Source organism: Cetorhinus maximus, chromosome 32, assembly GCF_964194155.1.
Source record: "Cetorhinus maximus chromosome 32, sCetMax3.hap1.1, whole genome shotgun sequence".
In the NCBI taxonomy this organism is placed as follows: domain Eukaryota; kingdom Metazoa; phylum Chordata; class Chondrichthyes; order Lamniformes; family Cetorhinidae; genus Cetorhinus; species Cetorhinus maximus.
In genome coordinates this window covers 16,815,915-16,941,838 of record NC_135910.1, presented here as the reverse complement: position 1 = coordinate 16,941,838, position 125,924 = coordinate 16,815,915, and the positions used below count along the sequence as shown (strand labels likewise).

Here is a 125,924-nt window from a genome sequence, read left to right as displayed (position 1 = left end):
AGATGAGAGTCAGGTTTTCCTTTTGCTCGTCCAGCAATAACATTAAGTGTTCCCAGGGCAGGTGTGGGATAGGCTCTATGCTGACAACAGTTCCCTCTACTTTAGCTGAGAATATGCTATAGCCCAAAGCTCAGGAGACAATTAGGAGTTCATCTCAAAGACATCATCATCTGATTGAAGATTATTAAAGGAGTGATGGGTAAAAGAGTAAAACTTCACATAAAAGGATAATGGAAACCTGAATGTCTCTCCTAGGAAGCTGTTGAGGCTGGGGTTGGGGGGCAGGGGCAATTGAAATTTTGGAAACCAAGATTGAAAGCTTTTTGACAGCATCTGTGGAGAGAAAGATAAGAGTTAACGTTTCGAGTCCATATGACTCTTCTTCAGAACTGAATCCTTTTATGTGAAGTGCTTTGACAACAAACTGTGCCTAGCTGTAATTTTAAGATTAATGCCCCTTTGTTCTGAATTCTCCCAGAGAAAATAGTTTCTCTCGTTTACCCATCGCTCCTTTAATAATCTTAAACACTTCAATCAGATGATGATGTCTTTGAGATGAACTCCTAATTCCAGATGCTGTCAGACCTGCTGAGTTTTTCCAGCAATTTTTGTTGTTGTTTCAGATTTCCAGCATCCGCAGTATTTTGCTTTTATATTGAAAGCTTTTTTGTTAGGTAAGGGTATTAATAAGAAATCATGACTTAGAAAGTCTGATGCTGATGGGAAAGATTGATGGTAAAAGAAACCGAGGTAGATAAAGAACGAGCTTTCTAAAGAGCCTCGCAAACCGGGTGAATGTATCACTGACGAAGATAATCCACGTCTCCAGAGCATGATTAACATTGGAGGGCCATGGTTACCAATGCCCCCTCAAGGTATTAAGAGTTACAGAACCAAGGCCAATAGAGTTAAATACATATCAACTATGATCTAATTAATTAAGCAGGAAAACAGGCTCTAGGGTCTAAATGGCCTACTCCGGTTCTTATGTCCTAATTACTACTGCATTTAAGTATCCACTTAGATCACATGTGCAAGTCCTGATGTGGGGCTTGAGTCCATGGTCCTCTCACAGGGAGAGTACAGCCACTGAGCCAAGATAACACTAGTGAAGAGGCTTTTCATTATGAGTTCATTGTCAAGCCTTTTCTTCACTGGCAGTCAGGCTCAGCTCAAGTTGTAGAGAGCAGGAGCAGTAGTTTTGGAGTAGGCCATCTAGACTGTCAGGTGCAAGTTGCATGGTACTTGGCACCAAAATATAGGAAGGGGAAAAGTAAAGAACATACTGGGGAGCAGGAAGATAATTTAAAGTGCCAACAATCAAGATTTGAGGAGTGTGATAGCAATTACAACTTGCTGCATTCTTTCCAGATATTTGCTGAAAATTAATTTTGCTATGAAATGCCACAAACATTATCATGTGAGGTTCGTCAATACAAGTGCTGGAGCGTATCAAGGATAAGAGTCCACGCTGTCTTTGGTTATGCTTTCAAAGTTCAGCCATTAGGTCATTGATCTGCAGCTTCAATGGGGGAAAAATAATCATGGGATATAGCTCCAAAGCTCTGGTAAGAATCCTGTACTCCCATGTAGTAAGGACATAATTTTCCTATTCAGTTACTATAAACCAGTTCCTCTGAACTATGGAGTGTTCTGATTCCTTTGGGTATATGATCATTTGGTTAAAAGACTGAAAATCCTCAGACCACCTTAGAAATGTGCGACCAATTACCCGCCTTAAACTTTTAGATCACCCCAGCCTTTCATGTTTTTATGCACCCCACAAGCTTTACAGGGGAGGAATGTTGGATTCAGCAACAGCTTGAGTTACAAATCCACAATATGATGGTCAGGGTTCTTCTGAGTTGTCAGATGTTTGCAGTCTGTGTAACTCCTTGCTAGTTTTCTAGGTTGACACATACTCACATTCTCTAAACTAAAACGTGCACACAAACACTAGAAGGTGGCTCAGCACCTCCCTGATGTTTGACAGTGTGTGTATAGCCAAGCAGGAGATGCAGCACTGCCATTGAAGACGGCCGCCAATAGCCAGCAGCTGTTTCCGAAGTGAGACAGCACTCCGAGTATTGGGACCAGATCGCTGGAATCTTTCGGCATTCCTTAGGCCTCCACTATGGATTTAATTGGTCCAGGAACAACTCTACTTTTTGTGTTGCTAAGTGTTAGCACGTAGCTCATTAAGTGGTTTCTTAAAAACAAACAGCTGCAGAAAGGCAGGCTCCCCCCAGGTCCTCCTGCCCTCCCAATTCTTGGCAACTTGTTCCAAGTGGACAGAAAAGCATCTGAAGTCTCTCATCAAGGTAAGGAACACGTTAGCTTAAGTCGCTAAATATGGAAAATGTCAGTTTTTCTTTCCATTTTTTCCCTTCCTCTAAAGGCTTTGACTCATCCTGGAGAACAAATTCACAGAGGCCGGTGTGCCTCTGAGGACCTCACCCAAGAAGCTAGTCTTAAAACTGTTAGGCTGCTTTAGTGAGTATGTTATGACACAGCAGTTGGTAAAGGCTGAGTTGCTTAAATCTCAGAGGGAAACTTGAACAACTGTCATATCCTATATTTTCAATTGGTATGTTTGAGATGCAGCTTTGAATTCAGGAATAAGACCACCAAGCCTTGAAAGGTTTTTTATATAAAACTAAATTAATTTATTAATTAAACAACAAATTAAACACATACACATGTTTACAAATTACTACCATAATAACTTTTAAACAAATCCCCAAATTAATCATTCCCAGGTAAATCTTCACCAAGGCAACAGTAACCCATAGACTTTAAACAGACACCAGGCAAAGCCCATTTGACCGTACAAATTCAAAATGAGGTTCCTTTCAATTTGTTTCCTTTGCGGATATAGTTGTAGGCTTACAGGATGGTGAGATCTTAAATGCCTCTGACTCACACACAAACTCCTTTCAGTTTACACCTCGCTTCCCCTTTGAATGTAAATTTTCCATTGTATTACTGGGTTTTTAAATTTTACCTCTCCTTTCATTCCAGCAATTTTATTAGTAATATAAACACATTGCTTGGTGTCTCCCAGCTAGGTGCAAGATTTTACTCATTCTTTTGAATGGTTTATTCAACAATTGCAAATTTACACTTTAACTTCCTCCTTACTGTTTCTCTAATTAACATCTCAAACTACTGTACACCAAAGCACCCAGACTAGCTGTCTTTAATCCAATTAAGACACACACATAGACACAGACCATACTACAATTCCAATTTAACAATAATTTCCAATAACATTATAGACATTAATATCTCTTCATTGCAAGCGTCAGGACCTACTAAAGGGGGACATTTGACCAAACCGAATATTATCACAGAATCACAGTGCAGAAGAGGTCCTTTGGTCCATCGAGTCTGCACTGACATGTGAGAAACACCTGACCTACCTACCTAATCCCATTTACCAGCACTTGGCCCATAGCCTTGAATGTTATGATGTGCCAAGTGCTCATCCAGGTACTTTTTAAAGGATGTGAGGCAACCTGCCTCCACCACCCTCTCAGGCAGTGCATTCCAGACTGTCACCACCCTCTGTGTAAAAAGCTTTTCCTCACATCCCCCCCTAAACCTCCTGCCCCTCACCTTGAACTTATGCCCCCTCATGACTGACCCTTCAACTAAGTGGATCAGTTGCTCCCTATCCAGCCTGTCCATGCCCCTCAAAATCTTGTACACTTCGATCAGGTCGCCCCTCAGTCTTCTCTGCTCCAACGAAAACAACCCAAGTCTATCAACCTCTCTTCATAACTTAAATGTTTCATCCCAGGCAACATCCTGGTGAATCTCCTCTGCACCCCCTCCAGTGCAATCACATCCTTCCTATAATGTGGCGACCAGAACTGCACACAGTACTCCAGCTGTGGCCTCACCAAGGTTCTATACAACTCCAACATGATCTCCCTACTTTTGTAATCTATGCTTCGATTGATAAAGGCAAGTGTCCCATAAGCCTTTTTCACCAGCCCACTAACAAGCCCCTCCGCCTTCAGAGATCTATGGACACACACCTTAACCAATATCCAAACAAGCTCATTTTTCAGCTCGGGTACTTATAGTGCTCAGGAATAAAGGTTGGCTGATTTAATTTTCTACCTTGTTCTGGAAATATTGAGAGTATTGCTAGTGTCTCTATCACTATCCTAACTGAGACTAGCTGATCTGCCCAGTCCAAAGGTAGAACTTTGGACCGTTCTGTGTCTGTATGACCCAGTATCACAGGCTGTGGCTTTATTCATTCAGCCCTGCAAATGTTTTTCTTTCCCTAAATGTCACGGTGTAGGATCACAAGGACGAAGTAACAATTTTCAATAAAACTTTTTCCATCTGAAACAAAATCTAGACAAGTATTTCTTAAAGTGACCTTTCATCCGTTGTTTCAAATCCTAGCCTGATGAGAACAAAGTCCGTTTGTTAGCTGTAAGCATTGATGTGAATTGAGTGTCAGAGTCATAGAGCTTTACAGCACAGAAACAGGCCTTAAGGCCCATTGTGCCCACACCGGTCTTCAAGCCCCTATCAAGTGTGTTCAGTCTCAATCTCATTCCCAGTGGGCAGAAGACCAAGAAAGAGACCTCCCTAGTGGCTGGTCTTAGCAAGTATACTTAACAGTTACAGCTGTTTGCACCAGACCAGTACATTATAGGGCAAAACTATTACCAGTAATATAGATAAAAGCAAAATGCTGGAAATCTGAAATAAAAACAGAAAATGCTGTAAAAATTCGGCAGGTCTGGCGGCATCTGTGGAGACAGAAACAGAGTTAACGTTTCAAGTCCATATGACTTCTTCAGAGCTAAAGAATGGTAAAGATCTTGTGCAACAAAAAGGTATGAATCAGGAAGGTCCCAGATTTGATCCCCAGTCTGAGTGAGCTGATCTTATTGGAGATCTACAATTGGCTTCAGTGTCTTAGATAAAGGGCTGATCAAAGTTCCTCTGCAACAGCATTTAAACAGCTCTAGTCAAAGTCACCCTTTTCTGCCTTTGCTTCAGCCCATTTGTTACTGAAACCCATATCCATGCATTTGTCATGCTTGGTGGGAAAGTAAGTTGCAATGAAGAAATAAGAAATTTACAAATGGATATGGACAGGTTAGGTGAATAGGCCAAAATTTGGCAGATGGAGTTTAATGTGGATAAGTGTGAGGTTATCCATTTTGGTCGGTAGAATAAAAAGGCGACTTATTATTTAAATGGAGAGAAACTTCAGAATGCTCCAGTGCAGAGGGATCTGGGTGTCCTTGTGCATGAATCGCTGAAAGCTAGTATGCAGGTACAGCTAGTAATAAGGAAGGCAAATGGAATTTTGGCATTTATTGCTAAAGGAATAGAGTATAAAAATAGGGAAGTGTTGTTGCAACTGTGCAAGGCATTGGTGAGACCGCACCTGGAATACTGTGCACAGTTTTGATCCCCTTACTTGAGGAAGGATGTATTTGCATTGGAGGCAGTTCAGAGGAGGTTCACTAGATTGATTCCCGAGATGCGGGGCTTGTCTTATGAGAGATTGAACAGTTTAGGCCTATACTTGCTAGAGTTTAGAAGGATGAGAGGAGATCTAATTGAGATATATAAGATGCTAAAGGGGATAGACAAAGTAGATGTGGAGCGGATATTTCCCCTTGTGGGGCATTCTAGAATGAGAGGCCATAGTTTTAGGCTAAGGGGTGGTAGATTTAAATCAGAGATGAGGAGGAATTACTTTTCTCAAAGGGTCGTGAATCTGTGGAATTCACTACACTGCACTGGTCAGGCTTCACTTAGTTTTGCTCAGGTTGGTCGCATTTCAAAAATGCGTATATGCAAGATAGAGGTTTTAAAGAAGAACAACCAGACTGATGCCAAGGGCAAAATCGTTACGCTATAAGGATCACAAGGTAAAATATGATTGGCATTTAACTTCCATAATAATAAATACATGTAAATAACTTCCAATTTCTCAAGAGAATAAAAAATTTCAGAACAAGAGCACCATCCCATTAATCCAATTCTATTTAGAGTACATGCCGTATTCCTGATATGTCACTTGTTGATCTCCGATGCTGGTCTCCCTAGAAAAATTATCAAACAATACTACGCTATGTTTGTATAGCCACCAATACAGCTTCTCAACATGGATCAATCCAGTACCTATGGCTGCTAATTAATTACATCACTAGGAATCTGTCCTATATGTTTACCATTCTGTAGTTGAGGAATTGGGGAGGGGGGGTCTCTAATTGTGAACCTTGATCAAGTTCTGAACTTTTCCCCTCCGGATTCAGACATGGCTGACAAGGCTTACATTTATTACCAATTCTAGTTGCTCAGGCTTCAAACATCTGAGTGGCTTGCTAGGCCTCCGCAGAGGGTGGTCAGTCACATTGGGGTAATGGTATCCTTCCTTCCTTCCTTAAAGGACATTAGCAAACTAGTTTGATTTTCATAACAATTCAACCATCTGTTTTTTATATCCACGTTTTTAAAAAAATGAATCAAAACTCCCAAACTGATTTGATAGCATTTTTTCTGGATTATTAGCCCAAAAACATAACCATTTCTCTGGCTGGGTGCCATACTTGTGTCCTCTATCCAATGTTTGTTCTCCAAGTTTTATAGCTTGTTTACTCCTACCTAGTCTATTACTGTCGTTACTTAGAAACTTGAGCCTTTTTTCCCATCTTAGTGCCAGGTGTTAATGTCTCAGCTTAGACCAAGAATCGAATCCAAGACTCTGTTGGTCTCTCTGGTTCAGCGTGAGAGCAGGAGGTGAAACTGTTTTTCATATAGTGTTCCTTTTAGGATAATTGGTCCACACTAACCTATTGACACCAGGTGACCAGAAACATAAGTGTCAACGAAAATATTTTTTGCTTTGCAGGTATACAATAACTTCCTGTTGATCATGGATTTCCTGCCAGGGCCTTACAAAAAGATCTTCCAAAATGTGGCAAATTTGATGAATTTTATAAAACAAATGATTCAAAGTCATAAAGAAAGTTTCCAGAAAGATTTTCCCAGGGATTTTATTGTTTCCTCATCAAGATGGATGAGGTGCTGGAAGCAATTTTCTTTTTACATTCATGCAGTTCCAATTTTCATATTACCTCCCCTGAGGTAAGGGTTTCCCTGGATACTGATCTGGTGGGTCTAACAGGCTTACACAAAGGTTAACACCAGCTAAACAAGACCAATATTTTGGGAACAAATGTTGTAAACACCCCATTGACACCAATACATAAGCAGCTAAAAAATGCAAAATAAGGATTGGTTAACAGCACAACCTACATTTGAAAAAAAAAATCTAAAAGCGACTACACACAATATAAGGCCTTTAATGTTTTAAAAGTAGATTTCATTTGTTTCAGGCGGAACACAAACATGACTTAATTCTTTCACATGAACTTGTTGTCAACGATGAACTTATTTATGGCTGGAACTGAAACAACCAGCACAACCTTGCAATGGCGAAGTATCCACAGATTCAGGGTGAGCAACATCACTAATTGGAGGATGTCCAACACATGGGGTTATAGTGTTGAAAGAATGGAACATTCTCATTTCAGACATCCAGAACCCAACTTTAAGCTGGGGCCGGAGAGCGGCATGTGGGGGCCGGGGCAGGAGGGAAGAGCCTACTACAGCATGAGGCCTTGGGTATTTTTAATTTTTGGGTTTCATTTAAATGTTATGCTGAATCTGCCTAAAGCCGACAAAGATGCCATTAAAGGGTGGCAGTAGGGGGCCATATTTCTGGGAGCGGGCGATCACCACTGGAGATCTGAGGGAATGGTCTCCGCGTTTATTGTGACACAGCTGATGGTAAAGGCTGAGTTGTTCAGATCCCAGAGGGAAATTTGAAACAACTGTCACAATCCATTTTTTGCAATTTGTATGTTTCGAGATACAGGCTTTGGCTGACACGTAAAATGACGTGGGATGACATCGGATGGGCTTCGGAAAAAGCATGAAACCTCATCCACGGGCTGGATGAGGTTTCATGAAGGTCTTTAAATTTTTATCACATCTTTCAATAAAAGTTATGGACATGTCCCAACTGTCACATGAGGGGACATGGCAGGGAAATTTTTAAAACCTCTTTATTTAAAGTTTTAAATCTGAGCCGGTCTCCCTGAGGCAGGACTTAGCCTCGGAGATCTGTGCGCTCTTTCGCGTGCATGTGTGAAAGAGCGCACACCTGGCTGAGGGAATCCCCCCGCCTGCACAAGTAGTGCATAGCGCTTCTGAGGAGACGTCACACTGGGCGGACCTTAATTGGCCCGCCCATGTGAAATGGTGGCACGCATCACCCGCGCCTACACTCCCCCCAATGGCAGGGGGGGGGAATTTTTCCCTCTATCCAAATCAGCCTCAAAAATATTTGATGACTCTGCCTCCACTGCTCTCTGGGGGAGAGAATTCCACAGACTAATGACCCTCAAAGGAAAATTTCTCCTCATGTCAGTCTTAAATGGGAAACACCTTGGCCAGAATCTTCGGGTCGGCGAGCGGAGGTGGGCCCCGCTCACCGATGCGTAAAATGACGCGCGGTGACGTCGGGTGTGTCACGAGATGAGACATGTTTTTAATTTCAAAAGAAAGTTGTTATTTCATTTGTATTAGCTTTAAGAAACCTCGTCCCACTTGTGGATGAGGTTTCCTAAAAAATGTGAAGGCCACTTGGCCTTTTCGGCTGCCCGCCAACTGTTAGGTTGGACGGGCAGCGTAAACTTCAACTTAATTACCTTGTTAATGGCCTTAATAGGCCTTTCAATTATCGGCGGGTGCGCAGCCGACTCGGGTGCACGCCCACCAAACAAAGTATCGTGACGGTGCGTGGTGATGACGGGGCACATGCCCGACATCATCGCACGTCATTTTATGTTCCAGTCTGTCGGACGCGTGCCTGCACGCCGAAGGTAATATTCTGGCCTAAATGTGGTTTCACCAACACCCTGTACAACTATAATAAAACTTCCCTACCTTTATACTCCATTCCACTTGCAATAAACAACTTTCTATTTGCCTTCCTAATCACGTGCTGTACCTGCATACTGTACTAACCTTTTGTGATTCATGTACCAGGACACCCAGATCCCTCTGTATTGCAGAGCTCTGCAATCTCTCTCCATTTAAATAATACGCTGCTTTTCTATTCTTCCTGCCTAAAGTGGACAGTGGGGTGAGAGGCAGATGAGAATTACAAACAGGGAAGGGGAGTGAGCATGAGGGAAGAAATGAGGAAAGCCCAGGGCACAGAAGGCCCAAGGTTTCCTCATGGGGTTTGGAGGAGCACCTAATGAAGTCCCCTACGTTTCTCTGCTCTGCTTCATAATGGCTCAGCCTCTGTGAGATTGCAAGCTTAGGATCAGACCAAGTGCTGTGTAGTATCTTTGGCCTCACTATCTTCATTTATTCAGCAGTAAACTCCTCCATTGTTGAAGCTGTCATCAAGAAGCTCAGTTTCTTCTTTCCTACCAAATACTCCTTTATTTTTCAACAATCCTTAGCTCTCAGTTAGAATCCTGCTGTTACATCTACAGAGACTCATCTAGCTGTTCTCACACCTGGACAGGGTCCAAGAAAAAGCTGGTCACTTGGCACCTATAGCTTTCAACCACTGCTCACTATCACAATCAGTGTCTTCTAAATTTATCAATACTTCTATGGTCACTGTGTCTCTGAACTTTGCTTTCTTTTTCCTTCTGACTTACATATCCTTCGTTCTGCAACCTTGCTCTTCCCTGGATCTTCATTGTGTCAAAATCAAGACTCATCCACTCGATTTTTAAAAATGATTTTTCCAGTACCTCAAAACCATGCAATTCCTTACCACCCTCAATCTTCCCTTTATTCTAGAATCTTCAGACTTTAAAGAGCCAAACTTTGTGTACCTAATCTTGGAATATTGGCATTGACTCCCTCCCCAGGGTTTCTAAATAAAGACATCAGCTCAAATACGATCTTACTCTCTCCAGTAGTCTTGAACCAATGTCTTGTAATTCCCTGTAATTGGCTAAGACAACCCAATAAACTGGCAGTCAGGTGATGCAGTGATATAGACCACGATGTGTGAAGTGTGACAGAAGATCTTGATGTTTGTAAATGAAATATATTTAACAATTTAAAGCTGCATTTTTTTGTCCTCCCAAACAAAATTCATGGAGAGATTGATGAGGTGATTGGATCCTGCTGAAGACCCACTGTTGAAGATTGAGCAAAAACAAAGATGCTGTTATACATGAAGTTCAGCGATACGTTGACATTGCTCCCATGAGTCTTCCACACATGGCAACAAGAGATAGACAATTCAAAGGATACCTGATTCCTGAGATAGACAATTCGAAGGATATCTGATTCCTAAGGTTGGAATCAAAACCATTATTTGTATAGCACCTCATGATGTCAAAACAGCATTTTGCATTATGGAATTGCTTTTGAAATGCTATGACCATTGTTATTCAGGAAACTATAGTAGCTATTCCTTACCAGCACTCCCACAAAACACACAATGAGGTGAATGACTAGTTATTTTGTGTTCGGTGTTTTTTGTAAAGGGAGGGAGGAACATTGACTGGAATACCAGGACCAATTTTACTTTAATATGATAAGATATTCAATAGCACAGATATAGAGAAGCTATGTCCTCTAATGGGGAAATCCAGTACAAGGGGGCAATAGCCTTAATATTAAATAGCTAGGCCATATGCAAGTGAAATCACGGAGCACTCTTTGACACACAGGATCATGGAAATCTGGTATTTACTCCCCAAAAGGATGTGGATGCTGAGTCAATTGAATTTTCAAGACTGAGAAAGGGGGATACATGGAGCTGATGTATAAATTAGCCATGATTTAAGTGAATGACAGAACTTTTGAATAGTGCACGTGATCATTACTGAAAACCTGAGCCAAAGACTTAGAGGTACTGGACTTTGTTCTAAATTCTCATTGTTAATGGCACACAAGAGTGTCAGTCCACTCAAATGCACCCCAGAATTGGGCTTGAATCATCACCTTCTAACCTACAAGCACCACCAACTGAGTCAAGCTAACATGTCTGTTCTAACAGCTGACATTCATTACACAGACTCACTTACAGTAGTTTTTCGGGTTCCAAACAAATTTTATCATCTCCACACTGAAGGTGTGAATTTTTGTAGGGTGTAGGAGCTCTCTGGGACCTCACACAAGTGCCCATTCTTCATGCAAGGACCTTAATAGTCAATAGTGGCAGGCTATTTCACTGGCATCACAACCAAAGTTGATCATCCACAATCTCATTCTTCTGCTTGATAACCTTATATTGGGAAATCCTATATTAATTTTGCTTCAAATTTCCACCTCTCTGTTACCTTTCTGTGACCCACTTCTGACCATTTTCTGAACTGGCTCTTTCTGTATTTGAGATTGGCTTTCCACTGACAAAAAATACAAGCCCCGAGTCCCACAAGTACCTGGATTATAGTTCTTTTCACTCCATCCCCTGCAAGGACTTTGCTCCCTTCAGCCAATTTTTTCATTTTCATCAAATCTGCTCTGGTGATGCCAACTTTCACATCAGAACTTTTAAAATGTTCTCCTTGGCTGATAATGTACCTCCACCATGGGTGATAAACCTCAACCGAGTCCATCCCGTTTCTTTGCTTCTGCCTTCACCCCATCTCAAAACAGTGATAGAAACTCACCATCCTTGCTTTCCACCCTAGCAGCCTCCACATTTTTGCCATCTCCAATGCAATTGGTTCCATCTTCACCTCCCCTTTCATTATTCTAAAGGAAAGCTTCCTCTGTGATATCCTAGTTTCCTCTTCCATCACTCCTATCACTTGGCAATGCAAATGCAGCATGTGCCCATCCAAGTGCACCCATGCCACTGTCCAAGGGCACAATCAACCCTTCCAAGTATGATAGCAATTTATATGTACTTCCTCCAGTCTCTATACTGTATTTGCTGCTCAAGGTATTGTCTCCTCGATGTCAGCATATTAAGTGTAGATTTGATCCTCACTTTGCCAGCTTTATTCTGTCCTCTAGTGTAATGAAGAACTGTCATTTGTCACTTCAATTCCTGACCCCATTGTCACTCAAGATTTCTGCTTTGGATTTCGATACAGTTCCAATAAAGCTCAATGTAAGCTGAGGAATAGTGCCTATTTCTTTTCTATTTTTTTCAGCTCTCTGGTCTTAGCACTGACTATTACAACATCAGGACTTGGTTTTCAGTTACTCTTCCAGTAGATATTGTCAATGTAGAATATGCGTGACAGAATTTTCATGATGTGAGAGACCAGTGTGTTGGTGCTTGGTTTGAAAACACCATGTGGACTAATAACACAATGCTATTGTGACAGCCTACACCATTGCTGTCAATAGCTTATTTTTCTTAGACTCTTGCAGCCTGCTCCATTTGTCTAGATATTCATGACTCCCATTCTACTATTCCCTATTAACTATTCTAAAACTCAGTGGGCAGAATTTTGCTGTTGGCGAGCAGGGGGCGGGGCCCGCTCGCCGATGCATGAAATGACGCGGGATAATGTGGGGCGGAACCCCCGACGTCATCCTGCCCCATTTAAATGTTCAGGAAGGCGAGGGCACAGCAAAATCAGCTGCGGGCCCGCCGACCTCTCAATGGCCAATCTAGTCTCCATCTAGACTTCTGATAGATGCATCTGCAATAAATGACCAATCTATGGAGAGTTTTGGGACCCACCAGAACACAGGATAAAATGAGGCAAATCCAACTGATTCCACATTTTCATTCCATTTGGTGTTAAATGATTATATGTAACTTCTTCCACTCAGCAATTTCTAACAGCCCCTGAATCACCTGAGATGCAGATATGGCCCTCTATCAGTATGTAATTAGGGATCATATATACCAAAGGAGTTGTCCTACATTGAATCACATGTTCAGCAGATACAGGAGAATGTCTGAACTATCTTTATAAGGTCATTATTACAATATCCCCAAATTTTGTTCTGCACATTTAATGCCCTGTCTGGTCTGTGACGAATTAACCCTGGAGTTAGAATATTCTTTATTTACTGTTCTTCAAATTAACGTTGTATTCAAAATGAGAGTCAGACTTTCATTTTCCTTCACCCAGCAATAGCATCAAGAGCTCCTAAGGCAGCCACAGCCTGGGTGACTCCTCTATCTTAGCCGAAAGTGTACTACTGCCTGAAACTCAAAAGAATTAGGAAAAAAGATGGGGAAAAACACTTTAAAAAAAAAAATAAAGTAGTGACATGCACTTAGTCATTTATAAAATAAATAAAATTTATTCACTCCATGTTTATAACCACAGTCCAAACAAACATTATTTATTCTAGAAAGAATCAGTAACATAGGAGAATTGATTCTTTTCAACTGATTGCTGAATTACATAATGTAATAACCGAATAGATCTTAATTTATAATTCAGGAAGTGGGCACCATGCACATTAGCAGTTGGGGCAATGTGTTACAATTTTTCGTTAAAATACACACAAATTCTTTTAAAATTCATGAGACTGGGACAGTTGCATGTGACTTCTTCCTTTCAGCAATTTCTAACAGTGCCTGAAACACCTGAGACACAGACTTGCTATGTGCCACACCAAGCAACATAGTCCAAGAGGCTCCAGGTTTAATCCCAGTCTGTGTTGAGCAAGCTAAATTTAGCTGTAAGGGCACTGTTACTAGTTTCACTGGCCCAAGGATAGGGGCAATGGAAATCGGGGAAGGTGGGGAAGAAGTTCTTTCTCCTAGTCACCATTCATTGACCCCTGTTGCAGAGTGTAAACGTTTGAACAATGAGTAAGAGTGGTATCACACTTACTTTGATTCCTTTCACAACTGAACAATCTGACAGCACTCATTTTCTTGGTGTACGTGAGGGATATCCATTTGAAGAGGCACCATCATGGAGGCACATCTACGGAACCACATGCTAAGAAATAGTTCCACATTTTCAGGAGGAAAGGTGAGAGGAAGCTCAATAGGGAGTCCAGAGGCTTGTACCACAACATATTCAAAAGAGAAAATGTCATTTCTTCCTCCCTAGCAGTATGGTGGTTTTTAAAACCTTTGGCACATAACGAATAGTCAGGGATATTCTTGTAGTTCTTTTTAAAACAGCCCCAACATTTGTGTTGCACAATTTCAAGTTAGCGACCTTCTCTGTGACAATGTCCTCCAGCACAGGCCTGATGCCATGCAGATACTTCACGTACATGTCATCCTGCAGCACGAGGAGGCTACGTGGCTCAAGGAGAAGAGACTGAAAGTAGCGGTTCTCTTCAGTCTGAGGAAAATAAACCTGGAAAAGGTAGGGGAGGAGTTATGCAAGATCTAATTTGAAGAAGACATTTATTTTCCTAAATGTTTCTCTCCAATCTTTTGCCACTTCCAATACACTGACTTTCTCTTGGATACATTTCTGGCTCCACTGGTATCATTAGTCATCTAATATTTCATCCAAGTGGTCAACATTTATGAATGAGGCAGGATATTGAGCAGCAAGACTAATTCATCGAGCCTTATCCCATCCAAAGGCATGAAATTCCAACAGAGATTGCGGATAGAAATCAGAGGCAGGAACCCCAGCTGAACAAGGAAAGAAATCTGAGATCTACCTGATCTGTATACTCAGCTGTTCACTGAATAAATTCACTTAAACCTGTCTGCAGCCTTTGACATGGCTCAGCACACCATCCTCCTCTAATGTCCCTCCTCCATTATCCAACTGTGTACAACAGTCCTGGGTTGGTTCTATTTTTATCTATCCAGTTATAGCTAGAGAACATCAGCAATGATTTCTCCTCCTACTGTTCTATTAGCTCTGAAGTCCCCTCAGGATCTATCCTTGACCCCCATCCTATTTGTCATTTACAAGCTGCTCCTCAGTGACACCATTCTAAAATAATGACAGGTCCTCATGCACGCAGACGCCCAACTCTACCTTGGCATCATCTCTCTCAATCCTTCCACTGTCTCTAATTTGTCATGCTGTTTGTCTGACAGCCATTACTGGATGAGAAGTTTCCTCTAATTAAATATTTGTAAGACTAAATCCAGTGTCTTTGCTCTCCACCACAAACTTAATTTTCTACACCGACTCCATTCCTTTCTCTGGCCACTGTCAGGCTGAACCAGACTGTTCATAACCTTGGCATGCTTGCCCCTTATTTGAGCTCCAATCTCATGTCTTCTCTATCACCAAGACCGTTTACTTACACTTCGATTTATTGCCCAGCTCAGTCTTTGCATCAACTCATCTACTGCTGGAATCTTCATCAAGTGGCTCTCAAGCAAGGCACTGGATAGTATGACAGCCCTCAATAAGTTAATGAGAAGCACTGGTGAAAGCTTACTCTTAAAAAGCAATGCAACGTGTAGAGGAGGATTCAAGAGGGCAGCTGGTGAACATCATATTATACGCAGAATGAAGGGGAGATGACAGTGGTGTAGTGGTAATGTCACTGCGCTAGTAATCTAGAGGCTCAGGCTAACCCTTTGGTAGCATGCGTTTAAATCCCACAATGGCAGCTGGTGGAATTTAAATTAATAAAAAAATCTGGAATTGTAAACTAGTCCATGTGACCATGAAACTATCATTGATTAGTAAACCAGGTGGGTTTTTACAACAATGTGCTTTAGGGAAGGGAATCTACCATCATTACCTGGTCTGGCCTACATGTGACTCCAGATCCACAACAATGTGGTTGACTCCCTCTGAAATGGCCTAGCAGGCCACTCAGTTCAAGGGCAATTAGGGATGGGCAATAAATGCTGGCCTTGCTAACAACACCCACATCCAATAAATAAAAGAGTGAACGCCTTCAAGAGAGATGGGAAGGGAAAAGGTGAACAACTCTGTAGAAGACAGCAATTCTGTTTCAACAAAAAGACTTTTTACTGCTTTACAAAATCAATTGTAAAGAATAAAGCGGGAATTTGAAGAACATTTTGCATGTTGAGGGTTATTAGAACTTGGAATGTTTTACCGCAATTGGCTAGTGAGTCAGAGATTATATCATCATTTAAAAAGTAACCGAATAAGTACTTGAAAGACTGGAAAAGAATGCAGCAAAAGGCCAGTGGAATAGATTGCCCGGCTCCAGTTGAAGAGCTGGAACCAGTATTGCCAAGATGGGTTGTGAGCATTCTGTGTTGCCAATTTTATAATTAAATAAATGCTCCAAATGGTAATTTCATTGGTAATCTTAGGCAGTTCCAGGAACTGAGTGATTCAGCCCTTATTATACTTCTGTGGTATGTATTTATTCATGCTATTATCCTGCCTTTATGTAATATGCATTAATCACTTTGCTGTCACATTTGGACTGTGCAAGCTGAATGGTAGGTTCACTTTACCCATGAAGTTTTCATAAATGTCTTGTTTTCATTTTCCAGTCAGGGCTTCCCCAGTGCCAGGCAGCATCTGTTTGAGGCCAGCAATGACAAAAATGATTGCTGCCCAGTAGAGATACCTGATAATTCACCCATCTAATGCCAAGGTGATGACTATGATGCAAATGCCACCCATCATTAATTATACCATCAGAGGTGTCCAATATAACCTCTTCTCTACGAGAACTTTAGTAACTCCTATGCCATTCACTGGATTGTGTTGCACAACTGCCTCCAACAGCACTCTTGTCATAAAGTCAAATCTATGGGATATGAAAGAACAAAGCTATATTCATAATAATGTAAAAACATGTCCACTGTGTATAAGTGAGGACTAGATTACTAACCTCGCCCTCTTCATCCTCTCTCTCAATGGGATGATAGAAATCTAACAGAGTTTGAGAGCCAAGGCTGATAGTGGTTACCGTTGGAAAGTACAGAGGCCCATCCTCGTGAGGCTATAAAGACAAGAGACTGATTTCATTCAACAGCTTAATAACTTTAACTAGGATTGTTATGTTCATCTGCCATTAAGTAATTTGCATTTATGTCACACCTTTAATGTAAGAAAATGTTCCAAGGTGCTAACAGGCACAGCAGTTAATGTCAATCGACATATTGTGCAAAAGTACATTTAATACTTCTTCCTTCATTTGGGGTACATCTTAAATTTTTACCCAGAAGCTACAGTGAAATGAAGAGCTGAGTGAGGATAGGAGAGAGAGAGAGAGAGACAGAGAGAAAGAGAGAGAGAAATGGAGTGAGAAAAAGAGAAAAAAGAAAAATAGCAGAGATTTGCATTTAAATAGCACATCTCCCAAGCAGCTTCACAAATAGGCTGAAGAAGAACATGAGTCAGAAAGGGAGGGATATTCAAGGAGAAGTAAACCAGCAGGCATAGTAGAATCAAATTAAATAGAAAATAGAAAAGCAAAATGATCATGGACAGAAGAAGGGAGCATGGAATAAGAGAGCTGGAGAGAAAGCAAGACGGAAACATGTAGAGAACATAAAAGTAGAGAGAATGCAAGCACACGAGCTTGAAAGTGAAAAAGGATAGACGCCAGAGTCCCACCTATGCTAGTTATGTTCCCTGAATTGTTTTAGTTGAGCGATAATAACTGGAAGTTTTGTAATAATTAAACTTAAGGTAATCAGAAAACCTATGAAACAATTATTGATTAATGGAGATCAAAAATCAACAAGTTAACTATTGCTGAGTTACACTAGTACCATTATTCCTTCACCAGGGTTATATTCATTAACCAACACATGATTAGCAACTTTTCCTCTGAAGGGTCCCAGGGATGAGATTTTCTTGGCATACTTGTCCAGCCAGTCAGGCAGTTTCTCAGCAAGCATTCCCTTTGAGTGAGGTAAACCACCTGCAGATCAGGAAAATTGACTAAATATAACCACAACTATACCAAATTCAATTTCCAATTTCTTTTCTTCCCCTCAACCACTAAAGGTACTGACTTACCACTTACAGGTTTAATCCTAGAACACGGCTGCATCATCACTGATCTTAGATCACAAATTGAAGGAGGAAGACAGGGATTTTGAATCTCAGAGGAGCCCCGGTACAACGGACACTGAATATTGAAAGAACTCCCTGTTAACTCTCACCATCAAAGCTCACCCATAAAGAAACTTGGGCAGGATACTAGAGGCTGCTGGCCCAGGTGAAACCGTACCTGCATAGCTTCCAGGAGAGAAAGTTTAAAGTACAACTTAAGTTTTTAAAATTCATGCATAAGCAGTCGAGGTATACACCTATTTTATTTGTACAATGTTATTCCAGAAGTTTCAACGCAAAGACAGTAGTGCGTCTCATTAGTTTGAACAGGGGATAATGCATCCAATTCTACCTTAGCTCTGAAGAAGAGTCAAACGGACTTGAAACATTAACTGCTTCTCTCTCCACAGATGCTGTCAGACCTGCTGGGTTTTTCCAGCATTTTCTGTTTTTATTTCAGATTTCCAGCATCCATGGTATTTTGCTTTTATCTACATTAACACCATCTCTCTCAATAATGCCCCTACTTGCATATAAAATCAGAGTGGGTGTTCTGCACAATGGCTCCCATCACTCAGCCTGCACTCACCCCAGTTCTGCAGTCTCCTTCCTGACAACTGAGTCCATTTGGGTTTGGGAGAATTGTAAACCTGAAAAATCACAGAGGAGAACAGTGAAAAACACAACTTTCTCAACTTGTCAAGATGTCCAAATAATTTGAGACGAACAATATCACAATACAAAAATGTCTAGATGATGCACCTATTTTTCCTCTAGATCCATCAAAACCTGTCTCAAAGACTCCATGTCACCCTCCCACCTAGGGAGACAGGTTTCTTCACAGTTCTCAGGCTACTTCAGGCAAGATGGGGGCGACTCTTACTTGGACACAGAACAGGAGTGAGGCTTGTGGGTCATTTGCCAACCTGAGTATGTAATTGATGCAATTTTGTTAAGTCATTTACCACAGGTTAAAAATAACTAAAACAAGCAGAATGGTTTATAAGAGAAATTTACCTCTAGTGTCCCTAGAAACTATGCAAGACCAGTACTAAGGAGCAGAGTTTTGCCCTTGGCAGGGGGGTTCGGGAAGCTGACCACCACCGGCACTGCAATTTTATGCGGGTGGGCCAATTAAGGCCCGCCCAGCATGGAACGCGAGCGGCAGTGCTTAGCGCTGCATGTGCGGGCGGGGGGGAGGAGGGCGAGCAGGCCTAGCGCGAACTTCGCGCATGCACACGAAAGAGTGCTTTAATTTCCCTGAGGCATGGAGCTGTCTCAGGGAGATGAAGCGTTGTTTAAAAAAATTAATAAGGAAACTAAAAATGTCATAAAACATGTCCCCTCATGTGACTCTGTCACATGAGCAGGGACATGTTTCTAAGTCAAGTCTTACATTTTTATTTTATTTTTATTTGCTTTAGGAAACCTCATCCCAACCGTGAATGAGGTTTCCTAAAAAATGCAAAGGCCGCTTGGCCTTTTCGCCTGCTGTCAACTGTTAGATTGAACGGGCAGTGAAAAATTCAGGATAATTGTTTACTTAATGGCCTTTTATTTGTCGGCGGGCGCGCTTCCGTCTCCGGCACGCACCCAATGACCTAACTATTGTGAGAGTGCCCATTGACGTTGGCCGACATCAACGCACTTTATTTCACGCTCTGGCATGTTGGGTGCGCGCCCGCATGCCAAGTGCAATTTTTTGCCCAAGGTCAATCATTATCAACAGACTGTGCTATATTTTCTTTCTGGGTCAATTAATTTGGTTTCTATGAGTTATCAAAGTTGTAAATATAAATTCTTGGCATGTGCAAATTTAGCTGACATCAGCATTGTGGCAGTGGGGGAATTACAATGGCCTGAGTACCCTTAGGTTGAGGGACATATCCTGATCCTTCCCAGAACACTTGCTGGGAAGCACATGCACGATGCCAGGTGAGAACAGCCCTTGAAGGTTAAACAGCCTGCCGACACTGGTCTTACACATGAAGAATAACCACTCGTGCTGGGTGCCAGAGAGAATTCTGGGCCTTTGTATCCAAACCTGAGTATGAGTGCAAAAAAAATCTTAAATAACAATCTTGTTATAAAGAGGTCTCTCTGCGTTCACCTTCCAAATCAATTAATTTTGTTACTGTGGTGAATCAAAATGCAGTAACATACCTGCTGTAGAAGATAATTTTCTTCTGAAGCAGTGATGAAGTTGGGGATGTAATACACAGTAGCTGGAGCCTAAAAGAGATCCAAAACAATACCTCAGTATAATTAGCATGACACACAGGTTACCAGGACATTATCTTGATGCACAAACTTCCCACAAATATATTTTTATATATATTTTCCCAGATATATATTTCCCACACCAATATGTGAGGCATACAGTAGAAATGGTTTAAAAGAGAATAATGGAAATGATTACAAGCTTGAATTTAAATAGTGTCCCTATATGCCTCAATGGATCAGTCTTTCAGTTTGGCTACTGTTAACATAACTAATAGTGGTTAGTGGTTTAATCATAGGGCATATTTTAAATAAAAACATAGGATGTGGGTGATATTGCAAGGTCGCATTTGTTGCTCATCTTTAGTTGCTTTGAAAAGCTGTGGTGGGCACTGTTCATGAACCACCACAATCCGTCCGCTAATGAAGCTCCCATGATAGTGATTTTGTGGCAATTCAAATTAATGCACTTCCCCTTTAAAACACAGCAACATTCTATTTTAGGCAGTTAATTGCTAAGTGCAGGCCGGGCATTTTCCCACAGAACGGAAGAAAAGATAAAATGGAAGGTATTATGATCTTGCCTCTACCAGTGTTCCCTTATATTATTTTGGCAGGGTACAAGAAAGGGAACAGTAACAATTCTGAATCTCAGCCTGGTCAGACAAGACCATGAATTTAAGGCTACATGCAGATGATGAGGAAAATCTATCGAGACCAACAGATGTAGAGGCTGCGAGTGCCCCCTTTCCCCCACCCATATAATGCACTAACCTGATCCACGTGATGAGGTTCCAACTCACAAGGCCTACAGTTTTGAGCTTCCATGATAAGTTCAAAACAGTGAAGCTGACATCCCTCCTTCTGTGTTGTCAAGTTCATGAACAGCTGTATTGTACCTTTATAAGAAACATAAGGTGGTGAGATTGCGAACCAATTGAACATACTTAGAACATCTCCTAATTTCAACACATTAAGTCAAAAAGTCTCAAACCATTTTAGAATATCTATTTCCCTTTTCTTCCCTATGTATACTCCTAAATTCTGTACCATGTACTCCAGGCAAGAGGAGTTCCACAAGTCTTATCATGGGGTCCATTAACACCACTCTGTGGTTAGCTAAAAAGGGAGGGGACAATGAAGCCCAAGCCATAGTTAAATGGCTACTATTTATTCACTCTCCCTTTGAATGCCTGGACTGTGCCAAGGTAGTTGATTCCAGCTCAGGTTGAAGTTAATTATGAGAGCAGACTGAAGAACTAGGGTTTTTTGATTACAGGTTACAGCATAGAAGATTATGATGAGATAACAGATAAACATGTTCAAAATTATCTAGGATTTTAAAAATTCAATAAAGAAAAATAAGGCTGCTCAGTTGGTAACCAGGGGGCATAACTTACCAAAGGAACAAATGGAATATTTTTAAGCAGACTGTTGTTAGGATACGAATTTCTTTTTTTTATTCATTCATGGGATGTGGGCGTCACTGGCTAGGCCAGTATTTGTTGCCCATCCTTCATTGGACTTGAAAAGGTGGTGATGAGCTGCTTTCTTGAACTGCTGCAGTTCATGTGGTGTGGGTACACCCACAGTGCAGTTAGGGAGGAAGTTCCAGGATTTTGACCCAGCAACACTGAAGGAATGGCGATATATTTCCAAGTCAGGATGGTGAATGGCTTGGAGGGAAAAATCGAGGTGGTGATATTCCCATCTATCTGCTGCCCTTGTCCTTTTAGATGGTAGTGGTCGTGGGTTTGGAAGGTGCTGTCTAAGGAGCTTTGATGAGTTCCTGCAGTGCATCTTGTAGATGGTACACACTGCTGCCACTGTGCGTCAGTGGTGGAGGGAGTGAATGTTTGTGGATGGGGTGTCAATCAAGTGGGCTGTTTTATCCTGGATGGTGTCAAGCTTCTTGAGCGTTGCTGGAGCTGCATTCATCCAGACAAGTGGAGAGTATTCCATCACACTCCTTACTTGTGCCTTGTAGATGGTGGACAGGCTTTGGGGAATCAGTGGTGAGTTACTCCCCACAGGATTCCTAGCATTTGATCTGCTCTTGTAGCCACAGTATTTATATGGTTAGTCTATTTCAGATTTTGGGCAATGATAACCCGCAGGGTGTTGATTGTGGGGGATTCAATGATGGTAATGCCATTTAATGTCAGGGGGGGCAATGGTTAGATTCTCTCCTGTTGGAGATGGTCATTGCCTGGCACTTGTGTGGCACGAATGTTACTTGCCACTTGTCAGCCCAAGTCTGGATATTGTCCAGGTCTTGCTGCATTTGGACATGGACTGCTTCAGTATCTGAGGAGTCACAAATGGTGCTGAACATTGCGCAATCAGCAGCGAACATCCCCATTTCTGACCTTATGATGGAAGGAAGATCATTGATGAAGAAGCTGAAGGTGGTTGGGCTGAGGACACTACCCTGAGGAACTCCTGCAGTGATGTCCTGGAATTGGGATGACTGACCTCCAGCAACCACAACCATCTTCCTTTGTGCCAGGTATGACTTCAACCAGTGAAAAGATTTCCCCGATTCCCATTGACTCCAGTTTTGCTAGGGCTCTTTGATGCCACACTCTGTCAAGTGCTGCCTTGATGTCAAAGGCAGCCACTCTCACTTCACCTCTGGAGTCCAGCTCTTTTTTCCATGTTTGAACCAAGGCTGTAATGAGATCAGGGGCTGAGTGGCCCTGGTGGAACCCAAACTGTGTGTAAGTGAGCAGGTTAGTGCTAAGCAAGTGCTGCTTGATAGCATTGTTGAAGACTTTCTTCTATCACTTTACTGATGATAGAGAGTTGACTGTTGGGGCAGTAACTGGCTGGGTTGGATTTGTTCTTCTTTTTGTGTACAGGGCATACCTGGGCAATTTTCCACATTGTCGGGTAGATGGCAGTGTTGCAGCTGCACTGGAACAGCTTGGCTAGGGGCACGGCAAGTTCTGGAGCACAAGCCTTCAGTGCTATTGCTGGAATACTGTTAGGGCCCATAGTCTTTGCAGCATCCAGCGCATTCACCGTTTGTTGATGTCATGTGGAGTGAATCGAATTGGCTGAAGACTGGCATCTGTGATGCTGTGGACCTCCAGAGGAGGTTGAGATGGATCGTCCACTCGGCACTTCTGGCTGAAGATTATTGCAATTGCTTCAGCCTTATCTTATGCACTGATGTGCTCGGCTCCCCCGACATGGAGGATGGGGATATTGCTGGATCCGCCTCCTACTCCAGTGAGTCGTTTAATTGTCCACCATCATTCATGACTGGATGTGACAGGACTGCAGAGCTTAGACCTGATCCAATGGTTGTGGAATCGCTTAGCTCTGTCTATCCCTTGCTGCTTATGCTGTTTGGCATGGAGGCGGTCCTGTGTTGTAGCTTCACCCGGTTGACACTTAATCTTAGGTTTGCCTGGCATGCCATCCTATACTGTTCATTGAACCAGGGTTGATCCCCTCGGGGGATATGCTAGGCCATGAGGTTACAGATTGTGGTTGTATCATGAAAAATGATGGAAGCAGAATTCATAATAGATAGTAAAAAAAAGTAGATAAATAATTGAAGAACAAACATTTAAAAGGCCAGGGTTAATGAGATCAGATGAACTGGCACAGGTACGATAGGCGGAATGTTTACTTCTGTGCTAATCAATGCATTAGTCTTAGCAATCTGAGCTAATGAGAAAAATCCACTGCTGATCACCATCCAGTGATCCCTGATGGAAAACCCCTGAGTAAGTTGACATTCAATGAGTAGAGAATCCAGTTCCTGTGTGATGTGCTCCAGTGAATGTCCACTTGCATTTTTATCAACGACAAAATGCAATTACTATTTGTGGACTCATATTATGTCACTCGTGCAGTAAAATGGCACAGACCTCTCCAGACATTAGCCTGCCCCAATTTTTGAAAATCCCTCTCGTGCTCGTGATAATTAGATGGTCAAAAGGCACATTTTTACACCATAAAAAAAACAAACATTTAATCAAAATTTTCAAGAAAGAAACTGGATTATCTAGTGTTTTTCAGATGAGATGTCATGCTGTCTGCCTGCATTTGTTGTAGCTGTAAAATATGTTACTTGGAAAAAAAAGCATTCTCCTGGTGTCCTGGCCAAAATTCCTCCCTTAAATCAACACCAACAGAAATATCTCATTTACTGTTTGTAAATTTGTTTATGCACAAATTGTCTGCTCCAGCAGTGACTGCACTTGAAATAATTCACTGGAAGAGTTGGGGGTTTAACACTGGTCATGGGTTAGGGTAAGTCTTGGGGTATAGTGTTAGTTATGGATTCAGATTATTAGAAATGCAATTGTCACTAGATGCTAAATTTTCATTTCAGCTTTTTAAAAAAATTCTTTACATAGATATGTCACAAAGCAGGTTCATGAATTGCTCATTTAAGGAACATGGGCCCAGATCATCTAAGCAGCGGTAATGATAGTTGACTGCTGCTGGGCTCAAAATTCCTCCAACTCAATGCTGCTGCGCATTTCTTCCAGGATCTTTCAAGCCCAGCTTTCACACAAATGTATAGCAGTGTCCCTCAGGGAATGGAATAGAGTAACAACACTAGGTGCAGTATGGTTAAGTTTAAAAGTCCAGTCTTAACGTTAGTGAATGGATGAGTGGAGGAATGGGTAAGTGAGTGAGTGGATGAATGGGTAAGTGAGGGAGCGGATGAAAGGGTAAGTGAGTGAGTGGATGGGTAGTCCGGTTGGGGGGGGGTTAGTCGAGTGATATGGGGTAGTTGGGTTGGTTCAGGGGATAGTCAGTGGTTGGGGTGTGATGGTGGGGGGTGGGGTCAGTTGTGTAGTTACTCAAGTGTTAGACTAGGTTTTAATCTCCCTGACATTTCCTGGGTAACTACCCAGATACCATGGAATTGCCTGAAGTCTCCAGCTCTAACTCGGAGTTTGACACATTTGCTAAGGGGCCCGGAGAGCAGGGGAATTGCCCATCACAAATTTAAACTTGCTGGGTAATTCCCATGTAGGTCCATGCGTCAGGACTTCCACAGGGTCCCAATGCACATCTTCAGTCATACATCCAGTCTCCGGCAATATGGAGAAAGGACAATTTGGCCCATTCTTCCCTGCCCAAGCTCTGATTTCCTCCATCTTTCACAATTCTAAATTCCCCACATGGAAAAAAGACATTAGATTTAGGCACAAGAACAGGGAGCGGGGAGGGGATGGCAGCATCAGCTTTCTTGCTTCTTCTGAAGGGCTGCTGACAATAGCATATCAGGAGTCCCCAAATGGCATCTGATCCCACCATATGATCCTCACTCATGATACGCTTTTTGCCATCGCTGTAGCTGGTTTCGCCACCATGACCATCCCTCACAGTGAGGCACTCTGATTTCCATTTTATAGCTTCAGTGTAAGGAGGTCTCTGGATTTGGACTGAGAGGAAGCTCAGTGTCACCATCTGTTTAGTCCATTCCATTTTACTCAACTATTATTTTATTATTTCAGTCTGCAGCAGCATTCTTCCATTTACGTGGGATGATGGACATGCACCAAGTCAAATCCTTGGGGGTGAGGTAGCTTCATATGGTGCACTTTTGCTGATGGCTGAAGAGGCCAAACCATGAGACCCAGATTCTCCACAAGTGCAGCATATGAAAGTGTTCTTGTGGGTTGTTTCCAATGTTTACTCAACCAATATTTTTTATATTTTTTTCCTCATGCCTTTATTTTTTTCAGCCTTCGTTTTTTTTTCTTTATTTTTAATGTGGGACCTTTCCCCATCCAGCCCCTTACAGCCAAACCCTTTAGCAACCTCTTTGCTCTACCTTTGGCTCTTTTTAACATAATTTTAAATGGTATTTGACTGCAGGGGGGGACAGGGGCAACTCAAGTAGGGGTGCGAGCGGCGCTGAAAATTCAAAACCCAACGGCCAGAGCGCGGCAGGCTGGAAAGAGCGGGAAAACAGGAAAGCTGTGATTGGAAGAGCAGCCAGCACGTGGTGGGGAGGGGCGGCACTGAGCATTCAAAACCCAACGGCCAGGAAAGAGCGGGAACAATGGGAAGCTCTGATTGGGGGAGGAGCAGTCAGCATGAGCAGGAGGCGTCTCCAGTAGCTGCATGTGGCAAGAAGCCACAAAACACCCCAAGGCCCGACCTCAGAAAGTTTATGGCCCGGAGCTCAGCTGTCAAGGTGTTGCTGGCCACGTGGTAAAAAAAATCCCGATAGCCAGTCCCACAGCCCAGATCTGGCCAGCAACTGGTATGTTTAACATCCCTTAATGTCCCCATTAGCACATTCCTTAGATAATATCACCACCGTCAACACCCCTTTGTCCTTTGTCTATGACATCTTTGGCAATCTCTTCTTTGCCTCCACCTATCACTGGCCCTCTATCCAGCTCTACCTGTCTCACCCCCCCTCAACCAGCTTATATTTCTTTAGTTCTGATGAAGATTCATTGGATTCGAAACGTTAACTGTGTTCCTCTCCGCAGATGCTGTCAGACCTGCTGAGTTTTTCCAGCTATTTTTGTTTTTGTTTCAGATTTCCAGCATCCGCAGTATTTTGCTTTTATCTTAGTGTTTAATTGACTGTCACTTCTCTTCCAGGAATGCCTACCTTGAAGAAGTACTATTCTTCTCTCCGACAGGATTTCCGCTTGTCTCTTTTGCCATGTTCACCTTCACTGCTTTCTATTTCTCTTCTAGTGTTTGACTCACTTTCACAGCCATATTTCCTTCCTCAGTGACTGCCTCCATCTCCGACTCACCCCACGTGGATTCCAACTGAAGTTCCATCCCTCATGTTTCGAACCTACCCAGGATTACAGGTATCTCCGGGACATACAATGTTCCTCAGACTGCTGTTCTCGTCGCATCCTGAGATCCACAGTCAGTGCCATGCGCCGCCATATGAACACACTCGACCTCTCCCTCCAGCAGCACTGACTCACCCTACCTCTAAGCTGTCCTTGCCCCCAGTTTCATTTTATTCTTCATCTCATCCGACGCCTCAAGAAGAAATTTTGTCTCTTTCTTTCAGGTGCAAAGGAACGCAAGCTCCAACAACTCATCGACACCAACGCCCATCCAGGACCCTCCACCCCTGCCCGTCTCGCTGACCCCATCCCGCCTTCCTATCCCAGCCCCAGCCGTGTATTCACCATACCCCCTGACCTTCCCCTCTCTGATGCTGAATGTTCAGTGCTCAGCAAAGGACTCAGTTTCATACCCTTACGCCCTCACCTCATTGAATTTTGGGCTTGGCATGATGCTGAACTCTTCATCCGCATCCTTCATCTCCATGCTCACTTCTTTGGGCAGGAGTCCTCTCCCCGTTCAACGGATCCTTTTACCCGCCTCCAATATTCTCCATCCACCTGGACCCCTCCCTCTGGATTCTTACCTGCTCTTGATCTTTTCATTGAGAACTGTCAGCGTGACATCAGTCATCTCAATTTCTCTGCGCCTCTCACCCACTCTAACCTGTCTCTTTCTGAACTTGCTGCACTCCGTTCTCTCAGGTCCAACCCTGACTTTGTCATCAAACCCGCTGACGAGGGTGGTGCTGTTGTTGTCTGGCGCACTGACCTCTACCTCGCAGAGGCTGAGCATCAACTCACAGACACTTCCTCCTACCTCCCCCTGGACCATGACTCCACCACTGAACATCATGCCATTGTTTCCAGGACTGTCACTGACCTCATCTCCTCTGGAGATCTTCCCTCCACAGCTTCCAACTTCACAGTCTCCTAACCTCGGACGGCCTGCTTCTACCTCCTACCCAAAATCCACAAACAGAACTGTCCCGGCAGACCGATCATGTCAGCCTGTTCCTGCCCCGCTGAACTCATTTCTTGCCATCTTGACTCCATTCTCTCTCCCCTTGGCCAATCTCTTCCCACCTACATCTGCGACTCCTCTGACACCCTATAACATATCAACAATTTCCAGTTCCCTGGCCCCAACCGCCTCCTCTTCACCATGGATGTCCAATCCCTCTACACCTCCATCCCCCACCGGGATGGTCTGAGGGCTCTCCACTTCTTCCTCGAACAGAGGCCCGAACAATCCCCATCCACCACTACTCTCCTCCGTCTGGCTGAAGTCGTCCTCTCACTGAACAGTTTCTCCTTAAACTCGTCTCACTTCCTCCAAATAAAAGGTGTGGCTATGGGTACCTGTATGGGCCCCAGTTATGCCTGTCTCTTTATGGGGCATGTGGAATATTCCTTATTCCAGACCTACTCAGGCCCCCTCCCACAACTCTTGCTCCAGTACATCGACAACTGCTTCGGTGCTGCTTCATGCTCTCGTCTGGACCTGGAAAAATTTATTAATTTTGCTTCCAATTTCCACCCCTCCACCATTTTCACATGGTCCATCACTGAAACTTCCCTCCCCTTCCTTGGCCTCTCTGTCTCAATTTCTGGTGATACTGTCCACCAATATCCATTACAAACCTTCCGACTCCCACAGCTACCTCAACTACAGTTCCTCGCACCCCGCTTCCTGTAAGGACTCCATCCCATTCTCTCAGTTCCTTCGCCTCCGTTGCATCTGTTCTGATGATGCCACTTTCCAAAACAGTTCCTCTGGCATATCTTCCTTCTTCCTTAACTGAGGCTTTCCACCCACGGTGGTTGACAGGGCCCTCAACCGTGTCCAGCCCATCTCCCGCACATCCGCCCTCACTCCTTCCTCTCCCTCCCAGAACCATGATAGGGTCCTCTTTGTCCTCACTTATCACCCCACAAGCCTCCGCATTCAAAGGATCATTCTCCGCCATGTCCGCCAACTCCAGCATGATGCCACCGCCAAACACATCTTCCCTTCACCCCCCCGGCAGCATTCCGCAGGGATTGTTCCCTCCGGGACACCCTGGTCCACTTCTCCATCACCCCCTACACTTCAACCCCCTCCCACGGCACCTTCCCATGCAACGGCAGAAGGTGTTACACCTACCCCTTTACTTTCCCCCTCCTCACCGTCCAAGGGCCCAAACACTCCTTTCAAGTGAAGCAGCACTTCACTTGCACTTCCCTCAATTTAGTCTACTCCATTCGCTGCTCCCAATGCGGTCTCCTCTACATTGGAGAGACCAAATGCAGACTGGGTGACCGCTGTGCGGAACACCTTCGGTCTGTCTGCAAGCATGACCCAGACCTCCCTGTCGCTTGCCATTTCAACACTCCACCCTGCTCTCAAGCCCACATGTCCGTCCTTGGCCTGCTGCATTGTTCCAGTGAAGCTCAACGCAAACTGGAGGAACAGCACCTCATCTTCCGACTAGGCACTCTACAGCCTTCCGGACTTAACATTGACTTCAACAACTTCAGATCATGCACTCTCTCCTCCATCCCCACCCCCTTTCCAATCCCCCCTTTTCCAAATTTATATCTTTTAAATATATTTTTCTTTTCCCACCTATTTTTAAATTTATTTCGATCTACCTTTTTATCTCCACCTTTTAGCCCATTTCGATCCCTTCCCCCCACCCCACCCCCACTAGGGCCATCTGCCACTAGCTTGCTACCCTTAATGTCCCCATTAGCACATTCCTTAGATAATATCACCACCGTCAACACCCCTTTGTCCTTTTGTCTGTGACATCTTTTGGCAATCTCCACCTATCACTGGCCCTCTATCCAGCTCCACCTGTCCCACCCCCCCCACCCCCCCACCTTAAACCAATTTATATTTCACCTCATTTCTCTATTTCCTTAGTTGTGACGAAGAGTCATTCGGACTCGAAATGTCAGCTGTGTCCCTCTCCGCAGACGCTGTCGGGCCCGCCGAGTTTTTTGTCCAGCGCTTTCTGTTTTTGTTTCAGATTTCCAGCATCTGCAGTATTTTGCTTTTATCTTAAGTGTTTGACATCCCCGTTAGGCATCAGCGATTTTTTATTTAAAAACGGTGCCCAACAGTAGGGCAAAAGCAAAAATAGCTGGAAAAAAACTCAGCAGGTCTGACAGCATCTGCGGAGAGGGAGACAGTTGACGTTTCGAGTCCGTATGACCCTTCAACAGAACTAAGACATATAGAAATGAGGTGAAATATGAGCTGGTTTAAGGGGGGGTGAGACAGGTAGAGCTGGATAGAGGGCCAGTGATAGGTGGAGTCCAGGCAGAGATTGCCAAAGATGTCATAGACAAAAGGACGGTGGTGATGAACGGCGGGCATTTCAACGACGGTTCGATTCTCACAAGCCTCCCTTTGCAGCGCTGCCAAGCAATCAGAGATTTAAAACATAAAAATCAAAAAAGATACCTGCTTTAATAAATCCATCATCCTGGCGCCACAGACTAACTCGTCCGTTGCCGCATTGGGACAGTAAAAACTGAGACACACATGGGGGTGGGTCGTGGGGCGATGTCAATCTTATTGATTGACAAAGGATCTGTCCAATCAGTTACGGAACAGCGCCTCCCTACCGCAATTCAGCCAATGAGAGGGAGGGCCTAGTAGGCGGGTCGTATGGTTCCGCCCCTCAACGGTCGCTGAGAAAATGGACCCAGAGCGAACCCGGCCGAAGCTCGAGCCCCACAGACGAACTCGTCGGTTGCCGCATTGGGACAGTAAAACCGAGGTGAGGGTCGCGAGGCGATGTCAATCTTATTGATTGACAAAGGATCCGTCCAATCAGTGACGGAACAGCGTCTCCCTACCGGAATTTAGCCAATGAGAGGGAGGGCCTGGTAGGCGGGTCGTATGGTTTCGCCCCTCAACCGTCGCTGAGAAAAATGGACCCAGAGAGAGCGAACCCGGCCGAAGTTCGAGCGCGACTGCTGCCCCCGCCCCCCCCTTACCCAGGCTGAACAGTGACTATAATTACACACATGAATCCAACAGCGATCCCTACAGTCGTAGAACCGCCAAAGATGCAGGTTAATTTTATACTTCCACCTGAGAGTTTGATCACTTTTGGATTTAAAAGGAGGCATTGGATAAAATGGAGAAAAAAAAATTCGTATATGACCGTTCAGCCCTGGTTTCAGGAAAGATTGGACAAGCGGGGCTCTTTTCTCCAGGAGCTGGAAGGTAACCTGACAGAGGCCTTAAAATTATGAAAGAATGAGGAGATGTTTTCCACTTGCAGGGCAGACCAGACTTAGGAATCATAAATATAAGATAGCTGGTTATTAAGAAATTCGTTAAGGGAAAACTGCTTTACCTGGAGAGTGATGAGCATGTGGGAATTGCTACCACATGGAACATCATAGCTACCTTTAAAGAAGCTAGGTGAACATATAGGAAGACAGGACTAGAAAGATATACTGATAGAGTGAGGTGAAGAGGGATGGGACAAGGTCCTTGTGTAGCATAAACACTGGCATAGATCAGTCATTGTAATGCTTCACCCCACTCTGACCTTTCCATTTTCTTCCCACACTTTTCCAATGAAGCTCAATGTAAGTTCAAAGAATCACAGCCCATCTTTCAATCGGCGCTCTACAACCTTCCAGACTTAACATTTGAGTCCAGCAATTTCAGTTCATAATCTGCCACAATTTTGAGTCTTATTTGGTTTTAGATGACAGTTGGTGGTGATTCCACTTTTCCTATTTACACCTCCTCTGGCTCCAGGTTTTATTTCTTTACGTGTCCTATCACTGTCTCCTTGTGCCTTGCATCATCTTCCCTTTTGTCATTTAATCTTTCCTGCCTATCAGAGGCCTTCGTAGAGCTCTTCCCTTCTGTTCTTCATCCTCCTCTCTTTCCCTAGTTTTGTATTTGCTTCCTATTATATCTCTAACTTCTGAGAAAGTTATTGACCTGAAATGTTAACTCAATTTCTTTCTTCATAGATGCTGCCAGACATGCTGAGTATTTGCAGCATTTTCTGTTTTTAATACAGGCTTAAACCATTTGGGCCAAATGGCCAGTTTCTGTGTTGTAGACTCTAGGGTAATTCAATTTAATTCCAAGTCAGAGGCCAGTTCTACAAGTGGCAGTGCATTTTGTCACTAATGCATTCAGGACCACATTAACGCATTGGCCTACGAGGCTTATTTCCAAGAGCCCCTTGAATACAGTTCACCGTAATTATGAACAATGCTGCCTGCTGATTGTGTTAATTACAGAGCATATCAGGCAAGGACTCAAATTTGAGCTGTCTGGCAGGTTGGTTGCAGTGTTTTAGGTACTTGACTATCATGTCTGAGCCGTGGCCCCACTTGGGAAGAAACCAGTGAGCAGAGTACGGAATATGTCATTGGAGCTTAACAGTAGGTTGTGAAGAAGTTATGGACGAACTTCTAGATGACTATGAAGCTGTTTGCAAAGTTGAGTATGAATATGGTAGAAGATGATAGTAAGCATTGAACACAGTCTAAGTGCTTCAAGACATTTGCTAAATGTAAGGAACTACACAAGTACAAGTGGTGGTTGTAACATGCTCCTGGAGCATACACAGCTAGATGGGTTTTTTACATTCCCCATTAGTGAGCTGTGGACCTACAGAAGTAACACAGAGTGAGGTGAAATTGTAGCTCAACCACAAGCAGATTTTGATTACCAGCAAAATAAAGCATCTCAAAATGCCAGAATTCCCACGACAGGCTTACTCGATTAGATAATTAGTTTCGAAGCACTGTTATCTTTTTATGTATATTCTGAACTAGAGATTATGTCAATCTATTAAAAAGAACTGCTTGGATTTTGACATGGAAGAATTTATGAACTGCTTAAGATACAAAGCCAAATCCTTTAAATAAAGTTATCCCTCAACACCTCACATAGTTAACAGTGATTCAGACACTTGTTTCCTGCTGATCTGTCCTTATTCATACCAATAACTTCACATCCCATTGTCTTTCGTGTTCAAGCACTGGTTCTTTGGGTTATTATTTTAAATGAGATATTGAACTCACTTAAAAGCAGGCACAGCTCATTATCTGCTCTGCTCTCAGCCAGTGAAATGCACACTTTTCACCTTGTAATTTCTACTATTAGTTCGATGTCACTTAATTTGTATTAGCTTGGGGATGACATGGCCACTTGGTCCACAAGTGGAACAAGAAGAACAGCTCAAATTGTGACCGTGGCCATCCAAGTCAGACCATCGCACAAATACTGAACTCCTGCCCTGAGAGATCCATTCATGGTGGCATCACAACCATTCACATTGCATCAGTTGAAGTTGGTGAAAGGATTGTTAAGCTCGACATCAAACTATATCTGCTTCCCCAGCCATAAAAATGGATATATATCTGATAATTAAAACTGTATCCTTACTTGACTGTGTGTATTTTGCTTCATTCAAAAGATTGGACAAGCTTCAAAGTCATCTATGATTATTTTGCTAATTATCTTAAATTTATGCTCTATCATTATGAACCCTTCAGCCATTGAAAACAGCTTCTCTTTATTTACTGTATTTGAACTGTTCATGATTTTGAATATCTCCATCAAATCCTCTCTTAGCCTTCCCTATTCTAAAGAGGATCACCACAGCTTCTCCAGTCTACATTTGTATGTAATCCCTCATCCCTGAACCCATCCTAGTAAATCTCTTCTGTACCTGCTTCAAAGCCTTTATGTCCTTCCTAAAGTATGCTGTCTGCTACTGAACACAATCCTGCAACTGGGGCTAAACCTGGCTGAACATCAAACTGTAGTTGCGTAAAGTTCTTGGGCTGAATTTTCACTTCGGTGTGCGGCTCTGCGCCTGACATGGACAAGCGTCCCGACGTCATTGTGCACTCATGCGAAACTTCGGTCGGTGGGCGCGTGCTGGATTCGGCAGCATTCTCAGCAACAATTAAGAGAGCTGTGAAGCCCATTAGTTCATTCATGAAATGGAATTTTTCCCTGCCTGCCCAACCTTACGGTTGGCGGGTGGGCGTAAAGGCCAAGAGACCTTTGGATTTTTTTGGAAACCTCATCCATGGGTGGTGTGAGGTTTCCGATGTTAATTAAAAATAAAATAAAATGTTTAAATCTCATTTCGAACATGTCCCTGCTCATATGACAGAGTCACGTGAGGGGTCATGTTTTCCTTAATTTTACCATCTTTATTTGTAAAGTTAAAAATCTTCAGCTCCCTGAGGCAGCTCTGCACCTTCAGGGAGCTTTCTGTGAGCGCACCCACATGCTTGTGCTGACTTCGGCGCTCGCCCTCCTCCCCACCTCCCACCCAGGTAGTGCTAAGTGTTTCAGCGCACAATTCACGCTGGCTGCCCGTTAATTGGCCAGCCAGCCTGAGACCGCAGTTGCGGCCCAATCATGGGTGGCAGACTGTTGTCTGCTGCACCCACCCGAGGAGGGGAAAATCCTGCCCTTTAACTTTCTGCCACTAAATATCTAATCTAGGAGTGAATTATTCACTCTGTACTCCCAGTGCACACTAATAGCACTTAGCATGAATCACCCAGTATCTAATGTTAATTTGAGTAGAATGATAGGCATGGGCTTGTCCCAGGAGTGCAGTTCATAATTTACCCTACGGTTATCAAGTTGTACAAATTTATATTTCACCCAACCATAAACTACATTTTCGATGCAAATTTAGCTTGTGAAAGGTATTTATTGTATTATTTTCAGATGTTAGAATAAATTATAGGAAAATCAGTTTTCAGAGGTTAGAAATATGTAGTTCAAATTTTCAACAAAGTGAGGGAAGGAGTTGTCGATGGTACTGTCAAATGAAACGTACTCAAACTAACCTGTTCACTAATGCTCAGTTTGGGTTCTGCCAGAACGATTCAGCAACAGATCTCATGGCAGCCTTCGATCAAACCTTGTTACGAGCTGAATTCCGGAGGTGAGTTGAGGGTAATTACCCTTCATATCAAGACATGTTTAACTGCGTCCAGTAACTTTCAACCTTAGCCAGTCCCAGTAACAGCTTAATTAACTCTTTAATAAGGACAGATCCTGTAACAAGACCTTAGGAGATTATAAGTTTGATCGATGTGTAGATGGAACAGCATCTTGTAGATTCTTCATCTTTAAGCTTCACAGAAGTCTGGCATTTTTGATTCGGTGTTTGTAAAGTTGAAGGTGGTAGGAAAGGATTGTATGGATCAGACATACACTCCTAGGGTGAAAAGTAACACTCATAATTTGTCAGGAAGCCTTTGATTCGATTCATTCCATGTGTCATGGTTGAGTTCACTGAATACAGAAAAAGGTTACAGGTCTTGATAACATCCTGATTATAGTGCAGGAGACCAGAGCTCCAGAAATAACTCTGCTTATACACAGGCTACAGCTACAACAATGACATCTATCCGACAAAGTGGAAATTGCCCACGTGTGTCCTGTCCACATAAACCAGGACAAATCCAATCCAACCGACCATGATCCCATCAGTCCACTTTCAATCTTAAACAAAGTGATGAAAGGTGTCATTGACAGGGCTATCAAGCAGAACTTATTCATGAATAGCCTGCTCGCTGGGTTTTGGTTGCACTAAAATCACTTAGTGCCAGACCTCATTACAGGCTTGGTTGAAACAATGATGAGCTGAATTCCAGGGTTGAGATGACATCAAGGCAGCAGTCGACCAAGCGTGGCACCAAGAAGCCCTAGTTTGCTGGCGTCTCAGGTCCTGGAAGATACCAGCGGCAGATGGTAAAATAGCTGGGGAACTGCTGAGTTGATTGCTGTAGAAACCTGAGGAAGAAGTGGAAACCCCACTCCTGCCTACAGGAAGGAAGACCAGACTTTAGAAAACTTATGGAAATATCAAGGGTAGAGGACGGCCTGGACAGAAATGGGGTTGAGAGATGGTATACCATCACTGAAAGAAACTAAAAATTTAAGAGTAAATGGTTGCTCACTTTCCTCCCACAGTTACAATAAATATCTTACTCCTTTGCATTCCTTTGGTCATCTTCTCTAACTTCTATCACCTTTTTGTGCAAGTTTGTTTTGTGAATACAGAGGCTGATTGATACTCAAGTTAAGCGTGCAGTAGGGGGCGCAGCCTCACCAGGAATAACACTAAAATCGAAGTAAAATTTACCCACTTGTGCAGCAGCCATTTAACATATGAAGGATTTGCATCTATATAAAATGAGCTTCAGTACATGGCAGGCAGCACGTCATTATATGTGTCCCAGAGAGAGTGAGATAGGGCAGGGATTGGGGCCTGAAGTTCTCTGCACACAGGGTTTCAGTCCTGGCTGCCCCCTCAGCGTCAGGCAAAGGATTCCCCTCCGCTCCCTCATAGCAGAGATATGAAAAATCAACAAGTCAGTTACCTCACAGCTACATTTGACCATTACAGTTCTCTGATACTGGCAATGTCCGATGCTCATTCTGTGAAGCTGACATTATGAGATACGGAACCAAGGTAGTTAAATCGAGTTAAGGCACAGTTCAGCCTTGATCTAATTGAATAATGGAACAGTCTCGAGGGGGTGAATGGCCTTCTACTTCTATGCAATGTTGGGGGATTTCCAGTAAATCCCGTACTATTACTGAAATGATTGTTTAGCAAATTACACTTCTCTGTAAATCAAAACTCTAGCTGACTATCTCCTTACAGTAGCCATCTTGGTAAGTGAACTGTCCAGAGTGGCTCTACAAGCTAAGGTGCAGAGTTGAATACTTAGTCTGAGCTGAGTTAGCTGACCTCAGCTATGATGCCACTAAGAATTGTCACAGTTGACCTCTTCATACGTGAACCAGACTGGATGTGGAGGGGGTGAAAATCAGCCAAAGCTCTTGCTGCTGATCCAGATAACTCAATGAAAAGTACTCATATGGATTAGATGACAGCAAGATTTACTCAGCTTTAACTGTGGCACAGTCCACAGGCAGTTAGTAGACAAATAACCACCAAGCCATTCCTCATTCCATATTGGTGCCTTTAAGGGAGGTGAGGGGGAAGACTGGTATTAAACTATAAAATTGAGTTTAAAATAAATGATAGGATATGGGGGCAATTGTAACTTAACCTACACATCAGGAAATTGACAGGATTGAGTATAATGCTTGTTTCTCACCAAACTCAATTTTACTCTCAATGTTCCACTCAATTCTCTGGGTTTCCCATCTTGAGTTAAGTTAAAATTGCCTCCATGGGTCACTATCTATCAGTGATCATAGGTAAGGGAGGTCATTTGGTCTGGGTAGTTCATCCTTCACTAGAAAACCACAACCCTCTCCCCTATAGCATCTGGCTGGCTTTCCATTCTACCAAATACATTTTAGTCTTCTTAAACTCATACATGTCACAGTGTTAGATATCTTTTAGTTCCCAGAAAATATTATTGTAAGTATCTTGTACTAACAGTGTCTCAAGTTGGGTATCATAAGCCAGATCCTGGGTTCACATCTCTAAATCTGCTGACCTGAGACTTCCTCTTTTCCCCTCATTCTACCTTCTCATTACCTTTCTTCCCAGCATTAAATCCAGCCACAACCAGTGTACACTCCTGGAGTTGGGTTAAAGCACTCCTGTGTAAACTGTGGAACAACAATCTCCCAACACTGGGTAACTATCAGTGTTTTTATGGAACTTTACCAATTCAGTTGTTTTGCATGTGAGAGTCTAATTTTTGTGTTCTTAAGGTATTGTTTGCAGCTTTGACCTATGCAGTTGCTAGGAGTAGGCAAGGGAAGAAAGAGAAAGATGATAGAGATTGAATGCAGTGTTAGGTAATGTAATTCTAGTTTCAGATACTATAATGTCTATTTCAGGCACTCCTTAATCTTTATTGCTATATTTTTGAATGAGCAAACAATTAAGAATAGAACAACCCATTAATTATACATAATTGAGAGATTGGGCAGGTGGTGGCATAGTGGTATTGTCACTGGACTAGTATTCCAGAGACCCAGAGTAATGCTCTGAGCACCTGGGTTTGAATCCTACCACGGCAGATGGTGAAATTTGAATTCAATAAAAAATCTGGAATTAAAAGCCTGATGATGATCATGAAACCATTGTTGTAAAAACCCATCTGGTTCACTAATGCCCTTTAGAGAAGGAAATCTGCTGTCCTTACCTGGTCTGGTCTACATGTGACTCCAGACCCACAGCAATGTGGTTAACTCTTCAATGCCTTCTAAACAAGGGCACTTAGTGGATGGGTAATAAATGCTGACCTAGCCAGTGATGCTCACATCCCGTGAATGAATTAAAAAAAAATAAATTCTACAGAATTTATAAAGTGTATAGGGGAAGATTTATATATCAATTGTATTTTGTAGATCATACTAAATCCATTTCAACTTCTTCTTTTCCCCTCAAATCTCTTCTTTCTGCTCCTTCTCTCCATCTTTTTTTATTTCTCTTCCCACTCTTTGCTCCTCTATTTTTTCCATTTTGCTTTCTGTCATCTTTGTCTCCTTTCCTCTCTTCTCCTTCACTCTCCTTTTGATTACTATCTTCTGTTCCCATGTTGTTTCCCTGCTCTCTTGCTCACCCAATTCGCCCTCTCTTTCTCCATCCCTTGCTCACGTTGTCTTTCCTGTTTCCAAAATAAATTAGATATTTGAAAATCACTCGCATTTAATTCACATCTCATCACACAGTTAGGAAAGAGGCGTGCGGTCTGGCTAATATTCATTCAAGACATCACTGGTGAAATGATTCATTATTTTTACTTTGTGTTGAAGCTGTGATGAAGTCAGATGTGTAGGTTCTGTGTTTTTTATATTTATCCTCTGAAGCTGAATGCAAGTTTAACGTGTAATCCCCTGGCAATTTGCGGAGATGTTACTGATGGGAGTTGAATGTCAGCAAAACACTTCAGGAATGTATGTGTGGAGGTTTATTCTTCAAACACCATCTCTGATCCTGCTCTTGGTGATTGCAGACAAAATATTAGAGTAAGTGTTGATATTGGCTGTAACACACAAAGGTATCGTTAATTCAAGTCTGAGTGGGCTGTCCAGATATTTTTAAAATTATATACCAGACATAAAAGGCTGAGTTTCTTTTGTCTTTTTTCCCCACTTCCTTTTGTATCTCTTGAATTGGAGACTTTATTAAAAGTTCTCGGTAAATTTTCATCAAAAGTCAGGCAGATGCCAGGACTCCAGGCAGGATCTCCCATCTTCACCTAATCTTTAAAAAAAATCTTGCATTTAAATGATGCCTTCCATGGCCTAAGGATGTTTCGAAGTTCTTTAGTCAATTGAGTACTTTAAGTGTAGTCACTGCTGTAATATAAACACAGCAGTCAATTTGTGCACAGCAAGCTCCCACAAACAATCTCATATACTGTAGTGCTGCAGGATCTTTTTACATCCATCTGAGAAGACAGGTGGGGTTTTAGTTTAATATCACATCCAAATGATGGCTGCCTCTGACAGTCCACACTCCCTCAGCTCTGCATTGGGAGTGACAGCCTAGATTTTGTCCTCAAGTCAAAGTGGGACTTGAACTCCCTGGCTCAGAGGTGTTACCCACTGAGCCACACCTGACATGTAATTTAGTAAAAGGTGGCAATCTCTGATGGAGCTGAGCAGGTCAGTCAGTAACAGTGACTTTATCCAGTAAACAGTTGAACCCTACAAACCAGGATAGTCTCTCATTCAACACAGTCCGTATTGAGTTGATTGATCCCAGCTTAGGAAGTAGTCGGTGAGCCTCTTGGCCTTAGTGGCGATGGGTTGGGGAGAACAGGAGTGAAGAAAATCAATCAGGGTTCCCACTGCAATCTCCTCTCCTTTGGCTGGAAGAATGTACATTTCAAATGAGGTCAGGCTTGGCTGTGGCATGCCCCTATAGCTGAATAGGCTACCTTTCCTCATTGGTGAGGCTCACATTATTAGGGGAATACAAGCCAATTGGAAATTTGTTCATGATTCAGTATTTAAGATACTGACACTTTCATCTTCTTTTGCACAAAGCTCTTGCTGCTGGGTGAATTCCTGGAGAGCTGTTAGTGAAAAGTGCACATGGAGCTGTACCTAGTTTCAAATCAGAGGCCATGGATGAAGGGAGGGGGAAAACAACAACAAATAAGAATGGAGGTGGTTTGTTTAAACTGTGGACCAGATTCTATAGCAACATAGGGTGGATTCAATAACTTATCTTTCTATTGTACTTTGAGATGATGACCAAAGGTACTTTATATAATGACACCAAGATCTCCAGAATGAATAAATAAGGAACCCATTTTTATCTTCAGCTCTCTGCAGCAGTATTCCTTGCTTGGGATACATATGAGTACAGAGGAAGAGCTAATTCAGCAGGTAGAGACAGGTTAGATTGAAAGCAAAATTCAAATTGGCCCCCAGGTGCCTAGAATCCACACATCTGGAGCTTTGCTACACCCAATAACTTTAGCCCTTTGAAGGGCGTTCATGTACAGGAAGAGATAATGTTTGGCCATAGAGGGGATCATACCCCCAAGCCTCTCCTCACCCAACTTTCATGCCTATGCACTTTCCAGCAAAGATCACTACAAAGTGAAAAGACGTAGAAGCTCTGGCTAATTTAAATTAAGGAGGCAGCATCTAATCATAGCACCCAACTGAGATCATATAAATTAGTACAGAGCAAGGATCAAAATTTGGGCCTGCTTGGTAAGGTTTAGGACCACACAGAGTGATGTCTTCTACCCTCCAGGCCACCTGCAGAGCTGAAGGATTGATTTAATTAGAGCAAGTACAAATTAGTCATATTCAAACCAGCAACATAAAATTCATCACAGGATCCTGATACATTTCTTGGCAAAGATGTACTGTATCAAGATTCAATTGGATTATGCTTTGCATGAGCTACAAGTGTTTCTTCCAGTCTAGGCTTAGTTGCAACAACCTACTGGAACTTGAAATGTCTTAGGGTGGGGGAACCGGTGCTTGTTGCCATGGTAGGTTGTCATGGACAACCTCTTCTTGTACAGAGAGGAAGAGAACACAATGATGTAGCCTGCAGCCTTAAACTAACCAGGCCTGTTGCTGCAGATTCAGTTTTAACATCACTTTTGGCCTTATTCCATCCCCAAAGGCTGGCTCCACAAACATTCAGGGCAGCGGTCCTATGCATTGCATGCAGAATTGTAGGAATAACTAATCTCTTTCTATTATGAACTCTAAATAGGTTGGATCCAAACACCATCCCCATCACCAATATGGAGAGCTCCAACTGTTGGTATCTGTACCGTTGTGATAGTGTTCTTACAAGGAGTCCTCCTCCTTCTGCTAAGAAGTTGCCATTGTTAAATGGCTCCCAAGTCAGATTATGAAGTATGAGCCTTGAAAAACAAATCCTTTTCTTGATATTCAGCTTATTTACAAAATACAGCATTCTACCTACCTACCAACTGTTTCAGCAGTCTTTTTATGTGCTCAAGATACTTAATCACTCAATACCTTCCACCTGTTCATCATTAACTTTAACAATACAATTAACATAACATTAACAGCCATGCTTCACATGTGAGAATAGGCAATGAATATTAAGGAGCTATTTGATTATAAAGGGCATCACATCAATCCCCATACCCCGATCCAATGCTTATACACATACACTTTCCTGCAGGGATCACTGGATAGGAATCAAGAAAGGGAACCATAATTTACTCCTTCTCCCCAGTAGGTGGGGGTTATCAGATCTGGCTGAGGGGCATAGCACATTGCAACATAGTTGAGATGGGAGCATCCCTCTCCCAGTCCTGGCTCATTAAAGTTGAAACTCTTTTGAGTTATCAACAGTCACAGATTGCAACTCTTTTCAAGTATAATCACAGTTCTTGGTTTCCAGGAGTGGGACCCACAACCCTCTGATTCAAAGGCAAGGGTGCTATGAACTGAGCCACAGCTGACACCTCTCAGTCCTGGCTCATACTGCACCTTTTCTTAAGTGCATTTTTAGCACTCATGAGACAGCTGGTTTTACTATCATCTTGTATTTTTAATCAAAACACACAGATTACCTATGCAGCAGCTTGTTGTCCTGACCAACCCTCTATCAATAAATATCACCAGATTAGCTAGTCATTAAGCCCTTTGTTGTTTATGGGATCATGATGTGCCCCAGATATTTTCCATCCCCTTTAAAGTTTAATGAGTACCAAAGGAAATAAGATTATGTATTGTGTTTGTCTCCATAACGACAATGACTGTCCAGCATTTTAAAGATACCATAAGATGCTAAGCGTTATTTTGTATGAATTGTTGGCATTCTCATCAGAAGGTTGTGGGTTTCATCCCCATTCCATAGATTTTGTTTTATTTGTTCATAGGATGTGAGCATCACTGGTTAGACTAGCATTTATTGCCCATTCCTAATTGCCCTTGAGAAGGTTGTGGTGAGCTGTCTTTTTGAACCGCTGCAGTCCTTGTGTTGTAGGAACACCCACAGTGCTGTTAGGGAGGGAGTTCCAGGATTTTGACCCAGTGAAAGTGGAGGAACGGCGATATAGTTCCAAGTAAGAATGGTGTGTGGCTTGGAGGGGAACTTGAAGGCGGTGGTGTTCTCATGCATCTGCTGCCCATGTTCTTCTAGGTGGTAGAGATTGCGGGCTTGGAAGGTGCTGTCGAAGGAGCCTTGGTGAGTTGCTGCTTTGCATCTTGTAGATGGTACACACTGCTGCTACTGTGCATCAGTGGTGGAGAGGGAGTCAATCATGTGCGCTGCTTTGTCCTGGATGGTGTTGCGCTTCTTGAGTGTTGTTGGAGCTGCACTCATCCAGGTAAGTGGAGAGTATTCCACCACACTCCTGACTTGTGCCTTGTAGATGGTGGACAGGCTTTGGGGAGTCAGGAGGTGAGTTCCCACAGAATTCCCAGTTTTTGACCCGCTGTTGTAGCCACAGTACTTATATGGCTGGTCCAGTTCAGCTTCTGGTCAATGGTAACCCGCAGTGGAGCATTCAGCAATGGTAATACCATTGAATGTCAAGAGGCGATGGTTAGATTCTCTCTTGTTGAAGATAGTCATTGCCTGCCACTTGTGTGGTGCAAATGTTACTTGCCACTTATCAGCCCAAGCCTGAATGTTGTTCAGGTCTTGCTGCATATGCACAGGAACTGCTTCAGTATCTGAACAATGTGCAATCATCAGCAAACATATCCACTTCTGACCTTATGATGGAGAGAAGGTCATTGACAAAGCAGCTGAAGATGGCTGGGCCTAGGACACTACCCTGAGGAACTCCTGCAGTGATGTCCCGGGGCTGAGATGATTGACCTCCAACAACCACAACCATCTTCCTTTGTTCTAGGTATGACTCCAAACAGCTGAGAGCTTTCCTCCTGATTTCCATTGATTTCAGTTCTTCCAGGGCTCCTTGATGCTTCACTTGGTCAAATGCGGCCTTGATGTCAAGGCAGTGACTCTCACCTCACCCCTGGAGTTCAGTTTTTTTGTCCATGAGAACATAAGAAATAGGAGCAGGAGTAAGTCATTCGGTCCCTCAAGCCTGCCCCGCCATTCAATAAGATCATGGCTGATCTGCCCCAGATTCCAACTCCTTTTTCATGCCAGCTCTTCATAGCCCTCAACCCCCCGATATTTCAAAAACCTATCTACCTCCTTTAAATACTTAGTGATCTAGCCTCCATAACTCTCTATGGTCGAGAATTCCAGACATTAACTACACTCTGAGAGAAGAAATAGTGGATGCATTGGTGGTTATCTTCCGAGATTCTATAGACTCTGGAACAGTTCCTACAGATTGGAGGGTAGCTAATGTAACCCCAATAATTAAAAAGGGAGGCAGAGAGAAAACAGGGAATTATAGACCAGTCAGCCTGACGTCGGTAGTGGGAAAAATTCTAGAGTCCATTATAAAAGATTTAATAGGAAAACAGTGGCAGAATCGGACAGAGTCAGCATGGATTTAAGAAAGGGAAATCATGCTTGACAAATCTACTGGAATTTTTCGAGGATGTAACTAGTAGAGTTGATGAGGGGGATCCAGTGGATGTGGTTTATTTGGACTTTCAGAAGGCTTTCGACAAAGTCTCACATAAAAGATTGGCGTGTAAAATTAAAGCGCATGGGATTGGGGGTAGTGTATTGAGATGGCTAGAAAACTGGTTGGCAGACAGGAAACAAAGAGTAGGAATAAACGGGTCTTTTCCCAAATGGCAGGCTGTGACTAGTGGGGTACCGCAGGGATCGGTGCTGGGACCCCAGTTATTCACAATATATATTAATGATTTAGATGAGGGAATTAAATGTAATATCTCCATATTTGCAGATGACACAAAGCTGGGTGGGAGGGTGAGCTGTGAGGAGGATGCAGAGATGCTTCAGTGTGATTTATTTGTTGTTTATGGATCCTTCTTTGAGCAATGTGCCCTCTAAGCTATGTGGTCGAACATCAACCCAAGAGTACCCAATCAGGCCACATGCAAGTAGACTCCTATAAATTACAGCGGGTGCCTGGTTGCACAAAAAAATTAAAAGGGCCGCGCACTTAAATTGCTTGCACACTCCAAAAAAAGAGGGTACATCGATTGTGACTCCACTTCACAAGGGATTCATAGGCTGGAAAGCGCTTTAAAGTATGAAGGTTGCTATATAAAGTTCTTTTTTCTCCTATTCTTTGTTCTTTTTATATAAATCTTACATTTTTCAAGAGTTCACAGAATCACACAGTGCAGGAGAGGCCCTTCGGCCCATCGAGTCTGCACCGACACGTGAGAAACACCTGACCTACCTACCTAATCCTATTTACCAGTACTTGGCCCATAGCCTTGAATGTTATGACATGCCAAGTGCTCATCCAGGTACTTTTTAAAGGATGTGAGGCAACCTGCCTCCACCACCCTCCCAGGCAGTGCATTCCAGACCGCCATTACCCTCTGAGTAAAAAAGGTTTTCCTCACATCCCCCCAAACCTCCTGCCCCTCACCTCGAACTTATGTCCCTTCATGACTGACCCTTCAACTAAGGGGAATAGCTATTCCCTATCCACCCTGTCCATGCCCCTCATAATCTTGTACACCTCGATCAGGTCGCCCCTCAGTCTTCTCTGCTCCAACGAAAACAACCCAAGTATTTCCAACCTCTCTTCATAACTTAAATGTTTCATCCCAGGCAACATCCTGGTGAATCTCCTCTGCACCCCCTCCAGTGCAATCACATCCTTCCTATAATGTGGCGACCAGAACTGCACACAGTACTCCAGCTGTGGCCTCACCAAGGTTCTATACAACTCCAACATGACCTCCCTACTTTTGTAATCTATGCTTCGATTGATAAAGGCAAGTGTCCCACATGCCTTTTTCACCACCCTACTAACATGCCTCTCCGCCTTCAGAGATCTATGGACACACTCGCAAAGGTCCCTTTGTTCCTCAGAACTCCCTAGTGTCATGCCATTCATTGAATACTTCCTTGTCAAATTACTCCTTCCAAAGTGTATCACCTCACACTTTTCAGAGTTAAATTCCATCTGCCACTTATCTGCCCATTTGACCATCCCGTCTATATCTTCCTGTAGCCCAAGACACTCAACCTCACTGTTAACCACCCGGCCAACCTTTGTGTGATCCGCAAACTTACTAATCCAACCCCCCCCCCACATAGTCATCTATGTCGTTTATATAAATGACAAATAATAGGGGACTGAGCACAGATCCCTGTGGTACACCACTGGACACTGGCTTCCAGTCATCACCCTCTGTCTCCTGCAACTAAGCCAATTTTGAATCCACCTTATCAAATTACCCTGTATCCCATGTGCATTTGCCTTCTTTATAAGTCTCCCGTGGGACCTTGTCAAAGGCTTTGCTGAAATCCATATAAACTACATCAACTGCACTACCCTCATCTACACACCTGGTCACCTCCCCAAAAAATTCAATCAAATTTGTTAGGCATGACCTCCCTCTGACAAAGCCATGCTGACTATCCCTGATCAAATCTTGCCTCTCCAAGTGGAGATAGATTCTCTCCTTCAGAATTTTCTCCAACAGTTTCCCTACCACTGACGTGAGACTCACTGGCCTGTAATTCCCTGGCTTATCTCTACAACCCTTCTTAAATAGCGGAACCACATTAGCTGTTCTCCAGTCCTCTGGCACCTCCCCTGTGGCCAGAGAGGAATTAAAAATTTGGGTCAGAGCCCCTGCAATCCCCTCCCTTGCCTCCCTCAGCAGTCTGGGACACAAATCATCCGGACCTGAAGATTTGTCCACTTTTAAGCCTGCCAACACCTCCAATACCTTGTCACTCCCTATATTAATTTGCTTAAGAACCTCGCAATCTCTCTCCCCGAGTTCAATACCTTCATACTCATTCTCTTGGGTGAAGACGGATTGAACATTCTAGCGATGTCCTCTGGCTCCACCCATAGATTTCCCCCTTGGTCCCTTATGGGCCCTACTCTTTCCCTGGTTATCCTCTTCCCATTGATAAACTTAGAGAATATCTTGGGACTTACCCTACTTTTACCGGCCAGAGCTTTCTCATATCCCCTCTTTGCTCTCCTAATTGCTTTCTTAAGCTCCACCCTGCACTTTCTTTACTCCACTAATGCCTTCGCTGATTTGCTTCCCTTGTACCTCCTAAAATCTTTTTTCCTTCTCATCGTAACCTGAATATCTCTGGTCATCCTGGCTGGATGGATGGATGGCTGCTGGGTGACAAGGGCTATCCCCTCAAAAGATGGCTCATGACACCCCTCCGCCATTCAAGAACAGAGGCTGAGCAGCAGTACAATAGGAGCAGAATGTTGAGCTGCCAATCCTGCCCCTCCCTCAACCACATCTCAGTGATGGCTACTATATCACAATTCCACGTGTCAATCCTCACCCTTAACTCATCCGTTTTACCTGTAATACTCCTGGCATTAAAGTAGAGGCCATCCAGCCTTGCCTTACTCCCCTGAAACTTAATGCAGCTACACTCCCTCTGACTTGATTGTTTTACTGTTTTATGATGTGTCCCTATTCTGCTAACATTCTGTGTCCCTTCAGGTGAATGTAACAATTTCAAAACATTCTTAAAGCAATGGTCCCAATAGAATGGCTACTTTTACAAAGTACAGAGTGAAATCCTGGCAGTGTCAGTGTCTTTTGGGAAATAATATTTTGTGACAGGTATGCAAATAATTTTGAGAGATGAAATGTGTTAAGTGTAGCATGCTTGGGAGGGTAAAGGTGATTTTGAACCTATGGTTGCCAAAGCTGTCCACTGTTGTGGTTTTCCTAGCTTCATGTCTGGGTCTGCTGTGAACTTGTTAATAGTGATTGATTGCCATGATCAGTCAACAACTCCATGATCACTGTATCACGCGATCACAAAGGTCAGTAGTCTTTTTCCACCCAGCAATTGCTATGTCCAAAAAGGGGAGACAAAACCCTGAGCAAAATAAGTCATCTGAGAATCTCTGTTGTGCACTTCTTAGGGGTCATTTCAGAAATGTGATGCTGGAGACTTGGAAGCAGGTCAATTGGCAAGGTGAATACAACAGCAGGAAATGTAATCACGCAATTCATACCAAGCAGCAGGCTGCACAAATTAACATCAACTCTATAAAATTACACTTCAATCCTGTTAATCCTGCCAGGAAACCGTACACTTGGATTAGGATCTGTGAAGATACAAAGTAAAAAAGGGAAATTTGGAATATTTGTACCTTGGCTCATGTTTAGAATTAATTGCAGCATGCATTCTGTACTGGAACTTAGATTATCACTATAAACCTCTTATTTTATCTATTTATGTACAAAATGAAATATGAATAATCTAGGCCAGGAGTAGCCTAATCCTGAATTTTTAAAGAATGAACTGTGCCTTTTTATTATAAATGTTAGCCAAGAAGGCAGAAAAAGAGAAGGAAGTCATTTATTTATATTGTGGTTTACTACATCTGTTAAAGATGCCCGAAATGCTTTAATGAAATTAATTATGTTGTAAGTGACTTGTTTTTAGATAAATATAGCAACCATTTTGCTAACAGCAAAGCTCCACAAAAGTGAAATGAATGACAGGTTAATCTGTTTTTGTTTGTGGCATTCATTGAGATAAGAATCTTGACAGGCTGTTGGGTGAACTACCCTGCTCTTCTTCAATCTTTAGCATTCCTTAATTTTAAGTTTTTTTGTATGCTTGTTGTAGATAAGGGTATCTGGCATAGCAAGGGGTAATGTGGGAAACAGTACCATCCACAGTGTGATGTAAAGAGACACATGACCTGAGACAAGAGACTTGTGAAATGGACAGAGACCTGTATAGAAGCAAGCATGGAGTTAGGTCGTAGCTTGGGCTTTACCCTGTACATAGTCATGTGTTATCAATAAACAGTTAATGTTCAACCATACAAGATCCAGAACCTCTTTGTGAGACCTACTGAACACACAACATACAACACTTGTCAGCCATGGTTCAATGAGCACTTTAACCTCTGAATCAGAATGTTATGGTTTCAAGCCCCACTTGAGAGATTTGAGCACATAATCTAGGCATATATTAAATGGAATATAGATGGAGGTGCTGACTTTTGGATGAGACGTCAAACCGAAACCCAGCCTGCTCTCTCAGGTTGTGTAAACGATTCCATGACATTATGTAGGGGAGTTCTCCCCAGTGTGCTGGCCAATATTTGTTCATCAACCAATATTACTAAACAGACTATTTGGTCATTATCTTATTGCAGTTGTGGGAGCTTGCTGTATGTTAAGTGGCTGCCGCATTTCCTACATTGCAACAGTGCACTTCAAAGGTACTTCATTGTAAAACAGTTTAGGACATCCTGAGGTCATAGATGGTGCGATATAAATGCAAATCTTTCTTTTCTTTCCAAGACATGAAAGAGCTTATTTACAGAAGGAGAAAGATAGTGAGGTAAAAAATATATGATGAGAGATCCAAAGGGCAGCATTGGTGGAGTGGAGGGAGTAGGGGATTGAAGGGTGTATGAGTGAAGCTGAACAGGATGCTGCTGCCAGCTTTGCCGACACTGAGTTGTAGGAAGTTGCATCTCATCTAAGACAACATGTAAGAAAAACCAAAGCTAAAAAAAGGTAATTTGATCCCTCAGAATCCATCTTCCTAATTCTTTTATTATGGCAACTTTTCAATGTCTCTAATGTTCTTTCCTGTACTATTCCACAATTAAGTGAAAAATTTAGTTCTAATATGTTTTCAAACTATTTTGCATTTATTTATCTCCTTTGACCCTGTTTTGCTGTGCTTAATTGAGGAAGTAATATTCATGATGTAACCATTTAATATTTTTTATATCTCTCAAGTTTTTCTGGATTATAGAGCTTAAACTTCTCTAATCTTTCCTCATCTTCATCCCCTTTGCACTTGGGATGAGCCTTGTTGAACTTGACTGGATGCACCCCAGTGCTTGTATCTGCTCCTTGTGGTATGGCAATATTCCAGATGAGGCCTGACATGTGCATTCTGAAGCCCCAAAATATCCTCCACCAGCAACCTGCACTCTATTATCTGATTATATCTCTGAGTGTTGTGTTTGCTTTGTCACGTTGTCTACCTTTACTCCAGGACCTTTTCTCATTTCTCCCTTTTCCAATTCGACCACATAAACAGTTTATTTACAATGCTCTTTCCTGTGACAGACAGTGTTTCACATTTATCCGTATAGCATTTCATCTGCCATTTATCTGCCCAATTCGGCAGCCAACCGGAACCATCCTGTACAATATATTCATCCTTGCTGCTCTCCCTATTTTGACCACTCCCATTACAGCGTCCACTTCTGGTAAGGAGCTGCTAAAACAAGGGCCATTGCTCAAATGATTAACCTGGATTTCAGGAGAGGACTTTTGCAGCCATGCTGCTGGTACAATGAAGCTCCTCCAGCCAGCAGCATTCTATCCAAAAAACATTGTTAGGAATAGCATGCAGGCATTGGGCCACATGGGGTTGGCGCCTGTGTCCATGACTTCATGTCAGTATAAATAATGTTGAGTTTTATTTGATGTTCTAAGTGGGAGAAATATATATCATAATCACAGGTCCATACTCTGTTTGGCCTTGATGCGTTTTTAAATACTCTGTTGCATTTGTTGCTCCAGGTCGTTTCTCTAATTTTTGTGGTCTGTGTTTCAATTTCTGATCAGAAAACATCGGAATTGCTGCTCTTAAGCTTATCTCAAAGTTACTTCCCTTTCAAATTCTGTCTAGCATAAGGGGTGAACAGCATTATTAAATATTTGAGAATATGATTATAGTAGAAACACCAGAGTTGCCAGTGCTAATGCTGGATGGCCATACATTTTGTTTTACTTTGGTGTAATATTATGAGTCCATGTGCCAGCAAGAGAGCCTTGCCCCCGGCAGTATTTATTTTAAATTTACAGACTCTGCGTATAAATCCAGCACTGTCGTCACAAGCATGCAATACATGTAGACTGTGAGATAGTTAGTTTGTTTAGTGGGCATGATTCAACACTGTTGCACGTGCTTTGCATTTGTCTGTAGGATCACATGGTACAGTCACATAGATGAAGATTTGAGGCGCACTGGTCCTGTCCAGTTTGATTGTGGTTGAGAGATGTCCAACAATGACATGGTCAGTTGAATCCTGGTTGACTACCTGTGGGTTCTGAGATAAAATGGTGGTTTATAGAAGAGATGCGTGTTCGGAAATTCGGCACATACTGTCCGCAGTTTTCAGACCACTCATCAAATGTGTGACTGGTGCTGTCAATGGGTGAGGCTGCTGCCCAACAATACAGACTGATAAAATTGACTCGCTTGATTTAGTTGATAACACACGTGACTCTGAGTTAGAAGTCTGTTTCAAGAGTTTAAAAATCCCCATAATCTTCGTTGGCATTTCAATGCATTGCTGAAGGAATAGCATACTATTGGAGGTGCTGCATTTTGATTAAATATCAAACTGAGGCCCCATATGCCTGTCATGTTGATGTTAATGACCCAACAGCATTGTCTCCTGGGTAATATTGCTCCTGCTACCAATATGACCGATTAACTAGTCATTAATTCCATTATTTTTTGTGGGGTCTTGTTTTGTACACAGTGGATTATGTTTATTTACAACCAACAGTCACTGCACTTTTTTAAAGTACTTCGTGTGAAAAGCTTTCAGACATTTATAGGAGCTAATAAGATGCTATATAACTTCAGGATTTTCTTGCTCCTCAGCTGGAGAAGTTGACATGCAACTCTCCAGGACCTTGCCCAAGAGGTTGTTCTCTATTTGTGAGTCGGGGCATTGAGGTGTTGCAGCGGAACAGGGAGACACTGGATAGTAATGAGGAATGGAACCCCTCTCTCATTAACAGGCTGTTGATTATAACACTTTTGCTGTTATATCACTAACTCATACATTTGATATGGCACTTTATGGCCTGAATTTTTCTCTCAGCATGCATGCCGGATCGATGGACACGGAAGTGGATGTAAAGTCCATTCCTGTCCAACACTGGCAACCGACAGCAATCACCCGCTAGCTGGCCAATTAACAGCTCGCTGAAAGGACCAGCGCTGTCAGGGTTGTTTTGGCGGGGGGAGGGAGGGACCCAGGAACAGGGCAAACTCTCCTCCATGAAGCCAGCTGTGGGCAGTGGGTTTAAAAGGACACCAGGAAGGACAGTGGGAAGACTGAGGGAACAAATTTGGATCTTTGTGCAGTGGCAGGACCCTCTTCAAAGAAAGTCAATTTTTGCTATCCTGCAGCACAGGCAGAACCAACATGTGAAGGGATTTATGGCATGGCGTCAGAGGACAAAGCTAAGCAAGTGGCAATGGAAATGTCTGCACCCAAACAGCCCTTGTTTCTCTGATGACAGCTTGCGGGCCCTTATGCTTGCCAGGTGATGGCACAAGGAAGCCTCTACATCAAACTAAGAAAGCCTGGACAGAGGCGGTGGTGATAATGAGCAGCCATGGGCTCGTGCGTAGGACCTGGGTGCAGTGTTAGAAGAGGGTGAATGACCTTCTCCGCTCTGCAAGGGTGAGTAAGGAAGCCAATTTGCACCCTGAATGAATGTATGTGTGGGCATTTGGTGGGACTGGTTCCTATTATGTAATCGGCTCCAGACACAAAAGAGACCTGTGCCCAGCAAGGCTGTTTAGGACTAGATAGGATGGCAGGCAAGCCTAGAAGGGAAAAGTCCTGCAATGTGATGGGTACATGGACTAGCAATGTTGGGGAGGAGCATGTAACCCTCAGCCATATAGAAAAGGGACCCATGAATGTGCTCTTGTCTTCACAGGAGAAGAGGAAGCACAACGCACTTTAATGCAGCCATACAGGTGGTGGAGTTCCAAATCTGACAATGCTGACGCCAATCAAGGAGCACATTTTAGAGTTGGCATATGAGCAGGGGGTGAGATCTGCTGCTCGAGGAGATGTGGGGGTTTTTAAGGATGGTGAGAGTGAAGGGGATACACTTTTGATGGAGAGAGGGTCTTAGAAATGGAAGGTTGGGGCAAGAAGTGCAAGGTTATGTTTACTGTTCTTCTGTGTCCTTGCATGAGTATGTGTTGGAATTGCACCATGCCCACGTGCAGAATGCAGCAGCAGCTACTTTACTTCTGTAATGCTCACGGATACTCACTGCTGTTTTTCGTCCATTAGATGGATCATCATCCAGAACAATTGAGGATCCAGACGGACCACCATTACCATTGGAGGAGCAGGGACCCGCAGATGCTGCTGGGTCACATCCTCGCTCATCACCTCGCACCACCTCAGATACTGGCTGGGGTTGAGCACATTGGTACAGTTGGTAGCACATACAGGGGGGAGCATGTTACATTCGCCTGAGCAGTTGTTGGAGACTGAGAGTTCCCAGGCCTCTTGACAGTCGGAGGAGTGTTGGAGACCAGGACAGTGCTGATCTCCAGGCAGGTGATGAGCCTCTGAAATCGTCCATCAGGCAGCAAGTGCTGGATGTTCAACGGGAGGTATGTAGTGATCTGCAGAGCTTCTAGAGGGTGTGCGTACCCTGGTCCGTACAAAGGAGGAGTCCATGCGGGGCACGAGCACTGCGGTCACCTCCTGCTCTGAACACACGGTATCCCCCATTGAGAGATTGGCGACTCTCATGGAGAGCCAGCTCTAGCAGGTCAAAAAGAGTTTCTGGGGTCGTGTTTAGATCTACAAGCCCACACACCAGCAGTGATCTCAGCAGGGCATTGCCATTGTGAGAGATGAATGAGACACCTGGTGCCCCTGCTAGCTACTCATCCATCCATGGTGAGGAGGGAAGTCCAAGCAAACATGTTGGCAGTTGAGCGGCAGGGATCTGCATCTGGGAGCTCCTCTCAGGGCGCTCCTGATGTTGACAGCAGCTCTTCTGCCCTTCTGCCATTGACAATATTGTCTGAAGAATCTGCAACACCTGAGGAGTGTCCTGCCACATTGCAGGACTCTTCCGCCCAGTCAGAGTCCTCGCAGCCTCTGGCAACCAGAGGATGACCACCAAGGTCATCCAGGCCAATGAGGCATCTGAGTCAGCAGCCTGCCTCCAATGTAGCTGCCAGCAATGGGGGAGCACCAAGATGAAGCACTCCTAAATGGTTTACAAAATCACAGTAAACACAGAAGGGAAAGCACAGATAAAATCTTTTAGCTATCTGTCTTGTATAGGGTTGTTCCACATCGCCTAATTAAATTGTTATTTCATATCACATGTTCTTCTTGTGCTATGAGTGCCATTAAGATTGGAGGCCTGCAACTCAATCCCAAAAAGTAATTGAGCATGATTGTTCTTTCTCAGAGGAGGCGCAGGCCAGAAGGTTTTCATGTGGTCTGAGCGATTATGTAACTGCAGCTTTTCAAAGATAAGGAATGAGGACTTTGGAAGCCGACTGGAAGCTTCTTTGAATGAGAGTTTCCCTGGCGCCCAAAAGCTGCTGCCCTGCTGGCTCCTCAACATAGCCCTGTGAAGGTTCATCCTCGGAGTCTGTGTTTGATTTGTCCTCAAATGTTTGCGGCTGTGCAGCCCAGCCAACCTCCTCCATCTGATCTCCCAAGACAGAGCCAGATTATGCAGGGCACGGCACACAACAGCAATGAGCGACATGTAACCAGGTGCATATTGAAGAGATCCTCCAGACCAGTCCAGGCAATAGGACCTCATTTTGAGCAGACTGATCCTCCTCTCAATTATGGCCCTCGTGGAGGCATGGCTTCTGTTGTATCTCTCTTCTGCGGGGGTTCGAGGATGTCTAATAGGTGTCATCAGTCATCTTTTTAGAGGGTGTTACTACAGTCTTTCTAGCGTAAAGTCTTTATTTAACTACTGTAATATGGCTGCCCCCAGATATTCCCTCATGGCAGAGGTCACATGACTATGGCAAGCCAGGTAGGACACTTAGTAATGATTGCATTTCAAAACCCAAAAAGAGGGTATCCTTTATCCACCACCAGCCAGCCACCCTAGCACAAATCTGGAGGATCTACTGATGATAATTGCAGAGTAGCTAGATGTTGAGCAAGTGCTCATTTTTAAACTATTGGATTGCTCAGGTGCAGACACAGTGATGCTATGGCCAGTCAGTAAATGGCTCTTTTAAGGACAGAGGTTCCTTACCTCAGAAAAAAATGAGAACATGGTTCACAGACCAATCAAGAAAGTCCAGACGTACACAAGAAATATTTACTCCTACCTCCACGCTATTTGCTCCATCCTCAGCCTTACATCCCACCCTGGATTTAGAAAGTCCTAATTGCGAGTTTCCTGTCTGCCAGTCCAGCCCATGCGCCAACCGTTAAGACACACAGGCTGCTTAAAATTGCAGTGCATTGCCTTTTTAATTGGATGAATTGCCCTTTTAATTGATATCGGGCAGGCTGTTGGCATTCATCTATGCCCTGCCCACTGAAATATTGCAATGTGGCATGATGAGGTTGGGAACCCCTACCAGCATCATCACAAACCACAATTTGATGGCATGTCGAGAGTACCGTGCGCCCACACCTGTGCCATTAAATTCTGCCCTATTTCACCAAGGAAAGAGAGAACTAGAATTAAAAATAAAGAAGCCAATATAAATATGGGCAGAATTTTGCATATCGTCGAGCGTCCTGCCAAGGCCCCATACCCGTCGCCCCCCCCCCCCCCCAAAAAGCGAAAAAGCCGACAGCAAACCCACCCCTGCTCCGGCGGGCTGCCCCATAGCCATTTAACGCTTGGAGGAGCGTTAAGTGGCTCAGGGCAAAACTTCTGCCCCCATCTGGGAAGGCAGTCCCCCCAAGAGCTGCTGGCGGATTGTTGGTGGTGAGGTAGGTTGGGACAGCATTCCTGGCAGGACCAGGCTAGGGGGCCCTGGCGAGAGGGGCGAGGGAGAGTGGGGAAGGGGGTGTACATGTCCAGAGAAGGGGAACACTGAGGGGCGGGGAGGGTAGGCAGGGTGGGCAAACCTTGGTTGGGGGGGGTGTTCAGGGGGCTAGTAAAGGAGGTACACACCTCCCATCCAGCCAATGGCCCGAGGAGTAGGAGCTGGTGGGCTTCAAACAGTCTCCCTCCTTCAGCTGCTGCAGGATAAGTTGCGACAGGGCGGGAAGAAGTCCTTAAAGTGACCATTAATTGCCTAATGTATCCCCCAGCCACATGTAAAACTTCAATGAGGTCAGCGGCAGGTGGGTAGGCGCTAGGAAAGGTGCCCATGGTATTGCACCCATTTTTATTCCCTGCCTGCTAACCTGCTCCTGGGGAGTATTTCTGCCATGTTGTGCTTTACTTCATTAATCCCCTTGAAATTTCCTTTTGTGGTTTCCATGGATTTAACATGACTTTGTGGAGGAGATAGACGGACAATGGTTGAATGAAGGACTCCTATATATTAAATTTCTGAACCCACTGATTAAATTCCAGCCTGTAGCTCATTCCTGGGTATCCGTTATTCTGTATATAAAGCATCTGAGCCCCTTAATTTGTTCGAGCCGATTACACGCTGCCATTCACTTTTTTGCAGTGCTAGACTTGTCAAAGAGCTTAAAGCAAAACTATAATTTCTACTGTCTTTTGATGGGACATTAAACTATGGCCTCGTCTGGCCTGTCAGGTGGGCATAAAATATCCTGTGCCACCAATTAAAGGAGAGGAGAAGAGTTCTCCTCAGTGCCCTGGTAAATATTTATCCCACATACAACATTTAAAACAGATTATCTGATCAATTATTTCATTTATGTTTATGGGATTTAGTAGTGCACAGAATGGCTGTTGTGTTTCCCTACATTACAACAGTGATTGCATTTCAGGTACTTCATTTGCTGTAAAATGCTTTGGGACATCCTGAGGTCCTGAAAGATGCCAAAGAAAGACAAGTTCTTCCTTCATTTTTTTTTTGTTAGATTTCCTTATTTATCGGTTAGGAAATTGCATTCACAACCAATCCTGTGTTACTGAATAACTCTTCATGAACACTGCAGTCTCTCATTAGGATATGGGCCCTGGCAACAAAGCATCATTTCAGTTGCATTAAAGTGTTGGGTAAAATAAAATAGATCTGCTCTGGAGTCACAGTCCCAGAGACATAATAGAAGCAGTGACCTGGAAATTACACAGCCTTTTCAGCATAATTTCAGTGTACAATTGGGTCTAATAACCTTTTTGGGCAGTAAAATGTGAAGTTTACGTTGGTTTTCTGCCCCATCTCCCAAATTTCTTAGTGCTTTTTCTCTCTTCACACAAGTCACCCTCTGAATCCTGAGGACCTTCATTTAATGAGGGCCTATGGCTTTTTGAGTTTCCTGCTTTTACATTTGCAATAATTTACTATGTGTGCCTTAAACTGAAAAATATAAGATGCAGCTGCTTCCCAGTACTGGGTTTCAACCAAAGCTCCACTAGAGTTATAATTGGCAGAGCTGAGGGAGCTCAGTGAAGTTCCGAGTGAAGATGTCTTAGACTGAGGCCTACTGGACAAATGCCCAAAACAATGACACAATCTTAAAATAAATTAAACCTATAATCAATTGAGCTGTTTAAGAGGGATGGACACTTTGTTGGGAAATAAAGATATGCAGCAAGATGAAGAAAAGGCAGGAATGGGCATTAAAGACAAACAGAACAGCCATGGTTTGAAAGTAGCACAGCAGCCTCGATGGGCCAAAGGCTTACTTCTGCTACCATGACATCGCAAACTGTACTTGTACTTTTTCCTGTCTGATCAAAGAAAAGATGTTGCTATTTAGTCTCAGACAAATTGCCATGAGACAAGGGAGCATGAAAAGACTCTGCAGCTATGTTTTGGAGGCCAAGGGTCGACATATTTCCAGCATGAGTTATTACCTCAGAAAGATTTATTTAGATGCAATTTGATTATGGCCAGAGGTGGTGTGATGTTCCAGTGTGCAACCTGTCAAAGCTTTGAGGGGCAGGAGCAGGCAGTTTAATCCTGATCGTTCGCACCTGGCTTGCGTATATCTTCTGTGGAATTCCATCAAATATAAAATAAATATTACAAGCCATATTTTCTGTTCCTGTCACTGTATTTATTGAGGCAATTTTCACAACCATTAATTAAAATGTGCAGCCTTTCTTTCTAAATTGACCACCAACTCCCACTACCCGCCCCTACACTCTCTGAGGTACTGATCCATTCCATGTTTCTACAACTGTCAGCCTCCCTCAAAAAAATATTCTGTATGTGTCAATCTAGGAGTGAGTGCTAGTAGATTGCTGAACCATAGAGAATACCACATTTTTGTCTGATTATGGTCTCAGCCGGCCTTCACGCCAATCCAAACTTTCCAGCAGAACTCGCATGGTGCAGGAACTCTATCTGCTTTTTACACTGTTCCCAGTTGAGAAGCCAGCAGTTTTGATTCTCCCCAACAACAAAAACTTGCATTTATTACACCTTTAGTGTAATAAAACGTTCCAAGGCACTTCTCAAGAACATTTCATCCATCCATAATTAGCTATAGTCCACGAAGGGGCCGTAGTAGGCATCTCCCTCTGTTCATTCTGTGTGTCGCTGTCATTCTTCCCTCTGTCCAGTTTTTGATGTTGTCCGCCCACCCATTCCATCTCTGACCTGGCCTATTCTTTCCAGATGTTTAGCTTTCAATTGTTGGCAACACTGGACTCTCACCCTGCCTTTTCCAGTGGTCGCATTTTTTCAATTTCCGCTTCATCATTTCAGCTAAAAGCCTGAGATTCTGAGAGTCTGATTTTCCTGTGAACAAATTCATTGGTTCGTCATTCTGTCCAGCGGATCTAAGGGCCCTTCACCACAGCCACGTTTCAAAAGCTGTAATATTCTTCTCATCAGCGTTATTTAGGGTCCAGTTCTTGTGCCCTTACAAAGCAATGCTCCACACCAGGGATTTTGCAAGTTGCCTTTCCATGTGCAGGCTGATGTTGGATGCATAGGAACATTCTCAAACAAAATTTGACGCAAGCCACATAAGGAGAGAAAAGAACAAGTCACCAAAATTTTGATCAAAGAGGCATGTTGTATAAAGGGTTAACAGATGGGATATGTTCATGTATGGTGTAGATGATGATGTATCACTGACACTAGTCAGTTGTGTGTTAGACTATCAGGAGAGAGATTGGAATCAAGCCAAAGAGCTCCGTGCCTACTCTAACCTGTTTAGAAGTAGTACCAATAAACAAGTGTTAAACAGGTACCAGAATATGTTTACAGTCTGTCAAAGAACCAAGTCCCATGCTTAGAGCCCAAGACCGAAGGACCCAATCTCAGACATGGTGGTAGAAATGGAGATATCGATGTAAAAGACATTGGTGTTATCGAAGGAATCACAAAATGAAGAAATCTTTGAAAGCAACTCGAGAAATTTTGGTGGTAGAAGGAGGCACACTGGAGAGAGGTAACAATGACCATACCTAGTGAGAAGTCCCTGCCTTTGCCCCACCTGTTTGACTGCCTCGAGGGCCTGCAGAGAGACCAGCTGTGGGAAATATGGAAACGCCATTTTCTCCATACCGAGCAGCGTCAGGTCTTCACAAAAAATAGCTAAAGCTCCAAGTTAGTTTCTTTCTTTACGCAGTAGGTCCAGTAGCGGACGACATTCTCCTAAGGCAGGGTGTGCAGAAGTCCACAGTGGATTTTGATTCCATTATTAAAGCCTTTGACACCGATTTTAGCCTGAAGCAAAATTTAGTCATTGAAAGAGCATTTTTTAACCAAAGCTCACAACAACCTGAGAAATCGATTGAATTATACCTAACCGACCTATATTGCCTAGCTAGTTCTTGAGGATATGGGGTGCTGAGGGATGAGCTAATCCGTGATTGCATTGTCATGGTTGTTTGGGATGAGAAACTCTCTGACTTTCTGCAGACCACAGAAGATCTTGCATTGGATCAAGTGATCCAGAATGTGAGGCAGGCCGAGCTTAGAGCATTTAACCAGGGTATTATTCATGGCGACACCGTGGCTTCACATGACTCCATAGATTGGGTAGACCCACGGGCAGTGGCCCCACCCATAGCCTGCCAAACAAACTGAAAGGGTGGGAAACTCCGCGCCGGCAGCCATTTTGAGATGCTTTCGTTGTGGTGCAAAAACCCAGAATAGACGCAAGACTGCCCAGCAGGCGGCATGGAATGCTTCCAGTGTGGCAAAACTGGACATTTTAAGCGTTTCTGCAAAACCAGCAATTTTAATCGAAGTCGCAGACTAGCAAATATTTATGAAACACATTCCTTCCAAGAGATGGAAAGTCCAGGAAATGGCAACCCTACAGATTTCCTAGGGAAAGTAGATAATCTTCATCCATCTTACTGATCAGTTACAGTGCAAGTTCAAGGCTTCAATTCTTCTTTTAATATTGATGTTGGAGCAGCTGTTAACATATTAGCAGATGACCTCAACTGTCTTCAGCCTGTGACCCTTATCCGTCAGACATCAATTTACAATGTCCAGATGGCACTGACCTTCCAATTAAAGGAAGGATATTGCTCTTAGCTACAAGGGGCAACAGATTGTTAATTCTCTCTATATTCTTCATTGTCAATCTTAATCCTTATTGAGTGGTGATGTTGGCATACTTCTAGGAATCTTAGAAAAACTAGATGATGCTCATCATTTAAATGACTCACTGATCATGGCAACAGACCTCAACCTTTTATTTAGAAGCAGTGGAAATTCAGCCTTCAGAAACTGAGGAAGTTTATACACTCAGCTGTAAATTCCTTTATTTCACAGACATACTATCCACTAAGCCCAGGGCAGACAGGAAGTTATGAATCTCTCAGTTCTTCATGAAGTAAGGCCAGAGATGGAGGATTCAAAAAGGCACTGCAGCAGACAGTGGACATCCCCGTGAAGAGCTGCTGGACCTGAGTTGGCTCTTCCTAGAGAGTGATGAGGAAAAATCCCTTGCAGTTTTGGGTGATCTCTTGGAGATTGAGGTCCCAGCGAATGATTCATCTTCCCGATTGTTGGATGCACCTTATGATGTCTCTGTTGTCTCAGCTGTGCTTTTAGTGGCTAAGCAGCATTCAGACCTTAGTTCCGCTGAACCTACTGATATATTGCCTACTTTATCTCCTGTTGTTCATGAAGCGTCTTCCACAGAGAATGCCCTTCCTGAGTTCAAGTTAGAGTGGTTCACACTGTTAGAGAGCTGGTATCTTCCCAGGGTGAAAGTCAATTCAGTCCCAGCTGAAAGTCTTCCTCTCTTCGGAGCTGAAGGTCAGCATAGAAGTTGCGGCAGAACATTAGCACTGCTGAAGCTGCAGAATCCTGCACAGCAGTCTTGTCCCAGAGTTGATTGTCTACAAAAAATTTCTCTCAATACAGAAGATAACGTTTTCTTGTCTCCATATTCTCAGCAGTCCTTCCCGTTGGCCATAGTGGAGCAACCTCATACAGAGAGAAGTGTGGCTTTCTTGCCACTGCCTACAGAAAGCAGAAAATTGTGGGGAGATCATCTCTTCTTTTCCTGACAGTCTTCCAGGGAGTTGGTTGTTTTTCCCTTTGTCATCTCAGCTCATTGAAATCTCAGATCTTCAATGCCTTTTCAGTCTTTGATAGAGCAGTGGATGAAACAGCTGTGATAGTCTTCCCAAGAGTTGAAGATTATTCCTGTTCTGGTGCTTCTTTCCAAAGTCCTTCAAGGGAGCAACAAGTTCTTCAGAATGTCCTGAGTTCATCTCTTCTAGTCCCAGAGGGTCCAAAGATTGATTCTCTTCAGTCTTCTTTTGAATCAGTCTTTAGTTGAAAAGTTTTCATTGTCCTTGCAGCCCAATCATTCTGAACCTCACACTCAGCTTCCCAGCTATGCTGACAGGAATGCTGATGAAGTGTTGTCCCATTCCGCAGATGATGATCTCCTACCAGATGCAGAAGAAAACTCTCATGTCTCCAAGCCGTCTTCCTTAAGGGCTGAGAATACTGTGGGAGATTGAATTCCCCAGAATTATGACTGGGGAGGGGAAGAGTTGGAGTTAGAGTTGAGTAGAATCAGTAGTTCTAAAAAGGGAGTTACAGAAATGCAATGAAAATAGTTAAAGATATAGTTTCATGTTGTTGTTAAAAAGTAAGATAGCATACTTGGGGGGAGGTGTAGAATAAAGGGTTAACAGATGGGATATGCTAATGTATGATGTAGATGATGATGTACCACTGACACCAGTCAGTCATGTGTTAGACTCGAGAGAGAGAGAGAGAGAGAGGGTGGAATCATGCCTAAAAACTCCGTGCCTACTCTGTAACATATTTTGAAGTAGTACTAATAAACAAGTGTTAAGTAGACATCAGAGTATGTCTATAATCTGTCTAAGAACCAAGTCCCACATCTAGAGTCCAAGACCGAAGGACTCAATCTCAAAACAAGGTAAACAAACAGTAAGGAGTGATTTAAAGGAGGAGAGAAGTGGAGAAGTTTAGGGTGGGAATTCCAGAGCCTAGGGCATATAGGGAAGGTGTAGACACCAATAGTAGAACAGTAGAAATAATAGATATGCCAGAATTAGAAAAGTTGCATTGATCTCGAAATGTTGTAGGATATTACAGAGATAGGGCCAAGGCCACAGGAGTATTTGAACACAAGAATTAGAATTTTAAAATCAAGCTGTTGCCAGACCAGGAGTTAATGCTGAAGGGCCATGAGGGCTCGAAACGTTGACTGATTTCTTCTCCGCCGATGCTGCCAGATTTGCTGAGTTTTTCCAGGTAATTCTGTTTTTATTTTGTTCAGGAGTTAATGTAGTTCATCGAGCATGAGGATTTATGGGTGAGCAGCACTTGGTGCAAGTTAGGGATCTTTATGTGGTATGGTCATCAGAGAGTGTATGAAAGTCCCAGTGCTGTCAAAATGACTGACATCTATAGTGATTTAAACCCTATTTTCATACTTTATATGCATCTTGATGCTTCTCCAGGTGAGGGCTTTCAGCACTGGGTGTAGGACATTTGTCCATCTCTTGTGCCTAAGTATTGAGCAGTCCCAAGCCAAGTGCAGCACGTTAGAGGCACAGTGATGCATCTCCCAGTCTGACCCAACAGTGCTTCAAATCTCCAATGTCAGAGAAGCTTTACCAACAATGTTACATTTCCAATCTCAACACAAACATCCTTGTGACCAGTCTGAATGAGATTCTGGGGCTGGGATGTGCCCAGGGCCACCAGCACTGAGCCTGCCAAGATTTGTGGATTGAGGTGAAGGCCCTTTCATTGATATTACAATGATGGATATCCATGCTACTATAGGTGCCCATTGCTCCAGAAGTGGTGAACTGCAGCAGAAATATGGCAGAAGGATAGGGTTTCAGGACCTCTTCCAGAAAGACCATGGTATTGTCCGATTGCTGTCCTCCCTTTGTTATGTGGTGTGGGGTTGGGGGGTGTTGAAAAATGTCTTTGGCATCTTTAGGGACCCAGGTCATAATCCACACCTAGATCTCCAGGTGGTCTCCACCCATGCCATTCAGTTGGCCTGCACTTCTGGTCTCAGTTGCTGAGGATCTGCTGGGTTGTGGTAGGCCAGGAATGTGGGATCTCCTGGCCTTGGAAGTCTACCATCGTACCTCTTTACCACGCTACAGGCCTTCCTTAGGGTAGATGGAGACTCTGCCCCTTACAAGGCCCCACAGAATCCCTGGAATGTGCCACAAGTGCTTCAGATTTCTGGCCCCTGTGAAGTAAATGCAAAGCAATATTAAAATAATAGCAATCTTCCCTTTCTCACAGCCACTAGGAACAGAGTAAAGGCTATCCAAACTAGTTAATTACACCTGGCAAAAAGAAAAAATTTCAATCGGTTAGTTTGGGATAAGATTCTGGAATGCCTGTGTGTTTCTTTTGGAAAGTTGCGAAAATTAAATCTTGCACTCTGCTGTCTGTACTCACTTGTTTAAACCTGATCGTTCTGATTATGTAGTTAAGAAGTTGGAGATCATTCTCTATGCTTACACTTCAGTGTAGTACTGAGGAAGCATTATATTGCTGGAGGTGCCATCCTTCAGATGGGATGGTAAGCCTGTTTGCTATTTTTTTTCCAGTGGTTTGGTTGGACATTTAAGATTCCAGAGCACAATTCAAGGAACAATGGGATGAGGGGTATCCTGGCCAACATTACTCCCTCAAACAGTACCGCAGATTATCTGGTCATTCATATCATTGCTGTTTGTGGACTCCTGCTGTGTATAAAAGCTACCATGTTTATCTATATAACAAAGTCACTGCATTTCAAAGGAGCCCTGTCCTTAGAGCCTTTCTTTTTGATCAAGCTTCAGTTTACCCCTCCTAATATCTCCATCTTTGGCTCAGGTCTATTTAAAAAAAAACACCCCTGTAAAAGGCTTTGAGGCAGTTTTCTAAATTAAAGGCAATACAAATACAAGTTGTTTATTCATTGTGTCTGAAGTAGCTTGAGATATTTCTGCAGCACATGATAAGGGGCACCATTTTGGGCTGTGGGTTGGATCCCTGATGTCAGGGTCAAATGGGGATCACAACTTGCACTGTGTGGGAAATAGTCACCCAGCAGTGATTTTCCCCAAACTGGCCAACTAATGGCCGGAAGGCAGGCTCACCTTCCAGGTCTGAAAGACCAGCAGTCTGCAGCTCAGGTAAGAAAGAGAGGGTGCCTCTATCTTGAGGCACCATCTCTCCAACCACTTAAACTTTAAGATTAAAAAATGCCCTCAGCAGCCAGGCCACCTTTGTGGACAGGTTCCCTGCAGTTGTGGCTAAGTAGGCAGACAGAGCCTCAAAGACTGCCTGGGGCATTTACCCCTGGTCTGCCAGCGGGCGGCTGTCTTCAAGCAGTGGGCCTATGCCTCAGGAGGCCTGCAGGCTGACTGAAAAATTCTAGTCAGCTTTTGACAACTGGTCTTAATCAGCCATTTACCCAGCTTAATTGGCTACCTGCCACTTGCAAAGAGGTAGCTCTGCTGAGCCCCATCCCGCCTCTGGAAAGAGGACCCAGGGAAGAGATGGTGCTGGCAAACTATCAAATGACTTTTTGCACTGCACTCCTCCGAATTTGCCCCCATCTTGGGTTGAAAATCCTGCCCAAGGTCTCAGTTTTGGCTCAGTAGTTCAGCAGTCTCATCTCTATGTCAGAAAGTTATGGGTTCAAGAGATTTAAGCACAAAAGCTAGATTGACACTTCCTTTCACCTCTGTACCATCCAATTTCCTCAACTAACTTCTTCAAGTAATATTACTTCTGTTGCTGACAGGCAGACCACCTACATTTTCCAATTAAATGTTAATTGCTTTTAGCACAGTAAGAGCAGACTAAGATGTAATAGATACATGCAGCAAAATTTAACTTTGTGCCAAGTTTAATTATGTTTAAGGTTTGCATTCTTTTTTGATGTAAGGACATGAAGTAATGGCAAATTTAATGACAGTGAACAGTTTGGGTAGCCTGTGCCTTGATTTAGTATTTTGGACTTTAATCTTACAGGCTAATTTTATAAGAGGACCAGTCAATATGCAGGCTTCCCTGCTGGCTCAATAGGTAATATAGGTAATATTCAAACAGGGAAATCTGGAATGAAAAGCTAGCCTCAGTGTTGATGACCATAAAATGATCATCGATTGGTTCACTAATGCCTCTTTAGGGAAGGAAATCTGCCAACCTTGCCTGGTCTGCCCTAGGTGTGACTCCAGATGCACGGCAATGTAGTTGACTTTATATGCCCTTTGAAATGATCTAGCGAGCCATTCAGTTGTACCAAATTGCTACAAAGTCAATAAAGGATGAAACTGGACAGACCACCTGGCATCAACCTAGTCTCCAGAAATGACATATCCAGTCCTATCAACCTTGCAAAATCCTCCTTACTAACATCTCGGGGCTTGTGCCAAAATTGGGAAAGCTGTCCCACAGACTAGACATGCAGCAGCCTGGCATAGCCATGCTTGCCAAATCATACCTTACAGACAATGTCCCAGGCACTACATCATTTTACCTGGGTATGTCTTGTCCCACCGTATCAGAGGTGGCAGTACAGTTGGGAGGAAGTTACTCTGGAAGTCCTCAACATTTACTATTTACTCCGGCCCCCATTTTAAACATAGGCAAGGAAACTTCCTGATGATAATCATCTACTGCCCCCCACCCTCCCACTCAGCTGATGAACACCACTTGGAGGAAGCGCTGCGGGTGGCAAGAGTACAGAATTTAGGGAGGAGACTTCACTGTCCATCACCAAGAATGGTTTGGTAGTACCATACTGACCTAACTGCCTGAGTCCTGAAGGACACAGCTGCTAGTCTGGAACTGTGGGAGGTACTGAGGGATCAACACATCGGAAACACCTACTTGATCCCATCCTCACCAATCTATCTGTCACAGATGCATCTGTCCATGACAGTTTGGTAGGAGTGACCACCGCACAGTCCTCGTTGTGCGAGACGAAGCCTATCTTCACTAGGAGGAGATACCCTCCATTGTATTGTGTGACACTACCGCCATGTTAAATGGGATAAATTTCAAACAGATTTAGCAAATCAAAACTGGGCATCTAAGAGAGGCCATCAGCAGTAGCAAAATTATATTCAACCACAATCTGTAGCCTCATGGCCCAGTATATCCCTCACTCTACCATTGCTATCAAGCCAGGGGATCAACCCTGGTTCAATGAGGAGTGCAAGAGGGCATGCCAGAAGGAGCACCAGGCGTACCTAAAAATGAGGTGTTAACCTGGTGAAGCTCCAACACAGGACTTCTTGCATGTCAAACAGCAGAATCAGCATGCGATAGACAGAGATAAGCGATCCCACAACCAAAGGATCAGATCAAAGCTTTGCAGTTCTACTACGTCCAGTCATGAATGACGGTGGACAATTAAGCAACTAACCTGAGGAGGAGGCTCCACAAATATCCTCATCTTCATTGATGGGGGAGCCCAGCATATCAGTGGAAAAGACAAGGCTGAAACATTTGCAACCATCTTCAGCCAGCAATGTAGTGTGGACAATCTATTTCGGTCTCCCCCTGAGGTCCTCAGCATCACAGATGCCAGTCTTCAGCCAATTCAATTCACTCCACGTGATATCAAGAAACAGCTGTAGGCACCGGATACTGCAAAGGCTACGGGCCCTGACAACATTCCAGTAGCAGTACTGAAGACTTGTGCCCCAGAACTAGCTGCACCCCTAGACAAGCTGTACCAGTACAGCTACAACACTGGCATCTACCCGACAATATGGAAAATTGTCTAGATATTCCTGTCCCCAAAAAGCAGGACAAATCCAACTCAACCAATCACTGCCCCATCAGTCTACTCTCGACCATCAGCAAAATGAAGGAAAGTGTTGCTGACAGTGCTCTCAAGTGACAATTACATAGCAATAACCTGCTTACTGACTCTGCCAGGGTCACTCAGCTCCTGAACTCCTTACATCCTTGGCTGATAAGTGGCAAGTAACATTCACACCACACAGTTGCCAGGCAATGACCATCCCCAACAAGAGAGAATCTAACCATCTCTCCTTGGCATTCAATGGCATTACACAGCTGAATCCTCCAATATCAACATCTTAGGGGGGTTGCCACTGACCAGAAACTTAACTGATCCAGCCATATAAATACTGTGGCTACAAAAGCATGTCAGACATTGGGAATTCTGAGGTGAGTAACTAAGCTCTTGACTCCCAAAACCTGTCCACCAACTACAAGGCACAAGTCAGGAGTGTGATGGAATACTCTCCACTTGCCTGGATGAGTGCAGTTCTAGCAACACTCAAGAAGCTCAACACTATCCAGAGCAAAGCAGCCTGCTTGATTGGTGCCCAGGGCCAGGGAGAGAAATTATGGGCCCTGGCGCTTCTCCTGTTTCAGGCCCCTTATTCCCAGCCCCCCTCTATAATCCTCCCCCTCACACCCTTCAGGCACCCAGAATTGGGAACCGGTCGCATTGAGGTTGAACTGTTTTTTATAAATTTAACAAAACTTCTTGGCTTTTGTACTCCATGGCTCTGTTTATATAGCCCATTGAAAGCTTAGGTTTAACTATGATACACTTTACAACCACAGCTTTGTCAGACAATTACACACAACATGGTTGTTCATATTATGCAACCAACCCCACTTCTTTGAACCTGGCCCAATACAATATCCGGACAGCAACATCAAAAATACTTGAACCTCACAAGCACAGCAAACAACAATCTCATGTACAAATGAAAATATCTTGAACTAACAGTTCTATTGGCACATGACTCTTGATTTCAATTCCAAATGGCAAGACTTCCAGTAAATTAGCACCAACCATTTCACCAACAATAATGCGCTATTTCTATCCACAAAAGTGGCCTTTGTTAACAGAAAAATTAAACTTTGCATCAAGTGATAAATATTTTCTCATTTTAAATTGAAACTAACCACACTTACAAATGCCCAGCATGGAGCACATAATGGAACAAAGTACAGCGGATGCTGTTAATCTCCAGCTGAAATATAAATATAAATTGCTGGAAATACTCAGCAGGCCAGGCAGCATCTGTGGAGAGAGAAACAATCAATGCTTCAGGTCCACAATCTGCTCTAGTTCTGACGAAGGGTTACTGATCTGTTTCTCTCTGCATAGATGCCAACAAATGTGCTAAATATTTCCAACACTTCCCATTTCTACTGGAGCAAAATAACCCATTTTGCCAGCTCTCCAAAAAGCAACCAGACTTCTTGTGAGGCTCTCAAAAAAAGCAATGTCAAAACAATAAATTGATCATTTTTAAAAATGTGTAATTAATAAAAATGACCATTAAAACGTGCCAAGCAGCAGAGCCTACCAATAAAACCTTTTTTGTCTTTTCGCTTAAGAAACAGAGTTAGGGAGAGACAGACTAGGCCCCAAGTTCTGGTCATCAGTGAAGCGGGAGGGGACCGGGGCCGAGCTAAGGAGTTGGGTCTAACAAACACCAACCTTGTGTTCGCCTCTGATACTGTGCACTCTGAGCTGGCCTTGTGTGTGTGTGTGTGTGTGTGTGTGTTTATGTGTGTGTGTGAGTGAGAGAGCACTAAGCAGCTTCTGTCTGTGTGTGTGTGTGTTTGGCTCACACTCATTCACTCACACACACACTTGCTCACGCACTGTCACACTCACTCACTCTTTGCAACTTTGATGATAAAGCCTAAACTTCTCAAGTTTCTCTACCTAACTCTGCTTCCTCACCCTTCAGTGATGAACGTATAATGGACCTTTTCCAATACTTTTATACCCTTGCTATTTGAGGGTGCACAAAACTACACAGTAATCCGAAGTACAGTCTAATTATGGTCCTGTAACATTCGAATATTACCTCCTTTCTTTTGTATTCTGTACTTCTAGACACATCTATTTTTATGGCCCTGAGTACTTGTGCTTCATCTTTTAAAGAATCTGCACAATAAGATTCCTCTGCTTCATTTAAAGTCTTACATTTTTGAGGTCTGTATTTCCTTTCCCTATTCTGAATTCTAAATTCTATCACCACATTTTTCTACGTTGAATTGCAATACCCAACCACTGATCCTTTCTATATCTTACCAGTTGATGTCCTGCTATGTTCTTTCACAATCGGCGTTCACTCAGTCATTCCCGGCCCTGGAGGTTTGGAGATTAATATCGCTGAGGAGGATGTTCGGGACGGCTGTGAAGATGGCAACGTGTGCTTTCTCTCCAGCCTGTCTAAAACTCCAACTGCTCCAGGCCTTGATGTTGCTGCAATCACCGCACCTCCTGGCCTCCATGGCCTGCTCCGCCATCTTGACCCCCGTAGTCCATTAGTGGACTGGCACCTGCATGGGATGGCAAGAGTGTGGCCAAGGGTGGACTTGGTGCATCACCCAGAATGCACCCTGCCTGTAAAAACAAATGGCCACATGGACACGGGCTCTTGCTCCAGGACAATAAGATCTTGAGCACTGGATCTTTGTCCCAGAGCGGATCGCCCACCGCACGCTTGTTTGTGAGCATGTTGAGGCATGAGGTAGCCCCTTGAGAGAGCGGGTGGTTCTGTCCAAGCCCAGGCCCCCAGAAGGCATGGGCCCCAGTGATTAGAAATATTTGCACCCCCACCTCTCCCTCTGTTGGCACCTCACCAACTACCTTAAATATTCACTCCCTCCTCCACCAACACAGTGGCAGCAGTGTGCACCACCTACAAGGTCTGCAGCAACTCACCGAGGCAGCACCTTCCAAAACCACGACCTCCACCATCTGGAAGGACAAGGGTAGCTGATGCATGGGAACATCACCATCTGCAAGTCCCCCTTCAAGCTACACACCATCCACTTGGAGTTATATCGTCATACCTCCACTGTTGCTGGGTCAAAATCCTGCAACTCCCTCCCTGTCAGCACTGTGGGTGTACCTGCACCACATGGACTGCAGTGTTTCAAGAAGGTGGCTCACTACCACCTTCTCAAGGGCATTTAGGGATGAGCGGCAATGCTATCCTAGCCAGAGATGCCCACATCCTGTGAAAAAAAATACTATGGCCGTCAAATGAATTTGTGTCAATACGTTTGGAGTAAAAGTCAGGCAGGTTTTCTGCTCCTATAGCCACTCAGAAGAACATAAGAGCTAGGAGCAGGAGTAGACCATTTGGCCCCTGGAGCCTGCTCCGTCAGTCAATAAATCATGGCTGATCTGATTGTGACATTAACTCCCCTTTCCTGCCTGTCGCCCTTGATTCCCTTGTCGATCAAAAATCTGTCTAAACTTAGCAATTCTATTTTAAAGTGTACATTTGGTGAGGATAATATCGGATCTGGCTGTGATGCTCAGATCCCCCACAGCCCCCTCTCGTCCCCTCCCCACTAGAGGGACATACATGCCTCTGCTCCAGAACAACGACGCCCCTTTAATTATTGCACAGTACAACAACAAAAAAATAGTGTGAGAAAACTGTGCCATTATGGCCTAGCATTTCAAACCTATAATTATTTCTTTGCTTGCTGTAAAAATTAAAGTATCTGGGCAATTTGGGCCAAATTCACAAAGAGTTGTGTCTGCTTGGATAGGGTGAGTTATAATACGTGCCAAATTCACTTCTCCTCTCATGACCATTATTTACAAAACTTTCCTATCCTTTTGTTGCTTGTAGAGAATGGGCTCAGAAAGCAATGTGTGGGCTGAATGGTGACTTTTGTCTCAAGCAATGTTTGGCCATTTTTGTTTAAGAACCTTGAATAGTGAAGCTAAAATGCTCCAAATACTTGAAATAATGGTGCAGGTGGTAACCTTTTTAAGAGAGTGTATTAGCAGATCTATACCAAAGAGATCATTTAATATATTATTAAAGCACAATTATTTAAACAGTCTTATCTCTTAATGGAAGGAGTCTTTCTATATGTGATAGTATTATGTCTAGATTTGATTGTGTGAAGGAAGGTGCTGGCACAGTGCAGTAACTTACAGCATACTCCAATCCATCCTTGTAAAAGCCAGTGGAGCTGTCTGTTAATGTGCATAGTTTGCAGACTTATATCAATGCCATAACCAAATATTGTCCCTACAGTTTCAAGCAATTGGCTTACTGACAAACAACAACCTTTTTTTTTTAAAGTGAAGATTTCTCGAGTCCTTGACCATGTTTGGATATCTCTAATCTCAATCCTTTTAAGACTGAGGAAAAAGAGCATTTGAGGACCAGCATCTCAAGCGTGAGACCACAGTCAGCCCACACATTGGTTTACTGGGCTGCAGTGATCCCTGCACTCCTATATACTTCAGAGACTTGGACAACTTGCAACAGGCACCTCAAAGCACTGGAGAAGTGCCACCAGTGGGATCTTTGGAAGATCCTCCAAATCCGGTGGTAAGAAAGGTGGTGCAACAGCAGCATTCTCTCCCAAGTCAGCATGCCCACCATTGAAGGGTAATCACTCAAAGCCAGTTCTGCTAGATGGGTCATGTTATTTGGATGCCTGATGCTAGACTCCCGAAACAACTTCTCTATTCAGAACTTGGTCGCAATAAGAGACGCCCAGGAAGAAAGCGGATACACTTTTGGGGTGTCCGGAATGCATCCCTGAAGAGGTCAAACAACCCTGCTGACTTATGGGAGTCCCTGGCTTGTGACTGATCAAAATGGAGAAGGTTCATTTGGGAAGGCACCGAACACATCGAGAGGCTTAATCAGAATCACACAGAAGACAAAGTCGAGGTATTGGAGAAGGCACACAAATCTCCAAAGAACTCATCTACCCAACCCTTCAAGCACCATTTGTCCCACTTATGGCAGAGTCTGTAGATCATACATTGGATTTATCAGCCTTCTCAGAACCCATCGAACCAGAGTGAAAGCAAGTCACCCTCAATCCTGAGGGACTGCCTAACAAGAAGAACATCACAAATGTAAATCAAATAATTGGGTTTTTTGTCCATTGATTTCTATGAATAAAAGTTCCCAGACCAGGGCATCTACTATTTTTCCAATTTGTTTTTGTGTCTTTCTATGTGAGAAGATTTAGAGTGTCTGTCCTATGTGTAGGCTGGAAAAATATCTCACAGCAACAATGGCAGAAAATGTTAATAGCCATCAGTTCAGTAAGCATCTGTGGAAAGATGAAACAGAACTGTTCTGATGAGTAGCCCTGTTAACCTATTTTTTGTTTCTGAATACATATCGATTGACCTACTGTCAGTTTCCTGCTTTGTTTGTTTCTCTTCCAGATTTCCAACATGTGTAGTTTTTTTCTTTCAGTTTGATGTCTCAAACAGTGCTGGGCACGATGGGGTGTGTACAGAAGATGTCATTGAGTTAGGAATCAGGAACTAAAGGGGAAGAGATTGGTTTGCAGGAAGCTTTGGAAGGCAGAATAGTGAGAGTAAGGCATATTGGTTTGGAGAGAGAATTCCAGAGGTTGAATGCTTAGTGGCTGAGCTGGTGGAGCAGGGGGATTGGGGAACAAGCAGGAATCTAGAATCAGATGCTGATGGGTACAGGCAGGGTGAAGATCACTTACACGGGTTTCCTTAAGATTGTGGACGGATTTGAAAATGAGGACATAGGTTCTTGGAATTGTTACGGCACAGGGGACCAGAAGTTCTTGGTGAAGGTGGGACGAAAGGTGGGTGGAACTTCATATTGGAGTGTGAACTAGTTGATGTTTGTGAAGATAGGAAGGAGAGCATTTGAGAAATCAGTACTGAGGTGATGGAGTGGAATGGGCTTTCATTACTGAGGGTGAAAATTGATGACATAAGCCAGCAATGTTCTGGAGGTGATTGAAGATGGTCTTGGTGAGAGATTAGATGTTGGGTACAAAGATTAACTCAGGGTTGACCAGGTTGTCAAAGTTGAGTTGTCAACCTGGGAAATTATTACAGTTCAGCCCAGAGCCAAGTAGGTGTTGACAAAAAAGAAGTATTTAGTTTTAAATCCTTTAGTTTTACCTGTGGATCAGAGAGAAATTTCTACTCATCCAGCACCTGATGTTGGATAGGTAGCCTGAATACACAGCAACAGCCTTGGAGTCTATGCTGACGTCAGAAAGACAGGACTGGGTATTGTGTCAGCTTGGCTTTGTGACAGCAGTGTACACCATCTAAAAGATGTACTGCAGCAACTTGCCAAGCATCCTTTGACAGCACTTGACAAACCTGTGACCTCTACCATTTAGAAGGACAAGGGCAGCAGATGAATGGGAACACCACCAACTGCAAATTCCTTTCAAGCCACACACCATCCTGATTTGGGACATATATTGCTATTCCTTTACTGTTGCTGGGTCAAAAGCCTGGAATTCCCTTCCTAAAAGCAATGTGGTTGTACCTAAGCCGGATGAACAATTAGGGCAAGCAAGAATGGGCAACAAATATTGGCCTTGTGGCAATACTCACATCCCATAAATGAAATAAAAAGTTGAAGGCCCACTCTAAGATGATATCTCCGATAATGTTGGACTCTGTCAGTACTGCACTGAAGAACAGCCTAACAAAGCAATGGAAGATCTAATAGTGTGCTTAACATCTCTATACAATCCTGCTCAATTAACTGAAGAACATTTCATCATCTTTGCTTTTAGCTTTCCTCGTTTTCTAAAAGCAGAAACACATGCTGGCATATTGGCAAGGATTTTTAGGATGATGTCCGCCAAAATGTCAACACCGAATGTATCCCAGCCGTTACAGGCTGCCCGGCAGCCATTTAATGCTCCCAACAAGCATTAATTGACTAGAGATGGGACTTCTACCCCTCACTTGGGAAGAAGTCTTGCCTCAAGAGAGCTGCCAGCCAACCTGATTGCAGATCTCTAGTCCATGCAGCATCAGAAGCTGCAGTGGACAGAATTGGGTCTGCAAGCAGTCCCCAGACTCTAAGCCCCAGGAGTCCAGGCCAAGTAAGTTTGGAGGTCACAGGGCGGGAAGGAAGGTGAGGCCCCAGGGGTGGCGGGCAGCAGGGGGATGTTGGAGAAAAGGCTGTGGGTGGAGGGGTGGTGGTGGTAGTGGTGGTAGGGAGCACTCAGAGGGGCTAGACCTTGTGGGGAAGGCGCCCGATGTTGAAAGGAGATGCCACCCTTCCCCACCCGAGATCTGAGAAGGGTCACTTTCTGGGCCTCTCCCCTGCCCCTGATCTCTTCCCACCAATCTGAAAATTGAGGCTGGGTGGGAAATGGCCCTTAAGTAGTCATTAATTGACCACTTAAGGGCCTTAATCGGTGAAAGGATGGACAGGCCAGCCCAAGACTCACCTGTCCCACTGTTCTATTGCGGAGAGGCTGGGGCGGTTGGGAGCCTGATTGGAAGGCCACCTTAGAAATTTTATGGGCTCCCCCCTCCTGCAAGACCACAGGCAGAAGAACATAAAATTCTGCCCCTAGTTTCAATGGTGCTAAATGTTCTCTGTTATTTTGCCCAAGTGTTTATTCTTCAAGTTTGATCTGTGCAGACAATTCAACTGTAGCTCTAGTTGGGATCAGCGCATACCAGAAATGAAACCTGGGACCTTATTATTTATTTAGTTTTGTACTACACCCTGCAATCGAGCAAGCTTGCCTAAGCAGGAACAAAGGTAGTTGGGCAAAAGGTATTGAATATTTCTGTTGACCGAAGAATAGATGACATATTGCAGGAGTAGAGTTGGAGAGTTAGAGTCATGGAGACTTTGTTATGAAACTGTGAGGCAACTGTCAACAACAGACTCTATTATTGACCTCAAAGGTGGAATAACTTTAGCCAACTGCATGAGCCAGAGCGCTATTTATGAGCTTCCCCTTGACACATCTTTGGCATGATTGCAGGCAACTGTTAAGATCACAAAGTTGTTGAATCCCTGATAATCTCTGAAAATAGTTGGCGAGAAAATTCTTGGATCAGGATCTCTCAAAATTGCAAATACAACTGAATTGGGCAATTATGACCAATTTAAGAATCTCTGTACCTCAGCTATTTAATCATCTAATCAGAAATAGGGAGAGTAACAAAAAAATAATGATTATGTTTTACCAACAATACTTACATTTTTGAACAGTTTCTAGGTGCCATTTGGCACTGGGTTATTTTCATTTTGTCCAGTGATTGCTTATAATCAAAACTGTGGAGCAGTAGATCATTCGATCTACAAATCTGTGTAATTGTGAAAAGGTAAAATCATTTGCTGTGTTGGAACTTTTTGTGTCCTCTAAATTTTATCCTCTCCTGTCTTGTTGGAGTTTGGTTATTCCAGTGCCAGCAGGCCCTTTTAATAACCCTTTCACATGCTGCATGGCAGCTGAATTTCCCCTACCTTCTAATAACATTCCCTCACACTCATTTTGATGGAGAACAGGTAAAGCAGAGAGAATAGCACTGAATCCCAAAATCCCATAGCTAGGAAGGTTACCAACAGAAACTCAGAGACAGTAGCAGTGGGGAGGGGGGTGGGGGTGGGCAGGGGGTAAAATTTAACCTGGAGGACCATTTAGGTGCATGTGGGAGGTTAAATTTGGCAAAAATATGAGTGCATCAGGAATCCAGCTCCTGTCAACTCAACATGTTAGGCTAATTACGTGAAACCCCCTTGGGAGAGGCAGGCTTGAAAGATCATAGGAAATGAGAGCAGGAGCAGGCTATTCGGCCCATCGAGCCTGCTTTGCTATTCGATAAGACCATAGTTGATCTTATTGTGACCCTAACGCCACTTTCCTGCCTGTTCTGCATAACCCTTAACTCCTTTGCTGATCAGAAATCTGCCTAACTCAGCCTTGAATATATTCAATGACCCAGCCTCCACTGCTGTCTGTGGAAGAGAATTCCAATGATTATGACCCTCTGAGAGAATAAATTCCTCCTCATTGTCATGACCACAATCATAGCCCTGAATTACTTACAGACCTTTTGAACTGTTTAAATAAGACCTGTGTTTTTTTTTAAAAGGACATACAAGCAAAAGCTGGCTGAGACTGTAAAGTAACCACTTGCTGGAAATTCCTATAAGGATTACTTGACCAACTAGTCAGAGAGAATGGAATATCACACCTAAAATGGTGTGACACGGCCTACTTCAGACAGAGACACTTCAAAGGAAGGCGTGGCTGGGGTTGCCTATTAACATACAGTATGATAATCGCTCAATTGGAGCAATATTTCAACATATTTTTGAGTTTAACATTGCATCCACAAGTTCCCCAGAGCTTCTGAAACTTGTAAGCGAAAACAAGGCAAAATACAATTGGCAATTGAGAGGGACGATTAGAACTCATTGAAATGCTGGAATATATCAGAATCGTAGAATGATTACAGCACAGAAGGAGGTAATTAGACCTGTTGGGTCCATTCCAGCTCTCTGAAAGAGAACTCACCTGGTCCCTTTCCACTGTCTTTTCCCCATAGCCCTGTAATTTTTTTCTCCTCAGGTAATGATCCAATTCCCCTTTGAAAGCCCCAATTGAATCAGGCATTTCATTCCAGATCCCAAACACTCACTGCGTAAAAAATGTTTTCCCTCATGTTGTTGTTGCTTCTTTTTGTCAGTACTGTTAAATGGGTGCCCTCTTGTTCTCAATCTTTCCACGACTGGGAACAGTTTCTCCATATCTGCTCTGTCTAGACCCTCATAATTTGATTTTGAATACTTCTATGAAATCTCCTCCCAGCCTTCTCTTCCCAAGGAGAATAGCCACAGTTTTTCCAATCTGTCCACGTAACTGAAGTTCCTCATCCCCGGAACCATTCTCATGAATTTTTTCTGTACCCTCTCTAATGCCTTCAAATCCTTCCTAAACTGTGGTTCCCAGAACTGGACACAACACTCGATATTATAAATACTCAGTATTCACAGCTGCTTCCTTACCTACTGGTGGGAAAACATTTGTTCATATTACTTTTGCTGAGAGTTTACTTTCTGCACTTTGGAGTTTTACTGAATCACATCAGGATGGGTGGTGCCTTGGCCACGTTTGATTGGACCTCAGATCAGAAGCAATATAAGCAGCATCGGCAGCAGCACACTGTTGAGAGATAGCAGAGAGGCAGCCACCAGTAGCAGGAACTTGCTGGCAAAAGATCTGCAACTGGACAGCAGAGAGGGATACACAGGAGTGCATGAGGCATTAACCTTGCCACAGGACAAACAGGGAGAGGCTGAGTTAGGTTTGGGTTTTGAATTGCAACAGTAATACATGTCCTATCAGGCTTGCTGTGGCCTCTGCCATGAGGGGAAGCTCTGTAAGCTTCCTTCTTACAATCAGTTCAATAAAGACAGACACTGAGCAAGCACTGCAGTCTTTGAACTCAAAACATGTTACCTTGACATGCTGGAACAACAATGTTTCAGGACGCTCAGATTATTGTATCAGGTGGTGGTAGATATCTGTAGCCTCCTAGAAAAAGACCTGCTCCCTGCTGGACCTGGTTGCCGTGTGTTAGCCGTGACTGTCAAAGTGACCATTGTTCTCAACTTTTTGTTTCTGCTCATATCCTTCTAGGGGGCCTGCTGAAGACATATTTAGAATCTCCCAGTTGGTTGTCCACAAATGAAGACAGCAGGTTATTGATGCATTGGGATATATTGATGGGTTATTGGTGGGTTATAATATTGGTCACTCAGCTTCTGACCTCACTACAGCCTTGGTTCAATTGTGGACAAAAGAGCTGAACTCTAGAGGTGAGGTGAGAGTGATTGCCCTTGACACCAAGGCAACATTTAACCGAATGTGGCATTAAGGATCTCTAGCAAAACTGGAATCAATGGGAATCAGGGGGAAAACTCTCTGCTGGTTGGAGTCATACCTAGCATAAAGGAAGATGGTTGTGGTTGTTGGAGGTCAGTCATCTCAGCTCCAGGACAACACTGCAGGTGCTCTTCAGGGTAGTGTCCTAGGCTCAACCATCTTCAGCTGCTTCATCAATGACCTTCCTTCCATCATAAGGTCAGAAGTGAGGATGTTTGCTGATGATCGCATAATGTTCAGTGCCATTCGCGACTCCTCAGCTACTGAAGCAGTCCATGCCCAAATGCAGCAAGACCTGGACAATATCCAGGCTTGGGCTGACAAGTGGCAAGTAACATTCGCGCACACAAGTGCCAGGCAATGACGATCCTCAGCAAGAGAGAATCTAACCATCACCCACCCTCACACTCAATGGCATTACCATCATTGAATCCCCCACTATCAACACCCTGGGGGTTACCATTGATCAGAAACTGAACTGGACTAGCCATATAAATAAAGTGCTGCAACAGCAGGTCAGAGGCCAGGGATTCTGCGGTGAGTACTCATGTCCTGACTCCTCAAAGGCACAAGTCAGGAATGTGATGGAATACTCCCCACTTGCCTGGATGAGTGCAGTTCCTACAACACTGAAGAAGCTGGACACCATCCAGGACAAAGCAGTCCACTTGATTGGCACCCCTTCCACAAACATTCATTCCCTCCACCACTGACGAACAGTGGCAGCAGTGTCTACCATCTACAAGATGCACAGTTGAAACTCACCAAGGTTCCTTAGGCAGTGCCTTCCAAACCCACGACCGCTACCATCTAAAAGGACAAGGCAGCAGATACATGGGAACAGCATCACCTGGAAGTTCCCTCCAAGCCACACACCATCCTGACTTGGAAATTTATCACCGTTCCTTTACTGTTGCTGGGTCAAAATCCTGGAATCCCTTCCTAACAGCACTGTGGGTGTATCTACACCACATGGACTGCAGCGGTTCAGGAAAGCAGCTCACTACCACCTTCACAAGGGCAATTAGGGATAGGCAATAAATGCTGGCCTAGCCAATGAAGCCCACATCCCATAAATGAATAAAAAAGAAACAATGGATGCCAGTCAGAGGCAGTAAGTGCTAAGCTTTGCATCTCTTGCTGGCTTCCCAAAAAGGTGAAGAGTGCAGATCATCTGTGGTTTATTCCGAGGAGGAGGAGACTCATGACAAGGAGGAGGAAGACAATGAGGGAAATGTGGAGGCGGCTGTTTACATTGCTTATCAGGGATTCCAGGAATGCTCCTATTACTGAAAGTTTCAATTAGGTTGCACCAGTGCACCACTGTCAGAACCACATGTTGGCATTTCAGATGTGCATGCTGTGGTCAAGTTGCGTGTGAACTCATTTGTTTGCTGCATTTGACATTCCATGGAGTTGGCCACTCTATCCATGCAAGATGACATCGTCACGATATCCTATAACATCATCCCACTCGTGCTTGAGGCTGACTCCCTCCCTAGCAGCACTGTGGGTGCACCTGCACCACATTGACTGCAGCGGTTCAAGAAGGCAGCTCACCACCATCTTCTCAAGAGCAATTAGGGATGGGCAACAATGAAAAATGCTGGCCTAGCTAGCGATGTCCATGAAAGAATAAATAAAAGACTGCTCCATTGTGTCCGCAATCGTAGTGTGCTTGGCAGGTCTGTCAATAAGTCACATTTTTTCTGCTCCTCCTCAATGATTATCCTTTTCATTGATAACTCCCAGAGTACAGTTTCTTTGCCCAACTCAGCTAAGCTTGGAGTGGACTCTCCACTGTTGACCCTGCCACCAATGTCTGCTCTTGCTTACTTGTGAAGTGTCAGTCTCCAAGTGAAATCCCAACTACCTGACTAACTGGTTCCACCTGAAGTATCTGAGCTGATGCGTTGCAAGCATGAGTCCTATCTTGATGCCTCATCGCACTCGAGGACCATGGATCTTGATGCATGGGTGAAGGCCCTGACAGAGATAAATTTTTATTTTTTATTCATTCACGGGATGTGGGCTTCACTGGCTGTGCCAGCATTTATTGCCCATCCCTAATTGCCCTTGAGAAGGTGGTACTGAGCTGCCTTCTTGAACCACTGCAGTTCATGTGGTGTAGGTACACCCACAGTGCTGTTAGGGAGGGAGTTCCAGGATTTTGACCCAGCGACAGTGAAGGAACGGTGATATATTTCCAAGTCAGGATGGTGAGTGGCTTGGAGGGGAATTTCCAGGTGGTGGTGTTCCCATTAATCTGCTGCCCTTGTCCTTTTAGATGGTAGTGGTCATGAGTTTGGAAGGTGCTTTCGAAGGAGCTTTGGTGAATTCCTGCAGTGCATCTTGTAGATGGTGGAGGGAGTGAATGTTTGTGGATGTGGTGCCAATCAAGCGGGCTGCTTTGTCCTGGGCGGTGTCAAGCTTCTTGAGTGTTTTTTGGAGCTACACACATCCAAGCAAGTCAGAAGTATTCCATCACACTCCTGACTTGCGCCTTGTAGATGGTGGACAGGGTTTGGGGAGTCAGGAGGTGAGTTACTCGCTGCAGGATTCGTAGCCTCTGACATGCTCTTGTAGCCACAGTATTTATATGGCTAACTCAGTTCAGTTTCTGTTCAATGGTAACCCCCAGGATGTTGATAGTGGAGGATTCAGTGATAGTAATGCCACTGAACAACAAGGGGCAATGGTTAGATTCTGCCTTGTTGGAGATGGTCATTGCCTGGCACTTGTGTGACATCAATGTTACCATCAGAATCGTAGAATGGTTACAGCACAGAAGGAGGTCATTAGACCTGTTGGGTCCATTCCAGCTCTCTACAAGAGAACTCACCTGGTCCCTTTCCACTGTCTTTTCCCCATAGCCCTGTAATTTTTTTCTCCTCAGGTAATGATCCAATTCCCCTTTGAAAGCCCCAATTGAATCTTGTCACTTGTCAGCCCAAGCCTGAATATTGTCCAGGTCTTGCTGCATTTGGACATGGACTGCTTCATGATAGCTGAGGAGTCGGGAATGGTGCTGAACATTGTGCAATCATCAGTAAACATCCCCATTTCTGACCTTATGATGGAAGGAAGGTCATTGATGGAGCAGCTGAAGATGGTTGAGCCTAGGACACTACTCTGAGGAACTCCTGCAGTGATGTCCTGGAGCTAAGATGACTGACCTCCAACAACCACAGCCATCTTCCTTTATGCTAGGTATGACTCCAACCAGCAGAGTTTTCCCCCTGATTCCCATTGACTCCAGTTTTGCTGGAGCTCCTTGATGGCACACTCGGTCAAATGCTGCCTTGATGTCAAGGGCAATCACTCTCACCTCACCTCGAGAGTTCAGCTCATTTGTCCATGCTTGAACCAAGGCTGTAATGAGGTCAGGAGCTGAGTGTCCCTGGCGAACCCAAACTGGGCGTCAGTGAGCAGGCAGGCTATTGCTGAGCAAATGCTGCTTGATAGCATTGTTGTTGACTCCTTCCATTACTTTGCTGATGATCGAGATTAGACTGATGAGATGATAATTGGCTGGGTTGGATTTGTCCTGCTTTTTGTGTACAGGACATACCTGGGCAATTTTCCACATAGCTGGATAGATGCCAATATTGTAGCTGTACTGGAACAGCTTGGCTAGGGGCGCAGCAAGTTCTGGAGCACGTTTTCAGTACTATTGCAGGAAAATATATGAATTAGTACTGGCAGTGTAAGAATGTTGCAACTTATCATTATGAAGATGATCATATTTCACTCCCTCAATATGACTGGGTGCTTTACAGCATGTGTGTACATTGTATTTTACTTTGACACTGGAGGGGATTGCCATCTTTGATGTTTAGGTTGGTAAAATGATCACCACTGCTTCTTTCTCTGCAGTTTTCAAGTGTGATCTTTGGAGGGCTAGCCCTGTGTCCTCCATCACCCTTGAGTTCCTGCTCATTTCCCTTAAAGTGGAAAGAACAGCTCTATTAGTAACTGTAATGGCATGTATTCATCTGATAGATGGACTACATTTGTTTTTTATTTATTCATCCACAGGATATGTGCTTCACTGGCTGGGCCAGCATTTATTACCCATCCCTAGTTGCCCCTTGAGAAGGTGGTGGTGAGCCGCTTTCTGAACTGCTGCAGTCCATTTGGTGTAGGTACACCCACAGTGCTGTCAGGAAGGGAGTTCCAGGATTTTGTCCCAGCGGCAGTGAAGGAACGGCGATATATTTCCAAGTCAGGATGGTGAGTGACTTGGAGGGGAACTTCCAGGTGGTGGTGTTCCCATCTATCTGTTGCCCTTGTCCTTCTAGATAGTAATGGTCTTGGGTTTGGAAGGTGTTGTCTAAGGAGCCATGGTGAATTCCTTCAATACATCTTGTAGATGGTACACACTGCTGCTACTGTGTATTGGTGGTGGAGGGAGTGAATGTTTGTGGATGTGGTGCCATTCAGGCGGGCTGCTTTGTCCTGGGCGGTGTCAAGTTTCTTGAGTGTTGTGGAAGCTGCACTCATCCAGGCAAGTGGGGAATATTTCATCACACTCCTGACTTGTGCCTTGTAGATGGTGGACAGACTTTGGGGAATCAGGAGGTGAATTACTCATCGCAGAATCCCTGGCCTCTGATCTGCTGTTGCAGCACTGTACTTATATGGCTAGTCCAGTTCAGTTTCTGGTCAATGGTAACCCAAAGAATTTGATAGTGGGGGATTCAGTGATGGTAATGCCAATGAATGTGAGGGGGGCAGTGGTTAGATTCTCTCTTGTCGGAGATGGTCATTGCTTGGCACTTGTGTGGCGTGAATGTTACTTGCCACTTGTCAGCCCAAGCCTGAATATTGTCCAGGCCTTGCTGCATTTGAACATGGACTGCTTAGGCTGACTTTCAAGGAGAGACATCAAATTGCACAAGGATAAGGATAATTGGCAGTGGTTGATGAATTGATGTGGATGTGAGAAAATGCATAGTAAGAGAGACTGGGTTTGCTTGCGAGGTAAGTGAGTTTGAGGAACGATGTGATGGAGTAGGCTCGAGAAGTGTGGTGGTCAGGATGATGCCCATAGCAGAACATAGGTGAATGTGTAACTGTACCTGCCTTTCCTGATCTGCTTTGGTCATTAAAGCTTCTTGCACCGAACCCAGGAGCCTAGCACAATGCTCCTCCTGCTCACCTCTTGGGGTCACCTTAAGCCATGCCTTCTTTGTGAAAACTGCAAGTATTTTCCTCCCATTTCTGGAAGAGTATCCCTCTCTAGCTGCCCCCAAAAGTACATCAACAACGCATTATTAAAGCAGGCCGCAGCCTTATGATCATCTTGAATCTGTTCTCACAGTTTGGCTTCGCTTGTTTCCAACGCTTCCAAATTTCAGCTTTGGGTTGGCCTTTAAATACTGCATTTGAGATCATGCCATGCGGACTCTCGTCACACCTGCTGCTGTATTTGTAATTGGCGCTGAACTCAGAAATAAAATGAGAATGAGGCAGAGATATTAAGATGCGCTGAACATTTTTTCTGGTCTTCCCTTACAATATCAGATCCCCTCACTCCAAACTTGCCTCCAAGTTATTATCCAGTAAGTCACATGAGGGCCACAGGTAAAGGGCAGATATCTCATATATGGCTCCCAAGACATATTATGAGTAGCACTGACCCAGTGTATCATTTGTGATAGTTGTTTTAGTGTCTTACACGTCATTAATTGGTAAGAATTCTGAAGCTGATTATTTTGACTTATTTAAAGGACTTAAACCCTGGAATCCTTTCAGTCAACTTGGCTGGGATGGATGAAGGCAGTAAATTTGGCAGCCATTGGAAAAATTCAACCCTAGCTTTTAGTTAGTTTTCTTTTCTTTCCTTCATGGCTTTCATATCAGTGCCAGTATAATCTTGGTTAAATAAATACATTTTACTGTAACATCCTTCCAGTAGACAATTGTTAAAGTAATGGCGCTAACAACAATTAGCCCAGGACGACCCAGTTGGAGACAACTCACTTCAGTATGCCTAACGTAGGCACTGGGTGGCACTGTGGGTTAACTGCTCTGAAGCTAGGGTTTGCATCTATCCCAAGCTAATAGGATTTAAAACATGCTCCCTATCTGTTGGCTGTAAGGTCCTCTATGAATCGATTTGGGTAATCTGAAAATTAGCACCTTCACTTGCAGAAGCCCACAGGATGGCTGGTTTGAGAATTGGAATGTGACCCACTGGTGAGTGGATGGTGGAGGTGCCCTTGTGAGGCTGGGGTCAAGCCCAATTGTTGTGACATAGGGAGCTTTATTTACCAGACCTGGAAGTATGATAGGCTGATAGTGGATGTTCAAAATATTGAAGTGTTCAATTTCCCAGTGTAAACATCCTTCACCTTGATAAGCACTGACTGTGTAGTATTAGTAGGTTAAATTATTTGCATGACAAATACCCTGGGGCAGGGGTCACCTTCTTCGGACAGTCTTAAGGCATTCATTGATGTGATTGACCTGCCCGTGGATGAGGTTTCCGAAAAATGCAAAGGTTGCTTGGCCTTTGCGCCTGCCCGCCAACTGTTAGGTTGGACAGGCAGTGAAAAACTTAAGTAATTACTTACTGGCCTTAATAGGCCTTTTAATTGTCGGCTGGTGTGCTGCCAGCTCTGACGTGCGCTCACCGACCGAACTATCATGTGACTGCGCGTTGACGTTGGCATGCTCGGCCGACGTCACCGTGTGTCATTTCACGATCGAGTGGGTCAGGCGCACGCCTGCCCGCTGAGCGAAAATTTCTGCCCACTGTTCAAAATGGTGCCTTGGGATCGTTTATCTCCAGCTGAGGCAGGGCTTCAGTTTGATCTCTCATCAAGAAGATTGCACCTATGTAAGGTCAGTGCAGCACTCCATCAGTACTGTACTGGAGTGTCAGCCTAGAATTTTATGCTGAGGTCTCTGGAGTGGGATTTGAACACACAACCTTCTAATTTAGATGTGAGAGTTTTACCCACTGATCAACAGCTCATACAATCATTGTCCTTTTAATACTAACTCTGTCTATTAAACATATCTTCAATGACAATCATACAGAGCAACTTCAAAATTCACTGCTAGTTTGCTTAGTTCTCTTATGTTTGAATTATTCTTGGAGTTAAGCTGTAAATTGATGATCGGGATTAATTTACATAGTAATTTACAGCAAATTTGGGCCTTGTTCCATTCCCACCCCTATCATCCACCTGGACTCTTTATTTCAAATTTTGCTGCATTTTGATTAACAAAAGATAAGTTGGATCGAATCACTTCAGGGCTCCTTCAACTTAATTGAAGCGAGATCTTTCATGTTTTTTCTGTGAACGTTCAATGTTTTAAGTTGTATAGGAATCCCCAAATTTTGTAACTCAATAGTCAAAAGATTTATTACGCTAAGGAATTAGCCCAGATGCAATATAATTATATAAAGGCATATACTTCAAAAAAATCAACTGTTCATTATGAATCATGTGGTTAGCAAGAAAGTTAATATGTCCCAGTAGGATATGCACTGGCTGTAGAATTTTCTAGAAATTGACTGGAAATTATTTTCCTCCAGCCTTTTTTCTGGAATTTTCTCCCCTCTGTTCCTAAAGAATGGAATTGTGGGCTGGATTTTCGATCCAAGGTCAGGAACCCAACGCCTGGATTATTTCTGGGTCCCTGTGTTGCGTTGCTATCAGTGATGTGATGCAATTTTGAAATGCAAAGGGCATAATTGGCCTAGGGCGAGTTTGGCACCCAGTTAGCAGTGCTGAGAATGTCCTAGATGCAGGATCTAGTAACCAAGGGTCCTTTAAAAAAGCGAAAGGCAACCATGGCTGGGCTTGCCATTCACTGAAGTAATGGAGCAGCAGGGACTGCAAAGGACCAATGCTGGCATGAGCAGGCATCCCTGGATGAATGGCACATTGATTTTCAGATGCCTCCCACGAGGCTTTAATGAGCGTAATCTTTAACAGAAGATATGTTTTGTTTTCAGTATTTGGAAGAAGAAATCTGCCTAGAGAAACAAAGTAGCGACAGAGGTCAGCAGCCGGGGAGCCACCAGAAGGACATGGGTCCAGTGCAGAAAGTGATTCTAGGACCTGATAAGATCTGGAAATGTGAATGGCAAGCGAAACCTAGGTGACAAATTTCCAACTCTGATTACACCATCATGGACTCAAGCTGAGCAGACTGAGTGCCCGTAGTTCTCCTTAACTCTGTCAGATCGAGCGGCCTGTTGCATCACTGAGGCACCAGCAGCCCTCACATTTGGGGCAGAATTGAACAGAAGGCATCATTGAGAAGCGCAACATTTCAGGCTTATTCAAGCGAGGGAGGCCAGCCTACTCATAAATCTTCCTCCTCATCCTGCAGGAGAAGAGATCACATTATTTTCAGTATGGGTGGTGGCATGCTCATCTCCACACTCTGACCTGATAGAGGAGACAGCGCTAGAGATTGCAAGGGAGCCATCGCATCAGGCAATGGGAAGCTGGAGGCCGTGAGTGCAGGGACATTTGTTTGCTATCTTCAGATGAAGGGCATGGAGGGGTACTCCTTTTCAATCTATGCTGTAGCTATATAATCGCTGTCATTATTTGGGTTGGTTGTGCTGAAGCACCTGCTGAGTTGCCCGAGTTCTCATCACTACCTTCTTGTGTTTTCCACAAGGCCAGTTGTGGAGGGGGCACACAATATCCCAGCCCAGTCTTCACCAGTTTCCTGGGCAGGAAGAGATGTTTCAGAGCCAGCGCCAGCACAGATGCACTCACCTCAGCTGGGTCTCTATCTAGCATAGAATGGGGGAACACTCCACAAATTAGCAGGAGGAGGAGAGTGATGCAGAGTCAGCTGTGCACAGTCCCCCTTGGAGGACGGAGGGTAGACACAGCCATGCTCTGCTTGGCGAAGATGCTGGGCCTTGTGTGTCACAAACAAGGAGAGTTTTTCTGGAGCATTGCAGACAGATGGGTTCTCGAATGCTGAAGACCCCTGAGTCTTTGCAGAGCCATGGGAAATCAGTGGAGGATACCATGCATCGCATATGCTCTATTATCACACAGAGTTTTGAGTGCAAGAGCTCCTCCATTGAGAAAGGGCCAACCTTTTGGAGAGCCCTATGCAGCATCACTCTGACTGGATGCAGAAGCAGTGAGCTAACAGGCACAGAAAGGGCGGGATTTAATGAAGCCCGCTGGAGTGGATGTGATGGCAGAGGGGGTGCTGGGAGAATTGAGCAGGAGTCTCCGCGTTCAATCCCCAGCGGCGAAAAACTGCCCCGCATTTGGTGGGGGCCAAGAAGGGCCTGATGTGGGAAACTCTTTCGAGTTATCAACAGTCACAGATTGCAACTCTTTCGAGTACAATCACAGTTCTTGGTTTCCGGGAGTGGGACATGAACCCACAACCCTCTGATTCAAAGGCGAGGGTGCTATGAACTGAGCCACAGCTGACACCTGCCCGCTGAGGGATGGATGTCAATTAGGCTCATTAACAAGCCACTTGAGAGAAATTATCCCTGAGCCCACTGGGATTTAATGGTGGCTCAGGGATTTAACGGGACTCACATCAGTCTCCCGAACGTTCCGACCGCTACCCAGCAAACCCTGTCGGGTTTGCCTGCAGCCTCGTAAAGGATGCTCCTTTATTCACAGGCTCTCATAGGGAAGAGGGGCCTGCTAAAATTCACCCTGTGCCCTTACATCCAATCCCCTCCCTGCAACCCATACCCACACACCCTTACCTGTCTTCAGGGATCCAGCATTTATCCCTGGTGAAGGCCTCAGGGCATTATCAGTAGCAGCCTATGTTCCCGTGCACTGCCGGAACAGGAGAGCTGCAGGTGTCTGATGGCCCGCAGCTCTTGGGTAGGATTTCTGCCCGACTCGGACCTTGATCGAGGAGAAGGCCTGACGCTTTCCAGGTAAGCGCCTGATTGCACTTAAATGGCATCGGACCTCCAGGAGAGAAGCAGTGCAGAGTTCCCGCCACTTCTCCAACTGGGGGCAACATCCCCCACTGCACAAAGTAAACTCAGACCAAAAAGTGAAACTCTCTGTAGTATCAACCGCTCAGTATTGCTGATGGTGCAGAGATGCTTGGAGCTGATGTCAGCTGCATCCCAGCTGGTGGCTTCATCCAGCATGCAAGGGCACCGTGAAAGGGCTGAGGCAGTCGAAGATGCTAATGAGGGGCCAGCATCTTCCCTTGCCTCCTCACCAGCAACATCCGCCCCCCCGTAACTCAAGGCCCTGTGACAAGGCTAACCCTGCAAGGACGCAGGCGCAGATCACTTACAGATCAGTTAATCTGTTTCTTGTTTATGGTGTTGATTGAAGGAAGAATGTTCTGATCCACGTAGGATCTTTAACAGCACGGTTTGAAGAATCAGCACTCAATGTTTCAGTCTCATTTCTGAGTGATCGTAATTCTGGACTCCATATTCGCAGTGGTGTAACTACCACTATTTGAGCCAACCTGACACAGCTAAATCTATGAGCGCAAGAAAAAAACCCTGAATTTCCCCTAACATAATGGAGCAAGTTATCTGATTGGAAGCGTTGGAGAACTGGAATTTGTTTGGTAGAATGAGCGGTTGCCTTTGGTGCAACAAACTTATCTCTGGAATGATGTCACCCAAAAGGACAGAACAATCTTTCTCTTCCCCCGCTCTCTTTTCATATTAAACAGAAAGTTGATGTTTGGCTAGTTACTGCTTTCTCTAAGCCTGACATACGGTTTTCTTCAAGTCTTGGCTCTGCTGTGGCTGCTGTAGCAAAGCAGAGCTTTCTTTGCCCATAGTGGATGTGTGCACAGGTGGTTGTGTATGGCGATGTGGGTGTGTGCATGAAGGTGTATGAGAATTCAGTGAGAACAGGAATACTGTGCTCTCTTTCAACAGAAATGTTTTTCTTCATATTCTTGGTACAACAGTGGTTATGGTACTGGACGAACAACCAGTGATTGTCAATTCAACTCCCACCATGCCAAGTTGTGAAATTGAATTTAATAAATCTGGTGATTTGTAGACAGGCATCGGAAAAATAACCATGAAAATTGCTGCATTAGTGTCAAATAGCCAACTAGATCATTAATGCCCTTCAGAGAAAGGAACCTGTTATCCCTACCCAGTCTAGCCTATATCTGACTCCAGTCCCAGATACTTGGTTGATTCTTTACCACAATATAGTTCATACCGTATGGTTAACACTTAATGACATTTACAGTAGGCTAGTAACCTACTCAGTTGTTCAGGATACCTAGGGATGTGCAGTAAATGTGACCTTACCAGTGTCACCCCCACCCTGAAAAGAAATTCAGAGAATTTAACTGCAAAGAGAAAGAGGGTGTGAAAGAAGGAAATAGGGCAGGAGAGGTATAGATGGAGACAAAAGGGAGAAGTAGATGGGGCAGAGGGGGAGATGCAGGACTGAGGTGGTGAAGGGAGAGGGGGCAAGAAAGAGGCAGGAAGAGGACGAATAAGGGGTTGAGGCAGAGATGAAGGAGAATGGGGAGAGCAGGAGGCAGACAAGGGAGCACCCTGCCCAGAGTCTGAGACGTTTACTTTATTTTAAGCGTTGAACTTTTCTCATTCACTTGCACTTTGCCAACTCTTCAGAATGAGTAGTGCTGAAAAAAGCCACCACAGAAAGAACTCACCTTACAACAGTTAGCCATTTGAGTTAATCGGTTTTGAAGTATCCACATGAATTGTGGCAAAGGAAAACTGTAATTTCACACAAATAATTAAAACCTTAGCAAGATAAAATTCAGCCATCATTAATAATTTTGTACAAATGAAACAGAAAAAGAAAGAAGTCGCATTTGTTTAGCACCATTTACAACCTCAGGACACCCTAAAGCACTTTACAGCCAATTAGTACTTTTGAAGTGTAGCCATTGTTGCAATGTAGGAAGATCAGCAGCTAATTTGCAAAGAGAATGATCCCATGATCACTAATAGGATAATCACCATATAATCTGTTTTAGTGATATTGGGCAAGGGATAAGTATTGGCCAGGACATCAGAAGGATTCCCCACTCTTCTTCGAAATACTGTCATGGGATATTTTTCATTCACTTGAGAGGGCAGATAGGGCCTCGGTTTAATGTTTCATATGAAAGACAGCACCTTCAACAGCGTAGCACTCCTTCAACGCTGCACAGGGAGTGGCAGTCTTGATTTTGTGCTCAAGCCTCTGAAGTCTCACCTTCTGACTCAGAGGTGGGAGTGCTATCACTGAGTCATCTCTGACACCTTTTCACAGGTTCAATCGTAGTTTGGAACTAATTAGAAATTTGGATGAAATAATGTCAACAAAGAGAAGAAAAAAATTCTTTCCCTTGACATTTACTTTCAAAACAGGTACATACTCGTTAAAGCTGGTGGAATTTCCTGATTTCAAACCCATTCTCCGAGGTAAAAAGAAACCTCCTTAATTTTGTTTTCAATTTTTCTTGTCAGTTATCAAAAGATTAACAAAGATCAGAACTATGAGTTGCTGACCTGATTGAACCTGTCTTCCTTCAAGCTGTAAGGTTATAAATTGAGCCTGATTGGTCTTGTTAGACCAAAGAGCACTCTCTTTTTTCAGTTTTCTCTTATCTACTCCTGAAGTTGTTGATTCTTGCCAAGTCCCACAGGTGCTCATGACTCTCTGGTACAGTGCCCATTTACCTAATGTGAGCTTAGACCAGTCAGCTCCAGCAGGCTATTATGGTGTGCAGGACAAGGCAAGCAAGTGCAATCCTGCCCTCGCTCAATATCCAAACCATAACCACTTCCCAGCATAGCAATCAGGAATCCTGGAAGAACCTTTAATTTTTTGCCATCTCTGTTGTTAAGGCCATTTCTAGGGTGTTCAGTAGCTGCCTCAGTCGAGCTCTATCAATTGATTGGTTTTCTTTCAGCTACAGACCTATTTGTATGCTTAAAAACATTCATTATGCTGTCAAGCCTTAGATGAGAGGGCAGCAACTAACAACTGTTTTTTAAATGGTTTTTATCTCTCATTCATTCCTATTTAATGAGTAATTCATTGCAGTTCATTGCCACCATCATTCTGCTTTTAACAGCTTCAATGATTCCATAAAATACTCTCAAAAGATTATTTCTTGTAAATTACTCCCTCTACACACAAACACACATACTCACACACATATACAGAAATGCACATTAGACACATCTAAAAATACCTACATACATAAACACACCTGAATGCACATGAACAGTCACACACAAACATACACAGGAGCTTGAGATCATGAAAACATACAACCCCATGAAAATCCAAACACAGATGAATGAATGTGCATGAATATTTGCATGCATGATGGTCCCCACACATAAACACAGCTTAGATTATTAATGAGAATTTTGACAAGATGCCAAATTGCCTGCTCAGGATATCCCCCAGTGATTAATGATTATAGTAATGAGAAATCTTCATCTTTGTAATGTTAATAATAAAAAGAAGACATTTGCCTTGGAGTCCAATGTCACAGAGATTTCCTCATTGTGGTTAGCTAGAAAGTTAGATTTTATCTGCTTATGTAGACTGTTGCTTATGAATGCATACTGTTCCAAAATCATTTCAGCTGTTTCTCCATCTTTCCTGAAGGTGCTGACTATTGCTGGGATACAATACCATTGGGTACAAATGTTCTCTCTAACCTTATACAAGTTAACATTCTTCAAGCGTATTGACTTTGTACAATAGTGTAATACAGGTAACAGTGAGCCTGTTGGCAGCCTGTTTTACATCTCTCTCATTTTTATTTCTATTGACTTAAAACTTATTTTACACTATCCTATAAAGTTTAAGTCTACACCTGAGTGTTACTAGATGCAGGAGCGTCCCTTTATATCCACTTACGTACATTTGACACCACAGGCCATTGGACAATAGCAAGAAATTGCTATTCCCATAGGAAGTTTCAAACACTTCACAGTCAATTAATTATTTTTAAGTGTGGTCACCCTTATTATATAGGCTAATGTGGCAGCCAATTTACATACTGTACATCAATGAGTAGATCTGTTTTTGGTGCAGAGACAAGTTTTAGCCAAGGACACCAAGTGAACAGCACCTTCCCTGTGAATTCCCTGCTCTTCTTTCAGGTGTGCATGGAATCTTTTACATCCACCAGAATAGGCAGACAGAGCCTTGATTTAACATCTCATCCAAAAGCATTCCAGTGGTGCAACACCCTTTCAGTACTGCAGTCTAAATTAGGTGCTGCAGTACCTAGAATGGGGCTTGAACCCATAACCCCTGCCTCAGAGGCAGGGATGCTATCCCTGACCAAAGCTATCACAGATGCACACTGTCGCAATAATTATGAAAAGAATCCGATTGGTAGTCATCTTCATCAATTTACTGTTCAGAGTTGATGTCCAGCTTTGTTCATCTCTGCCCTGTGTTTTATAGCCAATGGGCTGTCGAGCGTAGAAGCAGAAAATCCTGGATGATACACTTAAAAAGACAAGAACATAGAAGTGTTTGTAATATAATTAAAAGCACTGTGAAACTCATAAGCCAAGATGAATTGGATTTATTTTTAAAACCTTGAATCTGGTTTGTTCCTGAACCATTTTCATACAAATTCAGCCCCACCTTAGGACAATTGTGGAGTATTTTGGACATACAAGGGTGTCATTTGAGATAAATGAAAATGGGGTTTGCAAGGCTCAGATAATGGTTAGCAGTGGCATAAATACCAAAATTATTGCTCTATTACTGCTAAAAGCACAATATATACTGGATAACATTCAAAAAAACATCCTTGATTTCATCAAAAGCAGCCAGCACAAAGCGATGTATTTGCCATCAAGGACCTTGACAGGGTTTATGGCTGAGTTTTCTGGCATCAGCTCATAAGGTGAAGCTTCAGAAGAATTAGTTCCCATGGCAATTGTGTGTTGGTTGACACTTCTGCCTGAGCCTCATTTGGCAAAAACTAAACATTGTATTTTCTTATTTTGATTTCAATGGGATGAGAAGAGATCTAGTGAGTGTAAAATGGAATCAAAGACTGACAGAAAAAACTAACAGAAGAATGGATAATCTTTAAGGAGGAACTGCTTCAAATACAGTCTAGATATATTCCAACAAGGACGAAAGGCAGAAGAACCAAAGCCAGAGCTCATTGGATGTCGGGGGAGATAAAGAATATGATGAAACAAAAAAGAGGGTGTATGATGCATGCCAGCATGCTAAAAAAAAACACTTATCAAGTAACATGTAAAAGCCTGATTAACAAAATTTTGGCTCAAGAAATAAGATAAATTGGATAAAAAAAACTTGACTTAAGAACAGAAAATAGTGAATTGTGGTAAATGGTTATTTTTCAAACTGGTTTCGGGATGGTAGACAGTGGTATTCTCCAAGGGTCAATGACCTCTGCTTTTTTGATATACATAAATGCCTTGGATATTGGAATATAGAGCAAAATTGCAAAATTTGCAAACTTGAATTACTGGCAAACAGTACAGATGATACAAATTGACTGCATCATGTCATAGCTAGGCTAGCAGAATGTTCAGACAAGTGGCAGATGGAATTTAATACAGAGAAGTGTGAAGTGAAGCATTTTGGCAGCAGTGATAGGAAGAGGCAACATAGATTTACTGACACAGCTCTAATGGGTGTGCAGGGACAGAGGGACCTGAGGGTTCATGTGCATAGACCTTTCTAGGTGGCAGGACATATTGAGAGGGCGGTTAGCAAAGCATATGGGATCTTGGGTTTCATAAATAGAGGTATTGAGCACAAAGCAGGGAAGTTACGCTGAACCTTTATGAAGCTCTGGTTAGGCCACAACTAGAGTATTTTGCCCAATTCTGGTCGCCACACTTTAGGAAAGATGTGAGGGTCTTTGAGAGGGTGCAGAGGAGATTTATCAGAATGGTTCCTGGAATGGAGGATTTTAGTTACAAGGCTAGGTTGGAGAAGCTAGCATTATTCTCCTTGGAACAAAGGAGATTGAGGGAAGAATAGAGGTGTACAAATCATGACAGGTTTGGATAAGGTTGACAAGGAAAACCTGTTCCCATTAGCTTATGGTATAAGGACTAGGGGATACAGATTTAAGGTTTTGTGCAAGAGATGTGGGGGGATATGAGGAAGGAATTTTTAGGTAGCGAGTCCTAATGACCTGGAACTTGCTGCCCACGAGGGTGGTGGAAGCAGAGATGATTAATGATTTCAAAAGGAAATTGGATGGGTACTTGAAGGAAATAAACTTGTAGATCTATTCAGATAAAGCAGGGAAATGGGGCTGACTAGTTTGCTCTGCAGAGAGCCAGCATGGACTCAATGGGTTGAATGGCCTCATTTGTGCCGTAAATGACCCTACAACTTTATAATATAACTGGCTATTTAATGAGATGCACATTCTGCTAGTCAGTGGTAGAGAATGCATTTTATCCAATAGGTGCATGTTACCAAGTATTTGATAATTAGCAATGAGTGAAGGAATGTGTCTCCATACATTGATCACTTGATGATATTTGTAACTATGATTCGAGGGTGGGAATAATTCCTGCCATCATGTGGTTTGGCAATGAATGTTTTTCTGTTAAAGACACAGAATGGACCTCAACTAATCTTATGGTGGTATGTGTTTAATCCAAAGTGCTTGAGTACTGTAATGCAATACACAAGTACCTCTAATGGATAAAGTTCATGCTCAGTCTTTGGTTTAATGCTGATATAGCAGTATTTGTTCCAGTGTGCTCCCCCTTTATCTCTTCTGAAGAATCTGATTATTGTTGAGGTACACGGGCACCAGTGTTTCTTTGGAACATCATTCTAAAATCATATGAACATGCAAAAAATAAAACAGACGAGAAAAAATCTACTGGTCCAAATGGCCTGCCCCATCTAATTGTGATGCTCAGTGGATCACAATACATACATTCACCATTCCACTCCACCCAGAAACCATGTAATCTCCTGGGAGTGGTGAAAGCCAGATATAAACACATAACAATTAGGGTGATTGATTGAACCCTTAGATTGAATTGGATTGCAAGTTGCTTGTCCATGGTTTGTATTACAATGCAATCCAATCCTGTTCTTCCCTTAGCTTGCACATTCTAACAAAGATTACTGGACTATTTCCCCATGATTCCCTTAGGAGCCTGTCTAAGACTGAACCAGACAGTTCTCGCAACCTCGTGACCCTGAGATGAGCTTCCAACTGCATATCCGCATTGTCACCATGACCATCTATTTCCATCTCCGTAACATTGCCCGACTCTGCCCCTGCATTAGCAAATCTGCTAATGAAAACCCTTTCTGTGCTTTTGTTACCTCTAGACAACTGTTCCAAAGCACTCTGGCCAGTCTCACACATCCTACCCTCTGTAAATTTGAGGTCACCTAAATCTCTGCTGCCAAGTCCTTTCCTGCGCCAAACCCTATACATCCATCTGTGCTCGCTGACTTACATAGGCTCCCGGTTAAGTAACGCCTCAAGTTTAAAATTCTCATCCTTGTTTTCAAATCCCTGCCTCCCTCTGTAATCTCTCCAGCCCCATAATTGTCTGAGATATCTGCACTCTTCTAATTCTGGCTTCATGAGCATTCCCGATTTTCAATTGCTCCACCATTGTAGCCTTGCCTTTGAGGCCCTAAGCTCTAGAATTTCTTCCTTATACCTCTGTGCCTCTCTCTACTTTTCTTTCTTCCTTTAAGATGCCTGTGAAAACCCATCTCTTCGACCAAGCTTTTGCTCATCTGTCCTGATATTGCCTTATGTGACTCGGTGTCAGATTTTACTTTATAATGCTTCAGTGAAGTGCCTTGGGTTATTACAATACAGGCACTATATCAATACAAGTTGTTGCTTTTGGCAAACCGTCATGATGTTTGATGTCAAACACCAGACCAGATGGTTTATTAGTGAAGTATACCGATCTGATTTAATCTGAATGAGCAGATCTTAACCAAGTAGTGGTGAGAGTGGTACAACTGGACTCAGGATCTCTGAGCCAATGAGGAGGAAGAAATCAGCCAGGATTCCTGCTTTTATCTGGACACTGCTCTAATCAGTGATTTCACCAAAGCAGCATCTGACAGTTACCATGGAGAAGGAATGCAATCTGCTTGAAAAACTACTTTGCTAATGCCAAACTTGGAGTCTCCTGCCCACTACTTCCCAGTTAATCTCATCTTCTTTCTCATAATGATGTTCTGCATTATGGGTATTGGCCCTTCACTTTGAATTTAATGAACAAGTTGGCAGAATGATGTTAGAATTTCAATACCTCTGCACACACAGCAGTCAAATTTTCATCAGTAGTTTATGCTCTATTTCTTCAATTTAAAATATTTGAAATCCAATCAATCCTCCACATAACAGGGTTTACTCTTAGTGAAATATGCAGCTTTGACTGGAGCCCTCACACATGTACACTTACTTGATGCACTGTCTCTATACCTGAGGCTTTTTGCCTGCAGCTGCCTCCAGATTCTCAGCAAGTCATGTAATACTAGAAGATAAAGAATTCATTCAGATAGAGCCAGAGAGTGTGGCGGGGGTGGGGGGGGGGGGGTGGTGGTGGCGGGTGCTGTGGTGGGGGAATGCCAGCAACACATCCGGTAAAACAGCTTTGCATTCTTACAAACAAAAAAAAAATCATAGGCCATCCCTTGAACAATAAATCAGAGCTCAACACACCTGAAATGTGAGACCAGTAAAGAATACAAGACAGCTTCAAGCAGTGCCTGATTTGGATCAGATTACATTTTAATTTGTGACCACTTTTAATCCTCTGTTCAGCTCACTTGTGTCATGGTGAAGTATGTAAGTGGCTAAAAAAACTTCAAGCGACTGCAAAAAGCTTTCAATGTTGATTCATGTTTAATGTTTCACGTTTAATGCTGTAATCATTAAATATAAACATTCATTTGACAATCTATTTTATGTTATATGACACAGTGGTGACTTGGAAATCCAACCAAGTTAAATCAGTGATAGTATATCAGTTGAAGGCCTTGACGAATTAATGAGCTCGTCATCAAAAAATATTTTTTCTATCATTCAAGTGTGGCCTCTATGGAAGGATTAAGTGTTATGTTAAAATAGTATGTCTCCTGCCACAGAGGCAATGTCTTCTATAATTTCTACCAGTTGTCCTGCGCAATCACCCAGTGGGAGGCATAGTTTCAGCTGGAAATCACTTTGGATTCCTTTATTCTTGTTGCTATGTTTTGTCCTAAGTCTGCCCACAGTTTTGTGGTATACCACCCAATTGGTGATAAATTGTGCATTTTCATGATGCAGCCCTGTGCCAATAAGGAAGTGGTCTGAGCCCACCTAAACTTATCTTACACAGATTCTTCACTGCTAGCAGAAAGACTATTTCATCCCATGTATGGGGGTGCCATCCCGTACAGTATATGGCTGAAGAGAAGCTATGAGAAAGGATGGGTGTTAAGAAATATGATAGAGCAGATTTTCCTCGTGCTGAGTTATATTAGGTCACCTTCACACACCACACGTGGGAATGTTGAGCAGCGAGGATTGTAATGCAGTCGAATGCCCCCTATTTTTGCATCGTTAACAAGTGTAATAAGAAGAAAAATGCCCTAACAAGTCAAAACAAATAGCCTATAAAAGCTCATTGTCTAATACTTCCGCTCTCCCAATATGGCATTTGTTTTCCTATATGCTTTTGCTTCCTATAATTCGTCTAGTAGTTATTCCTAATGTTTCTCAACTCTTTCATTGAAAGTTTTTCTTACTATACCTGTTTTAAATTTACTTTTCACTCTACTTTTCTGATTGAACCTTAAGTAATAGTCTTAATTTTTCTTGTCTACCTGTACCATTCATATTTTATATACATTAATTAAGTTCACCCTTACCACCTTCCTTCTAGACTATAAAGTATAGTCTTCTGTATCCTTACCTCCGACTTCATCCTCTCTCTATCCTTGGGATCAGTTTTGTTTCTCTTCTCTGGCCCTTCTACAAAGTCCATACATATGGTTGTGGCATGTTAATTAGAGTTAAATACAGTTGTCTGTGGACTGATCAATGCATTCTAAAGCCCCACATGTACTCTCTGGACCCTTGTTCTCTGCTGCTCTGACTATATTTTGATAATTATAGCTTTAATATTTTTGTTGGGATGTGGGCTTAGCTGGACGAGTTATCCTGAGAAGGTCGCTGGTGTGGATTCCTGGTGGTGATGTCCTCCTGTTAAGGACACTGTTAAGGAGGGAATTCCAGGATTTTAATCCAGCAACAAAAAAGGAATGGCAATATGTGTTCTAGTGTGGTAATCTGAGGTGCAATACACCTTTAAGAGAATGTGAGCAGATTGACCATGTGATTGTATTACCCAATTGCTGTGTAGCTCGGGCTACAGTGTTAATCAGTAGTTTACAATAGGGTCTGGTTGCGTTAGCGCTCTGTTATTTGTGTTAATAAACAGCATGTGCTTCATCTTACATTGGTCTCTGCATCTGCAGAATCTTGTTTACCAACTCACACACCATTAGATAGGTGTGCAACCGTGTTCGCTGAGCAAAGCGACCCAACAGGGAAGAAACATAACAACTGGCGACGAGGCAAAACGCAATCAGTCGACAACATTAAAGAAAGCCGCGAAAAGTAAACAGAAGTAATCAGCTGGACCTTGCAAGACAAATTGTAAGTACAGTCTTCATCATAGCCATTGAAGTTATCTCCCGCCAGTATGCCACAGTGTGGCCGTATCAAACCATTTGATCAAACTACTGATGACTGGTCACATTATATTGAACGTTCTTCTTTTTGGCCAATGACATATCGGGAGAGGAGCAGAGATGAGCGATCCACTTATCGAAATATGGCAGTAAAACATTGGGCCTTATTCGTAGTCTAACGGCACCCAACGCCCCAGATTCCAAGAGCTTTGTTGACTTGGTAAATCTTGTGAAAGCCACTTTCAGACGAAGCCCTTGGTAACAACACAGTGTTCTAAATTTAATTCGAGGTGTCGCACCCGTGGAGAGACAGTCGCTTGCTATGTAGCAGCCTTAAAACAACTGAGAGAGCACTGTGAGTTCGGGACATCGATTAACAACATGTTAAGAGACCAATTAGTATGTGGGATTAATGAAGACGCCATTCAAAAAGGGTTGTTGTCAGAATCAAATTTAGACTTCAGCAGGGCGCTGGAGTTTCGCTCGCAATGGAGAGCACAGTCACAGATTCAGAAGCAATCAAAAGAACACAAAATGGTGCCCTCCATTGCGCCAGGAGGGAAACACCAGTTAGAAATGGTGCAAAAGCCCAGGGCTCCCCGGAAAGGCAGGAAACAGCCGCCATTAACAAACCAGCAATTGGTTTAACAGAGAAAACCCACAATAATAACAGCAGAAATGGAACCAGACAGCCTGCAAGCGAACGACAATTTAAGGAATCAAGTGTTTTTACTGCCATCGTAATGGGCACATTATGTGATATTGTAAAGACAGATTAAGACAAAACTTTAAGCAAAAAAGTAGAAATCGCAACATCTACCGAAAGAAACAGTCAGATATTTACACTACACAAGATATTCACTACACAACTTAAAAATGGGTAAAACAGAGCCAATCTACGTGACAGTGAAAGTCAACGGGAAACTCATCCAAATGGAGGTGGATACAGGGGCATCCACGACAGTTATAGGGGAACATATGTTCAAATATCTGAACGGAGGAGACCACTCATTAAATCTGGAAAATTTAGATGCTAAATTAAAGATGTATACCAGTGAAGACATACGAATAAGAGATATATGCAAGGTTACAGTACAAAGTGAAAATCAGTCTATTAATCTACCCCTAATAGTGAAGGCAAAAGACTGAGTCTCACCTCGAAGGAACTGGTTAAGAGAGATTAATCTTGAGAGGTACTGAGATCTCAATCAGAAGCAGGAAATGTTACTGTTTGGGAAAAGGAATATGTAAAAACTCAAAAAAAGGAACTCAAGGAGGTGATGCTTCAGGACAGAGTTCGAGTTGAAGTCAGTAACCTCCAAAAAGAAAAAGAAAACCTGCTGAAGGACTTTTGCATATTGAAATATTCCCTCAGATCCCAATTTGTACCACCAAAAAGGTATGAGGAAGAACAGAAAGAATTCAGCATATCTCTGGCCGAGATGAAGAATAAAGTAGTCAAGAAAACGCAACAATGTTTAATTTTCCAGGATACAACTAACAAATGTAAAAAAGATATGGAAGAGCTGAAGAATCAGCTACGTGAAAGCCAAGATAGCTTTAAAAATAGAGACCCCTGAGTTTTCAAAGGAGCTGACAGATGAGGAAATGCTGGAAGCCTCAACCATTGAGTTCACTCAAGTTGAGCTTATACCTGAGCCTAGTCTGGCCAATAGGGAAATTGAAAAGAAGGCCGAGATTAAAGTCAGCACTGCCAAGAAGAAAACCCATCAAAACAAGACACGTAGGAAGAAAAAGCGAAATTACTAACAAAGCCCCGAAAACATTTTTTACACAACGGGACGCTGATCATACCATGTTGAATTTAGCCTTGCCCAACATCCTGATTTTGAGAACCTTCCTGACAGTTGACCTTCATATTGTTGAACTTGGAGGGGAAGGGCAGCAGGAGGATTGGGCCCAAAAGAGGGTGAAAGCATTCCCATTGGAGTCAACATCACATGTGGAAGGAACTCCACTTGGTTTGGAAGTACTTGTAGGATCTGTTAAGCTTGAGGGAGTCAAAGAAACAAACTTACAGGTTTCTACGGGAGAGCCTGGAGGATAGATGACTCCTGAGAGGGAGGCCTTGGATAAACTGTCCAAAGTCTTAGAACTACGACATTCACACGTTTGAAGAAGCCTCCGAAGAGACTGAATTTATAAATAGTTTATTTATGTAAATAGTTAATGTATTGTAAGGATTGTAAATTGTATTTTCGAGTAAAGGGGGAGGGATGTGGTAATCTGAGGCACAATACACCTTTAAGAGAATGCGAACAGATTGATCACGTGATTGTATTACCCAATTGGTGTGTAGTGCGGGCAACAATGGTAATCAGTAGTTTAGAATAGGGTCTGGCTGGAGTGCTCTGTTATATGTGTTAATAAGCAACATGTGCTTCATCTTACATTTGTCTCTGCATCTGCAGTATCTTGTTTACCAATTCACTCACTATTAGATAGGCATGCAACCATGTTTGTTGAGCAAAGCGACCCAACAGAGAAGGAACACAACACCTAGTCAAGATGGTTTGTGGCTTCGAGAAAACTTGGAGGTGATGGCATTCCCATGATTTGTTGCTCTTATGCTTCTTGGTGGTAAAACCTGCAGAGCTCCAATTGGGAGTAAATTTAATGAGTTGTTGGAATCTACACATTATATATATTATATATGTATATATATATATACTACAACCACATTGGCGGGTGAAGAGGATGGGTACTGAGCCCAGTGGCAGGAACACTTGGCAAACAGACTGTTGAATCTCTTGAGTATTGTAAATGTCATCACAAACTTGTAGATGGTGAATAGTAGATGTTACTTGATGGTGCTGTTGCTGACTCCTTTCATCAAGTTGCTGATGATTGGAAGGCGCTTGATAGCAATAGGATTTGTCCTAACTTTTGTGGATGGGACATACCTGGCCAATTGTACATGTTCTCAGGTAGATGCCAGTGTTATAGCTGCACTAGAACAGCTTGGCTAACGTTTCGTACAAGGATCGATACCCAGTCGGTACTAAGTTAGCTGACCTCAGTTAAGACTGCAATAGGACCTCTGGTGGAGACAGGAATGGGAATAAAAAACAGCCACAATACTAATTCCTTACTAATAACCCATGACACCTGCAGGAAAATGTGAGTGAATGAATGTTGAGCGTGGACTGGGCTCAGCTGTGATGCCTCCCTTTGTGCCTGAATAGGTTCACACTGAATTAATGGTCGTTTGCGTGAGGTATCAGAGGGAATCCAGTCCCAAGACTCAACAAGGAGCCACTGCATTCAGAACAGAATGGAAGGAAACTAGAGGGAATTACAAACACAAAAGAGAATAACAATTGCTGCAACTCAACTTAATGGAGAGGAATCCTTCAGTATGTTCCATTACTATAGTTCTGAACTGACCCATCTCCTGTCATAACTATCCATTGTCTCAGTGTCTCTTTATCAGTCAGTTACAAGATAGTCCAGTTCATAAACACTTCTGCAGATATCAACAATGCAGCTCTTCACTTTATCTACTGGGAGATTTACCTTGAGGGATATAGTGAGAGAAGCACCCACTCAACTTTCTTCTATTCAATCTCGACTGAGAAGAGACATGACCTGGAAGTGAATGCCAGCTGAATACAAGGCTCCCTAGTTCAACTAGGAAAATAGTTGTATTATAGCCACTGGCATTTTTTCAAAATTTAACAGCTTTTCAGATTGACAAGTCACCACAGTAAACAGTTGCAAATATAGTTCTGTCTTTAGATTCAATATTCTTTCTTCTTTTTTGTATTTTCAGCTTTTAACTTGACAAAGAAACTGCTGACAATGAACTAGAAGCTTTAGCAGAAATACAAAATGTACACATTGTATGTTAACTACATGCAGTTTTCTCTAAATTATGTTAGCAGCAATGCCTCAAGTATACCAGTATTTTACAATTCAATAGCCAATGAGGCTGGGGTTACATATCTATGGCTGTTTACCAACTATAAACTCTTATTACAATCATCTTACAATTCACAGTACAAATATCTGCCAAGGGAAGGTGTGATTGAAGTGCTCAAATCCAGCTGTCTGTTGTAGGACCTTTACTGGATTCTCACTTGTTGAAGCTCCCTTTTCATGGCTTGTTTGCTGCAGAAAGTGAAAATGAGCATTTTAGAGAAATTATTTCATTTTACTATTCATCTCTCCTCTGCTGTGAATTCATACTCCGAGCCTGAAATGGTGGGGAAACTAACCTGCTCTTAGACTCCCACTAGCCTTCCTCTTGCCAGTGATTGGCATGTGCATCAGAAATTACTAGTGCCTACCTGGCAAGCATGGAGGAAATCAACTTGTAGATAAATAAAGGCTTAAATTAGAATAAAGTAGACAAACTAGCTGACAATTTCCCATTCACTCCCAATGTATAGAATTAAAATGCACCAAACCCCCTGTCACTCAACCCCAATCTATAGGATCCCAATAAATCAAACCATTTCCCAGTTATTCCAATATACAGAATATAAATTGCCATTTTCTTTCCCATTCACTTGCATTGTATAGAATTCCAGTGGACCAACCCTTTTCTAAATTAGTCTCAACAGAATAACTTCCAATCAGTAGAATCCCAATGTACCAATTCACTCCCATATAGAATGCCAATAAACAAAACTCTTTCCCATTGACTCCAACGGGCTAGAATTCCAATTAATTAGTCCTTTACATTTACCCTGTGCATTCAATACGTAAATATAGTGTATTCCAAAAAATCACTTTTCCCTGCTACTCGTCTCCCTGCTTTCAAAAGCCTTCTAAAGATCTACCTCTTTAAATATGCCTCCAGTCTTCCACTCGAATCCCTCCTGGGTGGCCAGCTTGGCCCTATGTGAAGCCCTCTGAGGTGCTTGCCTAAGTGAGGATTGGTATATAAAATTATAGAATGTGGCTTTAACAATTTTTAACTTGCAGCGCACTAAATACAGTAAGGTCATTGACAGACTCCCCTGAAGACAGCACCACATTTGAGAAATGTAATAATTTATGTGCAATAAATATATTTTAGTTCAGTATTTCCTGTTTTTCTTTAGACTGACTAGCTGAATGAATGATTGAATGGCCTGCGGTACACATTGGCAGTTTAAAATGCTGGTTTATGGAATTCTCCACTGAAGTCTGACATTTCTTGGCAAACTTGCTAGAACTTTATTAGGATTCCAGTATATTAACATTTATTGCAAAGTTATTTTGAACTATGTAGAAACACTTAGCGTACTAGAGACTCATTTGGCACGAAACGATGCCAAGTGCCAAACTCCATTATTACACTGAACCACCCACTAGGTGAGCGAGTGAGTGAGAAAGAGAGAGAAGAAGAACACAGAACAAGGTGACTGAAGGTGAAATTCATCTCATAATGAGAAGTGAACAGAAAGGGTAAATTCGCGGAGGCCATACTCGAAGCGAGGGCTGTTCAGTGGCGAGATTGCAAGTGTGGGAGCACCGAATTGACCCTAATCAACATCAATGTTATAACTAGGATTGCAGCAAATGGTTGATATGCAAATTTTTCACTTGAACTATGAGAAACACCCAGCTGTACAATCATAGACTCTGACCTTCAAAACCTGAATGGTGCCTGTGAAAATATTTTGAGCTGTACGACACTGAAGTACTGATGCTCACAGGTCTGTCAGTGGTGGCAGGAACGAATTAAGAGGAACAACCCTCTGCAGTTAATTCAGAGTTGTTTAATTCTAGTTTGATTCGCATTAAAAAAGCCTCCAATGCTATTTTATTCCAACTGTTTGGAATTCCTGGAGAAACCTGCAAAAAACAACTTTGAATTAATTGTAAATTAACACCATCCCATAAAACAAGTTGAGGGTGGGGGTAGATTTTCAACTTGCCACCTGCGATTGGATATGAAAACTCAGGCAGTTTTTTAATAATGGACAGTCACCCTACATTACCAGTTTTACCCCCAGACTGTAAGTTGAAGATCTAATGGGAATGAAATTAGACACGAGCAGGGATATAAAACAGGCAGCATCCTGGCTAAGTCAAAGGCCTATATAACTAAGTGCTGAGGCCCATTTGTAGACCTGATGACGTCCTCTCTCTTCATATGGTCTTAAAGCTTTATGGCTTTCCAAAGGGAAATCTACTGGAATTTGTTAAGGTGACCAGCGGGTTTACTTTCGGGCTGTCACCAGCTGTGTGAAACTCATGTGTTGTGAACTGTCAGTGCAGTCTCACAAATGGCTCTAGATATCTGTGGAAAGGTTGGACAAGCTAGGCTTGTGTCCACTAGAGCATTTTAATTGCTCTACCATTGGCAGCCGTGCCTTCGGCTGCCAAGACCCTAATCTCTGGAATTCCTTCCCTAAACCCCTCCATCTCCCTACCTCTCTTCCCTCCTTTAAGTCAATCCTTAAAACCTGTCTCTTTGGCCAAGCTTTTGATCACCTTGCCAGTATCTTCTCGTGTGGCTCAGGGTCAAATTTTGTTTGATAATGCTCCGGTAAATAAAGTACCTTGGGACATTTTATTATGTGAAAGTTGCTATATAAATGCAAGGTGTTTTGTGAGATATCAGCTTGCGAATATTTATCTTAAATGCCTGCATTATTTTAGGGAAAGTGTTGACCCATTTCAAATAATTGGGTTAACACCCCAAAATAGCAGAGTGAGGAACTTTAGCCAGATGTATGAAGCATTCGTGCCCCAAATAAGGAAAACTTGATTTCCTGATCTTGTGAGCTCTGTTCTTTCACCTCTGACCTCTTGTGTATTTACTGTACTATTGGTTGACAGACCTTCAACCATCCAGACCCCACACTTTGGAATTATCTCCCTTGAAGCCCTCGCCTCTCCACTTCATTATCCTCCTTTAAGACCCTCCTTAAAACCAGCCGCTAAGCAAGCTTTTCGACACTCCTGATCATATTTCTTTCTTTGTCTCGGTATTCATTTTGTCTGATTAAGCCTTAGTGAAGTGCCTTGGGATATTTTTCTATTATATCTTCAGCAGGCCTCACAAAGAGGTTCTGAGTCTTGTATGGTTGAATGTTAAGTGTTTATTGATAACACGTAACTATGTACATAAATACAGGGTATAGCCCAGGCTATGAGCTAATTCCATGCTTGCTTCAACACAGGTCTTTGTTCACTCCACAACTTATCCTAGTCTCAGGTCATCTGTCTCTTTACATCACACTGTGGGTGGTGCTGTTTCCCAATCCCACATTAACCTTTGCTATCCTGGATACCCTTATACTACATTTTCTATGTTAAAAGGCGCTATATAACATCTATCACAACTTCAGATCATCTCAAAGCACTTTACAGTCAATGAAATACTTTTGAAGTGCAGTCACTGTTGTTACACTGGAAACATTACTGATGCATGCACCTCGGTGGTGCTGGTCATTGCAGCCAGAATGTAGTGGACAGGCGCCACAGAGTTCTCTCATTCTCTCTGTGTGCTCTCAGCACCTTTAAGGTGGGGCTGACCCCATCACACCAGCATCTGTGACCAGTGATGCTGTGCACCAGCTCCTGAAGGGCTGAGGTGCTGAAGGCGGACACACCATCAGATGCGTCTAAAGTTTCATGGCTGTGTTTCTAAGATGGCCCTGATCATGGAGCGCAAGCAAGCTGCCCTCGGCCAGACAGCAGTCAGACATTCTCAGAGGCTACGTGAAGATCTATGGAGTGTCCTCACTGCATGTTGTCATCATCGTCCTGCAATCGAGCAACTATTAGGGCCTCCACTGCATCTCCATGACAGGAGCATTCTCACAGAGGGTATTGGTGCTGCCATATAAGCAAGTCTGGAGCCAAATGTTCACAACTGCGATGTGAGGATCTATGGGGACACCTCACTGCATGTCGTCATCATCCTCCACAAATCTAGCAGCGATGAGGGCCTCCCGAGTGCACCTGCCTCATCTAGCCAGTGAGAGAGCCTCATTCCCGACATCGTCACCACCGAGGACCCCCTCACCCTCATCCCCGTCGGCATCCTTCTCATCCGAGGAGACCTTCAGCTCCTCTATCTCCTCCTCGGCCAGCTTGTCTCCCCGTTGGAGTGCCAGGTTGTAAAAGGAGCAGCAGATGATGACAATGCATGAAACTCTCTGCAGACTGTATTGCAGGCTCCGCCAGATCGGTCCAGGCACTGGAACCACATATTCCAGTGATGGTCTGCCCCACCAAGTTGCGAGCTGCTGCATTAGCCTCATTATAGCGTCGATCTGCTGCAGTCCGAGGCCGCCGCACGGGTGTCATCAGCCACGGGCTCTGCAGGTAACCATTGTCCCCAAGGAGCCAGCCCTGCAGCCCCTGTGGACCCTGGAAGACTGCAGGGATCTGCAAGTGACTCAGGATGTAGGCATCGTGCACACTTCCTAGGAATCGTGTGCACACCTGCAGGATGTGTTTCTGGTGGTCGCACACCAGCTGCACGTTCAGTGAGTGGAAACCCTTGCGGATGATGAAGTCCACCAAGTGTAGCAACCGAGACCTGACTGCCGCATGTGTGCAGTCAATCGCACCCAGCACCTGTGGGAATCCTGAGATCAGGGCAAATCCAATGGCCCTTGCATCCTGGCTGTCCCAGTCCTGGGCGAAATGCACAAAGATGTTGCCATGGAGAGGATGGCATCTGTGACCTCATGGATGCATTTGTGGGTGACGGATTGTGAAATCCCACAGAGGTCGCTTGTGGAGCCCTGAAAGGAGCCACTGGCACAGAAATTGAGCGTCGTGGTCATTTTCACAGCCATTGGCAGTGGATGCCCTCCATGTTCCCTTGGCGCCAAGCCCTGCAGTAAGTGGCAGATGTGAGCCACCAGGTCCCTAGACATGCGCAGCCATGGACCATGAATGGAGCATGAACCAGCTACACTAGTTCTCAGTCATCTGCAGGAATGACGGGCAGTGTCTATAGACCCTGGGTGTCACTCGGTGCCAACCAGCCATGGCTCGCTGTCATTCCTGGGCAGTGTGTGCTCCTGCTGCCCCTTCTTCATGAGATTGCTGCTCCTGCCTTTGCACAGCCAGGAGCCTCAGTCACTCTCTCCCCAGTCTTCTACGCTCTCTGTGGTCCATCAGGCATACAGCTAGATCACCAGGATCCATGATCCTGACATGGTCCTCCTGCAGCATGAAAGAGAGGGAGAGACGTGGTTATCATGGCCATACTTAGCACCTTTCCTGGCCCTGTGTGACCACCCCTTAATGCTTCCCAGAGAGTGCTGGTCACCCCTTGGATGGCCAGAGATGAGCATGCTGCATGGCTGCCCTGTCAACCTGTGACATGGTGGACACTGGTGCAAACCGGGATGCTGAGATTGCAAGGGGCTGTGAGCACCTCCAATGGTGACTGCTACATGGCGAGCGTTGGTGAGGAGATTGTACAATGTGTGCGGGACGCTCGCCCGATGTCATCACATGTGATTTTTATGCCCAATCAGATCCGGCGCATGCCCACCCGACGAACGTAAGATTCAGCCCACTGACACCAATGGTAGAGTGAAAGGGAAGGGGATACATAAAACCAGGATCAAAGGGAGTTAAAGAAAGCATAAGGCTGAAGGTGCTTTCAAAGGAAAGCTGTGAAGAAATTTGAAGATGAAAATTTTAAATTCATTCATTGATTTTTCAGGAACATAGCACGTAGCAATGAAAGGTTGTCATAGCAATAGAAAAATACTTCCATTAAAAACATAAACTCAGCAAGTTTATTCTGTGAGTAGTGAGTCATAAATACCAGGAAAGAAATAACTTACATTCATATAGCTCATCCCAAAATGCTTCACATACCATCTATTATCTTTGAAAAGCAATCACTTGTTTCTGTACCAGCATATACCACAACAAAGTTGCCCAATGCAAGATTCCATAAAAACCATTGACATGAATGACCAGTTAATCTATTATTGGTGAAACAAAAATAAAAATAGCTGGAAAAACTCAGCAGGTCTGACAGCATCTGCGGAGAGGGATACAGTTAACGTTTCGAGTCCGTATGACTCTTCATCAGAACTAAGCAAATATAGAAACGAGGTGAAATATAAGCTAGTTGAGGGGGGTGGGACAGGTAGAGCTGAATAGAGGGCCGGTGACAGATGGAGGCAAAGAAGCGATTACCAAAGATGTCATAGACAAAAGGACAAAGAGGTGGTGATATTAGCTAAGGAATGTGCTAACGGTGACATTAAGGGTAGAAAGCAGGACAAGCAAGTGACAGAAAGCTCTTTGTGGGGGTGGGGTGGAGGGAAGGGATCGAAATAGGCTAAAAGGTGGAGATGAAACAATGGATGGAAATACATTTAAAAATAATGGAAATAGGTGGGAAAAGAAAAATATATTAAAAAATATAAATTATTGGGAAAAGGGGGATCGGAAAGGGGGTGGCGATGGAGGAGATAGTTCATGATCTGAAGTTGTTGAACTCAATGTTAAGTCCGGCAGGCTGTTAAGTGCCTAGTCTGAAGATGAGGTACTGTTCCTCCAGTTTGCGTTGAGCTTCACTGGAACATTGCGGCAGGCCAAGGATGGACATGTGGGCATGAGAGCAGGGTGGTGTGTTGAAATGGCAAGCGACAGGGAGGTCTGGGTAATGCTTGAGGACAGACTGAAGGTATTCCGCAAAGCGGTCACCCAGTCTGCGTTTGGTCTCTCCAATGTAGGGGAGACCACATTAGGAGCAGCGAATGGAGTAGACTAAATTGAGGGAAGTGCAAGTGAAGTGCTGCTTCACTTGAAAGGAGTGTTTAGGCCCTTGGACGGTGAGGAGGGGGGAAGTAAAAGGGCAGGTGTTGCACCTTCTGCAGTTGCATGGGAAGGTGCCGTGGGAGGGGGTTGAGGTGTAGGGGGTAATGGAGGAGTGGGCCAGGGTGTCCCGGAGGGAACGATTGGTGATGTTGGCTGAAGGATTAAGGACTCAATTTTGGCTACCAAGGCAGGTAGCTCGAGTTGGGAAATATCCCGACTTGCCAGACCTGCCTCAGTAAAAAGTACCCTGAAACACGCAATTTTCGCTCCAGAGGGCAGGTGTGGCCACAGGGACAAGCAAGTACCAAGGGCTGGTTTGAAGGCCCAATTCAGTTCTCTCAGGCTTCATCCTCCATGACACCTCCATAGCCACATGCCCAGAATCCACTATGGACTGACTTCAGGAGCCATGTGGAGATGAAAAAATTAAACTTCTAATAGAACTCTTACTCCTACACACTTGATAGTGAAAAAACTCCCATTCGTAAAATCCATTCAAAGCTTTTAAATCTCAAGTGGTACCTCTTATAAACACAAACAAACTTCTATTCAGACCAGACATCAAAGAGAGTCTAAACCGTGAAACGGACTATGAACTCGGAACCCCATACTGAAATAATTTTAAAACTCAGCCAAGCATTCATAATGTCATAATGATAGCCCTTGGGGAAATGTCAATAAAGAGCTATATTGGAACTGCACAACCAGATGCTACTTTTTTTTTCTAACCTACGCCTGTCAATCAAAGCAGTCCAGCAGAGGGATTTTTTTAAACTCTCACTGACAGCTGCAGCCTATGTTTTTTCAAGTTCAAAGAACGTTTAAAAAACTTTAGATCATGATAGTTATACAGACCTTATCTGCCCTTCAAGAGTGTTTACATCTACTCCATTAATTCATGACTTCAGGTTAAGGCCCTTGGATCAGCCAAAATGGGATCTGTTTGAACTCAGCACTGAGTTCAAATGGCCCTGCTGAGCTTGGATTTGCTGCATGTGTGAATCACGTCCCATCCCTTTCCCCTACTGACAAAAATTGGATCTGTTGGAAATGGAGGCGGAACTTAAGCATCCGTGTCCCATTCTCCATTTTTAAAGCTCCACAGAGTCTTCCTGACCTCGTGAAAACCCGGCCCTAAGTTGGCTAAGACACCAGAGGAACTTCCCGATCATTTTCTACACTATAACAGTGACTACATATCAAAAGTACTTCATTGGCTTTAAAATGCTTTGTGATGTCTGGTGGTTGTGAAAAGTGCTCATAAATGTGAGTCTTTCTTTTTCTCTCATAGTACTGTGGGATTTTTAACGTTCACTTGAACAAACAGATGAGGCCTTGGTTTAATGTCTCACTTGAAGGACGGCACCTTCAACAGCATTCCCTCAGTACAGCATTGCATCGTGAATCCAGATTCCTGGATTGGAGCTTAAATCTTTAAACTCTAGATTTAGAGTCAGCAGAGCCAAGCTGCCAATAAAAGCCCACGTTGAAGTTCCTAGTCTATATTAAGATAACAAATCCCAGTAAGGTCAGCAGCTGACTTTGTTGCGATTGGCTAAGAAGGGAAATGTTGGTGACACCTCAGCAGAGAGCCCTCAAATAAGCACCCAAGGCTAACAAAAAAGATGTTCCCCTGACTGAGGTAATAAAGGTAACAGCTTTCAAAAGAGAATTGGATAATTACTTGAAGGGAATAAATTTGTAGGGTTAGGGGAAGCGCAGCGGAGTGTAACTAATTGAATGGGCCTTGAAAAGAGCTGGCACAGGCATGATCAGCTGAATGGCCTCCTTCTACGCTAGGCCCTTCCATGATTCTATGAATAGCACTTATCAGAAAAGTACAAGAAAGCAGTTAATCCCTTTAGAAGAGGTGGTAAGAAAATTGTAGATTATTGATGAGAAAAATTATGAGGTAAAATAGTGAATATGTCCTATCCCCCATCTGCACAGAAGGAATTAGAGACAGTACACCCACATACAGGTGCTCAGGTGTTTTGTCAGCAAGGATGGATTTATAAGCTGCCTGAAGGCTCATCTCCTCCTCCATTCCTCAAATACTGCTTGGGTTGTAAAGCTGTATTTATTTTCAGGGGCACCATGGATAACCTACACCACACCTGATGTGATGAATCACAGCCATGAGATTAAAAACAATAATTCACTGCAATAAATTAGTACTTAATGTTTGTTCGCTTTGTTCTGTGCTTCAGAATTCCCATTAACCTTCAAGGGTTTCCCCACTTACTTCAGGGAATGCTGAATACAACCTTGCGTGTATACCTTTGGTCTTGCCAGTGTTTGTTTGTCAATGTCCTGTGGTAAAGTTGATCTATTCACACATTTCTGAGAACTACTGCTAACTTTACTAAACCAATGGTCATCACTCTTGTCCTCAACAACTTACAATGGCTTCCAATTACTCAACACCTCAAATTATCATTGTGTTGTTTAAATTCCTCCATGGCCTTATTTTTCCTTATCTCTGTAACCTCCTCCAGTCCTATCAATTTCCCCTGATACCACCACCCCCCATCCTTCCACTCCCCACAACACCTCTTTATTCTCTAAAGTATTCCCATCTCCCTCCACTCCCTCACCATTGGCATCTCTGCCTTAATTCAGCTGTCAAGGCCCTACACCCTGAATTTCTTCCCTAACATTTCTGGTCGTCTAAGTACAAAAAGGATATTGCAGTTATTAAAAAGTACAGGAGAGCAAATTTTTTTAAAAACTCATGATTTAAATGGTGTTGCTTCAGGATTATATTAAATCTTTTAAAAATGACTGGAAATGTTGTTAAAGGTTAATCAACAACTATGAATGTTTAAAGTCAGATGGTCTGCTCCCCCCTCCCCACACCCCCACCACCCCTGACCAACAAACTCATGCCAGTTAAATCATTGGCTGATTACAATTCAATTTGGCTCTCCTGTGGCATTTTTGAAATAGCTTGGCTCCTCTGGAACATTTTCAGAATGGCAGGTCTATTGACATGAAAACCTTCTACCTATAAATAGGAATGTTCGGTTTGTGCAGATTGAGAACTGCCCCATAGTTATTTTGTCTCGTTCCTCCTGAATTTCTTTTGAAATGAGAACTTCCCAAAACACCTGCAAACCATTTTGTTACAATCTGGGTTGAATAAAAAACATTTTTTTCCCTCCAATTTTCAGCATTTGCCAGGAACCCTTGAGATTGTTGCAGCACTAATGAACTCACTGACTGTCTGGCGCCCATGTTTTCATGAATGTTTACACATTGCATTTGTTAAAATTCCTCAGTGTGTCTGGGTGTGCACTTCACTGGGATTAGCATGTGACTTTATGTGCGTATGTCTGTCTCTACAATTTTGTGAATCTGTTATGTTTCTAGTCTTGGTGTGTATATGTGAGTGAGATTCTCTGTAGCCTTTTCCAGTGTAGGTACATGTCATTATGTACATTGCAGTCTTTGTAATGTGTGTCTTTAGTGGAACTCCCTCCACCTAAAAAGCTGTTAAGGCCATCGGCAAGATTAGTTAATGGAGTTGGCATACAGATCAGCCATGATCTAACAATGGCAGAACAGACTCTTTGTGCTGAATGGCCTAACCCTGTTCCTATAAATGACATTGAAAGATCTCCCTGCCCTTTTTCGAAAAGAATCATACAATCTAGATACAGAGGCTCTGATCTTCTCTTCTACTAAATTCTGATTTCACCTCTGCCCTCAAACTCTCATCTCTCTGTTTTATGACCAATGCTCCTCAGGATGTACCGCTTGTTCTTATTAAGCTGTAAAGACTAAATCCTTTATGCTCATCCTTCCAATATCTTTGCTGTGTTGAATTAAGAAGGGGTGATTATGTTATCTGAAGTTCATAATGGGAGCTGGAACACAGCTCTGGCACCATTTAGGTAACTTAAAGGTGAACAAACCTGCGATTTTCCACTCATTAAAATAATTGAATCACAGGCTGTGGGCCTATTTCTCAACCTACATGCCCTGAGAGTGCCAGTTCTCTCAAGCAGCACTGGTTCAACCCTTGACAGTCAGTGCATCCTCTTCTACTCTCATTCTCTCACAGGACCTCAAAACTGTGGAATCCTTACCTCCTTTAGCCTCGTCCAATAACCAAAAAGCTATTAAAAACCATGCATGGTGTCACCTACTTCCTGACGTCTTCGCATCTTTATTTTTCACAGATGAGTTAAGACAGGTCATCCATCTAGATAGAACTAACAGTCCTCTACTTACATCACCCAGCTGTTAAATAATTCTAGGGTGTTTGCCTCTGTCACCCTACCCGGAAGTCTGTTCCACACTCTGTGCAAAGACAAGCATCCCACTACCAGATCTGAATTTGATTTTCTCCACTTTGGGCTATAGATTCTTGGCCAAAGTTCACCACGTAAATTGAAGATCTATCCTTGATAATACTATTGGCCATCACCAAGGTTTTTCCATGAAAAATCCCTGTCACATACACCACACCACATACGCTAGCCTCTAGACAAGTTCAAGAATGGTTAAAGACAAAAGAAAGCAGGCATGGAACTGTTTCAGATGGACAATGATTGAATGTCATATTATAGTAAGAATATTAAAAAGTCTGGCAGTGAGTTTCAGGCAGTGTTTCAATCTAAAAGTCCTGCTGATTTTTATAAATGGTTATAATCAGAACCACTTGAATTATTGGCATCTAACACACTGCCTTGTATGTAATCTCATTCTGTTTATGTAATCCAGAGCCATGCTATCACATTGACAAAGAGTCTTAAACCATCATAGCCTGAGGCAGCTCGCTATGCTACCACTTTGAGCTGTGTGGTGCGAGCATGGGTTACATTGATAATGTGAACTTTAAGAAACTATGGGAAAAATTTTCACCCCGTTGGAGTGGGGGGAGGTGCGGGCACGGGCGGACATGCCTCCAGTCGGTGCCCTCGATTGGGGGCACACCGCCATTTTACGTGGGCGGGCCAATTAAGGCCCGCCCAGCGTGACGTCCGCCAGGAAGCGCTATGCGCTCCCTGTGTGGGCGGGGCGGGACTCCCTGAGCTGGGAGTGTGCTCTTTTGTGCATGTGTGCGACAGAGCGCACAGATCTCCCTGAGGCTAAGTGCTGCCTCGGGGAGATCAGCTCGGAATTAAAATTTTTAATAGAAATAATGAAAAAATTTCCCTGACGTGTCCCCTCATGTGACACTGCCACATGAGTTGGGACATGTCCATAACTTTTATTGAAGATTTGATGAAAATTTAAATACCCTCATGAAACCTCATCTCGCCTGTGGATGAGGTTTCATGCTTTTTCTGAAGCCCGCCAGGGCTCCCGGCCTGCCCGACAACCTTAAGGTCGGACGGGCAGGTCCATAATGACCTTAATTGGTTTTTCAATGGCCTCAATAGGCCGTTGACAGGTCGGCGGGCGCGCAGCTGACTTGGCTGCGCCCCTGCTAGCCTGAAAATGGAAATGATGCGGGATGACGTCGGGAGTCCCACCCGACGTCATCCCGCGTCATTTTACGCATCGGCGAGCGGGCCCCGCCCCCACTCGCTGACCGGAAGATCCTGCCCTATATTTTGCTTCTTGGAAGGAGCTGACTTACGCAGTTATAGTGTATTGGAGGCAGCAGCCCTTTGTCTAAATAGACTATTCATTTGTTTGAGCCCAGGCAGTGAATATTGGTAGGCTATTCAACTATGAGGAAATCATAGCTGAGCCTAATCCTCCCCTCACCCACAGCAGTGTTCATCAAGGGGACGCTGGATGGTTGAATGGGATGCCTTTTAGCTTTTAGTCAACATCATGTTTTGTAAATGTTTCATGGATTATTTTACTTTAGAAGAAAAAGATCATAAAACTAAAAAATTCCATAGATCCTTCTACATCAAGAGTAAATGAAAATAAGAACACCCAATTATATAGTGGTGGGCCAAGTAATATCTGGATGATTCTGGGGCCAGAACTAATACAGGCCAGATCCAAACCTCAGGAGGGGCTCTATTTCATTCAAAACCTTAGGTCGGACAGTCAAGCCAATATTAAAATTTTCTTTGGGCTGAAAATTGGGTTGGCTGGTAATTGGGCCTGTAAACCTCCATGCCCAAATACCCGATGTATGCTCCTGTCATGCACAGTCCTGTGCCGTGAGTACTAAATGGTAATGCTTTCTCCCCCACTCCTCAACCACCACCTTATTTCATATATGGATGCAGATGATTATGTATACATTTATTTCAGCAGCAGTAGGAGGAATTCAGACAATTGCTTATCCGTTGCCATTTCGTCCGATGTATAGTAAAGCAGATGACCTAGTGAAGCCTGTGTTTGTGGGTGGACAGCTGGGGCAGGTGGTGAGGTTAACATACCCATATTTTAAATTGCTAACTATACCCCCGATGTTACAACTGCATAACAGGCAGGCATTGCATGCTTCTGAAAGCAAGTGCACTTTCAAGCCAATCCCTTATTCTGAAGTTCTGCATATGGAGATGGCACGCTCTGTTATGCTCATATAAATAATTATTATTATTTTTGCTAAAATATATTAAAAGCTACAACACATTCAATTGTTTGCTATTCATAAAACATTCCATGAAATGGAAAGGCAAGGGACAAACAGGTTGGGGAGAAAGGCTCCAGCATCCTGTAGGTACTTACCTTGCCATTGGCATGGCTAAACAAACATGAACCACAGAAAGAGGCTGCAAATAGTTGTATGGCAATGGGCCAAAATATTCTCTTTGGGTGCAAAATGTACTTTAGGTGGCCCAGACATACCCAAATTCCTAGAATTTACAACCAATAAAGGTGTCCCAGAAGGAAAAAACAGTAAAAACTGGGAAATAAGAGTACTGGTCCAAACTGTTTTTTTCCTTCTGGGGTTTAATTTCTGTATCAGTTGATAGCTTTAAAGAATAACTATATTAATATCTTCCCAGAAAAAGGTTGGGAGTTATAGTGATACATACTAATAGCTACATCTGTTTCATGTGTAATTATGCAGTTAATGATCTGTAACTGGTTTGTCACTCTTGAACTATAGAAGAATAAGATGGATTTCTCGAAACAAAGTCTCCACCATTCCTATGTTTCTTCTTACATTTTTAGGTCTTAGATGTGAGAAGAGCCTGATAGTTTATTTTACTAGATATGTCTTTGAGAAGGAGGGAAGCGTAAGGGAGCAGATTTCTGTTCAAGCATTCCTCCAAAATCTGTCTGGAGAAAGTATATAATGTTATGTATATTTAACTGCTGGGAATGATCTTAGAATTTTCTCCATTACACAGACCCATCATTTCCCTTCAGTTACATCAGCCATGCAGAGGTGACTCACAGGGCTCTCCCTGACCACCATTACATACCCCCAACTAAACCCATGCTTGTGCACATGCGATTGGGACTACCTCATGCCTGTCACACCCAACTGAGATGCCTCATCAACATTTCTTACTTCTCCATTACACCTACCCGCTCTTGTAGGCTTCAGCCTTGTGAAGCAGGCTTCCCGACCTCCAGGCTGCTGTGAGCAGGAATGCCATGGGAAAATAATTAAAGCAGCCCTGCAGTTAAATTCTTTAGGACATTTGGGAAACGCATTCTTCTGGGTTTCCTGACCTCAAAACAGTACTCCACCTCCACCCTACACAGAACCTCCCTTCAGGATAAAGTCTAAGCCATGGCATGGACACTGAAGCATCCCCTAAAAATTCAGAGGCCAGCACTTCAGTCTAGCCTAAGAGGGGACTGATGTGGCCAAATTAAACTGAATTAATTCTGATCATTTTGGCACTTGGGACAAGGTCGCAGCCTCCCCAAACTCATCTGATTACAACTGCAAATCCTGCCAGATATTAGTCTGGGCCAAAGCCAAGATATGAAGGGAGGCATGCTAACTGACTCTGCTGCTGAACTGTATAGTCCCATTTATGAAGGCCTCCAGGAAGTTGAAGGATCAAGTGATGTGGTATTTTAGATGCTGATTCTTTTATCTCTAGGATCTCTAGGGTATGGTACAGCCCAGACTGATAGGCTGAGATTTTCCTCCAAATGCAAAAGGGGCCCTATGTGAAATGAGTCCTATCAACATTAATCCAACCCTACTGTCAGCTTGGCTCAGTGTTGGTATTCCTGCCTTTGGCTGGGATTTTTCCCTTGTCAGGCACCGGCAACCTGCGAGCCCGGGAACAGTCAGAAAACAAGCCCCTGACCGTGATCGGCCCACAACTGTGATTTCACGCTGGCTGGCCAATTAAGGCCTGCCCAACGTGAAACGCATCTTCTGAATGGTTGGGAAGGGCCAGGTGAGGGCGGGGCCTGTTGGGCACCGGGGTCCAATGGCGACCCAGTAGGTGGTTTAAAATCAGCAGAGGCAGTTCCCTGAAAGCTGCCAGGGGAGAATCTTGCTGCCAGGGGAGAATCTTTCTGCGGTCTGGAGACTGGAGCAATGCCCTCACCAACAGCTGGAGACGTCAGGCGGGAGGGCAAGTTGGGTGGGCACTCGGCCCCCTCGTTTCTCGGATGAGTGCCTCGTGGTCCTCGCGGAGAAGGTGGGTGTCAGGCAGTACACCCTCGTTTCCAGGGATGGCAGGAGGAGGCCACCGCACCTGACCAAAAAAGCTCGGGAGGAGGTGGCTGCTGAAATCAGCAGCCATGACGTTGTGAGGCACACATGGGTGCAGTGCCGTAAAAGGTTCAACGACCTGCTGCGCTTGGCAAGGTTGAGTACCATGTTGGCGGGGATCAGTGTGGGGAAGTGTTAAGGGCTGGCCCTCCCCCCCATGGAGCTGAGGGGTGCTAGAGTCTGAGTGCCAACTGTCAATGACACCAGAGCTGGCCAAGGGGGTGAACCCTGGCTGCTTGGCCTGAGTGCCTTGCAGCTCAAGGGCCACGACTTGAATGTGCCCAGCCAGGTGTTCCTCAGCTGGGGTTGGCCAGGCTGCAGGTAGAGAGTGGACTAATCAATGCCCCTCTGTCCTTTCAGGAGAAGAGGACCCATAACAACATAGAGAGGTCAAGGACAGGCGGAGAGCACCCCCTAACCTCCTAATCATGACAGGGTTTGAAGTGGAAGCTTTGGAGCTGGAGAGCCACCACCCACCTCGGCTAGCCGGTCATGGAGAGGCAGGGGTCACTGACGAAGGTCAGAGTGCAGTGCACAGAGGTGAGAGTGTCAGACTGTGCAAACATTCTTGTGTAGTCTGTTCATTAATGGGAGCCTCAAACCTGGAGTCCCCATTGATCATTGAAAGACAATGGCACCATGATGCAGATCTCCTTTGTCTCACCAGGGCATGCACAGTTACAGTGTGATGACTTAAACTAATGACATGTTGTTCTCCCATGGATTCACCAGTACACACTCGTATGCAGGACCCCAAAGAGCCACCCTTGACGCCAGAGGACCGCCGGGCTTCAGATGCACCTGTGTCACACCCCCTCTCTGCACCAGGCACCAGCTCAGATCCCACACCTCGGTGGGTGTTAGATCGTCGGCTAGAATGTTGGTGCACAACGGTGAGGGCGCTTCACACTTGCTTGAGAAGCAGCGGAGGCAGAGAGTGGCAGTCGGAGGACTGCTGGAGACCAGGACCATGCTGAGTCGAAGGCAGATGATGAGCCTCTGGAGTCGTCCATTAGGTGGCAGATGCTGGATGCCCAGCGGGATGTGCGGGAGGATCTGGCGAAGGTCCATGAGGGTCAGCGTGCCATGGTCTCTGTTGTGGTGGAGTCCAAGCAAGCATGAGCACTGCATTGACCCTCATGGCCGAGTGCACTGCCTCTTCCATTGAGAGAGTGGTGACTCTCAGGGACAGAATGAGGGGTTCCTGGGGTTACGCTTGGACCTGCAAGCCCTCACACATGCAAATACCTCAGGTGGTCAGTGCCAGTGTGGGCGATGGGTGAGGCACCCAGTATCCTAGCCAGGTGCCCATCCATCAATGGCAATCAGGGAGATCCAGAGCGACCGCACATTGGCGCACAAGCTGCTTGTCATTTCTGCGGGCTCCTCTCAGGGCACTCTGGATTATGGCAGCAGCTCCTCCACCCCTCTGCCAGTGACTGTGGCATCTGCTAAGGTTGCAATGACTGGGGAGATGCCAGATGTGGCACTGACCACTCCGTCCCAGGTGGGGCCAGCACAGGCTCAACTGGCCAGAGGACGACTGCCAAGGTCATCAAGGCCAACAAGACAGCAGAGTCAGCAGGCTGGCTCCAGTGCTGCTGCCAGTGAAGGAGGGGGGACGGCCAAGACGCAGCATTTGTAAACGTAAGTTTAAGGATTATATTCGCTGGAGTTCAGAAGAATGGGGGGGGATCTCATAGAAACCTATAAAATTCTAACAGGACTAGACAGGGTAGATGCAGGAAGGATGTTCCCGATGGTGGGGGAGTCCAGAACATGGGGTCACAGTCTGAGGATATGGGGTAGACCATTTAGGACTGAGATGAGGAGAAATGTCTTCACCCAGAGAGTGGTGAGCCTGTGGAATTCGTTACCACAGAAAGTAGTTGAGACCAAAACATTGTATGTTTTCAAGGAGTTAGATATAGCTCTTGTGGCGATAGGGATGAAAGGGTATGGGGCGAAAGCAGGAGCAGGCTATTGCGTTGGATCATCAGCCATGATCATAATGAATGGCGGAGCAGGATTGAAGGGCTGAATGGCCTACCCCTGCTCCTAGTTTCTGTGTTTCTAAGGCACCATGAGCACAAGAGGGACTGTTCACGGGTGATCTTCAGTTCTGCCGTGTTTTGTTTATATGTTTACTGGTGTGGGCACTAACACCAGATATGGTAATGTTCATTTGTTGTGAGTGTCTAGAAAAATATAAATTTTGCTTTTGTCTTAATGACCAGAGTATGCTTCACTTTTTTTGGTGCAGGGCATACCAGTATCTAATGCCGGACCTGAGTGGCTCTTAACTTTATTGCACAGGTACTGAGTGTACTTTGGGTTCAAATGAAAGGGTCATTTCAGAATCCGGGATGGAGGCGGCAGCCCCGGCATGAGGTGGAAGTAGATCTTTGGCAGCCTGGCTGAAGGAGCATTGGATTAAGGCGTCCCTGGTGTCCCTGCCTCTCTAAAGGATACAGAGGTCTGCCTCCACACCCTCAGTGTTCTCACCAGACCCCTCTTCTGACTCATTATGGATTCATCCTCTGTGGCCTGTGGAGCTGCCTCAAGATCATCTTCCTCCAGTGGGTCCTCCCTTGCCAGTGTCAGATTGTGGAGAATGCAGGATGCATCCACTATCAGTGACACCCTCTCTGTAGTGCTCCCCCTGAATGGTCCAGGCATCAGAAACGCATCTTCAGAAGACCTATGGTCCTCTCTATCACCGCCCTTGTGGAGGCATGACTCCTATTATAACGCTGCTCTGCCTCTGTTCTTGGGTAGCGGAGGGGCTTCATAAGCCACCTTTTCAATGGATAGCCCTTGTCACCCAGCAGCCATCCATCCAGTCGGGCTGGAGCCACGAACAGCCTCGGCACCTGGGAGTGTCAGAGGATGTATGCGTCATGGGAGCTGCCAGGGTACCTTGCACAGACTTGCAGAATCGGCGTCTTTTGGCCACAAACTATCTGGACGTTCATCAAGTGGAAGCCCTTCCTGTTGACGTAGGCACTCGGCTGACCTGCTGGTGCCTTGATAGCCAAAATGTGTGCAGTCAATTGCACCTGGATGCAGGGAGCCCAGCAATCATTGAAAGCACTCTGGCTCGCTCGCCTGACTGGCCTCATCCATACAGAAATCAATAAATGTCATTACCCTCCTGAACAGAGCTTCTGTCACCAGCTTGATGCAAATGTAGACAGCTGATTGGGACACTCCACAAAGATCCCCCACTGACCCCTGGAAAGAACCGGAGGCATAGAAGTTGAGGGCCACTGTGACTTTCAAAGCTACTGGCATGGGGTGTCCACCCACACAGTTGGAGCTGATCTCAGGCCCAATCATCTGACAAATGAAGGCCATTGTCTCCCTGGAGAGGCGGAGCCTCCTTCGGCATTGCATCTCGGACATATTGATCTAGCTGCATGTAAACCCTGGCAGCAGGATAGTGCCATCCTCTGTGGCCCCTTCTGCCTTGGACTACCTGCTAGCCCTGCACCCCTTGTGCCTGCGCCTCTCCTCCCACAGGTCCCTCCCCTGGAAGCTGCATTGGGACACCTGGCTTCCTCTCACTTCTGCCCCTCTCTTCCTCCTCAGAAGAGGTGCCACCAGTGGAGAGCACAAACCCTATTAACAGGGTTACAGAAGGCTGTCTGATACTTGGAAGGGTACACACGGTCAAAATTCTCTGGGATCTTGGAGACACCAAGGAGCTCTCAAATGAAGCCTGGAAATGGTCAGAACAAAGCTCAGAACAGAGATGAAGTTGTCAAGTTCAAATAAGCAACCAGCAGCAAACTATCTCCTAAACTCCTCACTAGTCACACTGGCAATGCTGCTGACCCTTTTTATCCTGCCCTTGGATGAGGTTTTGTAAAAAGTGGGCTGCCCGCCTGCCTGTTTTGCCTGTGCAACAAGCGTGAAATCGCACGGGCAACGTAAAATTGTGAACAATTGCCTTTTTAATGGCCTTAAGTAGCCTTTTAATGGATGGCGGGCACGGCCCTAACACCCACGTGTGCCTGCCGACCTGAAGATTGCTCGCATGCGGGATGACTTCGGGACGCTTGCCTGACACCATCTCGCGTGTTTTACGCCTGATTAGGTCGGGTGTGCGCCTGCCGCGGAATGTAAAATTCTGCCCTTTGAATTAGAAGGTTGTGAGTTCGAGTCCCACTCCAGAGGCTTATCTAAACTGAGAGCGTAGGGGAGCCGATTTCTGTCCAAGCAGTGCAGCACAGACGTGATGTCTTTCAAATGAGATATTAAACTGAGGCTGTCTGCCCTCTTAGTTAAAATGTCCCATGACACTAATTTGAAGAACAGCAGACGAGTTCTCCAGGCCAACATCTCTCTCTTCTCTTAGGCCGTCCCTCAGGATGGAGGATGGCTTGCTTCCACTCCAGTTTGACAGATTCTGAGATGGTTGATGACAATGCATGAGCTGCAGGCTCTGTTACATGCGAGGCAGGTGGTGCTTGGAGGGCAGATAAGTTGCTTGGAGATTTGTGCACACACTCTCCCTCTCTCTCTCTCTCTCTCTCTCTCTGCTTGTTCCCAAATCTCTCAATGTTTTCTGTGCCTTCCCAAATGAACTTCTCCATTTTGGTGAGTCATGAGTTTGGGATGTGTCATGCTGCCTTGTGAGTCCCTGACCAACACCTATCCTTCAAACATAATCTAAAATAGATTATCTGATCATTTTCTCATTTATCTCATTGCTGTGTGTGGGAGCTTGCTGTGCTTGCTACTGCATTTCCTACAAAAGAGAGTAACTGCTCTTCAGAGGTACTTCATTGACTGTAAAGCATTTTGTAACAGTTTGATGTTGTGAAATGGCACAAGTCTTTCTTCTGGTATAAAAAAAACCCCCTTAAATTGACAATCTTATTCACGCAGGTCCCAAGAAACCCAGCATAACTAATCATCTTGGCATGGTAGAGGGGTGGCCTCCTGAGGTATTTATTAGGACAGGGTAGAGAGAGCCCCCTCATTTTTTTTAAATTTAGAAACTTAAGTGAACAGTCAAGGCCCAGAGTACATGCTGGAAAGAGTGAGATAGTAGTTGAAATAAATCAAAAAGTTGTGATTAGGTGACACCAAGCTTGGACGGTTTTATAAATTGGCAAAGCATTGGTAAAGGGAAAGACTGAGAGAGGTAAGGAACTCCACGGTGGGTAGGGACTGGGAAAGAGTGAGTTAGAATTGGTCAACATGGAGCATCCAGAACAGAAAATCAGTCAGACACCTTATAAAAACTTAGCAGTAGGTCACTGCCACAATTTTTCCTTCTGTGTGGAACTGGGACAGGATGATAAACGTTCACTTCAAATGAAATCAGTCAAAGGCTTATTTGTGACACCATGTATTTGTGAATCTTGTGACTCAAAAATGATCTTATTTGGTTTCGGGAAAGTTACTTTGAATTTCCTCTGTGATGGATTATGCTGACAGTTTTGAAGAAACATGACGCCGTGGCATCAAAGCTTGGGTTTTGGCCTTGACTGAAACAACTGGATGTGAATTTCTGCCCAGGATCTCCAATCTCTCCAAGAGTAAAACAGGGTTTACCTCACAAGTTGATGATCTCTCAAAAAGTTGTCTCACATCCAAACCCCTCTCATGACCCACTGCACAAGGAGAAGGCAATTTTAACCTCCCCGCCCCCGCTCCCCACCTCCCCCTGCTAGAAACTGGGTGGAGGGGCAGTTAAAATAAAGGCAGTCATTCATCCTTTCTGACTTCACCATGTCCAATCCTAACCTATCCCCTCGAGCATGACATCCATAAGAAGGAAGCGGGATCTATCTCTAAGTATTCAGATTGGGTTCTGATTAAATCATTGGGTCCTGACTGCAGTTGCCCAAGGTCTGAGTAAGGTCTAGGCCAAGCTCTCTCTACCCTGCCCCAATAATGAGCTTCAGGAGACCACCCCTCTACTGCATGCCAAGGTGGTTTTTTACATGAGCTTTCTTGGGCCTGCCTGAGTAAGACTGGCAGAAGCTGAAACATGGGCCTCATTCTGAGGTTATTTCTGCTTTATGAACCTCAATGCTACACTGAGTAGTACCTTTATAGTCACTAGGAGATCAGGGAGCTCTATTCAATAATATGTAATCTATTTAAAAAATTACGTTTACATCAATGTGAGCAGGTTTTGTTATAGATGCAAAATAAAAAGACAAAAATAAACCAATCTCATATTAGATGCGCCTATAGCTGAAACTGCCAAACGCTTTACAATTTGTACAGTTTCCTGACCAAACAACAGTTGAACTCTGATTGATCCAAACCTCAATTACCTTTACCAAATCAGCCTTTATGGACTTAAATTGGCATAGTTTGACCTTCACGGGAGAATTTTACACAATGGACCGGTGGGCAGGATTTTTATCTCGTCAGGCGGGCGCGGCAAGTGGGCCTGGGAGCGGTCATGAAACCGACCGCTGCCCGCGATCAAGCCCCGACCCCAATTTCACGCTGGCTGGCTATTTAATGGCCGGCCAGCGTGAATCGTGCGCTGCAATGCTGAGCACTGCCGGGGTGGGGGCGGGAGGAGGGTGAGCACGGAGGTTTGCGCATGTGTGCGAGTGCGAAAGCTCTCCAAAGAGGCAGAGCTGTCTCAGGGAGCTGAAGAGTTTTTTAAAAAATAAATGAAGAATTTTAAAATGTTAACAACATGTCCCCTCGTGTGACTCTGTCACTTGAGCAGGGACATTTTACAAATGAGGTTTAAACATTTTTATTTTTAATTCCTGTTGGAAACCTCATCCCCCTCGTGGATGAGCTTTCATAAAAAATCCAAAGGCCGCCTGGCCGATTCGCCTGCCCGCCAACTGTAAGGTTGGATGGGCAGCGAAAAATTGCATTTAATTATTACTTTAATGGCCTTAATAGGCTTGTTAATTGTCAGCGGGCATGCTGCTGACTCCCGCGTGTGCCCGCTAACCGAAATATCGCGTGAGTGTGCGATGACGTCGGGACACTCGCCCAACGTCATCATGTGTCATTTTACGCTCGAGTGGGTCAGAGGCGCTCGCCCGCTCAGCGAAAAATTCTGGCCTATGTCCCTGAAAAGGCTTTCTTGTTGAAACATTCTGGTAGATAATTACGAATGCAGGTAACTGGAATCTTGTGTTAGTTTCTACTACTATTATAGAAATTTACTGCACAGAAGGAGGCCATTTGGCCCATTGTGTCTGTGCCAGTTAAAAAGTTGAAAAAAAGCTATCTAGCCTAATCTCACTTTCCAGCTTAGTCTGTAGCTATGTAAATTATATATTAAAGTATTTTTAAAACGTGATGAGAGTTTCTGCCTTACCACCCTTTCAGGCAGTGATTTCCAGACCCCTTAACAGCCATTGGTAAAACATTTGTGAAAACATTTCTTCTCAACTCCCCTCTAATCCTTCTACCAATTACTTTAAATCTATGCCACCTGGTTAATGACTTTTTTGTTAGGGAAAACAGTCCTTCCTATCCACTCTATCTAGGCTCCTCATAATTTTATACACCTCAATTAAATCTCCCCTCAGCTTTCTTGGTTCCATAGAAAACAACCCTAACCTATCCAATATTATTTCATAGCTAAATTTCTCCATTACTGGCATCATCCTCATAAATCTCCTCTGTCCCCTTACTGGTGTGATCACATCCTTCCTGTAATGTGACTAGAACTAGTATTTTAAACAGCTATAGCATAACCTCCCTGCTCTTATATTCCATGCATTGTCTATATTGGCTCTCCCTGTGTGGTTTCTTATACAGAGTCATAGAATGGTTACAGCACAGTAGGAGGCCATTTGGCCAGATGTGTTGGTGCCGTCTCTCCGCAAGAACAACTCAGCTAGTCCCATAGTCATGTTAAAAAAAAAATCAAGATAATTATCCAATTCCCTTTTGAAAGCCACAATTGAATATACTTATGCTACGCTGTCAAGCAGTGCATTCCAGATCCTAACCACTCGCTGCGTAAAAATTTTTTCCTCATGTTGTCTTTGGCTTTTTTTGCCATTCACCTTAAATTGGTGTCCTCTGGTTCTCGACCCTATATACTCTATCCAGAATCCTCATGATTTTGAGCACCTCTATCAAATCTTCTCCCAATCATCTCTTCTCTAAGGAGAACAACCCCAGCTTCTTCAATCTATCCATGTAACTGAAGTCCTTCATCCCATTCTTGTTAATGCTTTCTGCATCCTCTCTAACATCCTTCCTAAAGTGTGGTGCATGAAATCAGACACATTACTCCAGCTGAAGCTGAATCAGTGTTTTGTAAAGGTTCACCATAACTTCTTTGCTTTTGTACTCTATGCCTCTATTTATAAAGACTAGGATCCCGTATACTTTATCAACCATTTTCT

The 125,924-nt window shown here is 43.8% G+C and overlaps 1 protein-coding gene and 1 long non-coding RNA gene across 3 annotated transcripts; one reads left to right on the top strand and one right to left on the bottom strand.

Moving 5' to 3' along the window:
- Positions 1 to 13,279: 13,279 nt before the first annotated feature.
- Positions 13,280 to 30,490, bottom strand: alkbh6 (alkB homolog 6). The gene is made up of 7 exons (XM_078533218.1): positions 30,405 to 30,490; positions 20,928 to 21,052; positions 20,097 to 20,165; positions 18,523 to 18,583; positions 17,648 to 17,799; positions 16,762 to 16,872; positions 13,280 to 14,321 (listed from the first exon to the last, which is right to left on the bottom strand). Exons 2-7 carry the CDS (start codon positions 21,033 to 21,035, stop codon positions 14,049 to 14,051), a joined length of 774 nt encoding a protein of 257 aa, XP_078389344.1. The 5' UTR covers positions 21,036 to 21,052; positions 30,405 to 30,490; the 3' UTR covers positions 13,280 to 14,048.
- A 143-nt stretch (positions 30,491 to 30,633) lies between these two features.
- Positions 30,634 to 99,455, top strand: LOC144671359 (uncharacterized). Of its 2 annotated transcripts, XR_013573917.1 has the most exons (4): positions 30,634 to 31,175; positions 34,835 to 34,899; positions 91,119 to 91,151; positions 92,502 to 92,569. It is a non-coding gene; the product is annotated as an uncharacterized LOC144671359 (long non-coding RNA). The 2 variants fall into 2 exon arrangements; XR_013573916.1 differs by lacking the exons at positions 91,119 to 91,151; positions 92,502 to 92,569 and adding an exon at positions 97,983 to 99,455.
- The last annotated feature ends 26,469 nt before the right edge of the window (positions 99,456 to 125,924 follow it).

What these genes read in the sequence shown, in the direction of transcription:
- alkbh6 (XM_078533218.1), bottom strand. Translation starts at nt 21,035, where the DNA reads ATGAACTTGACAACACAGAAGGAGGGATGTCAGCTTCACTGTTTTGAA. An exon ending in AAAATTATCTTCTACAGCAG is followed by an intron (nt 18,584 to 20,096) that starts GTATGTTACTGC and finishes GTGATTTTTCAG; the next exon opens with GTTTACAATTCTCCCAAACC. An exon ending in GAGAGGATGAAGAGGGCGAG is followed by an intron (nt 14,322 to 16,761) that starts GTTAGTAATCTA and finishes TACCTTTTCCAG; the next exon opens with GTTTATTTTCCTCAGACTGA.